The 144,179-nt window shown below is 38.7% G+C and overlaps 8 protein-coding genes, 1 long non-coding RNA gene and 1 pseudogene across 14 annotated transcripts in view; 7 read left to right on the plus strand and 3 right to left on the minus strand.

Moving 5' to 3' along the window:
- Positions 1-4,350: 4,350 nt before the first annotated feature.
- LOC140625400 (putative olfactory receptor 10D4) lies at positions 4,351-5,289 on the minus strand. Its single transcript, XM_072812676.1, has one exon. It carries the CDS (start codon positions 5,284-5,286, stop codon positions 4,351-4,353), a length of 936 nt encoding a protein of 311 aa, XP_072668777.1. The 5' UTR covers positions 5,287-5,289.
- Positions 5,290-14,866: 9,577 nt separating this feature from the next.
- Positions 14,867-15,799, minus strand: LOC140625406 (olfactory receptor 10N1-like). Its single transcript, XM_072812677.1, has one exon. The coding sequence runs from the start codon at positions 15,797-15,799 to the stop codon at positions 14,867-14,869; it is 933 nt and encodes a 310-aa protein (XP_072668778.1).
- A 17,733-nt stretch (positions 15,800-33,532) lies between these two features.
- On the plus strand, positions 33,533-57,752 carry VWA5A (von Willebrand factor A domain containing 5A). 6 transcript variants are annotated; one of them, XM_072822473.1, is made up of 19 exons: positions 33,533-33,672; positions 34,974-35,166; positions 36,850-36,899; positions 37,019-37,221; positions 37,527-37,749; positions 37,870-38,045; positions 38,333-38,447; positions 41,914-42,086; positions 42,349-42,437; positions 42,642-42,786; positions 43,233-43,312; positions 46,961-47,075; positions 47,941-48,105; positions 48,384-48,484; positions 48,723-48,976; positions 51,113-51,250; positions 53,113-53,243; positions 56,023-56,149; positions 56,709-57,752. In XM_072822473.1, exons 2-19 carry the CDS (start codon positions 35,102-35,104, stop codon positions 56,786-56,788), a joined length of 2,430 nt encoding a protein of 809 aa, XP_072678574.1. In that variant the 5' UTR covers positions 33,533-33,672; positions 34,974-35,101; the 3' UTR covers positions 56,789-57,752. The 6 variants fall into 6 exon arrangements, with proteins under 6 accessions (XP_072678574.1, XP_072678578.1, XP_072678577.1 ...); XM_072822477.1 differs by lacking the exon at positions 51,113-51,250 and adding an exon at positions 51,307-51,435; XM_072822476.1 differs by having other exon boundaries at positions 41,917-42,086.
- Positions 57,753-66,903: 9,151 nt separating this feature from the next.
- On the plus strand, positions 66,904-67,839 carry LOC140625414 (olfactory receptor 10D1B). The gene has a single exon (XM_072812686.1). It carries the CDS (start codon positions 66,904-66,906, stop codon positions 67,837-67,839), a length of 936 nt encoding a protein of 311 aa, XP_072668787.1.
- Positions 67,840-89,227: 21,388 nt separating this feature from the next.
- LOC140626046 (olfactory receptor 10D3-like) lies at positions 89,228-90,163 on the plus strand. The gene has a single exon (XM_072813679.1). The coding sequence runs from the start codon at positions 89,228-89,230 to the stop codon at positions 90,161-90,163; it is 936 nt and encodes a 311-aa protein (XP_072669780.1).
- A 7,639-nt stretch (positions 90,164-97,802) lies between these two features.
- On the plus strand, positions 97,803-99,116 carry OR10D3 (olfactory receptor family 10 subfamily D member 3). The gene has a single exon (XM_072812698.1). The coding sequence runs from the start codon at positions 97,803-97,805 to the stop codon at positions 98,739-98,741; it is 939 nt and encodes a 312-aa protein (XP_072668799.1). The 3' UTR covers positions 98,742-99,116.
- A 9,192-nt stretch (positions 99,117-108,308) lies between these two features.
- On the minus strand, positions 108,309-116,275 carry LOC140625426 (uncharacterized). Its single transcript, XR_012024764.1, has 3 exons — positions 116,186-116,275; positions 110,988-111,147; positions 108,309-109,149 (listed from the first exon to the last, which is right to left on the minus strand). It is a non-coding gene; the product is annotated as an uncharacterized lncRNA (long non-coding RNA).
- An 18,933-nt stretch (positions 116,276-135,208) lies between these two features.
- On the plus strand, positions 135,209-136,171 carry LOC140625425 (olfactory receptor 8G1-like). The gene has a single exon (XM_072812706.1). The coding sequence runs from the start codon at positions 135,212-135,214 to the stop codon at positions 136,169-136,171; it is 960 nt and encodes a 319-aa protein (XP_072668807.1). The 5' UTR covers positions 135,209-135,211.
- Positions 136,172-138,430: 2,259 nt separating this feature from the next.
- On the plus strand, positions 138,431-138,842 carry LOC140625428 (interferon-induced transmembrane protein 1 pseudogene; annotated as a pseudogene).
- A 4,665-nt stretch (positions 138,843-143,507) lies between these two features.
- The window catches only part of LOC140625439 (olfactory receptor 8G3-like), a 963-nt gene continuing 291 nt past the window's right edge, over positions 143,508-144,179 (plus strand). Inside the window, exon 1 of the mRNA XM_072812711.1 lies at positions 143,508-144,179. This exon is cut by the window's right edge and continues 291 nt beyond it. Coding sequence (XP_072668812.1) covers positions 143,535-144,179 — 645 coding nt within the window. The 5' untranslated portion in view covers positions 143,508-143,534.

The following is a 144,179-nucleotide window of genomic DNA, read 5'->3' on the forward strand; positions in this document are numbered from 1 at the left end:
AATCTTCACATTAGCTATCAGAATGCCAGTCAGCCTGTGTAGGTTGCCTGGAGCCCATAAACTGTGGATTTGGACTTCATATTCAATTGTGAGAAGTATCTTACTGCAAGGTTTATTATGGTATTGGGCTGCCATATCCTGGGGAAGAATTCACAGAGAGATACTTCTTCTTTAATAGAGGATTTTCAGGTATTCCTGTTTATTGCAATATTATAAAAATGTACACTGGTGACCCCTAATTTCCAGGTCTTTCAGCAGTTTTCCAGAGGTAAACTTACTCATTCCTATGTTATTATGAACAGTGGTGATATTTAATGATATTTAGTGGCGGTATTTAGGTCCAAGAACCTTGCATCTTCTGTCTTGCAAAATGTTGTCATTGTCTCTGTAATGTATCCTCATTATGCCACTTGTCTTCTATATCCTTAAAATAAATAAATCCAATTATTTGGTTGACTGGTATCCTTGGCTTGTGTTTAGTAGCTAGTATTTCAATTTTTTAATATATTTTTTAAAGATTTTGTTTATTATTTATGAGAGACACACAGAGAGAGGGGCAGAGACACAGGCAGAGGGAGAAGCAGGCTCCACGCAGGGAGCCCAACGTGGGACTCGATCCAAGGTCTCCAGGATCACGCCCTAGGCTGAAGGCAGTGCTAAACCGCTGAGCCACCCGGACTGCCCTAGTAGCTAGTATTTCAACTAGCTAGCACCAAACAAGTGAAAGAGGAATTTTTATTGTTGTTGTTGTTATTGGATAATTCAGCAAGGATTCATATGAAGAAATACTTATTTATGTCTCTTTGTCATCTCTCATTTGCATTCCTTTCTCTATCCATACTCCCATTTACTCAACCAGAGAAGTTGGTCCACGGTTACAAGATAGCTTTTTTTTTAAAGATTTTATTTATTCATTAATGAGAGAGAGAGAGAGAGAGAGGCAGAGACACAGGCAGAGGGAGAAGCAGGCTCCACGCAGGGAGCCCGACGTGGGACTCGATCCAAGGTCTCCAGGATCACGCCCTAGGCTGAAGGCAGTGCTAAGCCGCTGAGCCACCCAGGCTGCCCCACAAGATACCTTTATGAAATCACAGAATTCGTATTTCAGAGTTGGAAAGAACATGGAAGTCATTTAGCCCAATGGAAGAACCTTATTTTGATATCTTTTATATCTCCTTTCTTAAAAAGGGATGCGGCTCCTCAATAAGATATGGTCCTAGTATGATCATTTTATCCTATGGTCCTATCCTTTGTCATATTCTCAACAAGATAGATGCTATATGCTTTATTCAGTCTGTGAGAATGTCATTCTTACATAAATAAGGAAGATAAGAAAGCTCTTCCTTATAGTAGAGAGCCAATTAGTAAGAATAATAGGAATGATTATATTGGAAAATCATTATTTGGCAGCCATCATAATACTTGATTCAGGCAAGAACCACATATGGATGCTAAAACTAGCAGGTAAAAATTTAAGGAGTAACAGAATATTTACATAATCTCAAAGTACACTTCTTCCCCATGAAAGATCACTATTGATTAGGCAAGTAAAATAATAACTTTGTACTTGAGTCATCTGGCAGATACTACCTTAATCAAATGTTCAAAATTAACCTCATTAGTTATAAGACAAAGAGCCTAAGCCAAAGCAAAAGCCTCCTGGTATGATACGTTGGGAAGAACAAAGCATCATTTCTGAGTTAGTTCCTCCCAAAATACATAACCTGAACCTAATGAGGAGGAAGCATCAGACAAACTCAAATTGATGGATATCCTACAAAATGCCAGGCATAAAATTTTCAAAAACATGAGTATCTTGGAATATAAAGCATGACACAGGAACTATTCTTGATGAAAGGAAACCAGAGAGAAATAACTTTATGCAATGCATAATTCCTGGAAGTTTTTAAACTATATAGGCCACTATTGGAATAATTAGTAAAATCTAAAGAATGTCTATAGATTAGATAGCAGTACTGTATTAACGTTAATTTCCTAGTTTTAATAACTGTATTATAGTTATGTAAGGGGGTGTCCTGAGTTTTAGAACACACTCTAAATAAGGTATGTAGGAAAAAGGCACTATGTCTGCAACTCATCATATCTACAACGAAATAGCTCAGAAAAAAATGAATATACACACCTATGTGTGTGTATGATATATATATGTATATTTGTACTTATAAATAGGGAGAATAAGGCAAATATAATGAAAACAGTTTTGGGAATCTGAGTGTGGAGTGTACATGGATTTTTTTGTACTAATTCAACTTTTTGTTAAATTTCGATTATGTCTAAATTTAAAAAGTCAATTTAATGGAGCTTCTATGGGTGCTTCATCACAACAGGAAAACTAGACATCTTTTATATTAGAATTTTTTTTAGAATTTTTTAATGTTAAAACCTTTGTATGTTTTATGTTAGGAGAAATAAAAGTTCAGATTCACTGGAGATGCCTCCTACAACAAAATGATGAATTATGTTTTATTTTAGTAGTTTTATTGTCCTGATGACTTGCCTAGAAATTAACCAAAGTTCTGTAGCATCGAGATCATCCATAGATTTCTCAGTTAGCATTTATAAGTTTGCGAGATGAAAAAGAACTGACCTGCAAATCAAAAAAACTGGATTCTACCTTTGGTTTTGCCAAAGAAATATCTCAGCCCAGGCTCTTTAGCCTATAAACCTGGCTCTTCAACAGAAGGTGAAGAAATTCGAAGAAAGAAGAGATACAGGACTGGCTGGTATTACATTTTAATACACATTGTAGGAAAACTGTTAAAATTCAACCACTGCAACTTTACAAGTGTTCATTATCTTTTAGTATTGCCATGTGTTTCTTCACAGTGACAAGTGATAAAATGCTTAAAACGTGTGTTTCTGTGTGTGTGTGTGTTTTAAGAACATGAGTAGAGGTTTTTTATTTAAGTATTTTTAAAAAAATTTTTATTTATTTATGATAGTCACAGAGAGAGAGAGAGAGAGAGAGATTGAGAGAGAGAGGCAGAGACATAGGCAGAGGGAGAAGCAGGCTCCATGTACCGGGAGCCCGATGTGGGATTCGATCCCGGGTCTCCAGAATCGCACCCTGGGCCAAAGGCAGGCGCTAAATCGCTGCGTCACCCAGGGATCCCATGAGTAGAGGTTTTAAAACATATGCTTATTTCAGCACTTGCCAAGGGGGTAGTTCTGGGAAGAAAATGAAAGTGTTCACATTTAGGAAGATGGAAAGCTAGGAGCACAAATCTTTGGAGTCTGGAGGAAGAGAGAGGTGAAGGAGTATGAATGCTACTGACAGCATCATGGCAGAGCTTAAAGAACTGGGTTAACTCTTGTGTTTTCCAATTAACAGAATATTTTAAATGATAGCAACTTTCCTATAATGGAAGTTATTAATTTTGGTGAAATTTATAATACAGTGATAAGGGAAAATCGAACCATGGTTTACATTTTATCCTTTAACATTTGACATGTTTATTATTTCAATTCAATTGTTCCTTATCTGGATAGGCCTTCCGTGAGTGTAACAAAGGTTGCTTGAAATTTGATTTTTAGCCAGAGTGACCACTTAATTGCTTGTAAGGTACAATTACAATATCTCACACTAGAGAATTTTATATAGCAAACCACAAAGCACTGGTGATTGGCATTTCTGTCACTGGAGTCCATTCAATATCTTCTAACAGCTCACACCACAGTGTGAGGCTATACCTTCTACCTGGAGAACTTATTTTCAAGCATTTGCTGATAAACAGGAACTGAAGATAAGGAAAGGAAGAAAATAATCATTCTATTATGAAGAATGCTGTTTTACTCCTAAAATACAGCTTGTTTGCTTTCCCTCTCTCCCTCTCTTTTTCTATTTCTTTCATTCTCTTTCTTTATTCCTTCCTCTTCTTTCTTTCTTTCTTTTTTCTTTTTGTTTTAGTGCAAAAAGGAAGGATATTGAGTTCTGATATTCTATTTTATTCTGAGCTTTCTTGACTTTCTTTCCAACCTTCCCTCTTTCTAGATTTTTGTGAATGTGCTTTTAACTGAGATTATGAGATTATGTTCTCTTAATTTTCAGAGATTAAACAACTAAGAAATGCTTTAGGGATGACGGTGGTTCTGGGAAAGAATTCCATGAAGTGTAAGAATCAGCTCATTCTAAATAAAGTGACCCTATTAATCATCTTTCATTATAAAATAGAGGGAAACAGGAAACAGGCACATATTTTAAAACTTAGTGAAGTTAATTAGTAGATTGGCTCAGAGTATATTTAATTTAAATACCTTGGAACCTGCAAATGGGAATTTGTCCTAAGAAATGGAGAATCAAATTTTGCCCAGCAAAGCTTTAGGTTTTTCTCACTTATTCTCCACAGCAAAGCCTCTCTTATGAAATACATTCCTCAGGGCTGATTTTACATCCTTATTCCTCAGGCTGTAGATGAGTGGGTTCAGCATAGGGGTTACAAGATTATTCAATATCTGAATTATTGCACTGAGCAAGGCACTGGGATTGGGCTGGAGATAGATGATGATTACTGGTCCATAAGCACAAAGAATTGCAGTGATGTGGGCACTGCAAGTGGAGAAGGCTCTCTGCCTGCCTTCTGCCGAACGGATTTTTGATATGGAGATCCCAATGTGAGTGTAGGAAACAAGGATGAGAAAAAAGCAAATGAGAGACAGAAGACCAACATTTGTGAAACCTACCCTCTGGGCTAGAGATGTATCACCACAGGCTAGAGGTAGGACTGCAGGTATGTCACAGAAGTAGTAGTCCACCTCATTAGAGGCACAGTAGGTCAACTGGAAAGTGAGGGAGGTTAGAATAATGGCGTGAACACAACCACCCATCCAGGTCCCTGTGGCCAAGATGGAGCAGACCCTGTGGTTCATGATGACCATGTATCTCAAAGGATAACATATGGCAACAAAGCGGTCATAGGCCATCACTGTGTACAAGAAACACTCAGTGCAGCCCAGGAAATGATAGAAGAAGAGCTGGGACACGCAGCCCTGAAAAGAGATACCTTGACTCTGCCCTGAAAGGTATAACAGCATCTTGGGAACAGTTGTTGAAGAGAAACCCAGGTCGAACATGGAAAGATTTCCCAAGAAAAAATACATAGGAGTGTGCAGCCGAGAGGAAGAGACGATAGCTGTAAGGATGAGCACATTTCCCAACAGAGTGCATAAGTATAACGAGGAGAACAGGAAAAAGAGGACAGTCTCTAGGCCCTCTGTCTCAGGGATTCCCAACAGGATGAATTCTGTCACCAATGTGTGATTTCTCATTTTTATGGAGGAATCAACTCTTGGGTGTCTGTGGAAAGAAATCTGTGGTTAAATTTAATATGTATGTAAATTAACTGTGTTTAATTCAATGAAGTGGAAAAGGAGCCAAAGGATCCAGATGTTTACAGAGTAGTGCTTGATCTGCCTGCTTCTATCTCCATATTGGGTATCTTTCTGTAGGAGCAGTTTCTATTTGGATGCCCCTTACTACAGTCTCACCAAGAAGCCCTATCTGACTAGTCTTCCACTACTCATGTATGCTACCCAATTGCTTTGATTCCTAGTGCTACTTTGTGATTCTAAGAGGACAACTATGAAGACTCAATGTCTTTGTCACAAACGAGGTCCCATCCAAGTTTCTTATATTCATCTAAGACAATTTGGTCACATTAGCTCTCCAAAAATCATTTATGAACTGATAAGTCATACGTACAAAAGATACAGAATTTTTTCCCACATCATCTCCTTAGGTATGAGGTCAACAATGGGAAACTATCCCAAAGAAGGTCTCAAATAGCTCTTCATGAAGCCAAGATTATATGAACAGGCTCCGTGTGCTCTAGGTTTTAGAGCATGTAACTGGTAGTCACCAATCCAGTCTCCAGAGTCTATAATTGTCTAATCAGACCCCCGTTAAGGAATAGCCTAATTTTATGGCAGCAGAAGGCACAGGGGTGATCGTTAGAAGTTCCTATCCAATTTCCATATTTAAAAAAACTCTGATATCTTTTTCAACTTTTCAACTTGTTTTAACTTTTCCAATACAGTGAGATCTTTAAGTTATAGATCAACTTGTGAATGCTGTTGCCTAAGCCCTTTACCTACCTATCTATCATCTACTTTTTAATTTTTTGGTGATTGTGAGGGGAGAGAAAGAGTGAGAGCCAAAATAAGAGAAATAAAGGGAAAACTCTGGGCACTTACATGGCAAATGGGGAATATAACTGGCTGGTGCTACTGAATGCACTCCATTGAAGGAAGGAGCCCTCCTCTGCTAAACCGTCATCTGCTTAGAGTTTGCAGGTGGATATCCTGAATTCTTCTCTTCTCAGTCACTTCCAATAGAGAATGTCACAGACCTAAATGTGCTTTAACTCCCTGATAGACTTCTCTCTGACTCTAGGAATTGCTATCATTCCCAAATACAGGCAATTTTAAATAGCTTTGTCTTCCTTTGGGTATTAATCCCTCAAGTCTGGGACCCTATTGAACAGAAGAGCAATTAGCTACTTAGACTAATTGGACCTTAGAGATGGGGTGGGGCAGGGAAGAAAAGTTACTAAAGGTGAAATCTTTCATGATTTCCATTGTAAAACATACTTCAGTGGAATAAGAATTATAAAAAATTCATTTGGTGCATGTATTACACATTTTACATTTACATTTATGTATTTCCTACTCTTTCATGTGTATGTGTTATTGTAATAAACAAATTATGTTATTTTCTTGCACTGTATGAAAGGATTGACTGAGTGCAAACAACAGCTAGGTGCAAACTGGAGTAACCTAGAGAATAAAATCAATGAGTGAAAAACTAGCCTCATGGAAGTGTGGAACTAGGGTAGCTCCAGGGCCCTCAGCAGTAGGAATTTGTGGAGCAGCCCCCGGGGAATCACCACCAGATGATTCAACCTCAGCTGCCTTTTGCTTGCACATGCTTCAGCTCCAGATTCAAATCTGATTTCCTTGGCTGGGTCACATGCTTACCTCTGTGGCCAGGGTACAGAGTACAGTGAAATGGAGATGAGCAGTTCTCCAAAGGGTAGTGGAAAGGCTTATTGCCAGGAAATAGGGGGAAGAAGCATGCTAAGAGGCTAAGAGAAAGTTTAGCTATCACTCGAAGCATCTGTCTCGTACCACTTGGCATTTGTTCAAGTTTCCAAGTTAAATGCCTTTATATGCTAGAAGTATTTTTTTGGCGGGGGTAGGGGGTGGCTTACCAAATTCCTCATTAAATGCTTTCATTCATTTGCTTATTTGCGCATACATGATTCATTTATTCCAACAAATACCAGTTATGACAGGCAGGGCATCAATTATTGGAAATCCAGAAAGGTCAGGGAAGGAGTGGTCAGATATAGACCTTCTGCTCAAAAAACTTAAGCGTCTGAGAGACAGTGTTTTATTTAAACCTCATAAAACTCTGATGAGTCTTCTACGGATGAGGAAAGTTAGGATCAAAAAACAAATCATGAAAAAAAAAACAAATCATGAAGCTCGCCATATAATTTTTGATCTTCAAGATTCAGTGTTTAAGAAGTGTTTAGGTAGATACAGTATTCCACATACTTCTGAAATTTCGATGTGAAAAGTAAACTTAGTGTCTTTTTTTGCACATCTACCTAATGGTAAAGGGGTGTAAAAGTTCACAATTCTACTATTCTGTTTATTCTTGTCTTTGATGTTTTGAGGCATGACAACTGCCTTGAAAAAGTAATGTGTACAAATAGAAAAGATGGTTTAAAAAAAAGATGGTAAATATGCCTTTGAGTAGGAAGTGAAATACCATTAAATTTGTCTTGGTCTGGTAACAATTTATTCAGGGAAGACATACGCCATGGACTGTCATAGATATCCAACCCAAACATTGAGAATCAAGATGATCTTGTGATAAATTAATATCACAATCACAGTGAAAACACAAATAGTCTACATTCCCAAAAGGTCAGCTGCTTTCAGTGATGATACCTATTACAGAATGGTGATCAGATCTCAATAGGACAGACTTTCATAGAATAACTTAGGAAGTTTTCTTATTTTTCCTCCAGAAAGGGTAAAGATGTTCTAGAATTATCATAAGCCACAAAAGTATAATTGCAAGTTGTATTTCTTCTGCATTGTTTTTTTTTTAAAGATTTTATTTATTTATTTATTCATAGACACAGAGAGAGAGGCAGAGACACAGGCAGAGGGAGAAGCAGGCTCCATGCCGGGAGCCTAATGTGGGACTCCATCCGGAGTCTATAGGATCACACCCCAGGCTGTGCCAAACCGCTGCGCCACCGGGGCTGCCCTTTTATCTGCATTGTTAAGCAAAATTTCTATTTGGTTTTTATTTTAATAGATTGTTATTTAAGCTACTAAATTTTGTGGTTGCATTTTGCGTAGCAATAAATAACATTAATTCTTGGCCTTGAGGCTACATCTGTAAAAGCAGCTTTTATTCTTCTTTGCTTGTTTATTTTGTTGTTTGCTTTTAAAACATTTTTTTGTTTGAATTCCAGTTAGGTAATATACAGTGTAGTATTAGTTTCAGGTGTCCAAAATAGTGACTTTACACTTCCATACATCACCTGGTTCTCATCACAAGTGCCCTCCTTAATCCCCATTGCTGATTTTGCCCATCCCCTCACCCCACTCTCTCTGGTAACCATCAGTTTATTCTCTATAGTTATGAGTCTGTTTCTTGGTTTGCCTCTCCCTCTCTCTAGGATAGAACCTAGCAGTTGGGTAGTAGTCTATGTGCTAAGCCTATAAAAACAGTCATTCCAATAGGGCATGAGAGCAACCCCAATAAAGAAAATTAATAGGATTGCTAGCAAACACTTGAGATAGGTAACCATGAATGTATAGTATTGCTAAACTGCCTGGTTTGTGATTTTTCTCTAAGAAAGCCTAACAGGATGGTTTTAGGAATGGAGCAAGTAGGTGGGATCACTGAAGACTGGGTAGGAAGACATGATGGAGGGAAGGGTTTGAGTACTTTGGAACTATTTATAATAATAATAATAATAAATCTAAACTAATAAGAAGCTAAGACAAGAAATGTTGACAGGAGGAAAGAAAGTGACGTAAACAAATGAGAAGTTTCAATGACGTCATTTATTAATTCCCCCCAAATTTAGTAGCAGCTGCAGTGATGTGCTAAAACTGCTAAGTTCTGGGGCACCTGGGTGGCTCAGCTGGTTAAGCGTCTGATTTTGGCTCAAGTCATGATCCTCACTCGATCCCATATGGAGTCCTGAGATCATCCCATATCGAGTCCTGAGATCAAACCTCGTGTCTGGCCACCTGCTCAGCAGGGAGTCTGTTTTCCCTCTGCCCCTCCCCCCCACTCATTTTTTCTCTCTCTCTCTCTCTTTCTCAAATGAATGAAAAACATAAAAATAAAAAATAAAACTACTATGTCCTGGTGAACAGGGATTGTCCTTGGTCTCTGCCCTCAGAGACCTTACAGTCTAGTAAAAGAAGAAAGACATTAACCAACTAATCATACATAACATAATTATTTAATAAGGCAAATGCTAGGAAGAAAAGTTCAATGGATTGAAAAGTGATAATGGGAGAGTATTTGTGTTCGCTCACGTTCCTCCTTCCTGTCAGTAAACATGTGTGCACATTAGGATTTGTAGCTCCCTGAAGGTTGGGGAGGACTTCCTTGGGAAAATGTTATCTGAGCCGAGACCTGAAGAGTGAGTAAAGGTGCAGGAAGGGGAATTCTAGGTGGGGGGCAAAGCACATGCAAAGGCTTTGAGCCCATTTGAGAAACTCAAGGAAAGAGAGGAAAAGAACTGTGAGATCAGGCTTTAGAGGCCGAATGGGAAATGATTACCAGGGCCTGGCCTGTCACTGTAAAGACGATGGAAGGTTTCTATGAGGAGCTTTAAGAAACAGCAAGAGGGTTTTCAGCAGGATTGCATTTGAGTTTTATGGGAGTGAGGGAATATGAGGAGATAATCCCAGCTATTGAAGTGAGCGAGAATACACTGAGGGCGATAAATAAGGAAGATCTTTGCACTACAGAATTTAAGATACTTGGTCAGGAAAAAAGGAGAAAAGACAGTCAACTAGTTCAGTGAGATGTTTACTGAGATTGCGTGTGGACTAATGCCTTGCTTTAGTTTAATCTGACAACATGAGAACAGAATTCATTTTTTGCTTTTTAAGTTTTTGTACCTGAACATACACCAAGAACCAAAATTTGATTCTGATAATCAGGTAAAGCACCCACATGTGTATCTTCTGGAAACAGACGATTGTAGCCAACTGAGGACAGAAACTAATGAGGAGGGGAAAAATAGAACCACAATCCATGGGATTAGAATATTTTATTAGAAATTAGTTTGGACACCATTTAACAACATAATATAACATAATACACACTACACCACTGGTTTTAGAAATGACTGGCCATTTTTTTCCTCCAATGTAATTATTCTTTTTTTTTTTTTTTTGCCTTAAAACTTTCTGGTTTGAATAATCATCCTCACTTGATCCCATAATAAGGTGTCTTTTTTCTTTTTTCTCTTGAACATAGCTCTTTTTAAAAACAAATGTTACAATCTCATTGCAAAATCATGAGGGTAATGCAGAACCATAGAGAAGAAAGTGGAAATCACCCAAAATTGGATTATTCATTTTTATTATTTGGGTGACTACTCTTTCAATCATCCATTTATAAACAGATACATTTATATAAAGATAAAAAATAAGGTATATGTATTCACAATCTTTTTGTTATTTCCACTTGCCATGGGAATTTTGTCTTTGCCCTATTCCCTGGGCCTTTGTTTCACAGAGTCAATATACTGGGTAAGGAGAGGGCTAGAGAAGCTAGAAAGGAAAGATTCATGAAAAATAGAAAAGCCCCCGAGTAACTTGTGGAAAACAAAAGGAAAAGTTACAGTTGGTTAAGAGAAGGGATTTTTGGAGAACTTAAAGACAGAAATAATAAATAATGTGGGACAGCTCTCATACATCAGAAATAGTAAAAGGAAAAAAACTGGAAGATTTTTTTGGGCTGTGTGTGTAGAAGGTCAAATATTTATTCTCAAAAGTTTCAGCGAGGGACAGATGGGTGGCTCAGTGGTTGAGCGTGTATGTCTTCAGTTCAGGTTGTGATCTTGGGATTCTGAGATCGAGTCCCTCATCGGGCTCTACCTGGGGAGCTTGCTTCTCCCTCTGCCTATGTCTCTGCCTCTCTGTGTCTCTCATGAATAAATAAATAAAATATTTAAAAAAAGGTTTTAGAAAAATCGCTAGACTATGTACAGCTGTGTGAAGATGTGAGCTAGAATCCTAGTTCTATCTATGAGCAAACTGTGACTTAAGGGAATTTACCCGACATCCCTAAACCTTATTTCACCTTTTGTAAAATGATCTCCACATTCTTACATAGATAAATTAGATAATATACACAAACCAACTGTACAGAGCTTGGTAGGGGGTAAAGACTCAGTAAATGGCAACTTTAGGCAGATCCCCTGAAGGCTACCTTAAGCTACATATCTTCTCTGCCCACACCAAACTGAGGTATTTAGCAATTAAACTATGATCTGAGAGGGTTCAGCAGTATATGTAGTTGCAAGACAAGAGAGAGAACCAGAAAACTCAAAAACCATAGGATAGGTGAAAACTGGATAAGCAGATTTATTTTAAGTTGTGGTAAATTACACATAGCACAAAATTTGCTATCTTTGCCATTTTAAAAAATATTTATTTATTTATTTTAGAGAGAGTGAGTGGGCATGAGCAGGGGAAGGAGGAGAGGGAGAGGCAGGGGATGAGAATCTCAAGCAGATTCTGTCCTGAGCCTGGAACCAATACAAGGTTCCATCCCACAAGCCTGAGATCATGACCTGAGCCAAAATCAAGAGTCGAGGCTTAACTGACTGAGCCACCCAGGCGCCCCTACAGCATTTGTAAGTGTACAGTTTGTTAGTGTTGAGTGTATTTGTACTGTTGTGTAACCAATCCCCAGAATGTTTTGCAAAACTTGTTGTGTAACTGAAACTCTATACCCATTAAACAACTACCCATTTTCCCCTCTCCTCGCCTTTGGCAACCACTATTCTACTTTCTTTTTCTATTAGTTTGACTACTCTAAGTGCCTCATATAACTGGAATCACACAGCATTTGCTTTTTTGTGACTAGTGTATTTCACTTAACATCCTTGAAGTTTATCCCTGTCATAATATGTGTCAGAATTTCCTTCTTTTTTAAGGCTGAATAATATTCTGTGTATGTATATACTGCGTTTTGTTTATCCACTTGCCATCAATGGATACTTGGATTGCTTCTACTTTTGGCTATTGTGAATGAACATGCAATGAATATGAATATCTTTTCAAGACTTTGCTTTCAATTCTTTTTGATATATACTCAGAAATGGAATTGCTGGATCACATGGTAATTTTAAATTTATTGAGGAAGCACCATACTATTTTCCACACTGGCCACACCATTTTATGTTTATACCTACAGGGGACAGAGTTTCCAATTTCTACACATCCTTGCTAACAATTATTATTTTCCTTTTTAAGTAACAGTCATCTAACGGGTATGAGGGGATGATTCATTGTGAGTTTGATTTACATTTTCTTAATGATTAGGGATACTGATAGGCTTGTTGGCCTATGTATGTCTTCTTTGGAGAAGTGTCTATTTAAAAATGGAGCTACCCATTTCTAGATCAAGTTATTTGTTTTTGTTGTTGTTGTTGTTGATGAAATAGGATTTTTCTTGATGGAGTAAGATTTTTAAGAAGTGGTTTGCACATGTGTATGTGTACAGATGTTTTAAATAAAATGTCACGTTGAATGCTTGGCTAAAGTTTTAGATATAGGAAAGATTTAAACTGTTTTGAATGTTTTGTTTCTTTTTCCCCAATTTCAAACAGTCATTACAACAATGATTTAGAAGTGATAAAAAAGTGATCAGAGTTCATTCACATGTCACCTTAAATTATATACCTTTAATTTTACTTAAATGTGGATCTATGTTTAAACTAGTGCCTGTTGTCATGCATTCTGATTATTTCACTCGTGTTCTTTCTGTGTGAATAAATATGTAATATGTCATAATTTGAATGGTTAATAGTCTTCATTCATTCATTCATTCAACAAACTTACACTGGATGCTTACTATGTCATTGGGCTATGTTCTGAATACAAAACAGTGAATAAGGCAGAAAATAAATCTATTGAATGAGTATCAATATTAGTGTGATGAATATATGTCTGTCAACACCATCCAGGCTTTACCAGATATTATAGCATCATAGCGAGTTCTTCCACCAATAGCTAGCATTGATGGGACAGCACACTAATACTAGAATTGCTTGGATCCAGCATATTATCTAGGATAGGTATTTTCAAAGTGTGGGAATAAAATTCCATGTGATCTAAATTTTAGTTAACCAGGTTAGGAGGCATCATAGGACTCTTCTATTGTACCTTAAATAATTTATTTACACTTAAATAGGCTTCTTTTTGTCTCGTGCCTTTTGTAAGGGCAGCAATATGTTTTATTTGAGATTTTCACTTTTTTTGTTTTGTTTTAATGGTTTCAAATAAGATTTGTGAGTAAAAAGGGAATGCACAAACTACAAATCACTAAAGAGTTATGAAAACTAAGAGGTAGTATGTCCATGAGCTCTCTAGTAAATAATACCTTCTTTCTCCCTAGATTCTGGAAAAAAATTGAAAAATAATTATCGACTCCGGTATTACTGGAGATCACGTTGGAAAATGTAAGTTGGTGGGAGAACCAGATGATCATGGTAATTGAACCCCATAATTAGATCACCTTCTTTTCAAACTACACAGGACAGGAAGATACCCAATACCCACTTTCCTAATCCTTTTACACTAAGGAGTAACATTGGGAGGATGGGGTAGTAGGAAAACCAGGACAACAGGCGTTAATAGGGTTGGTCTAGGCCTGGCTTTACTATAACTAGATGTGTTACAAAGGGCAAGATAATTATTACTATAGCTCAGTGTCACTAATCACATATGGGAGAATGGGTAGTTACAAATAAATGGATAATGGTGAAGTTGACAGACAAACACGACCTTTGTCAGTGCATATTTTCCCAGTTATTTATTTAACACTTTCTATGTATCATGAGCTCTGGAAAGGGGTAATGAGGTTGAGTAAATTGCCAAGCAGGACTTTTAGGGGAGTTATGTAAATGAGGAATTAAATGTAGAGCCTTGGGAGTTAACTGGAGTTCAAGTTTGATGTACTACTTACTGTGCAATGTTGGGACCATTATTTAAAATCTTTAATCCTCAAAGCTGTTTTTGTTTGATTGTTTTGTTTTGTTTTTACAAAATGGAAACTCTATTATGTGAAAGTGATTATAATCATCATAATGCCTGGAAAGCAGATCGTGCTCTATAAATGTTAATGAATACTATTCTTGGCAACACGGAGGAACTTAAATGTTTATAAGCATAAAAGAAGAATATTCCAAGCTCAGAAAGAGAAATGAAATGAAGAGTGATCTGGCACAGAGGTGGACTAATGAGGTGTGTATCTTGGACCACCACAGATCCTCACTGTCCTCAACCAGACAAAGTTGGCTGCCCATTAGAAAAATAAGAAATCTATCTCCAGCTGCTTGCTATGCCCCATGGATTCCTTATCTAAGAATAAGTCGCTGAGGATGACATTGATTGTAGACCTATTTATAGGGCCCCAGGGGTTGCAGAGACACACAAACCTAGAAAATTTTATTAAGCAAAAATTACAATGCTTTTAAGGCAGCATTTACTACTATTTATTTGAGAGGAGGAAATATGCAGATGATATTGAGAAATAAATTTCCAAAATCCATTTTAAAAAGCCCATAATTTATTCCAGAGAAATAAATACTAGATGGCGGAACACTCTTTTTAGGGAACTTTTCACTTCTTTGTTTCTTAAGGAATAGATTAATGAGTTCAGCATGGGTGACACAATATTATTTAATATCTGTACCATAGCCCCAAGCAAGGGGTTGGGTGTGGGCTGCAGATAGATGATGATCACAGGACCATAGGCACAGAGGATTGCAGTGAGGTGGGCACTGCAGGTGGAGAAAGCTTTCTGCCTGCCCTCTGCCGAGCGGATTCTCAGAATGGCAATCCCAATGCGCGTGTAGGAGACACAAACACTGAACCAGAGCATTAAAGCCAGAAACCCAACATTAGTGGAGCCCACTCTCTGGGCCAGGGAGCTGTCAGCACAGGCCAGGGGTAAGACAGCAGGAATGTCACAGAAAAAGTAGTCCACCAGGTTGGAGCCAGAGTATGTTAACTGAAAGGTGAAGGAGGTCAGGATGGTGGCGTGAAGACAACCCACCAAGCAGGCTGCCATGACCAAGCCAACACAGACCCCAGGTCTCATGATGAGCATATACCTCAGGGGGTGGCAGATAGCCACAAAGCGGTCATATGCCATTGCAGAATAGAGGCACCCTTCAGTAGACCCCAGGAAATGGTAGAAAAAGAGCTGTGCAACACAGCCCTCGTAAGAAATGGCGTGACTTTGGCCAGAGAGATAGAACAGCATCTTGGGACAGGTTACAGATGGAAACAACATGTCAAAAATAGATAGGAGTCCCAGGAAGAAGTACATAGGGGTGTGAAGGGTAGAGGAAGAAACAACTGCTGTAAGGATGAGTAAATTGCCCAGCAAGGTGAAGAGGTAAATAAGTGAGAAGATGACAAATAGCACAGTCTCCATTCCCGCTGTCTGAGGTATTCCCAGTAGAATAAACTCACGGAGCTCTGTGTGATTCCTCATGTTCCTGGAGCAGACAAGATGGTGAAACCATGAATGTGGAGGCTGACTCATGGCAGACACAATACCAACACATTCATCACCATCAATTTTTTTTTAAGATTTTATTTTTGAGTAATCTCTACACACAACATAGAGCTTGAACTTAGAACCCCAAGATCAGGAGTCCCATGGTCTGCCAACTGAGCCAGCCAGATGCTCCAGCCTTTGTTTAAATATAAATATGATGCTGAAATTAAGAATTCAGGATTCTGCCAAAGACATTTAGGGGATGGTAAAGCAAATCTATGCTTTTATATCTCAAGATATCATCTTCCTTCATGAATATGGATACAAAGCAATATGAAACACCACCATGGTGAAATACTGGATGGGCTAAGGGGACCAAGACCTCAATATCAAACTATGAACGTAATTTAATTAATATCCATAACCAATTATACAGCAATAAATGCCTCCAAATAGACTAGCCTGGAAGTCTCATCCTCCTGATTCCTTTTCAGAACATGCCTGCAGTAATTCAAAGACATCATCCAATGCCCTGAGTATTCATCAAAGGTTAATGTGGGCACCCACACCTTTGATGACAGCAATGGATTGTGATTCAGTGCAATGAGCATTAGTGTTTGGATTGTATTAATATTATCTTAATTGAGTATATTCCTTAATCTGGGCATTTTCTTATTTGGCGATGCTCATTTGACTGAAAAGAAACTGAATCTGGATGTCATCTTGGGATTTTAGGTGGTTTAGAGATTAGCAGCTAAGTTGTATTATGGAGAAGGTAGGTTTTAGTGAAATTATATCACATATAAAGATGTAGCTATGGGATATTTAATCTTTGCTAACAATGAGAATTTTGGATCCTTAGTGCAATAAAAATATATCAATTTTGCAACTGTTTTGTGTTTTCCACTTTTTATTTGTTTATTTTTGATTCTGGTAAGAAAATTTACAATGAGACCTACTTTCTTAACAGATTTTTAAGTGTACGTTATTGTTAACTATAAGCACGATATTGTGCAGCAGATCTCTAGACTTTATTCAGTTTGCCTTACTGAAACTTTATACCCTTTGATCTGCTCCCATTTTTTCTCTCATCCCTGCCCCTGGCAACCACCATTCTGACTCTGCTTCTATGAGTCTAAGTGTCACTTTAAAGGGAAAAGTCAGTGTGCTGAGAATCTGGAACTGCCGCTAGGGCGTGCTGTGGGCAGCTGTTACAGTGCCGGAATTCAAAGGTATTTATGAATTGTTCCCAAAGAGATGATGTTTTCACTTTCGGTTTTTACTTTCATGATTCGTTTTTTTTTTCTTGAAATCCAAAATATATGAAAACTGTCAGTTATAATTTCCTAACTTCTAATTATAATTCCTGATTGATTTCTCCGATCCTGTTTTATAATTAAGCTACTAATTGATCATTTTATCTTCTAAAAACATGACAAGTGGTAAGATAGGTTAGTACTATTCATAGATACCAAAGAAATTCCAAAGGAACTAAATTTAGGTTCCTTTAGATTGTAAAGCCTCTGAGAGTAAACACCTTAATTTGCCACTAAATCTGCAGTATTTATCACAGTGCTTGTAAATGGTTGGCGTTTAAATATTTGTTAGGTAGGTAGATGAACAAAAGTTGGAAATTAGTTTATGAATATAGTTTGGTTGTAAATTCAATGAAGAGACTGTGTCTATTCTTGTTCAGCACTTTATCTTTAGAACTTAGAAAATAGTAGTACCCAATAAATGTGTTTATTTGAATAGAATTTTAGAATGCTCTGCAATGAGTCCTTTTGTCTTTAGACTACTGTGAGCCTTTTTTATTAACCCTGGAAGTCAATGGCTGTAGTGAGCCTCCTTTGGCTTGAGAGTCCATGCCTAATGAAAGAAATTCAGGTACTCAGTGAAATGTAGAGTACCTAATTCTCGACCTAGAAAAGAGAAGATGTACCTTGAACATTTTCATAACTGCTGGCAACTCATCATTGTCTCTTGCTGGGGGGGGGAAATATGTAAGTGATAGACAGAAGTAGAGAGCTAAGGAAGAAGACCTTCCTGAAAAGAAGGAAAAGGAGTAAGATATGACTGGTGGAACATTCTGTAGCAAAAATAAAAGGACATAGAAAGGAATTAGTGCAAAAATACTAAAATTCAACAAAAATAATTCACACAACCGTAAGTTCTAGATTTGGATTATGCATCTTAGTTCACGTGATAATTAGAGTGAGAACAGCATTATCATAATATATTAATGCAACTGATTTACTTTGTTACTACCATCTTACAGTATTGAGTCTCTAGAGAGACTTGTATTGAGTTCTTTGATTCATTGGGTTTCTTGCTGGAGGAAAGCCAGTATGCCTCACTTTTTTCCTAGATGACTTTTGGGTGCTTCCAATGAGCACTCAAATCTGAACCTGAAGTCAGTTTGTACTTGTGTTGAAGCTGTTACAGGAAGACTGCATGGCCACGGAGGGGGGGGTCCCATGCTCTGGATTAGCCATCTCTTTACATAGGCACCCTTGTAAATTTCAGAACAATTTTGGTCAGGTTCAATAAACAGAGAGGACTAGTAGAATAGCTGCTGTGAGGGAATGGTGGTAAAGAAAGACAAGACTTTTATGCCAGATAGATTTAATTTTAAATCTAGTCTCTTGGGGCACCTGGTGGCTCAGCTGGTTGATCATCTGATCCTTGGTTTCAGCTCAGGTCATGATCTTGAGTCATGAGACTGAGCCCTGTATCAGGCTCCATGCTTAGCATGGAGTCTGTTTGAGATTCTCTCTCTCTTTCCCTCTCCCTCTTCCCCTACTCACACTTGCTCTCTCTCTCCCTCTTAAATAAATAAATAAATAAATAAATAAATCTTTAAAAATATAAATCTAGTCTCTTGCTTACTGATCTTGGGACTTTTCTATGTTTCATTTTACTAATCTCTAAAATAGGAATGGTATAATATTCTAAGTATTGTTGGGTGGATTAAGTGGGATAATGCAATATGAGGCTTCTAATGTGGTGTCTTATCATATTGTAGGTACCCAGCAACTGTTACTGATTTCTATAATCTGGGCAAGAGTAAAAACACTCTTGTAGTATACTGACTTAATATTAATATGAGCATAGCTAATGTCAAAGAACTCACGGTTTGGAGGAAGTGTTTAGAAAATATCCCTGGGTACCCATGGTGGTCTCCCCTAAATTCTGCTGAGGTACAAAAATAAAACATGTGAGGGAAAAAATTGGAACCATGCCTTAAATGTCTGCCTCATCCCTTATACCTCATATGCAAACACCCATCTCTCTAAACCATTCAAAACATGGTAAAATATGGATCATGCTAATTCATGATATCAGTGATATGCAAGATAAAGCATGAGATGTTTCTGTTGATTCTAAAGCAGTTTAAATATTTCTGTAGCATAAAAACTGAAAGCAAAGAAAAATTATGAGAAATATCTCCTGAAAATAACACTATTTCAGATTGAGATTTTATTTACCATATTCTAAAAAAATTATACCTATAGCTTCAAATGTTATTTTTTAAAATCTTAAACATTCGAGTTCCTCACCATTTCTAGCTCTGCAACTAGACAGGCATCAAAAATGCACATGGAGTCAAGAAAGATAAATCAAATAGCAATTTAGAGTTGCACCCCTAGTAGATACAGACACAACTTTCTTAGACAATTCAGCTCAATACAAACATTTATCTAGGGCAGAGGCCATATTGTTACAAAATTTTTATTCCCTTGGTGCCTGCAGTTCTTGGTCATGCTGCTTCGAAGAATGGAGAAGGAGACCAGATGAATGTGGTGGGCAGCAAGGCAAAGTTTATAGAGCAATAGTACAAAGCTTCTGGAGAGGGAAGGGGCCCAAGAGAGTTGCTGTTTTGGGGTTCAAATTGAGGGGTTTTTATAATTTCTTTTGGGGAACTATCTTGAGCATCTGCGGGTGGGCTTTGTAGATTGGCTGCTAAAGTGTGCCAACCAGGGTTTTGATCATGTACCTGTTTACCTATTGGGTTATTGCTCACATGTTGATGGTTTTTGAGCTAACATCTGGAGACTAATTGCCTCAACTCGTGATAGTGATCAATGTTTTATGATTAATTATTTTGTTTCAGGGTGTTTTGCAAAAGTTATCTCTGCAGAGGCTACTAGACAGAATACTATTGTGGTCTTGTCTAAGCTATAAAATAGGTGCTTGTGCAGTTTCATCTTGGCTGTCTGGCTTTCTATTTTCTTGTTAGAGATCCTGGTCCTGATTACCTAATCTGCCTAACTGCCCAACTAACTCCTAACAATGTGATATATTAAAAGAACTTGGATTAGAGGTCTAAAGACTGAAGTCCAAGTTTTGATTTTTGGTAGTGTGATTATGGATAGGAAACTTAAAATTTCTGAACCTCATCTTCTCATCTGTAAAGAAGAGTAATGAGAATGTAAACATTCTCTGTACCAGTAAACTCAACCTAAATTTCTCATTCTAACTAGAACATTTTTGAGAGTCAAAGAGGTCATTATTAATAATTAAAGCAGGACAGTATGAGTAACATAGGAAACTTCCTGCCACATCACTGAGTAATCTCCTTAGCATCATGCCCTTCATTTGTGTCCCACATATCTGGATTTGATATGCACCACTAAAACTGTGCTCCTTGAAATGTGGGATATTTTTCTCTTTTAAGGAGGCTACATGCCTAGTGTGGAGCCCAACATGGGGCTTGAACTCATAACCCTGAGATTAAGACCTGAGCTGAGATCAAGGGTCAGATGCTTAAGCAACTGAGCCACCCAGGTGTCCCAAAATGTGGGATATTCTTATAATTGTGCTTGGTATATAGTGTATACTCACTAAATGTTTTTGATTAACTGAGATAATATTTATTTCATGGAATTTTTGTAAAGATTTAATATGATGATGTTTATGAAAGATCTTGATACATAATAAAGTGCTATATTGTGGTTAATTATTATATATACTATAGAGAGTCTTGTGCTAAAGAATTTGGGAAGTTCTTACCTGTATGAAGAGGATAGTCAATGTCTTAAACTTGAATGAGGTCACTCTGGGAAACACAGTAAAGGAGGCCAAAAGAGGTGTGGAGGCCAAACCTTGAGAAATACTACATTTTTTGGAAAAGGAAAAGGAAAGGGAGTATGTAAGAAGAAATATATCCATTCTCTGAAGAATTTAAAAGATAACTGAGAGAATGTCTTTTATATATGTTTGTATCAGAAGGATTATTTTCTCCATGCCATAGAAATATATTTTCTGGAACTACCTGGGTGGCTCAGTTGCTTAAGCATTAGATTCATGATTTCGGCTCAGGTCATCCTCTCAGAGTCATAAGATAGAACCCCACATTGGGCTTTGTGCTCAGTGGGGTGTTTGCATCTTTCCCTCTCCCTCTGCCCCTTCCCTCTCAAATAAATAAATAATTCCTAAAATAAATATATTTTCTCCATGTCAGGGAATACATCGAATTCTTTAATCCTAAGCAACTATGTGGTGCTTGGAATATGATAGATGCAGAATTAAGTCTTGATGAACAAAAGAAAGAGTAAATGAATGCATTCCTGCATGCTATTTGATGGAGTGAATGGACGTAAGGATTATAGTCATTGCATGAAATGAGAAGGAAGCCCTTGGCTGTGATTTCTTCCAACAGTCCTTGCTACTCAAGACTCTAGAGTGACAGTCAAAGTAAAAAATTGAGAAAGATGGGGAGATGCTCTGAGACTTACGTGGTCAAATGATCATGACTGCCTCAAGTAAGGAAAACAAAATTTTCCTTCCTTTTATTTTCAGTTTCTTCTATAGAGGTGTGGGGCTCTCCATTTCAAACGTCTGTCTTCCCTAGGTGGCATGGAATTGGACTTGGATGCTCTAACTGTAGACCCCAAATGGTCTTTTTGCATTCAGACTCACACAGAGGGAGGATGCTATACATTTGATGAACATCCTATTGCCTAGTGTGATTATATTATCTCAGAGTTAGCAGAAGTAGAATGATCTCCTACCTTTTAGGATTTTAAATTATCTCATAGTCCCTCTGGAACCCTATCCATGATGTATTACAAGATTCAGGGAAACAGAAGCCCTCTGAGCTTAGGGAGCAATTAAATGCTGGGTGCTGAGAGAATTTAAGAGTGAAAAAATAGTACATGGTAATCAAGATAATCTTGAAAGGAATTAGGAGTCAAAGAGATCCCCTTGACCACCCTTTTTTTCTTTTTCTACTTTGAAGAGACTTCCCATGGAATCTCTTTGTTCTTTACAAACCTCAGGGATTAGACCTGCCATTCCTCACCCCCCAATTTCTACCTATTCCTTTACCTCTTTTGGTTGTAAAAGAAATTCTAAGATAGTGAAAAAAGTATCCACCTTGGAGCTTCTGGTGTGAAGAACAGGCTTGTTTCTCAATAGCTGTAAGTCCTTGAGAAGGTCAGTAGTCCTTTCTGAATCTTAATATACCCATTTATAAAATGGGGTTATAATAGTATTTCACAAAGTGATTGTGAGGAGTTAATGAAATAATGCTTATACATATCCTAACACAAACTACTCACTCCTATGATTATTATTGAAAATAGATGGAATGTTAATTTTATTAATAGAATCCCTCCCCCTTATTCTGCCCTACCTAATATTAGGATGAAGTTTTGTTTTCTTTGTTGGCTTAGTTCTTTTTTGTTTTGTTTTGTTTTTAGTCTTGTCTACATGTAATAACAGTGAAAGACATGGTGAGTAACAAAAACAAAAACTAATTTTTCTAGAGTCATTAAAAATATAAGAAATCTAGTAATGCTTCTAATAATCCTTCTCTAGAGAACAGAGAATTTAAATGGTATAAAATTTCCAGACTCTCAAGATTTAACCAGGGTAATCCAAGAAAAGGAGAAAAATCCCAAGAAAGGGAAGGTGGAACTAACATTTAAAGAGTGCCTACTTGTGACAGATGTCTTTAAAAATCATATTTTATTTAATCCTCACAAAATATATATAGGGTAGGTATTATTAGTCTACTTCACAAATGATGGTATGTATCACGAGAGAAGTTGTTTCCTCGAGATTACACAACTACTAAGTAATAGAGGTAGGAATTGAGCCTAGACTCATAGACTGAATTCAATAGCAAAACCAAGTCGATATTAAAACATCAGAACCTGGGATGCCCGGATGGCTCAGTGGTTGAGCATCTGCCTTTGGCCAGGGTATGATCCCGGGGTCTGAGGATCAGGCTCCCTGTGAGGAGCCTGCTTCTCCCTCTGCCTATTTTTCTGCCTCTCTCTCTGAGTCTCTCATGAATAAATAAATAAAATCTTTAAAAAATCTATCAAAACCTGATTCCTAGTTTTCTGTACAATTTTTGCCTCTAGATGAGGAAGGTATGCTTTCTATTGATCCTCAGGGATTCAGACCCATGAGCTTCATTCTGCTTCTCTCCTTTGGTACTTATTTGTCCTTATTTGCCCAAAGTATGTTTGCTTGTAGTTGATGGCAATTATTACTCTTAAACAATAGTCAGCATCTTCTTTTTTTTTTATTTTTTTTTTTTTTTTATTTTTTATTTTTTTATTGGTGTTCAATTTACTAACATACAGAATAACACCAGCGCCCGTCACCCATTCACTCCCACCCCCCGCCCTCCTCCCCTTCTACCACCCCTAGTTCGTTTCCCAGAGTTAGCAGTCTTTACGTTCTGTCTCCCTTTCTGATATTTCCCACACATTTCTTCCCCCTTCCCTTCTTTTCCCTTTCACTATTATTTATATTCCCCAAATGAATGAGAACATATAATGTTTGTCCTTCTCCGACTGACTTACTTCACTCAGCATAATACCCTCCAGTTCCATCCACGTTGAAGCAAATGGTGGGTATTTGTCATTTCTAATAGCTGAGTAATATTCCATTGTATACATAAACCACATCTTCTTTATCCATTCATCTTTCGTTGGACACCGAGGCTCCTTCCACAGTTTGGCTATCGTGGCCATTGCTGCTAGAAACATCGGGGTGCAGGTGTCCCGGCGTTTCATTGCATCTGTATCTTTGGGGTAAATCCCCAACAGTGCAATTGCTGGGTCGTAGGGCAGGTATATTTTTAACTGTTTGAGGAACCTCCACACAGTTTTCCAGAGTGGCTGCACCAGTTCACATTCCCACCAACAGTGTAAGAGGGTTCCCTTTTCTCCGCATCCTCTCCAACATTTGTTGTTTCCTGCCTTGTTAATTTTCCCCATTCTCACTGGTGTGAGGTGGTATCTCATTGTAGTTTTGATTTGTATTTCCCTGATGGCAAGTGATGCAGAGCATTTTCTCATATGCATGTTGGCCATGTCTATGTCTTCCTCTGTGAGATTTCTGTTCATGTCTTTTGCCCATTTCATGATTGGATTGTTTGTTTCTTTGGTGCTGAGTTTAATAAGTTCTTTATAGATCTTGGAAACTAGCCCTTTATCTGATATATCATTTGCAAATATCTTCTCCCATTCTGTAGGTTGTCGTTGAGTTTTGTTGACTGTATCCTTTGCTGTGCAAAAGCTTCTTATCTTGATGAAGTCCCAATAGTTCATTTTTGCTTTTGTTTCTTTTGCCTTCGTGGATGTATCTTGCAAGAAGTTACTATGGCCGAGTTCAAAAAGGGTGTTGCCTGTGTTCTTCTCTAGGATTTTGATGGAATCTTGTCTCACATTTAGATCTTTCATCCATTTTGAGTTTATCTTTGTGTATGGTGAAAGAGAGTGGTCTAGTTTCATTCTTCTGCATGTGGATGTCCAATTTTCCCAGCACCATTTATTGAAGAGACTGTCTTTCTTCCAATGGATAGTCTTTCCTCCTTTATCGAATATTAGTTGCCCATAAAGTTCAGGGTCCACTTCTGGATTCTCTATTCTGTTCCACTGATCTATGTGTCTGTTTTTGTGCCAGTACCACACTGTCTTGATGACCACAGCTTTGTAGTACAACCTGAAATCTGGCATTGTGATGCCCCCAGATATGGTTTTCTTTTTTAAAATTCCCCTGGCTATTCGGGGTTTTTTCTGATTCCACACAAATCTTAAAATAATTTGTTCTAACTCTCTGAAGAAAGTCCATGGTATTTTGATAGGGATTGCATTAAACGTGTATATTGCCCTGGGTAACATTGACATTTTCACAATATTAATTCTGCCAATCCATGAGCATGGAATATTTTTCCATCTCTTTGTGTCTTCCTCAATTTCTTTCAGAAGTGTTCTATAGTTTTGAGGGTATAGATCCTTTACATCTTTGGTGAGGTTTATTCCTAGGTATCTTATGCTTTTGGGTGCAATTGTAAATGGGATTGACTCCTTAATTTCTCTTTCTTCAGTCTCATTGTTAGTGTATAGAAATGCCACTGACTTCTGGGCATTGATTTTGTATCCTGCCACGCTACCGAATTGCTGTATGAGTTCTAGCAATCTTGGGGTGGAGACTTTTGGGTTTTCTATGTAGAGTATCATGTCATCGGCGAAGAGGGAGAGTTTGACTTCTTCTTTGCCAATTTGAATGCCTTTAATGTCTTTTTGTTGTCTGATTGCTGAGGCTAGGACTTCCAGTACTATGTTGAATAACAGTGGTGAGAGTGGACATCCCTGTCTTGTTCCTGATCTTAGGGGAAAGGCTCCCAGTGCTTCCCCATTGAGAATGATATTTGCTGTGGGCTTTTCATAGATGGCTTTTAAGATGTCGAGGAATGTTCCCTCTATCCCTACACTCGGAAGAGTTTTGATCAGGAATGGATGCTGTATTTTGTCAAATGCTTTCTCTGCATCTAATGAGAGGATCATATGGTTCTTGGTTTTTCTCTTGCTGATATGATGAATCACATTGATTGTTTTACGGGTGTTGAACCAGCCTTGTGTCCCAGGGATAAATCCTACTTGGTCATGGTGAATAATTTTCTTAATGTACTGTTGGATCCTATTGGCCAGTATCTTGTTGAGAATTTTTGCATCCATGTTCATCAGGGATATTGGTCTGTAATTCTCCTTTTTGGCGGGGTCTTTGTCTGGCTTTGGAATTAAGGTGATGCTGGCTTCATAGAACGAATTTGGAAGTACTCCATCTCTTTCTATCTTTCCAAACAGCTTTAGGAGAATAGGTATGATTTCTTCTTTAAACGTTTGATAAAATTCTCCTGGGAAGCCATCTGGCCCTGGACTCTTGTGTCTTGGGAGGTTTTTGATGACTGCTTCAATTTCCTCCCTGGTTATTGGCCTGTTCAGGTTTTCTATTTCTTCCTGTTCCAGTTTTGGTAGTTTGTGGCTTTCCAGGAATGCGTCCATTTCTTCTAGATTGCCTAATTTATTGGCGTATAGCTGTTCATAATATGTTTTTAAAATCGTTTGTATTTCCTTGGTGTTGGTAGTGATCTCTCCTTTCTCATTCATGATTTTATTAATTTGAGTCTTCTCTCTCTTCTTTTTAATAAGGCTGGCTAATGGTTTATCTATCTTATTAATTCTTTCAAAGAACCAACTCCTGGTTCTGTTGATCTGTTCCACAGTTCTTCTGGTCTCGATTTCGTTGAGTTCTGCTCGAATCTTTATTAACTCCCTTCTTCTCTTGGGTGTAGGATCTATTTGCTGTTTTTTCTCTAGCTCCTTTATGTGTAAGGTTAGCTTTTGTATTTGAGTTCTTTCCAGTTTTTGAATGGATGCTTGTATTGCGATGTATTTCCCCCTTAGGACTGCTTTTGCTGCATCCCAAAGATTTTGAACGGTTGTATCTTCATTCTCATTAGTTTCCATGAATCTTTTTAATTCTTCCTTAATTTCTTGGTTGACCCTTTTATCTTTTAGCAGGATGGTCCTTAACCTCCATGTGTTTGAGGTCCTTCCAAACTTCTTGTTGTGATTTAGTTCTAATTTCAAGGCATTATGGTCCGAGAATATGCAGGGGACAATCCCAATCTTTTGGTATCGGTTCAGACCCGATTTGTGACCCAATATGTGGTCTATTCTGGAGAAAGTTCCATGTGCGCTTGAGAAGAATGTGTATTCAGTTGAATTTGGATGTAAAGTTCTGTAGATATCTGTGAAATCCATCTGGTCCAGTGTATCATTTAAAGCTTTCGTTTCTTTGGAGATGTTTTGCTTAGAAGACCTATCGAGTATAGAAAGAGCTAGATTGAAGTCACCAAGTATAAGTGTATTATTATCTAAGTATTTCTTCACTTTGGTTAATAATTGATTTATATATTTGGCAGCTCCCACATTCGGAGCATATATATTGAGGATTGTTAAGTCCTCTTGTTGGATAGATCCTTTAAGTATGATATAGTGTCCCTCTTCATCTCTCACTACAGTCTTTGGGGTAAATTTTAGTTTATCTGATATAAGGATGGCTACCCCTGCTTTCTTTTGAGGACCATTCGAATGGTAAATGGTTCTCCAACCTTTTATTTTCAGGCTGTAGGTGTCCTTCTGTCTAAAATGAGTCTCTTGTAGACAGCAAATAGATGGGTCCTGCTTTTTTATCCAGTCTGAAACCCTGCGCCTTTTGATGGGGTCATTAAGCCCGTTCACATTCAGAGTTACTATTGAGAGATATGAGTTTAGTGTCATCATGATATCTATTCAGTCTTTGTATTTGTGGACTGTTCCACTGAACTTCTTCTTAAAGGGGAATTTTAAGAGGCCCCCTTAAAATTTCTTGCAGAGCTGGTTTGGAGGTCACATATTCTTTTAGTTGCTGCCTGTCTTGGAAGCTCTTTATCTCTCCTTCCATTTTGAATGAGAGCCTTGCTGGATAAAGTATTCTTGGTTGCATGTTCTTCTCATTTAGGACCCTGAATATATCCTGCCAGCCCTTTCTGGCCTGCCAGGTCTCTGTGGAGAGGTCTGCTGTTACCCTAATACTCCTCCCCATAAAAGTCAGGGATTTCTTGTCTCTTGCTGCTTTAAGGATCTTCTCTTTATCTTTGGAATTTGCAAGCTTCACAATTAAATGTCGAGGTGTTGAACGGTTTTTATTGATTTTAGGGGGGGATCTCTCTATTTCCTGGATCTGAATGCCTGTTTCCCTTCCCAGATTAGGAAAGTTTTCAGCTAGAATTTGTTCAAATACATATTCTGGCCCTCTGGCCCTTTCGGCGCCCTCGGGAACCCCAATTAAACGTAGGTTTTTCTTTCTCAGGCTGTCGTTTATTTCCCTTAATCTATCTTCATGGTCTTTTAATTGTTTGTCTCTTTTTTCCTCAGTTTCCCTCTTTGCTATCAACTTGTCTTCTATGTCACTCACTCGTTCTTCCACCTCGTTAACCCTCGTCGTTAGGACTTCTAGTTTGGATTGCATCTCATTCAATTGATTTTTAATTTCTGCCTGATTAGCTCTAAATTCTGCAGTCATGAAGTCTCTTGAGTCCTTTATACTTTTTTCTAGAGCCACCAGTAGCTGTATAATAGTGCTTCTGAATTGGCTTTCTGACATTGAATTGTAATCCAGATTTTGTAACTCTGTGGGAGAGAGGACTGTTTCTGATTCTTTCTTTTGAGGTGAGGTTTTCCTTCTAGTCATTTTGCTCAGTGCAGAGTGGCCAAAAGCAAGTTGTATTGGGAAAAAAGAGAAAAAGAGAGGAGAGAAAGAAGGAAAGAAAAGAGAAAGAGGAAAAAAAAGGGAAGAAAAAGAAAAAAAAAACGAAAAAAAAAAGGGAAGAAAAAGAGAAAGAAAAAGAAAGGAGAAAAAAAGGGGGTGGGGGAAGGATACAAATCAAAAAGCAAAATAAAACAAAAACAAAAACAAAAACAAAAACAAAAACAAACAAACAAAAAAAGAACCACCGGGGAGTATCTTCTGATTCTGTGTACTTTAAGTCCCTTGGCTTCTCCTGGAAGTTGTCCGTCTAGCTGGTGTTCTGGGGGAGGGGCCTGTTGTGCTGATTTTCAGGTGTTAGCAGTTGGGGGAGCTGCTGTGCCCCTGCCTGGTGCAGGGCTCAGTGGGGGTTGTTTACCCCGTGAGGCCGCAGGAGGAACAGCCCCAGTGGCGGGGCAGCTCTGGAAACCTGGATTCAGCTCCGGCAGGAACTCCGTCTGCAGGGCCTGGAGGCTCCGGGGCGGGGCCGCTGATCTGCTCAGCTGGGGCAGGAGCGTCCTCGCTGTCCTGGGCCCTCCCGGCCTCTGCCTGTCCCGGGGGAGGCGGGATCCTGGGCTGTGTCCCGGCGCCCTGTGCTCCGGAGCCTGCGCTGGTGGATTCGCGCTCCCGGGCCGCGCAACCCCCTCCGCGGAGCCGCCGCCCGAGCCCCCCGAGCTGCTCCTGGAACCGCGCAGCCCCCTCTGCACGGAGCCTCTTCCTCTGCCCGAGCCCCTCCGAGCTGCTCCCGGGGCCGCGCAGCCCCCTCCGCGGAGCCGCCGCCCGAGCCCCTTCAGCTGCTCCGGGTCCCGCCGGGTCCCGCCGTGCGCGCTGCAGCCCTTAGGGAGCTCGGCGCACTCTCCTGGGCGCGCAGTTGCTGTTACTGTCCCCGGGAGCCCGAGGGCATCCCCGCCCTCCTGGGTCCTGCTCCACCTCCCCGCGAGCCCCTTTCCGCCCGGGAAGGTTGGTGCAGCTCCTGCTCCTCCGGGACGGGGCTCTCCTGTCCTGGGGACACTCGCCCCGGCCTCAGCCCGGCTCCTCGCGGGGCCCCTCCCCCTTGGAGGCCTTTGTTCCTTTATTTCTTTTTCCCCGTCTTCCTACCTTGATAGAAGCGCGAACTCTTCTCACTGTAGCATTCCAGCTGGTCTCTCTTTAAATCTCAGGCCGAATTCATAGATTTTCAGGATAATTTGAAGGTTTTCTAGGTAGTTTGGTGGAGACAGGTGATTTGGAGACCCTGCTCTTCCGCCATCTTGCTCCTCCCCTCCTAGTCAGCATCTTCTAAAGAGTTTCTGACAAGCAGGTAAGAGGTTTTGTGATGACAGCCATTATCCCTGTCTGAAATGAAAGCTGTTCATCTTACTGTGTAAATTGCTTGACACTGGTTTCTAACAAGAATTCAATATCTAGTAGCTAGATCTGTATTTTTTTCAATCCATCCTATTTATTATCCATCCATCTATGGTAAGTTCCTTTTGGGCTCGGTTTTCATGTGATCTCTTCAAATATAAAATTTGCAAATTACCAGTGATTATATAGAAATGAGTAAGACTTGTGTACAGGGGTGCCTGAGTGGCTCAGTCGATTAAGTATCTGCCTTCAGCTCAGATCATGATCCCAGGATCCTGGGATGGAGCCCTGTATTGGCCTCCTTGCCCTGCAGGGAGCCTGTTTTTCCTTCTCCCTTTTCTCCTCCCCCTGAATGTGCTCTCTCTCTCTCAAATAAATAAATAAATAAATAAATAAATAAATAAATAAAATCTTTAAAAAGAAAGATTTGTGCACATTTCTGAGCATTTATTCATTTGATCTTTTGAAATCTATCTTACAATGTCTACTATGGATAGCAATCACAAGACCTAAGCATATACAACCATCAGCATTTATATGTATCTATTCATGAATCAAATAATTTCATGCATGTTAGGCATTTCGTTACTTAAAGGTTTGAAAGTTTTAAGAACACATAACGGGCTCAAGTATGATAAGAACAATACGAGGGCTTAGATGAATCACTAAGGAAACATCAGAGGAGAGAGAAAAACAGAACAGGAGACTTATAAGAAATCATATGATGATAGGAAAGATAAAGAGCAGCAGGAAATGAGGGGATGAGCAAAACAACTTGTTCTGAGCTGTACTAAGTATTTTTTTTAAAGATTTTATTTATTTATTTGAGAGAGAGAGAGAGAGATTGCATGAGCAAGGGAAGGGGCAGAGGGAGAGGGACACACAGACTGTCTGCTCAGCACAGTGCCCGACATGGGTTCAGTCCTAGGACCCTGAGATCACAACCTGAGCCAAAGTCAGACACTTCGCCAATGGAGCCACCTGCCCTGTACTAAGTATTTCTATGCAGTAACACAAGCAGCTCTTCTTTTAGGAAGGGAAATGACCTTAAAAGAACTGGATGAAAATAAGTAGCATTTAACACACACAGGCATAAGAAGGGCATATGTGTGGCCGTGGTAGGAGCTGAAATGAATCAGACACTGTTATACTTACGGACCTCTCTTTCCATTTTATGTAAATATGCTTTTCACATTCAAAAGAATATTGTTGGCTTTAAAAGTTTACTCTTCTTATTGATCATAATTAGGTATTAGGTAGGATACGGAGCGCGTGGCAGAGCCCAAATAACTGTTATGAATCATAGAGAAATTCATTACTTTCTCCTGTAGAAGTCGGTGCTGTTATAGTGGTTCTACTCGGTGAAAGCCTCAGGGACTTAGGATCCTTCTGTCTCGTGGATTCTCCATTTTTAGGGATTTTTGCCCAATGTTCATAGTCTGGCTATGAACCAGACTCAGAGTATATCTCCATTCCCATCAGTGAATAGGAAGAGGGGAAAGTGAGGACGAGGCCATACTTTTCTTTGAAAGGTGTGATGTGATGTCACACACATCATGTTTTGTTTCCCATTGGTCAGACCTTAGTCCTGAGGTCACATCTAGCTTTAAGGGAGGCTGGGAAATGTCTTTATTCTGAATGGCCAGAGACTTGGCTCAGCTTGGGCTAAGCTTGAGGATTGATATTGGAAGATACTTAGCCACATGCAGTCATGAGGACAGATTTTTGGGTGGGGACATCTAATCTAAAGTAGCTTGTCTTTATTCTCTAGTATACTACACATTTTGTTTTCCTTAAGCATTTATACTACCAGATGTTTTCTTATTTATTTCCTTGCTTATTTGTTTATTGACTATTTCCTCCCCCTGCAATGTAAGCTACAGCTAGGGAAGGATCTTTGTATCTTGTTATTGTCACAATGCCAATGTCTAAGACAATGCCTTGCCTACAGAGGAAGCCCGATATTTATATTGGCTGAAAGAATGAATTACATGTTCTCTTTCAAAATTTGATCACTGGATTCATTTAACAGGGTATATGCCAAGAGTGAAATTATTCATTGTGTTTACACAAATTGTGAATAAACAGATAAATAAAATGTATTCATATTTTTAATAGGTATAAAGGTCTGTTTAGTTATGTGTATTGTGGGGATCCTGGGTGGCTCAACGGTTTAACTCCTGCCTTCAGCTCAGGGTGTGATCCTGGAGACCCGGGATCGAGTCCCGCATCGGGGTCCCTGCACGAGGCCTGCTTCTCCCTCTGCCTGTGTCTCTGCCTCTCTCTCTCTGTGTCTCTCATGAATAAATAAATAAATCTTTTAAAAAATCATGTGTATTGTGCCAGGTTCAGAGGCTTTTCATATAAGCATCCTTCCAAAAACCAGCATCGTATGTATGTTTTCTGATTCAGTTCCTTCCACCCCAACCACCATGTATATAGTCTGTGGCAGACCTGTAGTTTTGATCACTCTGGTCTAGTCAGATGATAAACTCTGCCAATGTTCCCAGCATCTCCCTGTTGTTGACCAGGCACTGTGGCCAACAGAGGTTATAGTCAGGAGAAACAATACCAGGTGTGATTTCTACTGAGAGAAAAGGATCATTCTCTCTCACAATTAGTTTGGTACATGTAAAGAACATAGCCCTAAAGCCTAATAATGATAAATTAGAATCTGTTCTTATATTGTGCTTTACTACGTGTGTTTATACGCACATACACACAGACATCACATCCATAAGATCCATAGGATTTTAAAAAACAAGCCAGGGAGCAAGAGAGGAAAAAATAAAACAAGATGAAATCAGAGAGGGAGAAAAACCATAAGAGACTTTTAATCATAGAAAATAGACTGAGGGGCACTGGAGGGGCGGGGCTGGGGGGACAGGGTAACGTGATGTAATGAGCACCAGGTGTTATATAAGCCTGATGAATCACTGACTCCTACCTCTGTGGAGTCAATAATGCATTATATGTTAAATTAATTGAATTTATATGTTAATAAATACAATAATAAATTATATGTTAAATTAATTGAATTTAAATAAAATTTTAAAAATAAGTAAAAACAACCTATGGAGGTAGGTATGCCATTATTTCTCTTTTATAAATAAGACAACAAACTCAGTAAATATGACTGACATTGCAGAGAGCAAGATCAACCTGAGTTTTTATACATATTACCTTTACCTATACATATTCTCAATAGCAATATGATTTTATCTTTAAGTCTCAGATTTGAATATCATTTTGAAATAAACAAGACATAAGAAACTTGAGCTTCTAGTGTCCTTTAGCCAGGAAAATGAGGATAGATATTCTCACTTACTTACATTGTTACCCTCGCCATCAAAAACCGTCCCCCCCAAAAAACCCAAAACCAATCACCTTAATTTTATGATCCTTATGCAAAACCCATAAACCACCCATGACTGGAAGACTTGGTCCCTGTGGGCATTGCCCTGTCTCCTTGTCCCAACCCCCAGCCCCATGCTGTTAGGAAGGATGCAATCTTGGGACAAATGACTCAAATTAGAGATGGAGAGTTGATAATACAATGCCCATACAGTTTTGGGCCTACTGCACTGTATTATTAGCAGGGCCTAGTGCACAGCAAGCCCTTGATAATTGAATGTGTTACAGAAATATGATGTGACTTGATGTGATTGTTGATGTTACCGTTCAAGCATTTCACTGGTTTAAAAAAAAAAAAAAATCTCTTCCCTTTATCTACCCTCTGTTCCTTCCCCAAATGAGGCAAAGGAAAACAAGCAAACGTTCTAGGGTTGAAGAATTTTCCGTTGATCCCTTAATGAAGTGGTCGCTACTTTATAACCGGTCCCTAGAAGGGGCAGGTCTTCCTGGAAATTTTGACAGCAGCTGTTTGCTTCTGGCTGTGACTCGGAGCCCTCAGCCTGCGGGAGAAGGTAGGTGACCGGGCAGCCCACTCGGCCCCATCCCACCTTCTACCCTGACGGCTGAGATCTGCCCTTCCTCTGCCCCAAAGCTTCTGGGGCTTGTTTGAACTGCAAACCCAAGGGATGGGGGATTGAGTCCTGGTGTTCGGTCCCTGGGGGGTTTTCTGCAGTTTAGGGGAATCTTATGGGCGCTGGGAAAGGGATTTAGGCATCTCCTGATCCTCTCGAGATCCCCCCCCCCTTTTTTTTACTTTCCTTCTCTTTCCTCTTTCTTTCCTCTTTCTTTCTTTCTTTCTTTCTTTCTTTCTTTCTTTCTTTCTTTCTTTCCTTCCTTCCTTCCTTCCTTCCTTCTTTCTTTCCTTCTTTTTCTTTCCTTCCTTCCTTCCTTGTAGAAAATTGCTGTTTCCTCAATTTTATCTAATTTAATGATGTGGAAATGAAGTTTAAAACCTCCCCCTCCCGCGCCCCCAGCGGGATTGCAGCACCCTTTCGTATAGATATTCAAGGGGCTGACTCTGATGCCCCTGTTAATGCTTGGACGCTGCAAATCTAGGGCTGAAATTTTAAAGATGCAATCACTTTGCGTTTCTCTCCAAGCCCCACTGCGCATTCAAATCGCCTGTTGGGCTGCATCACGAGTTTTCCAAGGGTCCCCTGCAACAGGCTGCGGGGAGTGGCTCACTGCGCCGCTAGCGCTCGGCTCCTCCCTCTCCCTGGAGGGCGGCTGAACTGCAGGGTGCAGAGACTTCTGGATCCCTGAAGGGCCCCCTTAACACGCAGCCCCCAGGCTCAGTGAGCAGCCCCCCCCACACCCCCCGCCTTTCTCCCAGCTGTCTCAGATTCAAGGCTTTGACCTGGGTCACCTCCCTCTTTGCCTACCTGTTGCTGGGTGCATTTCTGAAATGCCATCCCGAGGGACAGAGGACTGTGACCCACCATAGTTTATACTGCGAAGGGTCCAGGAGAAGCTGCAGAAAAGCAAATTTCCCTAAGTGAGGGGTTTGTGCTGGGGTTAGAATCAGGACATAGGAAAAAAAAAAAAAAAAGAATCAGGACATAGAGCTGTTTCTTGGTAGGAGACACCCCTCTGCTTCTGTGTCTTTACCTGAAAGCCACCATGGGTGAGTATTGCCACCCTTTGAGCTTTGGCTGTGGTACCCCTGGCTCCTGGGGCCTTCTGTTTTTCAGCTTCCTACTGATGTTCGAGATTCTTCTCTCCCCCAGCACCAGCCTGTTCCACCAGAGATCTTACCCCAGTCAAGTGTCTGCAGGATAACCCTTTTCCTGAACACTCTCTCCTCTCCCCACAGCTGCTTGACTACCCTGTTTCTGTCAAATGTGAGCCATATTGCCACAGTTGGTTTTTAATCCAGTTCTTCAAAATAACAAACACGGACAAAAAACCTGATTAATTGGTGCTGACCTGTGGAGATGGGGGATGGTATATAAGAAGCACCATTGCTATCAGACAGATGAGCAACATGGACATTGCTCTGGATTGGGGTAGGGTGCGAGGTTTTAAGTGGTGACTGGGATGAGCACAGAAGGCCTGCTGAAAGCTTTCGGAATCCTCAGTGGGGGTGGGGGCGTTGCTCTAGGAGGGGAAGTTGCCTCTCTCCAGAGCCTATATGTTTTTCTGGCCTGTGGATTCCTGAATGAAAGTTGGGCTTTCCAGTGACTTATCTGCCCCTGGAACTCTGGATAAGGACATTAGTTTCACTTTCCTTCAGCATTCTCTGTGCACCAGGCAACTCCATTTTAGCTCCTGAAGGGGTATTTTCAGTGAAAAGCCCCCTAACTGCTGCTGGGGGTTGCAGATCATGTCACCCTTTGACAGAGCAGGGAGAGGCAAGGTCACAAGTGATTCTATTCAGAATGGTGGGAGGGCAGCTTCCAGGGGCCCTAGGACCAATGATTAGGACTAGACCTACATGTTGATTCTCTGGATGAAAGAATCATAATGTAAGTCATGATCTAGGTATGTCAATTTATCTCCTTGTTACCATATCACAAGAAGTGGTTGTCTAGTGGGACTCCTGGGGGGCTCAGCGGTTGAGCATCTGCCTTTGGCCCAGGGTGTGATCCTGGAGTTCTGGGATCAAGTCCCACATCGGGCTCCCTGCATGGAGCCTGCTTCTCCCTCTGCCTATGTCTCTGCCTCTCTCTCTCTGTGTCTCTCATGAATAAATAAATAAAAATCTTAAAAAAAAAAAAAGAAGTGGTCGTCTAAGATCATAATAAAATTTGGAAGATAACAGGATGACGTGATTGAAAATAGAGGATGTGTTACATATATGATATTTATTTATGCATATTAGAATATCTTGGACAGGGATCCCTGGGGGGCTCAGCGGTTTAGCGCCTGCCTTCGGCCCAGGGTGTGATCCTGAAGACCTGGGATCGAGTCCCACATCAGGCTCCCTGCATGGAGTCTGCTTCTCCCTCTGCCTGTGTGTCTGCCTCTCTCTCTCTCTCTCTCTCTCTCTGTCTCTCATGAATAAATAAATAAAATCTTTAAAAAATTAATGAATAAAACATTAAAAAAAGAATATCTTGGACAGAGGAAGCCAACAGTGGTTTCAATTATGAGCCCCCAAAGAAAGTCACAAAGTAAGTGATCTAAGTTGCAGGGGACCATTTTGGATCAAGCCGGTCTCTGGATAGCATGATCCAAAGTAATAGCCAAGGTCTATTTAACAACTTTAACAATTAAAACAGGAGCAAGACTAGTTTATTATCATTCATTAAATGCTTCCTGTAAGCCAGGTACTATTTTAGGGACTTCATATATAAAAATTTACATATGCGTCTAAGACAGATAGGTATATGGTTTTCATTTACAAAGAGAATGTTGAGGTTCACAGGGGTTAAGTGCATTACACCTATTCCATGTAGCTAAGGAATGGTATATTAAACTCGACTTTGAAAAAATGGAACTGGTATTTGAACCAGCCTCAGGGTGTTTCAGAGACTTCCTGTTTAGTGGGGACTTTCCCACTTGGGTCTGGCATTTAGAAGGAGCCTTACTATTGACATCTTTGTCCCCTTCTTTACAGCTACTTTCTCCTTCCCAGCTCCATTATTAATCCTGAGTATATTCTGCTGCTGGAGAGAAGCACATAAGTCTGGTATTTGAATAGATAATCCCCACCATATCACTGTATTCATGGTGTGTCTTTTCCACAGTAGCCCCATGGCGCTCCCTGGTGGTTTACTAACCCGCGGTGAGGAGCCAGGTAAGCTTGATTCATGACCCTTACTTGCCACTGTCCCTTTGGCATCTTGCCCCATGCCTGGCTGGCAGGAGGACTTCTATTAAAGTTTGTTCACCTCTTGTACTCTGGTCTATCTCCAGTACCACTGAAGAGCATCAGTGTAACCTTGTCCATTCGTGAGTTTGTGGCTGGTGTGTCTGCCACCTTAAACTATGAGAATGAGGAGGAAGTTCCTTTGGAGACCTTTTTTGTGTTCCCCATGGATGAAGACTCAGCTGTCTACAGCTTTGAGGCCGAGATTGATGGGAAGAAAATTAAAGCAGAATTAAAGGATAAGAGGAAGGTACTCGGGATGAGTAGATTATCTCCTCCCTCCCTTTATTTCCTTAATATATATGCAGGATCTCTACACACCTTCATTAAAAATGCTGATGTTGAATGCTTTCTTCAATTCCCTTTAGCTGGTATTTTCCTAAAATCATCTGGGGTGGGGAGCAGGGGCATCAATCAGAGGCATTCAAAGTTTAGCTGTGAGCCTGGCAGGCCTGATCGTAGGCCTTCTCCATTAATTTCTGTTTTCTGTACTACTCATCTCTTCATTCAACCAAGCCACCTTTGATATTTCCTCTCTTTCCCCATTCTCCTTAGGCCCACAGCATCTATGAGAGTGCCTTAAGCAACCGCCGCCAAGCTTTCCTCCTGGAGGAGGACAGGTACTCCAGGGACGTCTTCTGTTGCAATGTGGGGAACCTGCACCCTGGGTCAAAGGTGGCACTCACTCTGAAGTATGTGCAGGAGCTACCCCTGGAAGCAGATGGGACCCTACGCTATGTGCTCCCAGCTGTCTTGAATCCTCGATACTGTCGCCCTGGTGAGTATCCTTTCTTTTCGAATACTGGTGGTAGGTGATATAATTTGGGAAACCCTTCAAGGGTGTAGAGGTGCTAAGAAGTGTGGGAAGGGGAAACAGAACTAAGGTAACTCTTTGTAGGATCATCTGAGGACAGTTGCCTAAATATGAAGACTCCTGTAGTCCCTTTGGAGGAACTGCCCTATACATTCAGCATGATTGCCACCATCAGTTCCCAGCATGGCATTGAGAGGATCCAATCCAACTGCCCCTTCAGTCCTATGGAGTACCTTGGAGATGATAAGACCTCTGCTCAGGTAATTCATAAGAAAGCACTGTTGTTGCTGGCACCTCTATTCTTTGGGTTCTGATCTTGTTTCTCAGTCCTTCCAAAGTGTTCCCTATTTTCCCTATTAACTAGAGGGAATCGCACTTTGTTCCTTCTTTATCCTTGTTTCTTCTCCAGAGCCTTCTCTATTCTTGCCGCTGCTCCTGACCACGCGCTCTCTTGTGGAAGAAGCCTACAGTGCTCAGTTCTAAACTCAGCCCCATGCAACAAGCAGTGATAGTTCTAACATGGATCTTTTGCTTGTTTTCAACTCAGGTTTCCTTGACTGAAGGACACAAATTTGATCGAGATGTGGAACTCCTGATTTACTACCGTGAGAAGCATACCCCCAGTGTAGCCGTAGAGATGGGGCAGGCTAAAGACAACCCAGGTATTCTCTTTTTTCCTTTGTAGTTAACCTCTTAAAAGGGAACTCCTGTCTTGGAATTGTTTTGTTTTTTTCTTTTTTTCCCCTTCTATCCAGTAGTGGGTAAAGCATTCAAATAGCTTATATTTTAGTGTGCAAAAATGGTTAGATACAATGAGTTTCACGCGATTGTGTCATGTAGACAAATGTAAGTGGATCAGTAGGTAACTGGATCAAGGACATGGACAAATAATTCACAAGAGGAAACACAACTAGTTTACAAACACAAATGACAATGATCAGTCTCTGCAAGTATGGATAAAAATGAAATAAAAACAATGGAAGCTTGTACCTCTTAAATCCCTTTTATCTATTTCTATTCTATTCTATTTCTATTCTATCTCCTTAACTATTATCGATTGTACTAAGAGGTATAAACTTCCAGTTGCAAAATAAATAAGTCACAGAGATGAAAAGTAGAGCACAGGGAATAGAGTCAGGAAGATTGCAATAATATTGTTCGGTGGCAGATGCTGACCACACTTATTACTGGTGAGTGCTGAGTAATGTAGAGTTGTTGAATTTGAAATACTATAATACTTGTGTTAATTATACACAAGTGTTTATTATTATCAATAAAAAATTAAACATTCATTTGCAGGGAAAAAATAAAAATAATGATGTGACATTTTCAGTTTTTAAATTATCAAAGACTTCCAAATCTGATAATGCCTCATCAATCCATCTTCAGAGATTTTTCATCTCACCCTAGTATCTTAATTTCTAAGACTAAGTTTAGTTTTGTAATAAATTTAGTTTATTGGGACATCTGGGTGGCTCAGTGGGTTGAGCATCTGCCTTTGGCTCAGGTCATTATCCTGAGGTCCTGGGATCCAGCCCCAAATCAGGCTCCTTGCTCATCAGGGAGCCTGCTGCTCCTTTTCCCTCTGCTTCTCCCCCACCACTCACACTCTGTCCTTCTCTCTCTCTCAAATGAATAAATACATTTTAAAAAATCAAAAAAAATAATTTAGTTTTATTAATTTCTTTAATTTCTCTTATTTTCTAAATTTTCTTGACTACATGTGCACTTTTCCTTATTACTGCTATCACCCATGTCAGTCTGTTGCTCTCTTGAAGCCTTCCTAGGCAGCCAGCCTTGGATTTCAGGGATCCTGAAGCCTCACTAGAGAGATACTTCTGAAGCATTTTCCACATTGGTGGAATGGAAGGATGTTTGGGGACAGTCATACTCAAAATACTATAGCTTGGATTAGGTTCCTTACTTCTGTAACTACAACTACTATGAAGACCATTTCCTGTAGTTGGTCCTTCATAGCCATCCTCTCTCATTGTTAATGTTTGGCCAAGATTGCTGAGAGCTCCTTAGTTTGTACTCACTTGTTCAACCATTTTTCCTTCATGCAAGCTGTCCATGCTAAAGCCCTTGGTGGGGCTCCATCTTAATCAGGTTTGCTCCATCTCCTCTTCCATGAAGCTCCATGCTCTGTCTTTATACATTAGTTTGGTCCTTTTGTACTGCTTTTGTCCTTTCCCTTTTGTGGGTTCTCCCTTGGGTGCCCATGAAATACTCCCACTGAAGAACTAGTCTTCTGTTAGGATTATTTTAATCCACCAGAGAAAGTTTTATAATGCTGAATCTTAGTAGGTATGAATTGAGATTTCAATTCCTTTCCTTCCAAGAAATTCCCTTGGCCCCCATGCAGAATTCCTGATCTGTTCCTGTGGTAAGCCCTGTAGGCCAGAGGGGAGAGCAAGGGCAGCCTTTATGATCTTGTGACTCCCTTCTAGCAGGGCCACTCAGATCATATATCTGGTCAAGACAACCTGCTGTTCCCATCCATATAAAGAAACAAATGACAACTGGGAGCTGAGGTCACTAAAACCATTGAGAGTTCTCAATGAAGCATACCACTATGTGATGAAAATACAAAATATGTATTTATGTTAAGTACTTAGAATGTACTTAACTAAATATCAAGAACATGATTTTTAAAAATTGTATGTATAATTCAATAAAATAACCTAAAAATTATAAAGAATTTTCTAGAATTGTTATTAAAAGTTTAACCTGAGCTAAGCCCTAGGTTGAGTCCCTTACATGTATGATATCACTTAACCCTTAAAATAATCATGAGGCAGATATCACTAATTGGATTCTTCAGATGAAGAAACTGAGGTTAGCAAACACAGGAGCTAGGGCCTGAAGTGCCTTATTTAAAAATGAGGAAGCAGAAACTAGTGAAGGTGAAAATAATATGAACCAAGCCAAAGGAATTATAGTAGAAATATCCAGATAGTACATACTGTGTATCTGGGATTATCCTAAACACATTAGATATATGTACCCACTTCATTGTCATGGCAACCTTTCTGACTTACCAGTCTAGCACCAATTCCACTACAATCAGCTGTGTCTTAAAATGGAAAGCAATTTACCTTGCCTATTAAGAAAAGCTACTCTTCCACCATATATGCAGAAATCTGGAAGGTTTAGAACTTATCCTTGAACCAGTGGTCAAACAAATATTTGCTGAGCTGCACCCATTTTATTTGGAAGCCAGTTTGGTTGTTGGGGTATCCCAGGGCAGGAGATTAAATGGAGCCGTATCCTTTAATCATACTGAATCCCAAGGCTACTGAGAATTTAAAACTATCATCCTGGACCCTCTTTATAAAATAGGATATTGGAATTCAATTCTTTGTCAACTAATATTTTCTGAGCTGCAAAACGAGTGGATATAACCTAGGCATTCTCATTTCATCTCTATCTCAATACTACCATTTCAATTCCTGCAACAGTTTTCACTTATTTCTCAAAATAAAATCAAAACGTTGACAACTCGGTGACAAAGGTCAAACTCTCATGGTTTCCTTCACAGTATTGTTTGGGTGATGCTATTAGAGTCTAACACACATCCCAGTTCTGGAGAGTATCAGTGAGTATTTCATACCCAAAGCAGGCAAACTTTCCTTGGTATGAATGACCCTATACTCTCAGCTTTTGCAAACTGTCAACATATGAATTGCCCATGAGCTTCATTTTTTTTCAAAAGTGTAAAGACTTAAACAAGGACCCGTGTAATAGATTTCCCATTGATTTGAAGGGAAGGTGTCTTTGCAAATAAATTAGCTTCATTCTTCTGACAAATGCTGGAACATTTTCAATTCATGCATTTCACTCATTTACCTAGCTGCTAGGAAACTAGCATATAATTATATATTTTAATTATTGTTTGTGCCTGGTAACCTCTACCTCCTTTTTTCTCTTTCATATCTTTTCTGCTTCTATATCTTTTATGTTTATAACTCACCTCAAATCCTTTGCCAGCAGATCCAGTACGAAGATCAAACAGTGTTATAGATTTGGATTTTTTCAACTCCTTATATAACTCACTACAATTGATTCTTGAGGTCTTTAGTATTCTTGAGTTCCTTTTCATGGTAAAATGTTCTTATCCTTTCACAGTAGATGGTTTGATGAAGGATCCATCTGTGATGGTGTGTTTCTATCCAAACATCCCAGAAGTTGAGTCACCAGTTATCTGTGGAGAATTTGTCTTCCTCATGGACCGCTCAGGAAGTATGCATTGCCCCATAAGTAAACAGGATAAATCTCAGCTGCGCATAGAGGCAGCCAAGGTAAAACTAGTTACTTCCTTTTTCTGGTCACATGCACAAATGAGGATGAATCTTTGGGGTTAAGTTAGGGTCCATCTGGAACTTTGAATGTGTTCACCATCTGCACTACATCTAACATGACCATAACATGCTAGCCTTGTTATATAAGGGCCTGGACTCAAGAAGTGGGTGAAGGCCCACCCTCACCCCCCTCAAGAGTCAGATTGACAGCATCTGTGCCTGAGAGGATCCTCTCTCACTATCTCCTCCTCTCTTCCTTCAGGAAACACTGATTTTGCTGCTGAAGAGTTTGCCTATAGGCTGTTATTTCAATGTCTATGGATTTGGAACTTCCTATGAGGCATTCTTTCCGTAAGTTTCTAGAAAGTCCATAGAGAGTCCAAAAAGATACTTTAAAGAAAGGACTAGATTGTTGAAGGGGGTTACTGTATGGTTGACTTTGGCATTGGGCATTTCAGGTGAGGTTGTTTACAGTGGGGGCATCTCGATTCAGGGACTCGATACTATGTGATTTTGAACAGCTATCACATCACTGGGCGTGTTTGTTTTTCTCAGGAATAGCGTGAAATACACTCAGCAGACCATGGAGGAAGCACTGAGGAGAGTTCAGCTTATGCGGGCTGACCTGGGGGGCACAGAAATCTTGACACCACTCCAGATCATCTACGGGGAACCTTCCATCCCGGGCCACCCCCTACAGGTAGGACCTGGAAGAGAGCTAATAGAAGGAAGAGGAGAAAATGAAATCTCTGTTCAAGAATCTGTTCCTGAGCTTCATTGTAGGATTGTTAAAATATGACATATAATTCAGGGCCTCCTATCATATCATAAAGAGAAAAAAGGAGGCATGTAATAGAATTCCTCTTCCTTAGCTCTGTGCTGTGGCCTGTGGGTGATGGAAGTCCTTTTGCAAAGTGCCACAGAAGCCTGCGGTGAGACGAGAAGGGAGAGGTGAGGAAAATCCCAGGTGCCCAACAAATTTTGGGAGAACATGGTGCAAGTGACCATGGAAAATTAGGGACCTCATGCCAGTCTGCAGAGGCATCGATCTCTGGAATGAAATGGTTGATTTTTCCCAAGGGTATACTGTGGTATCTGAAAAATGGTCTTCACAGAGATTTGACGAATGTCTTCTTCTTTTGACAGCTTTTTATCTTCACAGATGGAGAAGTTACTGACACATTTAGCGTAATTAACGAAGTCAGGAGGAACAGGACGAAGCACAGGTATGAAGAGAATGTGATTTCTGGATAATTGACCCATCTAGTGCCACATGTAATCTAGTGCCACAAGATCCCAGTGTTGACATTCCTTTCAGAGGACAGAAGATTCTAGAAGTTTAGTTTTACTAGCCAACAAGCTTTTTCTACATCATTTCCCCCTCTCTACTAAAAGATAAAAGTAATTTTCTAAATAATGTCAATAATGCCACAAAGTTATTGTCCCTTATTCTTTCTAAACCACAATGGAAACCAAAATTGAATAATATGAGGGTTTTTTTTACCATAAACATTTCTATCAAAGTAGAGCGTACACAAAGCTATACAAATCTCAAGGATACAGCTGGATGAATTAGAGTTGGTCACAACCAACTTTTTCCTCTCCAAAGGAAATAGCTTTCTTAACTTAAAGCACCATGGATTATTTAATCTTTACTCTGGGAAAGATCCTCAGCTTTTCATTATCTTTCATGACACTGATATTTTCAAAAAGTACTAGCTGGTTATTTTTGTATATTTATTTGACTATTTAAATTCATGTTGAGGGTAATATTAAACATTTTGGGAAAAATACTTATATTGTAAGTATTTTAAAAGACTTCAGAGGGAACATGTTCAACACTGCATCAATAAGTGTGATTGTTGACTATAGATTTTTTTGTAGATTCTTTTATCAGATTAAAGAAACTTTGCTTCTGTTTGGAGGGTTATCAGATTAAGGAAATTTTATTTCTGTTTTGAGATTTCTTTGTTCTTTTTTTTTTTTACAAAAATAATGAATGTGGAATTATATCAAAGATACCTTACGTATATATTTAGATGAATGTATGATTTTATCTTTTTTATTGTGTGAATTTTAATGACCAGTGTTAGACCAATTTTGCATTTCTGAAATAAAACCAAATTAGTTGTGGTCTATTAACCTTCTCTATGTATTTTTGGATTCAGTTGGCTAAACCTGTTTGGAATTTTTAAATCTGTTTTCATGAGAAATATTAACATGTATTTTCTTTTCTTATAATATTCTTGTCAGGTTTTGATATCAATGTTACACTGGCATCATAAAATAAGCTGAGGAGAGTTGTCTATTTTTCTATTATCTGAAAGATTTTCTTTATTAAATGTTTACTAGAAGTTGCCAAGAGGCTGTTCTTATGGGAAAGTTTTTAAATCTCTTTAATTGAAATGGACTATTCATACTTCCGTATGTTTTTGCTTTTTATGAGAGTTTGTATATTTTATCTAAATTTTCAAATTTCTTTTCATAAAATTCTCTTGTGCTGTATTATCTTATGCTGTTGTTAAATTTTGCAGAATCTGTGATATATTAGCTTTTCTTTCCTGATGTTGATTATTTGTGTTTTCCCTGTTTTTCTCCTTGTCCTAAATGCTTGTCAATTTTAATAATCCTTTCAGAGCACCAGTACTTTTAAGGTTTTAAAATCCTCTCTATTGTATGATAGTTTTTTCTATCAATAATGCTTTCCCCCATCTTTATTATTTCCCTTTAAATTCACTCCTGTATTTATTCATTTCCCTTTAAATTCTTTGGGTTTACTGGCTGTTCTTTTTCTAATCTCTGGAGATGGATACTCAGGTAGTTGATTTTGAGACTTCTTTTTCTTTTCTAATATATGTATTTAGAACCTTAAATTTAAGCATATCTACATCTGAATCTTAATTCTAGATCTGTCACTTTCCATTGACATCCACTTAAGATTTTCTAATTACCATTATGATTTTTTTAAAGCCTATGCTATTCAGAAGTTTAGTGTATAATTTCCCATTTGGAGACTTTTCTATTCTCTTGTTAGTTGTCAAGATATTTTATATGAAAAGCCATAGAAATTCTTAGAACCTCTAGATGATGTTATCTTCCCTCTGTGAGGATGTACTCTGCTTCTGATGGGTTGCTAGACTAGAAGCAGATAATCTGAGTCCAATTAGAGTCAAATGACTGAAGCTCATTTGATGGCTAGTTTATTTCAGATCCCTCTCTACCTCTGGGCTGTAGTTCTACAGGGTTGTATTAAAAAACCTGGGGTATCTATAAAGGCACCTTTTCTTTGGAAAGTCCAAGTCTGAAACTGCTTGGCTTCTTAGTCTTTGAGCCATCCATTTTGTACTTGACACTAGCTTCAAGGGTAACAGGATACCAGATGCCACGCCCATCACTCTTGGCCTCCCTCCTCTCCATGTCATGGCCCATAGATTCCTATAGTTTTGGTAATCATTTGATATTTTCAAAAAGATTATTAAGAATATTGTATAAAGCTTTTCCAGTTCTCTACTGGCTGAAAGAAATTTGGCATTGCTGTGAGCAGAATGGTGTTCTGGTGTCCTATGGTGTTCTACTCTAAGTCAAAAATCATGTAGTTAAGTTCCACTTCTGCTGCTTGCTAGCTGTTTGGATACATCAAGTAAACTCCCTAAGTCTTAGTTTCCTCATTTGAAAATGGGAATAATAACAGTACTTACCTTATGGGTTTACTGTGAGGGTTCAAAGGGTATACTTACGTAAAGCATTAAGAACTGTGCTGGACACAAAATATGTGCTATATGAATTTTTGCCATTATTATAATTATTATCCTTATTATTAATATACAAAGAAGCACTTCAGTTCTAAGCATATTGTTAGAAATCAATAAACATTGCTTAGCTTTAGTTTTATAAATAAAACACTTAAATATACACATAAATGCCCTTTGGAAGCCATAAGAAATGTAAGCTACAGTTGTAGGATCTTGTTGGAAATTTGAAGGTGTTAATATCAAGATGTGATCTCTAGGGGGCACTGTCATAGGTAGGTTATCATAATTAGAAATTCGGTTCTTAGCCCTACAATTTTAGAGTATTAGTCCTGTTGCTGACATCATTAGAATTGGGGATGATGATTCACATTAACTCAGTTCAAAAGAGACTGATACAGAAGCCAAAATTCCAATGTATTAATTTACAATGAGAAATCTCATTGTCATGCCTTCTAAAAATGCTTCTATTACTATTATCAACACATTCTGTCTATAAACAGTTCCATCTGGGAAGCAAATTGTGATTACAAAGCTATTTGGTGCACATAGACTATGGCAGGGAGAGAACTCTCCAGTTAAAACCCTTTCCTACCCTAAGACTAGTCTTGCCATGGCAGATGGGGTTCCAGTACAATATTAGTCAAGCATTGATGATAGGGGCTATTTTGTCCTAACTCAGCACTGTCTGATGAACCAATTCTTTGGATTTATTATTGAAATAATTGATGAGGCTATAGTCCTGTGGTTTTGTTTTTGTTTTTTTTTTTCTGCCTCTAGAATCAGTATAATATATATTTTTACCAGGGGGCTCTTACGGTCAGATAGACCAGTACTCAAATGTTATCTGCACCGTAGTAGGTGTGCGATCTTGGACATATTTCTTAAATTCTTTGGGCTTCAGTTTCATATCCATAAAATGAAGCATAAGCCTGCCTCTTAGGAATCTTGTAATGATTAAATTACATCATTAAGGCATTTGGTCTCCTGAAATATAGAATCTGCTCAATAAATTGTAGCTATTATGCTTTTGGTCAAGGAAAAGACTATCTCTTTAGGTATTCTTGACTAGTATGTATTAATGTTATAATTTCACTCTAAGCTCTTATCCTTGTACAATTGCAGATGTTTCTCCTTTGGTATTGGAGAAGGAGCCTCTACCAGCCTAATAAAAGGCATTGCCCGTGTAGCAGGCGGCACTTCAGAATTTATCACCGGCAAGGCCAGGATGCAGTCCAAGGTGAGGGGCAGGCCTTGTGTCCAGAGGTGGTGATCCAGAGGGAGTGTGGAGCAGAGGGGACATTGCCACAAAAGCAGAAGCAACAGCTTGACACTAGGATTCATATTCTTTTTTTTTTTTTAAAGATTTTATTATTTATTTATTCATGACAGACAGAGAGAGAGAGGCAGAGACACAGGCAGAGGGAGAGGGAAAGAAGCAGGCTCCATCCAAGGAGCCTGACGTGGGACTGGATCCTGGATCTCCAGGATCGCGCCAAACCTCTGAGCCACCGGGGCTGCCCGATTCATATTCTTATACCCATAATGCCTTGGGCTGTAATACACAGTGGGGCTACTTTTGGCCTTATGTAAAAGGGGCCCACTATAGTTTCTAGAGAAATGGCCTCTGATCCTACTAGTTGGAAGTCCAGAGACAAGATACTGGAAGAGGTTAGGGTTTTGTGTATAAGAACAGAAATGGAGAAAAAAAGAATTTTGACTGTCATGATTTAGATCCTACAAGTGTGCTTGAGGAACTCTTTTGGTTGGCTATATCCTATCTTCCATGCAAATGAAACAAAGAAAACAAGAAGGAACAATGTAATATGTCTGGTGGATTGGTGAGGTGGTACACTGATACTGCTTTTGGTTAGTACACACAAGGGAAGGCGTCTTTGACCTCTGCTGCTACTTGTGAGTTCCTCTTTCTTGGGTGGTGTCATCCTTTACCTTATCCTCCCTTACCATGTTCTAGTAGTATTAAGGAATAGACATAGCATGTACTGTGTTGCATAGAATCTGATGTATAATAAATGTTCAGCTAATAGTGGTTATTATTGCTATTATTATTTTCTCTGCTTACTCTGTTCTCTTTCCTCCACCAGGCTCTTAGTGCCTTAAAACGTGCTCTACAGCCTGCAGTAGAAGATATTTCTGTGAGCTGGGATTTGCCTCATGGCCTGTCTGCTAAAATGCTTTCACCAGAACAGACTGTCCTCTATAGGGGTCAGAGGTTAATCATCTATGCCCTTTTGAGTGGGACCATGCCGGTGAGTTCCTATTCTTATTTGTTCCTCTCATCAGAGTAGCTACTTCCCTCAACTCTGCTCTGGACAATTTTCTTAAAACTGGTGGAGTCTCATCAAGAGATCACACTTGCCGGGTAGAGCCTGCTAACACTGTTCTCCATAATTTCAGGGTTCTGATTTCCTCAGCAACCTGGTTCCTAGTCAGACATTTTCATGTGTTGGGTTGGGGTGTTTCCTCAGCTATGACTTTTACTTGGTGACTCTCCCTTCCATTGTGTCTATTCTTGTCTACTTTGTAGCCAGCAGATGGGACAGGAGAAGTCTGCCTCAAATACATGCTCCAGGGCAAGAGTTTCGAGAATAGGGTGACATTTTCTCTGCAACCCAAGCCCGATGACAAGTGAGAATTCAGTTGCTTTGTTATTTTTGTTCTTTTGTGTTTTTGTTTTGTTTTGGTCTCTGCTATTCTTGAAAGGCTTGGTTTCCTTCCTCTTAATTTGGGGGGCTCAGTTGTGTCCCTACAATCACTTTGCCTTTCTAACCCATTCAAGTCTTATATATCTCTTTATCTGGCTTTTTCCTCACTCTACTCATGCTAACTTTTGAGGGCCCTGAGTAACGGGATGATTTTCTTTTAGCTTCACCATTCACCGCCTTGCTGCTAAGTCCTTTCTCCAGACCAAGGATATGGGCTTCAGGGACACTCCAGCAAAAGATAAAAAAGATGTGCTGAAGGTCAGCATTGACTGTGGAGTCATAAGCTCCCAGACAGCCTTCATTGCCGTCAACAAAAGTCTCAACAAGCCAGTTCAGGGGCCTCTGGCTCGTAGGGATGTTCCAAGGCCAATTCTGTTGGGTGCTGCTTCAATGATACCACGATTCTATGGAGGTGGTGAGTTTTACCCCATACCACGATTCTATGGAGGTGGTGGATTACATTCAAACTCATGTAAAATAAAGGGCCCTGGATTTCTAAACACATCATTTGAAGCAAAAGCGTGTGACAGTGAATTTTTTCCCTTGTCTCTCCATACTTAGGATTTCTGGCTGGTTTGGTGCCTTTCTGGGGAACCAAGGAGATTCTAAATAATCCAAGGGGGAAAAAGAAACAAGGAAAATTAAAACAGAAAGTGTAAATAAATATTGAGTATTCAAACTGTCTCAATATGAAGCTGATTTATCCTATGGATAATTGGATGATTAATGATGATACAGGTGGCTGATGGTAATGGTCTGGGAGTGTTAGGGAATGGGTGTCCCAAGTGAAACCCAAGCAGCCTTGAGAATAGATATGAGGGGCTTAGTTAGAATAAGGTAGAGAAATTTCCTGGGCAGGATTCTGTGGCTGGAGGGGAATGTTTAATGTTTGTTGTAGAGACAGGCTTCAAGGTGAGCCCAGATTTTTGTTTGGACAACTGCATGTATAATGGTTCCATTTATTTAAATAGAGTAAGAGAAGAACAAGGTCAAGTTTAGAAGGTAGCATGTTGAATTATTTTTGAGTGTTTTGAACTTGGGATCCTTATGGAACATCTATATGAAGATGTCCAGTAAGAAAACAAATAGATGGGTTTGGTGCTCAGAGGAGGAGAGTTGAGGGATAAAGATACACATTTGGCAATATTTAACATCTAGGTTGTAACGAAAGATGCTGTCCCAGTATTGCCAAGTAGTTTGATTCTAGTTTACAGGCTGAGGAGCAAGAGCTTAGAGTTTCTGTCTGATGAGTTTTCAATAGTTTTAGTGAAAGAGCAAATATAACTAATGAGTATGAAACAAGACATTGTAGAATAGAGAGTTTGAGGAAAGGATTTGAAAGATGGATGATTGGAGGGTGAAATTCCAAGGGAGAAATAAAGCATTTGCCAAGAAATGTTGAGCATGCGGTTTAATTCTGATACCTTGACTTTTTTAGTGGCACTAAACTAAGGGAAGCCGAGCCCATGTGGTTCACTATAGCAGGACTCAGCAGCTTTGGTGTAAGAACAAAGAGGGTACAGTGTTGGCTCTTTTTTGAGGTTGGGATTTTGCCTGGTGTGTGATGAAAAGGAAATCAGGTACTTGGAATTGGAGAGACTGGAGAGAGAATGGTGAAGTGTTGGACCCAGGATTGAAGCTAAATAGAAAAGATACTAAATATGGAAGGAAGTGGATTGTAGGGAAAAAGCAGAGGAGACACAGATTTAGAGGTCCAGATGAAGTCAAAGACCAGGTAAAAGAACTTTGAGTCAGAAGGCTTCAAAAATTGGATATTATATGTAAAAAGTAGGATTGCTTTTTTTTTTTCCCCCAGTTTGTTTTTTACAGGTGGAACAATTCTGCTGGATAACAAGATTCTGGCTTGGGAGGGAGTGGCTGAAGTAGAATGAAGGCTGAAACCATTTGATTTGAGGAAGTCAAGAAGCTTTGAATGAGAGTGCTGGATAGGTTACCTACAAGGGTACTGAAATCTCTCAAGAAGATGGCAGGCCTTGAAATGAAGTAGAAGTCTAGAAACTATATCTAGATACTTTAGTGCATAATGGGAAGTGACAGAGAGGTGGGAGGCAGCCCTAAATGAATGTGAGGGAGGCAGTCCAGATGGGGGTGGAGCAGTAATGAGCTGGATGCCACAATTGGAACTGAAGAGGTTGCCCATCTTACCTTCCAAACCTGGGTGCTTGGGCTGTGGTACCTCAAGAGAGCACCCAAAGAGAGAGACAGAGGGATATAGGGAAAATGGTTTTTAGAAGAAGAAATTAGTTTTGTTAAGATAAGTAGTTGGAAAAAGACTCCTGTAATGAAAGGAAAGATACAGGAAAGATCATTGGCAAGTATCAAGGGTTCCAGAGGACACAGTAGGAAAGGCTCAGGGGGTGAGGGCATGTGCAGGAGGTGGGCTCATGGGAGAAGAAAAAAATGCACAGTGAAGATGGTAGCTGAGGCAGACATGGATAGGAGGGCATGTGGCCCACATTCTCAGGGCCCTTTGCCTGTAGCAGAGAGCAGAGGATATCTCAGTCTTAATGTCTGTACTGGTGTTTTTCAGCTCATTCAAAGCCCTCATCCTCCTACTCTCCTCCTGCATCTCAGCCCACGCGGACCAATCATTACCCAAGCGTGTCTTATCAGCAGGATGATTACAAACCCTGTAGGCCCATGATTAGCAAGGAGATGTGCGCTCTAGGTGAGCATCTTTCCAGGGATTTTTTTCTCACCCATATTTGTCTGTCACATATATAGGACTAGACAGGTCCCCTGCTCCTGATCATACACTAAGGAAGAAATGCATGTCTCTCAAAGAGGCCTCTCCTGAGATAGAAAGGGCTCATTCTTCCACCAACAGGATGAACTTGGAAACTCACCCAACAGGTAAGATGGGCCTCAATTCTCTTCTCTGATCTGTGGGGACTGAAGAACCAATCTTCTACGCTCTGCTTCCTTTGGCTTTCTCTAGCCAGGAGGTAATCTCTTTGAAAAGTGTCAGGCAGAGGGTGAGATTTGTCTAGCTCCTATGTTTCCCAGGGTCAGCCCACCTTCATTAGTCTACAGTGAAACCTACCGAGCAGAGCCTGGGTTAAGCCCTATTAAATGCACCCCCCTTACCATCTCAGCTCAACCAGCAGGCCTACAAGCTGGGCCCTCCCCTCCCCCTGCAGAACTCTGCTGCTGCCTTCTTTGAGCCACCTGCTACATTGGGTTTGAAAAGGGACCTTTCCATTGCTGGCTAATGACTCATTCTGTTGCCAGAGGGTGTTCCTTGGCCATTACCTTGTGTTCCAAGCAGCTGGGCTTCTCCTGTATGTGACAGATTGAATCAAAGTACATTTTACCACCAAGAGGTGCCTTTTCTACTCTAATGGTCTTAAAGGCAACTTCTTTCTAGTCTCCAGTTTTTGTAGCAAGATTTGTCATATACAGTTGTTTAATTGTTTAAACATCTTATTTGCCATTTACCCTCTTTGTATTCATTCTCTTTAGGTTGGTAGTTAAAGAGAGGGCATCAGTGTCTCAGGTGGAGTCAGATCTCTGTCCTCCAATTACTGTGGGGTTTTAGGCAAATTAATTCACTATCTAGAGCCTTAGTTCCCTCAGGTGCACAACTACCCACCTCACGGGGCTGTCATAAGAAAATTCTGAATGTTAGCCACAGAGTAGCTTCTGACTTTATGTTAGTTCCCTAGGCCTTCCTAACTTAGAATAACCCAGCTCTGACCTCTCTCGCTTATGAATCCTCTTACCCAAGTAGAGAGAAAAATTACTCAAGAGTGTTAAACTTCTGTTTTTTGTGAACTAATTAGCAACTACTTTTTGTAGGGAGCCAACAAGGGGCCTTCTTGGTACTTTGCATTCTTCCTCATGCAATAGGCATTGTTAGCTCCAGTTTACAGAGAAGACTGAGATCCCCATTTGTTATATAACCATTGCGTTTTGAGCATTAGCAAAGCTGAGATTCAAACTAAGATGATTGAAATTCAGAGCCTTAAATTTTTTGTTCCCATTAGAGTAGAATTGTTTTTTCTAGTTATGGTTATTCTTACCTGCTAATTTTTAAGTTGCTATAGGTACATCATCATATATGACAGCCAGATGTGAAATACTTTGTGTGGTTTTTAAGCAATTGTCCAACCACCAGGATTAGACACTAGACTATTCTTTGAGGTACATTGCTGAAGCTTCCTTTATATCTGCGTTCTTTTGATTCTTTTTGTAATTAACATTTGAGATATACTGGTCTAGAATTTTTAAATATATGTCAAGTTTTAAGGCCCATTTACATAGAACTGGATAAAACTTTAAGCAGCATTATCACTTCCTTGTTGCTAAATTTTTAAGTCCAGCTCCCCTAGAGATAGTATATCACTCAGGTGGCCTACATTGTCACAGAGAAAATATAGGGGAAGGACTATAACAGGTATCTTGGTAAGATCTGCTTCGTTCTACGCTCTTGCGATAGCCTGTCTCTGAAGTCAGACCTGTCTTTCTCAGGTATGCTAAGGGGTCAGTGGCTCCTAATTTCTAATACTTTCTTTTTTTCCTTCCCCAAAGTCTTTGGGGATAATCATCTTGTACAGCTGATTTCCCTCCAGAATGCAGATGGTTCCTGGTATCCAGATGAAAATCTGGCTGGGATCCTAGGTAGAAGTTTAGAAGACCTACTGGCTGCAATCCCTGTCAAGGTAAGATTCAGATAAGAAAAAAGAATATGCATGCTTTTGAGAGGTTGAAGTCAGTAATGAGATTTGGGGTGAATCATGATTCAACTGAGAAAGGAGAATAGAGAAGGCCATAAACTAAATTAATTTCTCATAAATAGAGGTTGAAGATTTTTTCTTGGAATGTTAGAGCAGAAAGAACAAGAACTAATAACCTAGTTGATGGGAATCGACAGTTGACAAAGGGAGATCAAGCATCCTCTTTAAGTTTATATTCCTTGCCAATCATCTAAATTTTTTGAACAATTACTCTGTGCCAGACACTGGCTAAGCACATAACTTCCACTTATTTGTTCATCACCATAATTAAATAAGGTAAATCCTATTTGCATTGTTGTTTATAGAGAACTCTAATAATGCATCTGAGTTTACCCAGCCAGTCAGTTCTAGACTCAATTCTAGAACTGTTTTCAGGACCCACATTGCTTCTCTTCAAAATAAAGGACGTGGTCCATAGCCTGGCAAAATTTTTCTGAAGTCAGGATAGGTGACATATTAATAGGGATGACTTAGTTATTTCAAATGTGTTTGACTATGCTGATGAGGACAAGTTATACTCCACAATTTCAAGGTAACTTACCAAATCTTCTAATTGAGAAATTGTTAAATATGCGCAAAATGCCAAAAACCTGAAGGATGGGTGTCATTCTGAATTTTCAAAATGTGAAAGATATTTAAATAAACCTCAGAAATCCTAGAGCTGCATCACCAATACAGTGTCTACTAGTCATGTGGCTCTTGAGCACTTGAAATATGGCTAATGCAAATGAGAAGCCAAATCCTTAATTGAATTCAAATATCCTATAACTGAAACACATGCTGATTTAAAACTAATGTAAAAAATGTAAATATTCATCAATAAATTTTATATTGATTACATGTTAAAATCACATTTTTAATATGTTAGGTTAGATAAAACATATTGGTAAAGTAATTGTACCCATTTTTATTTTTTTACATGTGGCTACTAGGACATTTAAGATTATATGTGTGTCTAGCATTATATTTCTATTAAAAAATATTGTTCTAGACCAAATAATTAAAAGGATAATTTATCAACAAACACAAAAATTATGACATTCTAACTTGGTTTCATTGGGAAACCAATGACAGGTCAGACTAACATTTCCTTCTTTGACATGGTAACTGGGCCAATAAATCCAGGGGCTCAGAAACCCTGTTGTACCTGAATTTCAGTGAGGAATTTGAATTTTGTAAATGATGAGTATATGTACTGAGAACCAACTCATTGAAAAATTCATGGCACTGAATAATGAATTTATTCAAATTCAAAACAGATTTTTAGAGCAACTAGGCTCTGAATTCTCTGGAGGTTTATATTTTCAGTAAAGATTCAGATCCCATGCTTTCCTGGTTGTAAATTTGCCAAAACTGGGAGATGAGGTATTAAGAATAATTGAGATCCCAAAAGACCTTGAACAATGAATGATTTGCAATTTTTTGTGAAACAAAACAAAACTTACTAGTAATCAAAATGCTGTTTTTGGTTCTAAAGCCTCAACTATTTAAGTAGAGATACAAGCAAAATGACTTCAGAGCTGTTGCACAGGGAGATTTGAGGTGGTTGTCAACTGCCTGTGAACCAGCAGACATGATACATAATCGTGTATCGATGACAATGGGGTTGTGAAAAGAGCTGCTGTGTGTGTTGTATATTTTGGGCTGTGGTCATAGAATTTCATAAGTACACTGACCTTCAGATATGACCATTTAAGGAGATGTAGTTTTAAAACCATGTTTCTAGGCTAGGTCAAGCATGGGGATTCTCACTGCTTTGACATGAGCAGTCCTCTTAAAGAAGAATTAAAGGAATTGAGAATTTTGGTTAAAACAGGACTCCTAAAAAAAAAAAATAAAAAATAAAATAAAATAAAATAAAATAAAATAAAATAAAATAAAATAAAACAGGACTCCTGCGGGCACTGAGAGGGGCACTTGACGGGATGAGCACTGGGTGTTATTCTGTATGTTGGCAAATTGAACAGCAATAAAAAATAAATTTATTATTAAAAAAACAAAACAAAACAAAACAAAACAGGACTCCTCAGAGAGGACCCGATAGCTGTTTACAGATTTTAAAGGTCATGCCATAAAAGAACAATTTTTTCTTGATCTGTTGACTCCCAAAACTGAGGTTGGGACCATGGGTGAAAACTCACAGAAGACCGTTTTCTGTTCTGTGGCTGAGACTCTGTCTTGAGTGACATGAGCAGTATGACTCGAATCAGAATATTGGGGCCTCCAGGCCCAGCCGTGTTGTTTGCTAGAAGGCTAACTTTGGGCAAACCATTTCACTTTTTGTGAGAATCTCTTTTCTCTCTTACAAAGGCTATTATTGATAATTCCTCTTTTTTTGTTTGGCAAAGATTCAAATGAAGATCTATTATACAAAGTGATTATGCATGTGTTTCATTTATCATAGCTTAGTTATCCTTGTTGGGGATGTTGTAGGACTTTTAAGCACCATCTTGATGGTTAAGCTGGATTTAGAATTTAAGACTTTTCTACCCTAAGACTCAGGGGATTGATTATTGCCCTGAGGTTCAGGGCCTGGCATTATGCCTTGCAAGGAGGAGAGGAGGTATAGAGAGAACAGGTCATCACATTTACCAGCAGGGCAAATGGGGGCAGAGCAATGAGGTGGGGAGGGAGCTGTTTGCATCCCCTGAGGGGCTGCCAGCACCCACGTGGACGCTTCAGGAAGTCTCTCTCTATGGTACAGGATGCAAATTCCTCAAGCTGGGCCACAGTCCTAGCAATGGTCTGGCTGCATTCCAATGCTAAGCAAATGAAGTGCGAGTGGGAACTTCTGGAAAAGAAGGCCAGAACGTGGATCCGCATCCACGCAGGTAGGAGTTCAATTGTTAGACCCCATCTCCTTCCCTCCAAAGGAAGGCAGCCATCTCCCCCAGCATTGAGCCCCCAGGCCTGCTAGAAGGTGACAGGGAAGGAGTTCCTGAAGTCCCCTCCCCAACAGTCCTGGGTCAGATCTTTTCTGATCTCCTAGATAGTTCTTTCCTTGGCAGGATGAGGGTGCCATCTTAAATTGAGGGAGGGTGGAGGTGAGTAAAGAGGCAAAGGGATATGGGATGCGGACTGTGAGTTGTGAGAAGGACATTAAGTGGCCTTTGTTCTCCTTGCTGTCTCACTACTATACTGAGTACAAAGCTGGACTGGAGCTCTCACTCCTTGGGGGTCTATTATTATCTCACAGCTGCTGAGTATTTCTGGGGCCTGAGAAGATGAAAGGGAGTCTAGGCAGTAGGAAAAGCAGAGCCAGGGGTATTGAAGAAAGACAAGAGCAGGAGTCAGGGGCGATGAGCAAGCAGGTGTAGGGGAGGCTGGGGGATGAATATTTACTCTTGTCATGGTTCATCCACTCTAATTCTTGTTTTCTCCTCATGGCAGCCTCCATCATGCAAGAGCTTGTGAAAGCTGCTATTGCTTTTACCAAGTCATCCGTGGACCCCGCCATCTTTGCCCTCTGAGGAGACTGTCCAGAAAAACAAGTGCCTCTTGCATGCTCCTGCCCTTTCCTTTACACTCTCCTGCTGTGGTGTGTTTTTGTATTTTACCCATATCCCATCAGTTTCTTGCCATAGGAGTGAAGGATGTCCCCCCACCCCCCGCCACCTCGCTTCTCTGTTCCAGGTTCCCTTTGGGTAGGATGATCTACCTTCTCCAGAATATACCCTCAGCCCAGTGTCAGTGGTCCCAGAGACTGTTCCCTTTCTTGGAGGAATTTAAAGCATTCATAGGCAGTGATATCCCTCCTGGGTTTTCCAGAGTGACCACATGAAAGACAGGTGGCGTGGACTCCACACTATAGGGTACAAGAATGATGTTAGGGGGATACTTGAATAAGAGAATGCTGTGCATTTTGTCTATTCCCTTTGATCTTACATATTTATCGGGACCAGACTAGTGAGCTATCCAATTTTCTATTCTAAGATAGGGCAGAGAATTGGAGGGGAGGTTGGAAGTCAACATCAGGATGGATATAACCCCAAGACCACAAAGAGAGAGACTCCAGGGGTCCACTGTGAGAGGTGGCACTTCTTGCTTGATCCTGCTTGGATTTTGCTCCCCAATACTGCATGCCTTTCCTCTCACTGCCTACAGTACTGGATTGAATCATACCCATTGGAGACAGATATTTCTCCTTAATTGTTTCTTAGTAAGAAGGTGATAATGGAATCTTTAGCCCTGGCCTGAGCCGGTGAGGCCTCTAAGTCTGGCTCTGATCCGTAATAAAGGAAAAAGTGGGTTGAAAGGCAGCTTTGCCTGAGACCTGGGCCTGGATCATTCAGCCCATGAGGAAGAAAGGAACTCCCTGTGATTGTTTCTGATCTTTGTCCCACATACTCTATCCTCGTGGAAATGACCTTGTTCCATATGCTGTCCCCTAAAATACTATTGTGTCAATATTAAAATGACTGTCTCTATACTGCATTTTCTTGTATCTGAGCTTTTGTACATTTAATGTTTGAACTTGTGTTGGTTTTATTATCCTTTGTTTTCCTTCCCAACTTTGCTGACACCTGCACCCTACACACTGTGTTCTGTCCCCATTATCTTCTGCTGTAGGCTCATTTCCTATCTTAAGTGTCCTTAAGTAAAGGACTCAGAAAATCACTATTAGAATCCTGATAATAGGGATGCTTGGGTGGCTCAGTGGTTGAGCATCTGCCTTTAGCTCAGGTTGTGATCCCGGGAGTCCTGGGATCGAGGCCCACATCAGGCTCCCCTCAGGGAGCCTGCTTCTCCCTCTGCCTGTGTGTGTGTGTGTCTCTCCCTGTCTCTCATGAATAAATAAATAAAATCTTTGTAAAAAAAAACAAAATAAAACTGAATCCTGACAATATTCTTAAATAGTTAATTGATGAGGAACAAATGATTTAACCCCTGGGAGCTTAGTGTTCCTATTTGTAAAAGTGGGATTACACTAGAACTCCCTTATCACTTTCATCTTGAATACTCAAGAATTCTGAGCAGAACCTCCGAATATCTGTTTACTTAGGTAGAGAATGGCCTAGACCTGAGTTCTGTTAAGCTGTTGAGTGAACATTAGCCTGACTTGCAGAGTGGAGACTGATTTCCCAGGATCTTCTTCTAAGTTGGCTTATGGCTGAGTCTGACCTGTGCAATAGGGCTGTGGCATCACCTGGAAGCTTGCTAGAAATGCAGAGTTTTAGGCAACCCCAAAAACTACTCTATCAAGGTCTGCCTTTGAAGTTAGACTTATTTAAAATCTGCCAATTACCACCTTCCAGGTAGTTCGTGTGCACATTAAAGTTTGGGGGCTCAGTCTTGAGTCTTGTGCTCACAGCTGCCATCTAGATAGATCCTATTAATGCTATGACAAGAGACAGCTCCCTAAAGACCATGCAACCTGTAGAACTACCATGTGCACATAAGGAGATGGTCCTTTACATTTATTACATGGATCATTTTTCATTACATTCATTGTTCCTTCCCTTTTTCTTATCCTTCAGCTGGCGGACTAGGCCAGGGCTTGTGGACTTTGAGAGCAAAAAACAAAACAAAAAATAACAACAAAAGCAACCCTACACCGGTCTTCTTTAAAATGCAGAACCAACCACAGTTTTAAAGTAGCATGGTTTTATTTTTTCCATTCGGGCTCGTGCGATAAAATGTTGTGCCAACTGTAAACCCCTCAAATTTAAACAAGTGTCGGTCTTCGTAATCAACAAGTATGTCTTGGCACATTTATCGAAGCCCACTTTCAAGGCTGGTGCCTCATGTTTTCAGAAAATATAAAGCACCATCTGTACTTTCAGGAACTGATGATCTGGGCAAGTTGCCCAGGAGAGAGAGCTGAGCTCAGCTCCCATTGGTTGTCTACACCCTGCAGCTCTTTCCTGGCTGCAGAGACTTGGCCATTAGCAGGATAGCACTGCCTCGAGATGCTCCCACTCAAGCTGGGCTCAGTACCTCCAGTTCGGGGGTACCCTGCTGCACATGCACTTATTAATGAAACCCGGTGCCAATTTTCCCCAGATCCAGCGCAGATACACTGGGGATCACTTAGCATGTCCTGTTCCTCTCCCAACCTAACCATTGCTTCCTTAAAAACAGTCCATGTGTTTCTCATATCTGATTGGAAGAAAACCAAGAGAAACCTCATGCATGAGATAACCCCAGGTGTTGTTTCTCCTTCCCGCTTCATCGGTTTTTGCCTCACATATTTGTGATGTGTTCTTGTTAGGTGTACACACATTTAGGATTATTATTATATCTTCTTGGAGAATTCACCCTTTCATCATTATGTAGTGCCTATATCTCTGATAATTTTCTTTGTTATGAAATCTACTTTCTCTGAAATGAGTATAGCCCCTCTAGCTTTTTTTTGATTAGCGTTAACATGGTATATGTTTCTCTATCCCTTTACTTGTAGCCTACCTATGTCTTTATATTCCAAGTAGGTTTCCTATATAGACAGCATATACTTAGGTCTCATTTTTTTTATCTGCTCTGACAATCTATTTTAATTGATGTACTTATTCATATTTAAAGCAATTATTAATGTAATTTGGTATATTTCTACCATGTTAAACTGTATTCTATTTGTTGCATCTTTTCCCCATCTTATTTGCCTACTCTGATAATTAAATATTTTATGTGATTTCCTTTTACCTCTACTCTTAACATATCAATTACATTTCTTAATTTTTTTAATTGGTGCCCTAGAATTTGCAATATACATTTGGAACTAGACTGAAGTCTATCTTCAAATAGCACTGTACCACTTTATATGTAGTGCAGGTACCTTATAACTGAGTTTTCCTAATTCCCCCTTCCACTCATTATGGCATTGCTGCCCTTCATTTCTCTTACCCATGTATTATGATTATCCAATGCTTTTTATGGCTATTGTTTAAAATTGATCTTTTAAATCAATTAAGAAAGAAAAGTTTTATTTCACTTTTATTCATTTATTCTCCAACACTCTTTTTATGTTAATCTTAATATCTGACCTAATATCATTTTCCTTCTTAGTGAAGGATCCCTTTTAACATTTGTTGCAGAACAGGTGTGCTGGAAATGGATTCCTTCAATTTTTGTCTGGGAAAGTTTACAACTCTTCTTTAACCTTTGAAGGAAAATTTTGCTGGAAGAATTTTATATGCTATACTTTAAACATTTCAACACTTGAAATAATTTCACTCCACTCTTTTCTTGCTTGTATAATTTTTGACAAGAAATCTGCTATAATTCTTGTCTTTTTTTCTTCTTCTTTTTATAATGGACAAGATGTTTTCCCTCACTCTGGCTTGTTTCAAGATTTTTGCTTCATCTTTGGGTTTTCTTTCTATGTATGTTTTTTCCCTCCTTTTGTAGGGATACTCTACTGTATCTTCTAGGATATCTGTTGCTTACTAAAAGCTTTACTCTTTCTGAACCTTGACCTATTTGTCTGCTTATGCCATGGAAATTGGATACTGTAGTTTGCTTGGCAAATGGGGCTCTATCTCAGACCCTGCTAGAGTTGTGTGATCTTTCTGCTGGCATCTGTCTGCTCTCCTTGATCCAGGAGCTGTTCTAATATTCTAGCCTGCTGTGGCTCCCTGAAGACTTTGATAATGGGAATGGGAACCAGATAGGAGCAAGAGAAATCACTTAGGAATTGGTGATGACGGAGGACATCAAATCATTCAAGAGAGATCCAGGGGTTCAAGTCCCTGATTTTTTTTTATCATGCCCATCTCTTTGCCACCAAAATGTAGCAAATATGAGTTTTATTCCTACATTTGTTACTTTAACTTCATCTGTAGGTAGATCGCGTCTCTTTCATAGAAATTAAATTGTCAAGAAGTTAAGCAAAGAAATTGAGCACTGTCCCACTAAGAGAAAGAAACAAAGAGAGAGAGAGAGAGAGAGAGTAGAAATAGCAGCCTAAGAAATTTATCACCCCTTAACTAGACATCATCCTGCTTTTTTTCATTTTGGCACATAGTCCAATTCTTTTCTTTTCTTTTCTTTTCTTTTCTTTTCTTTTCTTTTTTTTCTTTTCTTTCTTTTCTTTTCTTTTCTTTCTTTTCTTTCTTTTTTCTTTTCTTTTCTCTTTCTTTTCTTTCTTTTCTTTTCTTTTTTTTAAAAGATTTTATCTATTTATTCATGAGAGACACAGAGAGAGGGAGAGAAGCAGAGACACAGGCAGAGGGAGAAGCAGGCTCCATGCAGGAAGCCCGGCGTGGGACTCAATCCCGGGACTCCAGGATCATGTCCTGGGCCAAAGGCAGGCGCGAAACCGCTGAGCCACCCAGGGATCCCTATTTTCTTTTTTTTTACACATGATGTAAGAACCTCTATTTACTTATTTTTCTTTTCTTAAATTTTTTTTTAAATTCTAGTTAACATATCATGTAATATTGACTTCAGGAGTAGAATTTAGTGATTCATCACTCATAACACTCAGTGCTCAACACAAGTGCCTTCCTTAATACCCATTACCCATTTACCCCGTCCCCTGCCCACCTCTCCAGCAACTCTCAATTTGTTTTCTGTAGTTCAATTCTTCCCCAGAGTTTTTGAAGTAAGGGAGGAAACTTTGGCTTGGCCATTCCCCCCAGGCCCCAGTCCTGCCAACAAACACGAAAGCACCTGCCACTGGACCAAGAATACCTAGACTTAGCCCTGCTATTTATAATCAGAAAGCTCTGCTGAATGCTTAGTTGAGAAACCAGTTGTTTCTGGAATATGCCAGAGACTTACTTAAATTCCTGGAGTAGAGGGAAAAGGAGTTAAACAAGGCAGGTGATTTCCTCTGATTAAAACAAGGATGATTTCAGTATAAGGGTAATTTCCCTGCAAATATGCCATAGCTTGCTTATGAAATATCTACTGAACTTTCTGGGATTTATTCCCTATGAAACAGAACATGAGTGAGCAAACTTCTCTCTCTTGCTCTCTCACTCTCCTTCATAGTGTAAGGCCATAATCTTGTCAGATAATACAAGATAAAAACAGTAATGACTATGAGGGATACATAAGGCTCTTCTAAATCTCTAGGATGAGTCTACTAATAATTCCTCTCTCATACAGGGCCAGCTGCTGTGTGTATTAAGTCATTTTTGGAAACAATAATGATATAGTGGAAAGAGGGCTAATCCTGGGAATGCCTGGGCTCATTTACTGTCTAACTTTAGGAAAATCACAGTTGCTCTGAGTTCCAATGTTCTCATTTGCAAAATGGGTGTCATAAGGGCCCAAGAAGCTTACAAAGTTCTTGATAGAATTAATTAAGATGACATAAAAGTGCCCCAGAGAACTGAAGCAATGACAAAAGTAAGGTGATATTAGTTATGAATGAGTATTTGAAAGTCAGAATTAGTTATGAACATTTTTCTTTATGTCTCAAAGGAAAGAGTCATATTATCCTGGATTTCAGATAGAGCTCTACCATTAACCAACTTTATTACCTTGATTAAATTGCTTAAACCCTTTGAACCTGAATTTCCTACTAGAAATGGGGGAAATAATAGATTTCTGATGAGAACCGGAAGAGAGAATATATGTAGGGCACTCAACACAATTCCAGCATACAGCAAATGCACAATAAATGTTAGCTGTTATTAAAACTGTGGTCTGAGAATAAAATAAAATAATAAAACAAAAATTAAAATTGAATTAAATTAAAAAGTAATAAAATAAACTGTGTTCTACTCACTAAGACATCTCAACAGGCCACTCTCATCTTGTGAGACCTTGTCTGAGTAGCATCTGGACTCCCTTCATGACTTGTTTCTCTTTTTTAAAAATGTTTTCACAACAGCCTTGGTATTACAATAGTTACTTTTGTAACCATATTCATAATGTCTTTTGCATAGGAATTAGAATTATCATCATTAAAGAAAAAGCCCACTTTTATTGTGCCAGGTCAGTATCATTGAAAAGTTTTGCAGATTTTATAAATAAAACCAGATAATTGTAGAATTAGAATATTAATTCAAGTTATTAATTAAAATTGAGAATATTCTTAATGGCATACCTACAAGGTGATTCTCTCCACACCTTGGATATTTCCAGTGACAAGGAGCTAATCACATCATAAGCCTACATTTTCATCTACGTACATTTTCTAATAATTTAACACTTTCATTCTTCTCTGAGAATAAATCTGTCATCTACCTCATCCACCCTTAATTCCTGAGTCATCACATGGAGTGGCCACATATCAAGACCATCAGCCCTGCAAGCACTTGAGGACCACATTATATCTCCATTTTAGTTTTGGGTACAAAACTCAAATCTCTGGAATTCATCACAACACAAAGCTTTAAGGCATTAGCTTAGTAATTACAGTCTCAGTTCAATCTCTTTCTAGCTGTGTAAACCTCAAGCTATTTCATCTACTTTTCAGTTTCTTTTTTTTAATTTTATTTATTTATTCATTAGAGAGAGAGAGAGAGAGAGAGAGAGAATGCACAAATGGGGGGAGGGCAGAGAGAAAGAATCCCAAGCAGACTCTGCACTGAGTGTAGTGTGCAATGCCCGGCTCGATCTCACAATCTCAAAATTATGACCTGAGCCAAAATCAAGAGATGGATGCTTAATGGACTGAGCCAACTAGGCACCCTGACTTTTCAGTTTCTTTGTCAAATAATACCACTTTATAAGGTTTCTACTGGAGATTAAATGTAGTAATAAATTTAAAATTTTGTGTAGTACTTAGCTCATGGTAAATTCTTACTATGGATTAACTGAAGATTAGCTAGTCATTTTTGTCAATCATTTTGAGAAAGGTTATAGCCAGTTCCTTTATTTATACCAGTCATCTGCTACAGATGTCCAGTATAAAAATATTTCTCTTTAGGAGTACCAACCTGAAGGACATATAATGATAGGAAATTCATAATAAATAATTACTAACTGATTACATTTCTGTCTCAAATAGTGATGTTTATTAGAAGTAACTATGTAGTCGCATGAATGTATAGATGACTTCAAAAGCAATTGACAGATGATATCATAAGCAAAGCCTTGAAGGTGTATAAGGCAACCAAATAAAGGGATAGAATTGGAGCTCATTCTACTATGTGAGTGATCTTGAAGGAACAGGTATTTCCTGCTTTAAAGCATCCCTTTCCGATGATCTTACTGCTATTATTTCATAGCTGAATGATAAATAAGATTGAAAAACTAATTGCTCCCTGAGAGCTACCTCCGTGTCCCAAGTAGGGCTTAAGGGAGTCCGAAAAAAACTTCCAAGGAAGCAATCCAGAGAGAGTGAGTATGTACCAGTCTTGAGTGTACAAACCCTATGGGACTCAGTTCTTTATAAGTAGGAGAATTGAAGCTCCTTTGGCTAGAGCACTCTGTGCTCTGCTCAGAGACAGTAAAGGTGAGGTCTTGTTACAACACTTTGGAAAACTTGACTGTGCTCTCAGATGGACTGTGTGACGTCCAGACTACTGCCTGTGTCTCATTGTTAGCCTCTGCCTCTCACACACCAGCAGGTCCACACACAAGGGTTTTTCTGGTCCCTGGGAACTTCTTTTTCCTGAAATAGACTTATAAATCAAACAGGATTACAGAATTATATAATATCTGATTGTAGGCAAGGACCACAGACCTCTGAGAAACTTTTTTGATCAAGGAGAGGTGATCCAGAGCTCACAAAAATTTGCTTTGGTTGGGGACACTAGTCTGGTGTGAATAGAATTAGTAACAAGAAGCAGGTTAGTAGCAGCAGTTCTCTCCCAGAATGTGACTCTTCTCTCTTTGCTGTCTTCAATTTTGCTCAATTGTAGGGTGATGTATGAGTGACTCATTTTGGCTTGGTCATTCTCTTTGACTTTTTTAAATGTTACTTGCCACAGCTTATGATTGCAATCCCCATATTGAATGTGATTCTATCACTTGAAAGCTTCTATATTGGGGTTGATATTAAGGTCTAGTGTCAAATGGATAGAGAAAGCCTGTCTCTGATTTCCAAAACTAAATTAGCTATTAACTAGGTGTGCTATGAAGTCAAGATTGGAAGTAACCAGGAAAAAGTAAGACAAGAAGGTGTTTCCCTTCCTAATATAAAATGATGACGTGAACCCATCTAGGACAGTGTCTTGCCTAGTAGTGGAAAAGGCTGTCTTCGAAAACAGAAGCCAAAGGCAGTTTTCCTAATGATTACTTGTATGAAGCACAAACATGAAGTCTGGATGGAACAAAGCAGGAGGTCAGCTGCTGGGTCTGGGTCTCAGCTCTATCACATGTAAGCTTTGTAATGTTGGGCAACTTGCTTAATTTTTCCAAGCTTTAATTTCCTAATTTGTAGATGAAAATGATAGTAGTGAAAAAAAAAAAAAAGAAAATGATAGTAGTGGCTTCTTCTTACAGGTTTACTTAAAAAAAAAAAAAAAAAAAAAGGATTATCTTTGGAGAGTGTTGAGCCCAGTTCTTGGAACATAGTAAACATTCATTAAATGGTATCTCTCTCTCTCTCTCTCTCTCTCTCTCTCTCTATATATATATATATATATATATATATATATATATATGTCTATGTAGTAGTATTATTAAATAAGTAATGGGAGGAAGAGGCCTCTGTGTCTTCCAGGTACCATATCCTGCTCTTGCATTGTGTGAGCTGTTCTTTGACTTCTTGCTATAAGGGTCCCTGTATTTCTTCATCACAGTAACATGAAATTGATGCTTTCCTCTTGTTATTATTTCTTTTGCTTAATATTACAGGGTTGCCTCTAGTCTACTTAGAAAAGGTTAAAAGCACCAGAAGAACCAGAGCAATATCTCCTGATAGAGATGGGGATATAAGACATCTTAAGTCTGGAGGAATGTAATCAGAAGAGGATATGATTGAAGTCTATTCAATAATTTGTTTAGCAAAAATTATTTACAAATAATTGCAGAATGCCAACATTAAAGGAAAGCACTTAAAGAAATAACTTTAAGAGGCATAAAGTAAAGGAACACTTTTCATTAGGATTTACGTTTTTGCCAGAGACTCCTACAGACACTTCACAAACTTTACTAAGATACCAAGGTATTTTTCTTGTTGATACTGTTGTTATAATTATGATTTTCATTTTGTAAGTGATGAAACTACATCTAGGAAAGATGTAAAAGTGGTTTTAAGTAGTTTAGCCAATAAGTGGCAAAGCCAGGATTCAAATGAAGTGCTCTGATTTCTAATGCAATTTTTTCCCCCTGGCTTTTCTAGAGGAAAATGAATTAATGGAAGTTTGTTACTCAAAGATTTCATGAGAGTTCAAAATACAAAGATGCCTAGAGAGAGGAAATTCTAGAGAGAGAAGTGAACAGCTGTATAAAGATTTCTCAACAGGAGAATATTTTGGATATATCTCTAAACTTCTGATCGTGTCACACACGACAACCATCAGCCTCTGCAAAACATTTCTCCCAGGAGTGGGATGAAGTGTGGCTCTGATGTTGGCATTACTTATTATCTGATATTTTTATATACATCTTGCCATTCATAAAAAGGCTGTTATTGCTTGTTAAAAACAAAACCAAACACTCATCAGTGAAAAGCTTGATAGTTTGATGTTGGTGTTCAGACTTTGGTGTCTTGGGTTCCTTTTTGAGGTCTGACTTTCTCACAGCGATGAGGAATCTATCAGTAGTGACTGAATTTATCCTGCTGGGCATCCCACACACCGAGGATCTAGAGACTATGCTCTTTGTCCTGTTTTTGTGCTTCTATATCTTCACTCTTATAGGGAACCTACTCATCCTACTGGCGATTATCTCCTCCACTCGGCTTCACACTCCTATGTACTTCTTCCTGTGTCAACTGTCTGTGTGCGACATATTTTTCCCTTCTGTGAGTTCCCCCAAGATGCTCTTCTACCTCTCAGGGAACAGCCGGGTCATCTCCTATGCAGGCTGCGTGTCCCAGCTCTTCTTCTACCATTTCCTGGGCTGTACCGAGTGCTTCCTGTACACAGTGATGGCCTATGACCGCTTTGTCGCCATATGTTACCCTCTACGCTACACGGTGATCATGAACCACAGAGTGTGTGCCATCCTGGCCATGGGGACCTCCTTTTTTGGCTGCATTCAGGCCACCTTTCTAACCACTCTCACCTTCCAGTTGCCCTACTGTGGCGCCAATGAGGTGGACTATTTCTTCTGTGATATCCCGGTGATGCTGAAGCTGGCTTGTGCTGATACCTCAGCCCTGGAGATGGTGGGCTTCATCAGCGTGGGCCTCATGCCCCTCAGTTGCTTCCTTCTCATCCTCACCTCCTACAGTCGCATTGTTTACTCCATCCTGCAGATCCGCTCTGCAGAGGGCCGACGCCGTGCCTTCTCCACCTGCAGTGCCCACCTCACTGCCATCTTACTTTTCTACATGCCAGTGGTCCTCATCTACCTGAGGCCAACCCCAAGCCCCTGGCTGGATGCAACTGTTCAGGTCCTGAATAACCTGGTCACCCCTATGCTGAACCCCTTGATCTACAGCCTCAGGAATAAGGAAGTAAAGTCATCTCTGAGAAAGGTGCTATATCACTTGGGCTTCCTTCCTGAGCAGTTGTAGAGAAAGAACACTAGCTAAGGCATCAACTACACTTTGTAGCTTATATAAAAATTTTATGTGGTTCTCATAGATATTTTTGAATCAGAATGCACAAGTATTATTACAATTATATCTATTTTACAGTGTGGGGACAAAGGTTCTAGGAGCTTCAAGTGACTTATCAAAGGACACATAAAAAGTGAACGGCAGAGTGAAGACTCTAGGGTGGTTTTTCTGACTCTGGGACTTGTGCTCTCTTGAGAATCTCATACTGATGATGAAGAAAGGAGGGATCTCCTTCTAGGAGGCAGAATGACCTGCACCTTCTGCTTCCCAGTATTTATTTTCTGTCTCCTCCTACCTCCCTTCCTCCTCTTCCTTCCCCCTCATCCTGGCACTTCTTCATCCCTGCTGCAGTGATTGTCTCCTTAAATGTCTGCATTGGTTAAGCCCGACTTTTATTGGTCTAGGAGTTGCTGAAAGAAAAATGAGAGAGGCTTCATGTGACACCCTAAAAATAATGAAGTTGTGGAAAGAGAAAGTCTTCTGGCTGGGGGCTGAGGCAGGTCTCTGAGTGAAGCAGAGGTACTGACTCGTGTCCTGTCTGCTACCAACCCTATCTGCTGGGCTGAGACCTGCAAGCAGACGCTGGCGGTGGTGCAGCAGCATGCGGATGAGAATGTGGACGTACTATTTCTGTATGGTGAACTAGTGTTTTCATGGCCGAATGCAATGAGGACAATATTCCACTTGGGGAATATAATTGCTATGAAATTTATTCTCACAGTGATATATATAGAGAAGGCCATCGGGAGGAAGGTAATGGAAGAGGAGAGGCAGAGGCAGAGACCAGATCTCTTCTCCTGTCTGTACTCCTTAGAAAGAGGGAGCAGCCAAGGAACTTACCAGACCAGACCATGGCTGCTGGGTCTTGCCTTCCAACACTGGGGTGAGCCAGCACCTGTTCTTGCAGCAGGGACAAATTCTTGTCACCTCTCTTCTCTTAAGCTCCCAGAAACCCTCCTAGTGCTGTTTCTCCCTTGTTTCTCAGTAAACAAGAGCCTAAAAGAGAAGGCAGTAATACATCTGGAGTTATTTCAAATCTAGTGGGTCCCAAACCCTTCTCAAGCCTTTCTGAGTTCATTTGAAGATTTCTTCCCTTTCCTCAGTTTCCTTGTTGTAGCTGCTCAGATTGTCAAAGTAGAATAACTTGGAAGAATAAAAGATGAGACCCAGTTCCCTTTCGTTTTCACTCATTCATATGTCATATGAGGGATAACTGTGTGTGTGTGGTGGGGGGGTTATGGAATGCAGAGCTGAGCAAGACATGAGTCTACCTGAATGAAGTCAGAATCTGCTGGAGAAAATCCACAGACTTACAGCTAATGAGAATATCCCATGATAAATACTGTGATCAAGGTATGAAATTAGGCAGAAAATGAGTACATTTTCCCGGGACTGGGGAGGGACCTCACCGAAGAGGTGCTGAAATCAAAGCGGTTTTTGTTTGTTTGTTCCCCACCTCCCCTGCGATGAACAATGATTTTTACAAGGAGAAGCAATACAATTCTCAATCCTTTGTTTTTTGTGTGTGTGCGTGTGTCGGGATGGGGTGGTGGTGGTGAGAGATTATTCCTTGGGTGGGTATCTCTTAACTATTTGCCATCTATGAGTTCTTGCAGGAAAAATAAAATTGATTTCACCTGTTTTTAGGGTTCTTTCTCCAGCTCAGCTCTCCGTTCCTAGCTTGGAGGACTGCCTTGCACAAAAGGACTTTATCTCTGTTTCCTTAAACAATTGACTTCTCCAGTTGTCCCAGAGGTTCTGAGAGATGTTGGCTGCTCTCACGTCTCTGGGTAGTGTCTGACATCTTTCTGCCTAAGAAGGAGTCTAGCCTGGGGGTGGGGGACCAGGTTGGGTTTGATGGTGGAATGTGACTTTTCTGTATTCTATAATTAAAGGGACAATGTAAGAGGAATTGGGGGAAAAAATGTCAATTTGAGAAACCCCAAATGGAGTAGACCCCTTAGCAGAGTCTTTAATCTACAGGGGCAAAGCAAACACAGAATTGATATCCAAGAGCAAGGAGGCCAGTGAGGAACAAGTGTAAAGCAGAGGTTCAGAGAACATTTTGAGCAGAGTAGCTACAGCAGCAACATCTCCAGAAACACTGGATTCAAGTATGGTCTAGGAGTAGCATCCAAGATCTGACTCCAGGTGGATTCTAGATTCTTCAATGGCATCCCTGTCTCTAGTCACTGTTCCTTTTGGCCCCTCTCTAAATTTGTTATATGACCAACGCTTGTGCTCAATTTCACCTATGTATGTTGTTTTACATACAGCTCCTGGAGAGAGAAACTACGATGTGAGCATCAAAAGTGGACACCTATGACTTGGACACTAGCAGTGGAGCTGAGATGATGGCTCTCACCCAGTGTAGGGGGATTGTGAGGACAAGTGTTCAAGGGAGTGTTCACAGGAGTAGAGGCCCATTCTGTGTACTCTTTGCTCTCCCTGGTACTCTGTTGATTTGTTCTAAATTAAATTGATTGGAATGAATGAATGAATAAATGGTTGGAAAATAATGCTTCCATCATTTGATTTGGAATTTTCAGTGGGTCAAAAACACTGGATTTACCTTTACAAAAATAATTATTCAAGCTTAAAAGAATAGCATTATTTATGTTTTTGTAGTTCATCTGGGGTAAGAAGAACAACAGTGCCTGTGGTTATTGGAATGCTAAATTGGTGAGAAATAACATAATGAGAATATCAAATGACATCATCATCAAGGACAACATCAAAAAGACATCACCACCCTGTTGGATATATATTTTACAGTGTTTTTATTAAATAATAAACCATAAGAAAATATGTTAATTAAATATGTAAATTATAATGAACTCTGATATAATGAACACCTGGGTCCTACTACCTAGTTTAAGGAAGAGAGCTTGGATGTCCTCCCTAGACCCCAGCTCGATTCCATACTCTCATTTCCTCTAAAAGCCATGACTCTCGTGAATTTTATGCTTATTATTCTCTTATTTCTCTTTAAGTTTTACCCCATATGTTTGTGTCTCTCAAAACCATATTGCAAGTTTTTGAACTTTATATTATTTTAATTCTATTGAAATTTGCCATTTTCCCTTGTGTTACTCTTTTGACATTTATGTCTTTGCAATGTGTCTGAAATTAGTTCATTACTGCCAAAGTGCAAATTGTGTGACTCTATTAAAATTTATCTTCTGTTGTTGTTTTACTTATAAATAAATGTGAATTTTCAGAATATAAGAATCCTTTTAAACAGCCACAGTGTTTTCGTGGGTTCTTTATACCTTTCAATATATAGAGAGATGGCACAAAGATACCATCTGCAGCCTCCCTTTAAGACACACCTCTTTCTATAGGAAAACGAGAAAATGATGATTTTATTTAATTTGGATTTTTCTAATAGGCAGACTCTAAGACAAAGATTTGAGGTTAAACAAATTTTTTGGAAGATTATTCCAGGAATCATGATTAAAAAAAAAAAAAAAAAGAGGGAAAGTGGCACAGGGAAAGGATGATTAAGCAAGTGTCAATGAATAGGTTACCACTGTGAGGAATTGGGATTCAATTGCACCTGGGAGCCTCTGAAAAATGGTGTATAGCAACCTCCAAGTTGTCCTAGTGAATTGCAAAAGTACCTGGGGTGTTTTTGTACCAATTCCTGACCCACATTGGCTGGTGGATCTTCTTGGGAGCATTTATTGTCAGACATGTCTGGCCTGCTCCATATATATAGACTGAAAAGACTTCCTTGCCAGAGACTACTTCTGGAAGAAGACATAGGTAGTCCACAGGACGTAAGGACACTGTCTGAAGGTGATATTTGGATTAGGGTGAGGGGATGCAGACCAAGGTCCTAAGCACTTTTATGGTCCTAATTCTTTTACTTCTAAAGTAGTATCTTGGGACACATTGGGTGGCTCAGAGGTTGAGCGTTGGCCTTGGGCTCTAGGCGAGATCCCAGAGTTCTGGGATCAAATCTGGCATCGGGCTCCCCGTGGGGAGCCTGCTTCTCCCCCTGCCTGTGTCTCTGCCTCTCTCTCTCTGTGTCTCTCATGAATAAATAAATAAAATCTTTAAACTAGTATCTTTCCAAAATTCAAACCACACAATACTATTCTGATTCTACACTTGATCTTAGCCAAAAGGCCGAGAAGCTACTCTGATTCTTTAGGATCTCCAACAATTGCTTGTTGCTTATATGCTGAATTAAAATAACTTGGGGATCCCTGGGTGGCTCAGTGGTTTGGTGCCTGCCTTCGGTTTAGGGTGTGATCCTGGAGACCTGGGATTGAGTCCCACATCGGGCTCCCTTCATGGAGCCTGCTTCTCCCTCTGCCTGTGTCTCTGCCAATCTCTCTCTCTCTCTATGTCTCTCATGAATAAATAAATAAATAAATAAATAAATAAATAAATAAATAAATCTTAAAAAATAAAATAACTTGGTAACTTAGTAAAGTATCTGTAGAATTAACAATCAGATCCAACCTATCTCTTTAGTCTCCTCAAAGCCATAGGTTCACCCAGCGACACATACCTCTCTCTTACATACACTCTCCTTTCTAGCTAGACTGTCCTTGCCATTCCCTAAAGGTATCTCTTTGCACTATTTATTTACTGTCTTGTTCTTTTGGCAAACACATATGTATTGAGTATTTACTATCCTAACCACTGGAGTTACAAATATCTGTAAGTCATGTTGTTAAGAAGCTTATAACTAAACATGGGAGGCAGCTATACACATGATTAAAGTATAAAAAGAAAGAGGGAAACAAACCATAATAGATTTTTAATGATAGAGAAAAAGTTGAGAGTTTATGGGTATTAATGACACTTGTTATGATGAGTACTGGGTGTTGTATGTAAGTGATGAACCACTGAATCCTACTCCTGAAACCAATATCGTACTGTACGTAAACTAACTAGAATGTAAATAAAAATTTGAAAGTAAAATAAATGCCATAATTAATGAAAAATATAAAATAGACTAGTAAAATGAGAACAGAAATGATTAATTTTGTAAAAATGTTCAAGAAGCTTTCATAAAAACATTTCAAATATACTCACTCATAATTTTGTGCCTTTATAAATATATTCTCTCCTCTTGGGATGCCTTTCTCTGATTCCTCTGCTAGAAAAACTTCTACTTATCCTTCAAAACCCAAATTGAATGGTCGTTTTCTTTGTGAAATTTCTTTATCTCAGACACAATTAAGTTCTTATTTCTCTGTTTCAATTTTGTATTGACATAAAGTATCAATTCATCATGTGAAAAAAAGACTGACAAAGTGACCCTAAAGGATAAACAGCTAACTAGGTGCAGAGAGGTGAAGAAAGGGAGACAGTTGGGTACTAACAGCTCAGAACTATCCAACCTCTCATTTGTTGGGTTAATAAATTGAAGTGTGACTTCTGGATGACATTTTTAAAAAAGATTTATTTATCTTGGGGCACCTAGGTGGTTCAGTCAGTTAATTCTGGCTTCACCAGGGTCCTGGGATTGAGCCCTGCATCAGGCTCCCCGTTCAGCTATTCCCCTTGCCTTATGTACTCTTCCTCTCTCAAATAGATAAATAAAGTATTTCTTAAAGATGATTTACTTGTTTTATTGCAGAGAGAGAGAGTGAGCATGTGAGTTGGGGGAGGGGCAGAAGGAGAGAGAGGATCTCAAGTAGACTCTGAGCTGAGTGCAGAACCTGACGTGGAGCTCCATCTCACGACCCTGACATCCTAACTTGAGCCAAAATCCAGAGTCGGCCACTTACCTAAGTCACCCAGGCCTCCCTCTAGATGACATTTTATTATTGGCTAGGACCTCAGTGTATATATGTTGTTAGATGTTATTAAGCATCTGCTAGGAATGCTCATGCTCTGCTTTGAGAAAATAGTACTAATTTATGCTGACAGAAGTAACAGAATTAGGTGATGTGGTTTAACTTTTACCTTAACATGTACGCGCTGTATTAACAAGTCATTTAACTAATTTAAATGGTTATATTTTAATAGGTAGATGGAAATAGCTTTTTTTAAAGATTTTATTTGTTTATTCATGAGACACACACACACACAGAGAGAAAGAGAGAGAGAGAGAGAGAGAGAGAGGCAGAGACACAGGCAGAGGGAGAAGCAGGCTCCATGCAAGGAGCCCAATGTGGGACTCCATCCTGGGTCTCCAGGATCACACCCCATGAGGCAGGTGGCGCTAAACTGCTTCGCCACCCAGGCTGCCCTAGATGGTAATAGTTAAGCCTACTTCATTGAATTGTAAACATTGACTTAGATGTTTCTTTAAATCACCTAACACTGTATCTTGAACATGATAAATGCATTATCTTCCCCTTTTTGTTTCTTAAAAAATGCACTTTTTAAAGTAAAAAATAGATAATACAAAAGCAGTGTTCAGTTTAGAAGATTTTTCTTTGGGAACAATTCTTCAAGACAATTAGTGGCAGAGAGCAGTGTTTAAGAACAGTGTTTGAGAGTGTGCTGGGCTTTGTAGCCAGACAGATTGGAGTTTAAGTGCCCTCTCGGACACTTGTCATTTGTATAGTGTTAGGCAAGCTCCTTTCACATGTATTTTGAGAAGGATGTAAGTACCAAACTCACAGGGTCACTGTGAAGATCAAATGGTGTTATCCATGCAAGGCTTAGCGTATAATAAGTACATGGTAATAGCCCATATTGTGTATAATATGACATTTTAATTTAATTTAATTTAATTTAATACATTCATTTTATACCTTAATTTATAATTATGTAATATTTTGGGTTGAGGCAAAATTGATGAGGCTCTGTTTCCCATTACAGTTCTCATCACTGAAACGCTGAATCCTTGAATGTATGATCCTCAAAATCTATAGATGATGGAATTAATATTGGAATTACACAGTTTATCTCAACCTAACATCTATTTGGGCTTTAGCTAGAGCTAACAAATTGTAGGCAGATATAAACAAAAGACTTAGGAAAGAAAACAAAACAAAACAAAAGATCCTGTTCCTAAATTGTCCCAAAGAGTAAACAAGATACAAAGTTCTCAGGAAATATCAGAAATGCTGCTGCTGCTTCTAAATACTACCAGAAATTGAGAATCTGCCAAAGCAATTTAAAGAAGCAAAAATACAAGATTAAAGGTTATATTAAAATGAATGGGACTTAGATTAAAGAAGTGAGCTGATCAACTTATTACAATATAACTATAGGTGGGAAGGATAAACTGAAACTTCCATCAGAAGTGTTTGAGATACCAAGAAAACATAAAAGTTCATTGTGATTAACTAAGATTTATAGAGCATTTCTGATGTGCTGAGCACTGGGCTGGGTCCTCTGCATGTCCATTGCAGTTCATCCTCATAGTAACCTAAGAAGTAAGTGCTCCTTTTAAAAAAATATTTTATTTATTTGTTTGTTTATTTATTTTTTAGATTTTTGTTAATTCATGAGAGACACACAGAAAGAGGCAGAGACATAGGGAGAGGGAGAAGCAGGCTCCCTGTGAGGAACCTGATGCAGGATTTGATCCTGGGACCCCAGGACCATGCCCTGAGCCAAAGGCAGATGCTCAACCACTGAGCCACCCAGGCCTCCCATGTTTTATTTATTTGACACACAGAGAGAGATGGCCAGAGAGCACAAGCAGGGGGAACAGAGGAGGGAGAAGGAGAAGCAAGCTCCTCAACTGAGCAAAAAGCCCTACATGGGGCTTAATCCCAGGACCCTGGGATTATGACCTGAACCAAAAGCAGAGGCTTAGCTGACTGAGCCACCCAGGGACCCCAGTAAGTGCTCCTTATTATCCCTATTTTATAGTTCAGAAATATGAAATTGAGATCTTGAGCAATGTGGTCAAAATCACACTTATACTGTGCGCATGCTCCAGCCCTAAGTGTTTCTTATCTCTGTCATGGGCTACATTGTCTTCTCCCAAAATTCATATGTTGAAGCCCTAACCCCCAGGACCTCAGAATGTGACTGTGTTGGGAGCTGGGACTTTATAGAGGTGATTCAATTCAATGAGGCTGTTAGGGGTGGGACCTAATGCAATGTGACCTGTGTCCTTATGAAACAAGAAAAGCTAGAGACACAGAGACATCAGGGATGCACATGCAGAGGAATGACCACAGGAAGGGACAGCAGGAGGATGACCATCTACAAGCCAAGGAGAGAGGCTGAAACAGATCCCTCTCTGTCCCCTCAGTGGAAACCAAGCTTTCCAACACCTTGATCTTAGGTTTCTAGTCTCTGAAACTGTGAGAAAATAAATGCCTGTGTGTAAGCCACCCAGTCTGTGGTATTTTTTTTTTTGATAGTCCTGGCAAATTAATACACTCCCAAGTCCGTTTCTGCTCTAATGCCCCTCCTGTATGATTTGTGTGAGTGATAATAAATAGCATGTGCTTTTTGTATTCATGCCTATTAGCATCATTGTTTGAAACTTGGAAAATGGTCCTTGCTTCTCAAAGTGGGTCATGGAAAGTTCCAGAAAAGAAACAACATCTATAAAACTTTTCTTACATTCAAGCTGTGAGATTTCTCTAAGGGAGTCATTGAGAAGAGAACTTTTTAGCTAATTAATGTCAAAGGTATTCATTCCTAGGAGATGCTTCTCATGCTCATTATGACTTTGGCTTTGCTGCTCTCTAATTTTTGTTCCCCAGTTGTGAGCAGCGTAATAGGGCAAAGTGAATTAATGAGACTGGAAATTGGCTTAGGAAGTGCAAAAGCCTTATTAAAGTATTTGCAGTCTTGAGTTCTCTCTGCAATTATTATTCCAAGGAAAAAACCAAGCCTGAGTACCACACATGTAACATGTGTGTAACACACATATAATAAATTACAGCCTTTTTTCTAAGCACATACTCATGCACAATTTGATTCACATCCGTTTTTCCAGCATTTCCAACATGAGGCTGATTCTTCCTAAATTCTCTGCACTGAGAGAGAGAGAGAGAGAGAGAGAGAGAGAGTATGACATCAACTTCCTCGTGAGAGTTAGTTATAAAATGTCACTTGCCAGTTAGGATGCGGTTAAACAGTCTTTGCAGAACAGTGAAAACATGGTTTTTAATGTCCAGGTATTAAGTGGCTACATATTCTAAGGGTGGAATCTTCTTTCTCCGGGAAGCATCAGTGGAATCTGTCAATCACATGCCAGGGCTCAAAGCCACCTTCGCCCAGCACATGGAGAAAAACATGAATTATAACAAGGCAGTTAGACTGAACAGCAGGACCAGAGTAAGCAATTAGAGACTGAATTTCCAGCGGGAATGTGGGAGGCTCAATTTAGCAACCATGACAGTTCTCATGGCTTAAATTAACTGAATACTTGCTGTTTCCATCAGTGCATGCTGTGAAGGGTTTTCATGGCTCGCCTCACTGCCCTGCCAATTCTGAAATCCAAGATTTAGGAGAGCTTTACATTCTTAGTTATTTTTAGGGCACTAAAGAATATTTAATTACCTAAACACACACAAAGAAACACACACCTGCCCACACGCATAACATAATCGATGGGAATAACTGAATGACATTTTTTTTAAATTTTTAAATTTATTTATTTATGATAGTCACAGAGAGAGAGAGAGAGAGAGAGAGGCAGAGACACATGCAGAGGGAGAAGCAGGGTCCATGCACCAGGAGCCCGACATGGGATTCGATCCTGGGTCTCCAGGATCGTGCCCTGGGCCAAAGGCAGGCGCTAAACCGCTGCACCACCCAGGGATCCCCTGAATGACATTTTTAACTAAATGTCATCAAAATATTTTTAGGGCCTCCAGTAAATGAACCATTGCTATCAAAACAAAGAGATGAATTCTTATGTCCCTTTGGGAGGATAGACAGGGATGAGACCTGAACTATCACATAAAGTAATTACCTCATTTTATACAAGGTGAAACAACCGGATCCAGGGAGGCCAAAGGACATACATAAAATAACACAGAATAAGTGAAAACAAAGTGAGGTGCTCTGCTATACAGAGTTACTTCATTTAAAGGGATAGATTGGTGTTTGATCTAGGATTTAAATCTTCTGTTGATCTTATTTGCCTTAGAACAAGCTTTTACAACGATCTTTGTATTTGTTCCATCCATCTCATAGACTGCTGAGTCCCTAAGAATAGGCCCTGTATGCCCCATTCATCTTGTATCTCTGATCCCATTTTTATTTCCCCTGCAGTGGTTCACCATGGGCCTAAGCACAGCTGAAAGACTTTCAAAATTTGTAATATTTAATTGGATATCCACATGTAAATGATATCCATGTGTATCCTCAGTCCTCTGCCAATTCCATTATTTACAGACTTAAGCTTATCTACATGGAAGCTAATGGCAAGTGAGACTAAAAGGAAAAATTTAGACTGGACCCCACAAACAAAGCTAGTCTAAATGTATCACAATTATATCTTATTTTTGTTTCACCATCATTAAATAGAAACTTCGTACTGGAAGGGACCTCAGAGATCCCTTGTAGAAATATTTCTTCCCAAAAATGAGGAAAGAGGCCTATGTACCTAAATGATGGAATGGAAATGAATGTATTAACTGGAGAGTTCTGTTCTCCATCCAGGGATCTGAAGCCTAAATAGGTTTTCTACCCTTTTAATTGAGTGAGGTATTAATTTAGTAAACATTCTTTGAAAATCTATTAAGTCATTTAGCTAGATGCTATGAGAATAAAAAAGTGAATGAGACAGAGGTCTTCATATAATTAACTTATAAAACAAATTATAAATTACCTGTCAAGAAAAATACAGTTAAAATACTAAGTAGATTCAAATGACAGAGGTTAATTTGTTCTGAGAATATTAGGGTGAGTCTAAAGGAGGAGACAACATATAAACTGAATCTTATTGGCTAAAAGGATTTAAAAATTTGGGCATGTGGTAACCATTGGAGGGGAATGTAGGAGAGGTTAAGGCATACAAATGTCAAGAAAATAAGAAAAATGTCACTTTTTTTCTTTAGCTAAAAAATCAGTAATATATAATATTTAATATTATGTATTTATAATATTGTATCTCATTATAAAATAATGTGAATTATTATTATATGTGGAATTTCTGTAGATACAATATATGTATACATATAATAATATTCTAATTTTATTTTATACTAAATATAGATAGTATTTTTATAGTATTTAAAATGTTTATAGCAAAAAAAATAAAATGTTTATAGCATAATGTTATATAATATAATTATATTCCTTTGGTGTGAGCCATGCTAACAGCATTGGCTCTATTGTCAGAATCTAAGGAAAAAACCCCAGCAGGCTTAAAATTAATTGTTAGACTATCTCTCTGTGTGCTTCTTTCTACCTTTGGTTTCCATGGAGACCTTTTCGAGAGGACCCTGTGAGTCAGCAACAGACCAAAGCTGGTTTGCTAAACCCTGTGAAATGAGGTATAAGCTTTAAGGTCAGTGAAAATGTTGCAAGTAAAATAACACACTGGTCAGACAATTTCCAAAGTCCATTAAACATAATTAGGCCTATTATCTTCCCTTGTAATTCTCTGCTTAGCCATCATGCTCACAGGCCTTTGATTTACTCTCTCTCTCTCTCTATATATATATATATGGTTGATGTCACTGTCTGTTTCTTGTGGAGCCACAATTTAAGGTGATTTCAAACATACTGAGAGGATACATGGAGGGTAAACTATGGTTCATATGCTACAAACTTCCTTTGTGCATATGAATGTGTGAAATGTCACTTCCTTTATTTTTCCATAATTAAGCTTATTTTTATCTTGAACCTCCATTTTTACCAAATGCTAGGAAAAAATATTCTACTTACATTCAAGTTAGTGACATTCAAGTTATGTTTGTTTTTAAAATTTTTTATTTTATTTATTTATTTAAATTCAATTGATTAACATATATTGTTGGTTTCAGAGGCAGAGGTCAGTGATTTATCAGTCTTATATAATACCCAGTGCTCATTCTATCACATGCCCTCCTTAATGTCCAGCCAGTTACCTCCTCTACTTCCCCTGGCCCCTCCAGTGACCCTCAGTTTATTTCTCATGATTAAGAGTCTCTTATGGTTTGTCTCCCTCTCTGATTCCATCTTGTTTTATTTTTTTCTCCCTTCCCCAATGATCCTCTGTTTTGTTTCTTAAATTCCATTAATGAGTGAGATGCTATGATAATTGTCTTCATTTGACTGACTTATTTTGTTTAGCATAGTACTCCCTAGTTCCATCCACATCATGGCGAATGGCAAGATTTCATTTTTTTTATGACCAAGTAGTAGTCCATTGTATATACATACCACATCTTCTTTATCCATTGATCTGTCGGTGGACATCTGGGCTCTTTCCATAGTGTGCCTATTGTGGACATTGCTGCTATAAACATTGAGGTGCAGGTGACCCTTTTGATCACCACATTTGTATCTTTGGGGTAAATCTCTAGTAGTGCAATTGCTAGGTCTTAGGGTAGCTCTATTTTCAACTTTTTGAGGAACCTCCATACTGTTTTCCAGAGTAGCTGCACCAGCTTGCATTCCCGGCAACTGTGTAAGAGGGTTTCCCTTTCTCTGCATCCTCGCCGACATCCGTCGTTTTCTGACTTGTTAATTTTAGCCATTCCGACTGATGTGAAGTGGTATCTCATTGTGGTTTTGATTTGTATTTCCCTGATGCCAAGTAATGTTGAGCATTTTTTTCATGTGTCTGTTGGCAATTTGCATGTCTTCTTTGGAGAGATGTCTGTTTCAAATTACATTTGTTATATTTGAGTTACAAAATTGTTATGTTAAAGTTCCAAATCCAGCTTTTCTTTTCTTTTTTCTTTAATTTTTATTAAATTCAATTTGTTGACATATAGTGTATTATTAGTTTCAAGGTAGAGTTTAGTGATTCATCAGTTGCATATAACACCCAGTACTCATTACATCAGGTGCCCTCCTTAATGCCCATCACCCAGTTACTTAACACTACAGCATCGGTGGGAGGAAGGCCCACTCCCCCACTTTGATACACCTTCTCTTGGTCTCCTCGAATATGCATGATGCCCTGTGATGGCACTTGTCATCTATATCTGTCTCCATATCTGCTGAGATTGACTCATTCCTGTTACCGATTTTTTTTAAAACAGGCTTTAATTCACTTTATTATTATTTTTTTAAATAAAGTTATGTGATGGCTATAGCTGGAGCCTGGGTCCTCTGCATGGAGACTCTAGTGTGGGTCTTTACAAGATGGTCAGTGAATTCCTGATAGGGAGGCTTGGTGAACACAGTCTTTTTCCATAGGTCAGGGGTGAGATGGCTTTAGGTCCTGACAATGACATCAGAAGTAGCCTTGGCGAGGCTGCCCAGGGTGCAGTACAGCCCATAGCCGAGGTATACCAGTTGCCAATACAGACCATCATCAGTAGCCTCTTGGGCATGGGGGCTGAGACTATGCCGTTTCTCTGGGGGCAGAGATGAGGAGCCCCAACACAGAGCCACAGCAACCTGTCACCTTGCAAGGGACTGTGTGGGGCTTGCTGATCTCGTTCCTCAGAAGCCTCCACAATGACATCCAATACAGAGACTGCTTTGGCTTGATGACATTCCTTCAAAATTTAATTGTCATTGTTACTTTAAAATTTAATTAATGAGCCAGTGAACACAATACGTTGATCATTTTAAAAGGTCATTTTAAAAAGAAGTAAGTTTACAACAAAAGGTAAGATTTAAATGATGTTTGAATATACCTTGAGTTTTAGAATCAAGCTGACAAAACATTTAAGATTTTCAAATCTAATGTTTTTATTTAATTTAATTCAGCATCAACCTCATAATCCTTTAGAACAAATGAACAATGAACGTTATTAGAATCGTATTGGTTCTATGGGCTTTTTTTTTTTGTCACTGAAGAAAGGTTGTAAGCAAGAGTTCATATCCAGTTTTATATTTGAGATAATATAACACATAAGAAATGTATGAGTCAACATGAATATTTTTTCCTTTCTGTTGAAATCAAGTTGAATCACCAGTAATCAAGTTGAAATACCAGTTGTCCAGATATAACACTTCACATCTAGGTATATCCTCAAGAGATCTGAAAACGTATGTTCACCCAGAAATTTGTACATAAATTTTCATAGCAACATTACTACTAATAATTGAAAGTGGGAACTAGCCAGGTTCCCATAAGTGGATAAGCAAAATGTGGTATATCCACACAGTGGACTATTGATTGGTCATAATGTCCCTTTGGACATAGTACAGTCAGGTGGATGAACCTTGAAAACATTACACTAGCTGAAAGAAGCCAGACACAAAGGATGACATAATATATGATTTTATTTACGTGAACTGCCAGAAAAGACAAGTGCACAAAGATTAAAAAAGCAAACCAGTAGATTCCTGGAGCTAAGGATGAGAACTAGTACTGGCTACCAATAGGCATGAGGGATCTTTCTGAAGTGCTGGGATTGTTCTAAAATTAGATTGAGGTATTGGTTGCAAAATTCTCCAAATTCACTAAAAATCATTGAATTGTACACTTTAAAAGGATGAATTTTGTGATATGTGAATTATATCTCAATAAACTTATTAAAAATGCCAAAAGTCTAGGTCTCTTTAAGAGTTATACCCACCATTTCTAATAGTATATATTAAAAGAAAAATAATCAAAGTAGTGATAATGTTTCATATTTACGTTTACAGAGAGATTTACATTCCAAAAACTGCTTTGCACACACAATATCTCATTTGAAATTAGCAAAAATATCATGTGAGGGCAGGGTGCCTAGGTAGCTAAGTTGATTGACTGTTCAGCTCTTGGTTTGGCTCAGGTCAGGATCTCATGGGTCATGAGATCGATCCCCACGTCAGGCTCATGCTCAGCAGGGAATTTCCTTGAAGATTCCCTCCCTCTGCCTCTCCCCCTCCCCAACCCTCATGCTTTCTACAATAAATAAATACACTTTAAAAAAATTATAAATATACAATGTGAAAGGTATTATCATCTCTATTTTACAGATCAAGAAATCTGGTGATCATCCGACAGTTTAAGTTAATTGTTCATTCTTATATATGTCATTGCATGGCTGGGACTTGAAATCAGTCTTTATAATTCAAAATATCATGCTCTGTTTCTCATACAGAAATCATGAGCCCTGTGGTTGGTTTTGGGAAGAAACAATCATTGAGAATTCTATTAAAGTGTCAGGAATAAATGCTTTTTAAGTAGCACTATCTCTTTGGTTTTCAGAGATTCTATGTGGAATGTTCTCCAAGGTATCTGATAGCTCTTCCAGAATAGTCTTGGGAAGAAGTTTCATCATCTGTGTACAAGTATTAGTTGGCTATGTTCCATTCTGAGATAATAATAATTTAAAAGATAATAAATAATTATTACTTTCTCCAAACCTAATTAGTAAGAAAATGATGTTACCTCTAAGTCTTAGGGACTCCACACAGACTCCAGGGAACCTGTTTGAGCCTGTGATTGGGAGTTTATTTTCACAGACACTGACTAGCTCAAGGGTAGAAACATGGAAACATAAAGTAAATCTAAAGACCCCAGGACCAAGCCAGTCTCTAGGATCTTTTCTTTTTCTTTCTTTTTTTTTTTTTAAGGTTTTATTTATTTATTCATGAGAGACAAAGAGAGAGAGAGGCAGAGACACAGGCAGAGGGAGAAGCAGGCCCCACGCGGGGAGCCAGACGTGGGACTCAATACCCGGTCTCCAGGATCAGGCCCTGGGCTGGAAGCGATGCTAAACCACTGAGCTAGAGGGCTGCCCTCTAGGATACTTTCCTGATAAGAGAAGCATCCATAAGTGATTCCAGAAGAACAGAAGAAAAGCCTGCATTTGACTTGGACCAGAAGACTGTTTACATGCTGGCTGTAAGCTTTCTTTGTTTCTTTGGCTCTTCCTTCCTTCCTTCCTTCCTTCCTTCCTTCCTTCCTTCCTTCCTTCCTTCCTCTTTCTTTTTTTCCTTCTTTCTTTTTTTAGAGAGAGCACATGAGCAGGGGGAGGAGCAGAGGGGAAGAGAAAGGAAAGGGGAAAGAAGCCCAGGTAGACTTCTTGTTGATTGTGGAGCCCAACTCAGGGCTTGATTTTACGACCTTGAGATCATGACCTGAGCTGAAACCAAGAGTTAGATGCTTAATTGAGCCACCCAGGTGCTCCAAGCCTATATTTCTATTACATATTTTGCTTTCTCTCTTTCTCTCATTTTATCTTTCCCTATTGCTCTCTCCTCTCTGCCCTTTCTCTGTTTTGTTCATTGTTTGCTCTAAGTGAACTAGTAACAATATTTTCACTATTCCTTTATAGAAAATAGTAAAGAAAAATGTAAACAAAAATGTAAACAAATAAGTAAACAAAAATTTCACTTTGGCATTAACCTGGTTAATTACAGATGTCCTGTTATCATTTTTCTAGGTTGGGTAGTGATTCTTTACCGTTTTGATGGTTATGAACTCTTTTAAGAACAAAAGAATACTATTGAATATTTCCCCAGAAAACTGTGTGTGTGTGTGTGTGTGTGTGTGTGTGTGTATGTTTGTGTATGTATCTCCTTCTTCATAATAATTCTGGAAATGATGTCAAGGGATTAGGTATAACTGGTTCAGAATCACACCTACTTTGGACCTAAATTCTGATCCTGAATCTATGACATTGGGCAAATTTCTTTGTTCTTGATTTTCACCTCTTCATGTAATATTTGAGGCACAAGCTGAGATCATCTTTTTGCTTCCTTCCAGAGTGAATAATCTAAGATTTATTCTGCATGAGTTCCAATATATAAGCCTACTCCATGGTCCTCTTTTGTCTTATGATGGTAAGGACATGTCTACAGTTAAGGAATTGTACTATAGGATTAACTATTGGAACCTTAAAATTTAGGCTCCTGGATTGTTATCCCTTGGCGTACATAATTGTTCCCATGGATTTGGGTACTTGCTGAAGAGAAGAAGTTTGAAGTCACTGTCATAACATACTTACAGCCCTTATTTCTGGAAAGTCATGCACAAGACTAGCATTACTTAATGTGTCATTTTGTGAAATTCACTTCAATACTATCTTACACGAAGTTAACACTCATCTTATAGTCTTCTATGTCCAGTGAAGTATTTGACTTACCCTATGAAGCTGAAGCCACACAACTGTATAAGGCTTTTCCTTTTCCTCTCCAACACAGAATCTGGACTGAGCTCTAAAAAGCTTAAAGAAATCATATCCTAAAATAGACCAACCATAATCACATGTCTCACACTTAGCCCAAGACCTCATAAGATCTCTATTTAGCTCCAGAAGTTACTACCTGATAATCTTTTTTTTAAAAAAAAAAGATTTTATTTATTTATTCATGAAAATACACAGAGAGGAGAGAGAGAGGCAGAGGCACAAGCAGAGGGAGAAGCAGGTCCATGCAGGGAACCCGACGTGGGACTCGATCCCGGGTCTCCAGGATCACACCCTGGTGTGCAGGCGGCGCAAAACCGCTGTGCCACCGGGGCTGCCCAATACACTGATTTTTAAAATTAAATTCAAATTGCAAACATACATATAGCACTCAGTGCTCATCCCATCAAGTGCCCTCCTTAGTGCCGGTCACCCAATCACCCCATCCCCCCATCCTCCTCACTTTCTGCAACCCTTTGTTTGTTTCCCAGAGTTAGGAGTCTCTCATGGTTTGACTTCCTCTCTAACTTTTCCCCACTCAGTTTTCCCTCCTTCCCTTATAGTCCCTTTTAGTATTATATTCCACATATGAGTGAGACCATATGATAATTGTCTTTCCCCGATTGACTTATTTCACTCAGCATAATACCCTCCCCAGTTCCATCCATGTCGAAACAAATGGTGGGTGGGTATTCATCTATTCTGATGGCTGAGTACTATTCCATTATATACATAGACCACATCTTCTTTATCCATCCACCTGTAGAAGGACATCATGGCTCCTTCCACAGTTTGGCCATTGTGGACATTGCTGCTATGAACACTGGGGTTCAAGTGTTCTGTTGTTTCACTACATCTGTATTTTTGTGGTAAATACCCAGTAGTGCAATTATTGGGTCATAGGGTTGCTCTATTTTTAACTTATTGAGGCTCCTCCACACAGTTTTCCAGAGTGGCTGTAGCAGCTTGCATTCCTACCAGCAATGCAAGAGGGTTCCTCTTTGTCTACATCCTGCCAACATTTGTTGTTTCCTGTCTTGTTAATTTTAGTCACTCTAACTGGTGTAAAGTGGTATCTCATTGTGGTTTTGATTTGTATTTCCCTGATGGTAAGTGATGTGGAACATTTTTTCTTGTGCTTGTGGGCCATGTAATACACTGATTTTAACAGTGCATCTGAGTTACAGGATAATCTGGGGAGTGGTAAGAGGAAGAAATGAAAAATGGCCTCAGAACTCCCCACAATTCTCAGATGCTCCCAGCCCTTTTCTTGTGTTTTATCTGTAGCACTCTTCTACTTTGTACATTCAAGGAGTAATCTTCCACTCTTCGGTTACATGTCTACCCCTGAGCTTCTTTTTAGTTTCAGAGTCATACATCCAACTGCTTTTGAACATCATCAGATTTAAATTCTATAATTCACTTAATTCCATATCTCGTTTAATAGCACTACCATCCACGTAGTCTTTTTTAAAGATTGTATTTTTTGTTTTGTGAGAGAGAGTGTGAAGCAGAAGGGAAAGGGGAGGAGGAAGCAGACTCCCTGCTAAGCAGGGAGCCTGACATAGGGCTCTATCCCAAGACCCTGGGGTCCATGACCTGAACAGAAGGCAGATATTTAACTGAGCAACCCAGGTGTCCCTAGTCTTTCCATTATTTACTAAGACATTAATTCACTTCATAAGTATATGTGAATTTATTATTTCTTCCTCCCTTGCCTGAGTGGTTGCTTTAGATTTTCATCTTGTCTCTCTAGCTCTAAACTATTCCCCCTGTAAAACCCTATACATTGCTATCAAAGTCATTTATCTTAAGCATGAAGCTCATACATTTGCATCGCTGATTAAAATCCAAAGATTTTATTCCTTCATATAGTGCCTCTTACAGTACACGCCCTGGATACTCTGTGTGAAGACTTTCCTCAAAACTCCCAACAGGAAGTATGAATCATATTTTAACTATAATAGACATATATCTTTAATGCTATAATTATTACACTGTATCATATTTATTTAATTGTTTGCATTGATTTTTCCCTTTAGTCTGTGATCCTTTTTTTAAAGATTGATTATTTGTTTATTATGTATTTATTTATTTAAGAGAGAAAGAGAGTGAAAAGGAGAGAGAAAGCATGGGTGGGGGGAGGAGCAGAGGAGAGGGAGAAGCAGTCTCCCCACCCTGAGCGGAGAGCCCAATGCGGGGCTCTATCTCAGGACTTTGAGATCATGACCTGAGTCAAAGGCTGATACTTAATCGACAGAGCCACCCAGGTGTCCTTGTGTGATCCTTTTGTTTTCATTTTTAGAAATATTTTTCCCTTAAGTTTATTGTATTGTGGTCAGAAGACTTATCATGAGATCTACCCCTTTAACAGATTTTCAGGTGTGTAATACAGAATACTGAGTATGGGTACAATGCTGTACAGCAGATCTCTAGAACTTATTCCTCTTGCTTACACAAAACTTGATGTGGTTTGATTAGTAAATCCCCATTTCCTTCTCCCTACCTGGCAATCATCGTTCCACTCTTTGGTTCTATAAATTTGACTATTTTAGATTTTCATGAGAGTGGAATCTGTTTGTTTGTCCTTCCGTGAATGGCTTATTTCACATAGCCTAATGTCCTCAAGGTCCAATCACGTGGCCACATGTTACACGTATCTCTTGTTTTTTAAAGGCAGAAGAATATTCTATTGCACGTATGTACAACCTTTTCTTCATCCATTCACTTGTGGTGGCTATTTATGTGTGTGTGGAGTCTTTCAGGTTTTCCATACAGAAGATCATGTAATCTACAAAATGTTACTTATTCTTTTCCAAATTGAATGTTTTGCTTTTGTTGTTTTTGTTGTTTTTTATGTTATTGTCTATTTTTATTTTTGCTTTGTTTTGTTTTTTTGCTTAATTGTCCTGGCTACTTTGTTCTGCTCTTAGAGGAAAAGAACACAGCCTATACTGGATGACAGAATCAAAATCCACAAAAATGCTTTATGTAAAAAAAACAGATTTTATTTGAGAGAAAGAGAGCCCAAGCAGGAGGAGTGGCAGGGAGACCAATGCGGGGCTTGATCCCAGGACCCCAGGATCATGACCTGGGCTGAGGGCACTCTTAACTGACTGAGCCAACCAGGCGTCCCAACACAAAGATACTTTAATAGGCTCAGGTGATGTGTAAATACTAAAATGATGAAACTGGAAACCTTTAAGCCCATATATGTAAGGATCTGTGATTTTGCAGAAACAAAATAAAACAACAAAAAAGAATGGTTCCAGCACTTAGCAGAAACCAGGGTGAAACTCTTCCTTGTAGTTTGACATATGAAAAAGTTCGATTTTAGGTCAGAGTGTTCTCAAAGTTGCTTTGATTGTTCTTGAGATGTTTGAGCACATTGACTGAAACAAAGAAGCAATGACAACCTTCCTTGTTGCATAGCTGTCTGAACTGTTGAACAATAATAGACAAAAGGATAGAATTAACCTAAGAATGATTAGAAAGGAGTTCAAGGACCACATGGCAAGGACATTTACGGAGAAATCCAAATTAAAAAGTCAGTGATTGAGCTAAATTATCACTAAGGCCCTTTCAGTTCAGAGAATACATTGATTTTTCTTTTATCTGCATTTCTATAGTTATTTTTTCCTTTTTTCCAGTTATGGTGTAATGCATTTAGAACCCTTGGGTCCCAATTCTGGATCTGTCATGATCTGTATCTGAGAATCTGAGCAAGTTATTTAACTTCCCTGAATCATCATTCCATTATCATCTATGAAATGGAGATATTACACTTGACTTCGAGGATTCTTTTAAAGCTCCAGAAGCAAATGGTTATGAATATTCTATGTAAACTATAAATGTGTCTAATTTGTTTCCTCCTCTTTTCTCTATCTTATTTTCTTTTCCTTCTTTTGTCTTTCCTCTTTGTTCTCAGTTCTCAAAACGTCTATGCTCTTTGTATTTTGTTCTTCTCCATCTGATAATAATAAAATAATACCTGTCTATGAACCAGTCAAGTTGCCTGCATTGTGTCCTAACCCCAGAGACCACACGTCCTCCTGAGGCATTTGCTGCCCCCAGTCCAAATAACTATACATATTATCTTTTCACTGATAGAGCATATGATTACATTTCCTTTTGTGAATCTACTGGTAGCAAGCAGTACGATTTTATTCCTTGGGCCACTAACTTATTGTCATGTTTCCTCCTTTCCAGAATAAAGTCTAACTTCTATGGAAGTGAGGAATCACACTTTGGTTACAGAGTTCATCCTGCTGGGCATCCCACACACAGAAGGGCAAGAAACCATGCTCTTTGTTGTGTTCTCTGTCTTCTACCTCTGCACCCTACTAGGAAATCTGCTCATCCTTGTGGCTGTGATGTCTGACTCCCACCTCCACACTCCTATGTATTTCTTTCTTTGTAACCTCTCTGTGCTAGATATTGGCTTCTCTTCTGTGAGCACGCCGAAGATGTTGGCCAACCTGCTGGTGAGGAACCGAGTCATCTCCCTGGGGGGCTGCATGTCTCAGGTCTTTTTTTACCACTTCCTCGGCAGCACTGAGTGTCTGCTCTACACGGTGATGGCGTATGACCGGTTTGCTGCCATCTGCCACCCACTGCGTTATACCACCATCATGAACCGCTGGGTGTGTGCCTTGCTGGCTGCTGGAACCTGGTTTACTAGCTCTTTTCATGCCACAATTCTCACCACTCTGACCTTCCAACTGCCCTACTGTGGGTCTAATGAGGTAGACTATTTCTTTTGTGACATCTTTCCTGTAGTCAAATTGGCGTGTGGTAATACCCTCATCATTGAGACAGTGAGCTTCACCAACATCGGCCTTGTGCCCATGATGTGTTTTCTGCTCATCCTTGCCTCTTACATCCGCATTGTCATTGCAATCCTAAAGATGCACTCTGCTGAGGGGAGGCGCAAGGCAGCGTCTACCTGTGTCTCCCACCTCTCGGTGGTCACACTGTTCTTTGGGCCCTGTGCCCTCATCTATACCCAGCCATCTTTGAGCGAGGTACTCGTAACCCCAGTGCAAATCTTTGGCAATGTAGTCACCCCCATGCTGAACCCCACAATCTACACTCTGAGAAACAAAGATGTCAAAGGAGCCTTGAAAAAACTGGCTACGGGCCAGATAGTTTCAGGTCACTAGTCCCCTTGTGGGTAAAGCTGATGTTTTTGTCTTCTCCTTTGTATGTTAAACTAATTTAAAAACATGTATCTATGACCGTTGTAAGTCTTTCTGCCATGAAGACAGCTGAGCAGCAATTCAACTGATACAAACCTGTGACATATTCCCATTTAATAGACCAGGGATCAGCAAACATTTTTCTCTAAACGTTCAGATAGTATATATTTTAGGCCTTGAGGACCATATAGTCTCTATTGTGAATACTGAACTCTACTATGGTAGCATGAAAAGTGCCATAGAAAAATATATGAACAAATGGATGAGACCTGTTCCAATAAAACTTTACTTACACAATCAGGTAGCAAATGAGATAATGCCCCACCGGCCATAGTTTGCTGATTCCTATCACAGAGGTTAGTGGAATTTGAGAACCAGTTTTTCAAGGACATGTTGATAATGATTTAAGAGTGGAATTTGACATGGGCTGGGTCTCACCACGGTGCAAGGTGAATTTCTGATCAGGGGTAAGTGGTGAAAAGATGGATGTTAAGGGACAAGGTACGCACATCTGTGAGAGGACTGTGTAGCACCTCGAGTACATCTTCTGAGAACTCTTCACTGCAACAGGGCCATCTGGATGTGATCCATGCGGATGCCTAGACATTCCTGATACCTCTGCTCCTTATATCCTTATGGCCAGTTTCCAAAGGCATGAAGGTAAACGAACACTATTCTTGCTCATACAAGCAATCTCCATTCCCCTCCGAAGTTACTCAGCTTCCCCCCTGCTAGCATCAGTAACTGCATTCGTTTTCTATCCACAAAACACCAAGAGCAATTGGGTAGGCACCTTGGAATGTGATTTTGACAAGTCTACCAAAATCTGTCACAAGATATGATTATTGCATCGATTTTGCATCAATTTAGCAGGGTACTAGACAGAGTGAATCTCCTCTTGCTGCCAGTGGTCTGACTGCTCAGTGGTGTGTATGCCTGTGAGTGACTGCAGCTCATTTAGTGGTGGGACCAGACCCTCTGAGAATAGTGCCAGAAATCATGGAGCTTTGTGCTCCCCCTATCTTCACAGAGAAACAAACTCTGTTGGGCAGTGGTGATAGTTCTCTGGGTGGGACCATCCACCTGCATGTTTTAATTATTTCCTATCTACTCTGGGAACTGACTCTAGTCAGCTAGTTCTTTTTTTTTCTTTCTTTCTTTCTTTTTTTTTTTTCTTTCTTAATTTCATGAGAGACACAGAGAGAGTGGCAAACATATAGGCAGAGAGAGAAGCAGACTCCTCAAGGGGAGCCCGATGCAGGACTCAATCCCAGGATCACGCCCTGAGTTGAAGGCAGACGCTCAATCACTGAACCACCCAGGTGTCCCCCTGACTAGTTCTTAATAAGGAATTGGGCCAACTGGGCTATTAGAGTGGTACTAGCAACTAGAGCTGTCCTTGGCCTGATGGATAGACAGATCACCTTCTTTCTAGCTATATTGGGCTAACTTCTCCTTTCCTAGTTACCCATAAAAGCAACCCCCTAAATCCCCATGTGCCAAGCCTCCAGAACTTTCAAAGGACTTAGTGTAATGAGGTTCTTCTTTTGCCATTTCTAATTCCCTGGATGAATGTAAAATACATATTTATTTCAAAGGACAGAGCCAAAAGTTACAGCATACTTCAGCATAATCACATCAATTACTAATTTTGACCTTTTCTAGAAAGGTTGTCATGAATCATGGCCATTTTGGGCTTATGTAGAATCTGTAATTACCCTAAGCTGTTTTTGTCCATTTCTATGCCCTAACATATAATGAAATTTTAATCTGTATTTTAAAATATATTTGGTAAACAAATCAAAAATAATAAATCCTGTTAAAATTATGTATCAATAAATTATGTGTTGTTTTCCATAATCAATAAATTAAGCTGACTGCATTCTTTTTTGATTGGGAGTAAATATATATATTATCTATTATTTATATTTTTACAGTATTCAAAACAAATTTAATAATACATTCTTATTTATTGCAGTCTTAAAAATTATTTTTGCTGTGAAATATCTTTCATATTTTAAAAATATTATAAAATTTAAAGAATACTAATAGATATCTGTGTACTTTTCAACCAGTACAGGAAATAGAATATAATCTAGAAGTTTCTTTTGTGTGCTTCTGTCATCCTTATCCTCACAGTAGTTATTAGCAAGCTGTTCTTGTTAAGGAAATATCTTTATTTTATTTATGGATCTAGCACTATGTATGAATCCCTAAACAACATATTATTTAGTTTTTTTCTGCTTTTGAAATTTGTTAAAATAGACTCATACGTGATTGCCTTTATTCCGTTCAAACTTGTTTTTGAAATTCATTGATTTTGATGCATATGGCTGAAATTTTACATTTTATTATTTTTTAATTCATTCTATTGTTTTAAGACATAGATGGCTCCTAATTTGTTATTATGAACATTCGTTTGCATGTCTCTAGAGCACAGGTCAAAGAGGTTTCTCTAGAAGATGCATTCAGGAGCAGAATGGCTGAAATGGAGGGAATTCAAATAGCAGATTTGCTAGGTGATGCCAAACTGCTTTCTGAATGATTCTAACAATTAAAGCCACATCCTCAGAGGATGAGAATTCATGGCACATCTCATGACTGTCAACACTTTGTAATGATCTTATTCTTAATATTTGCCAATCTGATGATATGAAATTGTGGCCACTGTATTTTGAAATCACAGTACTTGATTACTAATAAATTTAAGCAACTTCGTATCTGTTTAATGACAGTTTGGGTTTCCTCCTTTGGGAGATTTATGTAATTTTCTTAACTCAGTTTTCTGTTTAATATTTTGACTTTTATAAAATTGATTCACAGTGGTTCTGTATGTATTCTAGATACTAGTCTTTTATTGATAATATGCATTACAAATATCTTTTCCTAGTCTGTGGCTCCTCTGTCTTTTTTTAATATAAAATCAATGTGTTCATTTAATGTGAATAATTTATCAAACTTTTCCTTTATAATCTCTTCCAGAGATGATTGCATCTTGTTTAGAAATCATATATTATACTTAATTTGTGTCTTTAGGGTTTTCATAGAGTTAGGGTGCCTGGTGATATGGGTGGCAAATAATTGCATGAAGAGTGGAGCAACAAGCAGGACAGACTTTATTCACTCTCCAAGGGATGAGAGAGGCCAGACATCTAGAGAAAGGTCAGCCCTGAGTTTCTGTTAGGCTGGGCCTTTTAAAGGGTTTTTAGGGATATGAGAGGGTTGCAGTTGACCCCATGAGGGTGGTGTGTGGAGGGCATAGACTCTTGGCCAGGTAGAGCAAGCGATGGCAGATTTCTTAAGGTACTCTGTCCAGGGCTACACTGGGATGTGGGTTGTGGGCAGGCTAGAGAAGAATATGTTTTGTAGTTGGAGTATACTGAGACTATAGGGCACCGCGACCTAGAAAAACAAAGAGTTACAGCCAAGTGCAGACAACTGTGAGTTTTGTCTCCTTCTGTGGGATGGGGAGGGACTTGGAATAGATTTCTTTCACAGTCTTGATTTTCACTTTTAAGTCTTTAATCCATCAGGAATTGACTTTTGTTTGTGATGAGATAAAAATTCAATTTCCTTCTACTTAAAAAAAATATGAATATCCAATTAATTGTCCCAGCATCATTTATATTCTATTTCAACATCCCCTACTGGCCTGCAATGCCTCTCTAATATGGCCTCCAATGACCCCCATCTTCTAGGATTCATGCTTTTGTGCAATCGGGTCCTTAGTTTTAGTGACTTGTTTTAGTGAATACAGCATAGCAGAGGTGATGGGATATCACTTCCAAAATTACATTATAAAAGACTATGTTTGGGCACCTGGATGGCTTAGTAGTTGAAGGTCTGCCTTTGGCTCAGGTCATGATCCTGGGGTCCTGGGATTGAGTTCCGCATTGGGATCCCTGCAGGGAGACTGTTTCTCCCTCTGCTGGTGCCTCTCTCTCTCTCTTTCTCTCTCTGTCTCTGTCTCTCATGAATAAATAAATAAAATCTTTAAAAATAAAAGACTATGGCTTCAATCTTGGGTGAATGTGCTCTATTTTACTGTCTTTAGGATTGACTGCCTTGGGAGAAGCCAGCTGCTATATTGCAAGGCAGTCCTATGGACAGGTCTCAGATCTACCAATAGCCATGTGAAGGACCTTGGAAGCAAATCCTTCTCCAGGCAAGCCTTCAAAAACAGTGTAGCCACAGACAATGGTTTGCAACCTCAAGAAAGACTCTGAGCCAGAGGCACTTAGTTAAGCTGTGTCTGGATTCCTGACCCAAATAAACCAAATGTCAGTTATTTTAGGTCACCAAGATTTGGAATAATTGATTATGCCATAGAAACTAAAACATCTATCTATTCATATTTTCTATATTTTTGAGTCTGTTTTGATAAGTTGTATCTTTTTAAGATTTATTCAGTTTATCATAGTTTTCAAATTTATTAAAAATAAACTTTTATTTATTTATTTTTTTATTTTTTATTTTTTATTTTTTTATTTATGATAGTCACAGAGAGAGAGAGAGAGGCAGAGACAGAGGCAGAGGGAGAAGCAGGCTCCATGCACTGGGAGCCCAATGTGGGATTCGATCCCGGGTCTCCAGGATCGCGCCCTGGGCCAAAGGCAGGCGCCAAACCGCTGCGCCACCCAGGGATCCCTAAAAATAAACTTTTATATGTACTTTCTCTCTTTTGTCCAATAATCATCTTATTAAAAATATATTTTATTAATTTTTTTGAGAGAGAGAGTACATAAGAAAGAGCACAAGCAGAGGGAGAGGCCGAGGAAGAGGGAGAAGCAGACTCCCCACTGAGCAGGGAGCTGGATGCAAGGCTTGATTCCAGAACCCTGAGATCATGACCTGAGCCAAAGCAGATGCTTAACCTACCAAGCCAGCCAGACACCCCTTTAGCAGTCATCTTTATAGAGGTATACCCCTTAGTCTTTTCAGAGAGCCAGATTTTAGCACTCTTGAGCCCTTTTCCTTTTGCCTTCTTTACTTCATTCATTAATTAATCTATTTTGGTTCTTTGAAAACTTATAACCCTTTTGTATATGAAAGATGAACAATTCTAACATTATAAACATCTGGTCTCAAGTGGCAAGGTTCTCGACACCCTTCAAAAAAGAAAAAGAAATTCCAGATTCAGCAAACATGTCTTGTGCATAGTTGTATATATCCTTAATAAATATGTGTTGTTTTATATATTAATACAATTCTGGAAAAATCACGTGGAGAACAAGTGCTAGTTCAGAAAAGCCAACTCTGCCAATTGACAAAACTGCTTGTTGGAGAATCTAATCATGGAAATTTTATTTCCAAATCAAAATACTGCATCTCAAAAGTAGGAGAAGAGCTAAGGAGAACAATTTGAGATAAAGTGTTTGAAATTGGATATTTAAAAGCATGAGATATATAGTTGTTCTTCTCATTCTAATATTATATCCTGAAACTAAGAAAATGTTTTCTACCTATATCCTAGGATTGAGTTGTACCTCTCAGCCTTCGTCTCACTTCTCTAGATCAACCACAGAAATAGAAAGTGTAGACATGGTTCAATCTCGTTCACGCTGTAGTAATGACACAAGGGGGAACATTAGCATATTCTGTTTCAACTAGATCATTTACTTACTTGTAATTACTCCCTTTGTTCAACAACCCCCTTGAATCAGAAATCACTCAGGAATGGGATCCCAAAGGCCTCCAAGGGCATTTAAATTTCCACATAAAAGAAAACAATGTAGCTATTAGTGTCTTGGAAGCAATCTTTGGAGAGGACAGAGGTACACTCAGCTTTACTTCATTTAGCCTGAGTTTATTTCACTAAGAAAGAGCTTTCCAGATCATGTGAGGAGATCCCTGACCCTTATTTACCATGTGACATCAAAGGCAAATCGAGGCAAAAGATCCTATAGAGACAGATGGTGAAAGGATCAAATTTCCTCCTTGTAAGTCACGTGAGTGCCACCTTCATCTTTTTTCTTTCTGCTCTGTTTTTGTTTTTCATATGCCTCATGGAGAGGAGAACTTGGAGTCTTGGTTTACAAATGGTTTCTGAGTCTAGGGTGAATAGGAGCATGGAGCTACTAAACACAGAATAGGATGTTATTTGCTTTGTTTGTCCTTCACCTCATCATGTTGGCCAACCAACTCAAAAACTCCTTTCTTATTATTGTCCTGTATACCCAGGGATTTGGACTTGATTCAAAATGATTAAAAGACTGGACATTCCAAATGAGACTTCACCTGGATATACTGGGCCAATTCTTTCTGTAATGTGTGACTCTTCTTGATAAAACATCCAGGGCTTTTGGTGGGGGGGGGAGTAGATTGCATAAGAATAAGTAGTTCTTATTTTGGGTCTGGCCACCTTTTAGAGTACAGTACAGAGCTTCCTCCTGGGTACAGATGCCATGAAGGTAAAGAGCGAAATTCTAAAGATTCAGAAGAATAAGGCCAAACAGGAAGAAGTGGATGATCATGCTTCTTTAGAAGGTTGTGGATGAAGACTTCTATCCAACAGTATCATCTAAGTCCTTATATAAGATAAAATACTGAATGTTATCCAGTTTTGTCAGTCATTGAATGAGTCATTTGACTACTTCATTCATCAAGCATTTATTAAGAACCTGCTCTGCGCCAGGCATTGTTTTCTGCACTAGAATATAGCAGTGCACATCAAACTTTATAACTTTATGTGTATGTGGTGGTGGTGGTGATGGTGGTGGTGGTGGTGGTGGTGGTGTGGGTGGGGAAGGACAGGTTGGCTTTCCATTGCTTACTAATGAGGAGAAGGAATATTTTCCTAGCCTGGTGACATCAACAAGAAAAAACATGAATAACACGGAGGCAAAATATGAGAAGGCTAGTAATGTCACAGTCCACCATAGATGCATACATTGGAAAGACTGATGATGTCAGGAGAAAAAAAAAATAGATCCCTAGCTCTACCATTCTAGCTATCTCAATCTAGGAGAGTTGCTTCACCTTTTTAATGTGTGGCTGTTTTCTTCTCTATAGATTTATCTCAAAAACTTATTGTGAGGGTTACTAAACTGAAATCATGTTGTATCAGCATTTCCAATGTAAAGCATTAATTGTTCAACCCTTATGTCTCTCTGAAAAGTCAGAGAGAGAAGAAACAATGTTGTCAGTAGTGGTGGTCCACAAATATGGTGATTAAAAAATATATAGTGATTCTTAAGTTGTAGTTCCTATCTTGCCAAATGAAAAAGCCCCTGGTTGATTCTGAAGATTTGAGATCCTTCCTCTCTGAAGGAGCACACGTTTGTGTGGGCTCTGTCCTTCCCTTTGAAAAATCTTTCCTCTAAGATGCTTTTCTTTTTAAAAAAGTATTGTTTTAATAAGAGATGTCTGCATTTAGAATTGATATAACAAAAATACTTGGCACAAAACTATTAAATTTTCTATGACAACTACATTCCAGTTAAAATGCCCTGTAATATGGGTCATAAGCAACTTTTCCTTAACTTTGAACCAGAATGCTATCCTTTCAATGGCATATTTCATTTGCCCAGTATGTTCACTGCCATCAAGCCAGGGCATCTGTCCATGTCCTCTGCTTCCTTTTCCTCCCCTAGGACACTTTCTCATGGAGAAGAACTGCTCGGTGGTGACTGAATTCATCCTGCTGGGGATTCCACACACAAAGGGGCTGGAGACTATGCTTTTTGTCTTGTTCTTACCCTTCTATGCCTGCACCCTGCTAGGAAATGTGTCCATCCTCATGGCTATTCTTTCTTCCACTCGCCTTCACACACCCATGTATTTTTTTCTGGGGAACTTGTCTGTGTTTGACATGAGTTTCTCTTCTGTGACCTGTCCTAAAATGCTGTTGTACCTCATGGGACTGAGCCCACTCATTTCCTATAAGAGTTGTGTCTCCCAGCTCTTCTTCTTCCATTTCCTTGGCAGCATTGAATGCTTCTTGTATACCGTGATGGCCTATGACCGCTTCACTGCTATCTGTTACCCTCTGCGGTACACAGTCATCATGAGTCCTAGAATCTGTGGGGCCCTGGCTGCAGGCACATGGCTGTTAGGGTGTATCCATTCCAGTATCTTGACTTTCCTCACCTTCACTTTGCCATACTGTGGTCCCAATGAAGTGGATCACTTCTTTTGTGACATTCCGGCACTTTTGCCACTGGCCTGTGCTGATACATCCTTAGCCCAGAGGGTGAGTTTCACCAACGTTGGCCTGGTGTCTCTCCTCTGCTTTCTCCTAATCATTTTATCCTACACTCGAATCACCATCTCTATCTTGCATATTCATTCAACCGAAGGCCGCCGCCGGGCCTTCTCCACTTGTAGTGCCCACCTCATTGCCATCCTTTGTGCCTATGGACCCATCATCACCGTCTACTTGCAGCCCACGCCTAACCCCATGCTGGGAACTGTGGTGCAAATTCTGATGAACCTCGTAGGACCAATGCTGAATCCTTTGATCTATACCTTGAGGAATAAGGAAGTGAAAACAGCCCTAAAAATAATTTTGCACAGGACAAGCCACATTCCTGAGAGCCAGTAAGAGTGGATGGATAGGTATACAACATGGAATTTCTTTCTGGCCCAACATGCAAAATACCCTTCTGGAATCCTCATGTGTAACTTTTCAGCACACAATGAAGAGCATGGCTGACTCTATCATACTTCATTTTTTTGTCTATTTTATTTTTTTGGTTTACCGAAGTACACTCTCCTAGCTTCAAGATAACAGTCTGGGTTGCTGTTGTTTTGTTTTTCTTCTGTGGAGAACCTCCTGCCACTAAAAGGAAGAAAGATGATCTTGCTCCTGCAGCATTTGTCTACATTTTTCAGCTCATGTCCCTCTAAACTATGTGTCAGACCAAGTTATAAGGAAGGCAATCCACAGAAAAAAACGATTGTAAATAACTGATTGAGAGTATGATAAGATCTTCTCTCTTTCTATATTAACAGACTGAATGTCAGAAGCAAAATCAAATGTTTTCTCTTTATCCTCAACTGTACAAAAAAGGAATAACTTAGAATTTATCAGCAAAGATATTTTCCTCTCCATCCCATGATTTTCCTCATGCCTGTTTTCTCTGCTCGTAGGTCCTTAGGCAAATATGATTACCTCCCAACTGTGTAAGGAAAGTGAAAATTTTGTGACTAATGTCCTAAAGTAGAGGTGTCCATTTCACTACTAGCTCATAGTGTGATTCTGAGTGTGAAAAAGCAATTGGTTTTATCAGGTCAGGTTGTTAGACTAAACCAGCGGTTTTCTAAGAAAGACTCAAAGAGCCCAAGGACTCCAGTGAATTTATTCTAAGGCTTCCAAGTTATGAATAGTGAGGACTTCCCTTATTCCTGCTCTGTGTATTAGATTTAAGCACAAAATTTCATTGGAAAAAGCGTTATAGCCTCCGGAGTATGCAATTTCCATGGCATCTTCCAGGACGACAAACAAGATGTGTGTTGTTTTCTTCTACCCGTAACTTTAAAGGTGTTGCTGCTTCTTTAGCACCTGAACCTTTACTTTCCTCTTCAACACTCACATGGACTTGCTACATTTGGTAGAGCTCCAAGGTTCATGCCATCACCTCCCAAACAATTCTGCTCTTCCAATAAAGATAATTACAAATGAAATATGTATTATTATACTTGGTCTTATGTGATCTCTTCATTATTTGATATGCATCAAAGATCTACTTTGGCTCACAAGTGTCTACATGGAAGCTCTGTGTAAGACACTGATTAGATCTGAAGATAAGAGTTTAGATTTGATTTTGCTGGGTCCATCATGTTAACTGCCTAGAATATACATCATTTTACACTTTGCACCTCTGACCTAAGCACTGTACTATTAAAATTCCAACTTGAAAATGTCTTGATTCACTGGGATATTATACAAGTTCAGCTCCTAATAGCAAAGATTCCTTCTAGAACTTTCTGAATCCTTGGAAATATCAAGTATATAATTGTTTTAAATAACCTCTTGACCCATTTGTTCTTCAAATTTTTGTCTTTGGGCCAGTATTGTGAAGATTATTATTTATAGAGTTCTTACTTATTGTCAGGTATTATGCCAAATGTCATACAAAAAATTATCTCATTTAATCCTCAAAATGATCTGGCAACATTTGTGTTATTATTCCCATTGTATTGATGAATTCCTAAGGCTTAGAGAAAAAAAAATAAGTTCCTCACTCAAGATCTCACAGCTGGAATGTGATGAGGCAAGGTTATGAAACAACGGCATTTTGCTCTTAAAATATTAAGAAACTGTTTTTCAAATGCTTGAGAGTCTTCCAGGTAAGAACAGATAAAGTACTAAGTAGGAGCACTTACCTTTGTTAATGCCAACCCACAAAGATAGGATATCCCAGAAAAGGACATTTTTTGTCTTATTCCTATAAAAGAAATGGTAACCAAGATAGGCAGTGCTGGTTTAGCACTAGGACATAGGTGGTAGATGAGCGAAGATCTCTGGCCCCATAGTGAGACATGTTGGCATATGCCAATTAGGGACTACTTGGGACACAGCAACAGAAAAGTGAGCAATTCGAAGTTCCACATCATTCTCCACAACTTTTTTCTGGAATAGAAGGAGTGCAGGGACTATAAATGAAGGAACTGGAATCTTTGATTGTATCATCTGGGCAAACTTGCAAAGAGAAGATGATTGAAGTTATAAGAGAAGCAAGAGCTGAAGAGAAAGCTAAGTCTCCGAACATCCACCTGATGCCTCCTTCTATCATCTGTGACCTCAATCCTCTTTTGGGGAAATTTTCCCTAACCATGAAAAGAAATGGATATTAATTTCCTAGTATTGATTTTTCACTGGATCTGGGCCATGGCCCTTTGGCCTAGCAGCTCACAACCCTCCTTTCGAACAACAATATTGCTTTGCATTGAGCCTGATGAATTCACCTTCTGAGGAATCTCAGAAACATCCCCAAAGGTATTACTGGGGAAAGGAACATCCCCTAAAAGACCCAAGAAACCCCATGGTGGCTTCAAATTTACTCAAGGCCCTAGAGAAATGATAACAATGGGACTGAATTTTCTCCTCTTCCTCTATTTTAATACAAAATGAAAAAGTGAAGACAAATGCCACATCCATTTTTAAAGGAATACTAATCCATTATCACATCTCTTTTGCTTTCGATTACTATGTTAACTGACTGATTTTACTCACAGCTTGTGCCAATTAATTTTGATCCCATTTTCAACAGTAGAAGCCTTTGGGATTTTAAAAGTTTCTTATTAATGAATCATTAATTAGTAGCTTGGTGTTACTAGGGTTAAAACATCTAAGGAACATATTTCCTGCAACATTCTCTTAAACTAGGTTTCCTGTACAAATCTGTTTGAGGTTGTTCACAATCACAACAGAAGACTTCCTTTGTGTTCCTTGTTTCAGTTTGCTTGAGAGTGACACTCTATGCTTTGACCTCTCCTTCCTCTGTATTTCTTAATTAGAAATAAAGTTTTCTGTAGCAACCACCACTTTGGCTCTCCTTTCAGCTGAGCTGTTCACTTTATTCAATAATTATTTAATAAAGAAGAATGGGACCTAGCAATGCCCAGAGATTTTCTCCATTCCCTCTCACAATACGCTTAAGCAATCTGAAAGCTTTTAAATTAAAAACAAGTTTTGCTTCAGGAATATTAAAATTCATGTTAATAAAATATTTACAAGATAAATTTATTTAGCTTATTCAAGAATTTCTTCTCTGAACCCCCAGTTAGGAGATGGTGGGAGGCCTGAGGCCTCACAGTCTATGATGGAAACAATAAAATATAGCCTAGTCATGCTCCTTAAAGAGGTTTCAGATCCTGTGAACCCATCAATATTCTTACTACTATAACAAGGGGAGGGGGCACAAACTGTGTACATCAAGCCACCTTTAAAGTCTCCATAAAGCTGTCCTCTAAATCATGTTGATCAGAGCGCCTGCTCCAAAGTATTTTATGTTTTTCATGCCAGGAATTTACCATTAAAAAATGAATTGGGTGATGGGCATTAAGGAGGGCCTTTGATGTAAATGAGCACCAGGTGTTCTATGAAACTGATGCATCACTAACTCCTACTTCCGAAACTAATAAAAAATAAATTAAAAAATAATTTTCTTCCCAAATTCTATATTCCCTTTTCAAAAGCAAATTCCCCTGGAAGTAACAGAAATGAGTTGATGTCCACGGTTGAGGGGAAAGAGAAACAAAAAGGCAAGTAAGAAAATTCATGGATACAGGTCTCTAGGTTTCAATTTGGCTAAAGTTCAGCCATATGCCCTCAAATTTCTTTTCCAGCAAGACACCTTGGAGAAGTAATTCAGTGAATATTTATTAAACATCAGTTTTGCAGCAGATGCTATTCTCATGCTAAGTCTGTAAAGATGAAAAAGGTCTCTGCCCTGAAGGAACCTACCATTTCATGTTAGAATCAGAATAGAATTGTCCATGATAAAATGTGATGTGCCAACAGAAAACACTTCTTACTACATGCTAGGTATTTTCATAGGCACTTTACATATATTAACTCATTTGACCCTCACCATAATCGTATTAAGTAGTAGTAGTAATACTGCATTTTATACATGAGACACTAAGTAATTTTCCCAACTGGTAAGTCACAAAATGAGAATTAAAAGTCCTACAATCTGACTCCAGTGGCCTTTATTTTAATAATTTAATGACAGGGATCCCTGGGTGGCGCAGAGGTTTAGCGCCTGCCTTTGGCCCAGGGCACGATCCTGGAGACCCGGGTCGAGTCCCACGTTGGGCTCCCGGTGCATGGAGCCTGCTTCTCCCTCTGCCTATGTCTCTGCCTCTCTCTCTCTCTCTCTCTCTGTGACTATCATAAATGAATAAAAAATTAAAAAAAATAATTTAATGACATGAGCAACATAAACACAGAGAAACTATAAAAGCTTGGAGGAGTGGGTAACTATTTCTACTTAACAGTCTTTGGGAAGGCTTTGCATAAAAGGTGGCCTGTGAGCCAGGCTTTGAAGGATGAATGATGTGGGAGGATGAATAAATGTCAGACAGAGGGTCGGAAAGTACATAGGGTAAGAAAGAAGGGGACATTTCATGGAAGCAGGGATGTGTGATGTGTACACCATTTTCTGGGAAAATTAAATTGGTAAAATAATTGGAAGCCTGAATGGAAGTGAGGAGAGAGGACACTAGGAGACAAAAGGGGATGATGAAAAGGAGATTAAGCAAGTTATTGGATTTCACATCTATGTAGGAATGCCTATGTTCATGTTTACCAGGGGAATTTGTGCATGATTGTTAATGATACCTATGCTCTCAATAGTGTTCTGACTTGTAAAATAAATCATGTGGACACTGAGGCCCAATCAAAGTGTGGAGGCTTGGTATGACCTAAGTCTGCCAAGAATATTTGCCAGTCCAGCCAGTGCCAGGCATATCGCGGGCAGGCCACTTCATTAACAGAGAGAACTCTGCTCTCTTTACACTCTGATGTGAGTCATTTAACACTTAACACTCACTAATCTTTGCATTATCAGATGTAGGTTGTCCCACTCAGGGACTCGTCTCCCCAGGACCCTTTGTCCTCCCTCATCTGAGCTCATGCAACAACTTCATGGTCTAAGTAGGACTGGATCAAAGCCTTCTAGTTCCTCTGTCCTACATTCTGTCAAGTATAACCACTTAGATTTTTCTCAAATGTGAGCGAATAATGTTCTGTTTTTTTATATTATTATATAGAGTTATATGTATTACAGGTTCTTAACTTTCCAAACTTAAGCAAATCGTGTTTCAGTATCTATGCATGCTCATCCACATGAGTTGGTCTTTGTGACTAGAGGTTGAGGGATAAGACACAGTAAAACTGAGTGCCTCTCTGAAAATAAGCTCCCAAATCAAAACGACTTCCATCACAAAGGATCAGATAAGGATATGTTTTGCATTATTAAGTGGAACATCTCATAGTCAGTAGGATGTGGTTGACATTTAGGCTCACGAGGCTTATGACCAAGAAGGGTATGAGAAACTCCAAGTTATCTGCTCACAGACCCACTGATCATTACCACTGATCTTTCTACTTCCAAACTTTTCCAGTCATGGGTCTGCAATCTCCAGATCTACTTATCCATCACCATTTTCTACTCAATCAAAATTATTCTTTCTAGCAACATCCAAATAAACAGATATGAAGGCTACTCCCAATGTTCTCTTTGCTTTTAGATTCTGTGACATTATGATGGTTTGCTTCCAATTCTCTCGTCAGAGATTTTCTTTCTCCTAGATTAGCTATTTGGGAGGTTTGGTCCATATTCCACTACTTAATCATTTCCCCCAATAATCCCATCTAATGAAGTGACTTTAAAAGAAGGTAATCAATTAGAGCTGAATTGAGTTATGTAAAGGACAAATGGGGATGCCTGGGTGGCTCAGTGGTTAAGCATCTGCCTTCAACCCAGGGCATGATCTGGAGTCCTGGGATTGAGTCCCACATTAGGCCCCAGAATGGAGCCTGCTTCTCTTTCTACCTATGTCTCTGCTTCTCCCTCTCTCTCTGTGTCTCTCATGAGTAAATAAAATCTTAAAAAAAAAGGACAAACCTCTCTCTCTCTGTGTCTCTCATGAATAAACAAAATCTTTAAAAAAAAGGACAAATATAAGAAGAAGATCCCTATAGTTAGTGAGTATTTCAAATATTCCTATATTTCTTGAGTCTCTTTTCTTTTAACCTTCAGGATGACCTTTTAGTGCTCTGAAATTTTATATTTCCCACCTATGTTTAGTGAGCTCTATATTCCCTCTGGTTCTTAATTGCATTTCAGTCATCTTTTATCATTACAGTAAGATTAAATAATAGTGTTACCTATTTTGGCCATATTTTCTAGCTCGTACTGAGGACATTTTGTTGCTTCCCTTATTTATGATGTTTAGATGCTAAATACTGAGGAAAACTTTTATGGATTGATGCTGGTTGATGTATGCTAAATAGGTCAAGAGCCCCCAAAGAATGGGAAGATCACCAGATGTGACTCCTTAAACACACCACTCTCCCTCAGTAATGCCCCCAAATGGTTTGAGCTCTTAAGGTAAAGGTAAAGAGAAGAACTGGTAGAGAGCTGTGAAAGGTATTGTACTGTAGAAAGAAGGATTTGCTTAGATGAATTATTTGTATAAGCTTATTTTTTGAAGCTGGGTTTGAGGTATTATAGTACCTTTCCCATGTGGCAGAATTTTTTAAATTTAAATTCAATTTTCCAACATATAGTGCATCATTAGTTTCAGATGTGATTTTCAATAATTCATCAATTGTGTATCACACCCAGTGCTTATCACATCATGTGCCCTCCTCAATACCCGTCACCCACTTACCCCATCTCCTTACTTCCCTCCCCTTCAGCAACCCTCAGTGTGTTTCCCAGAGTTAAAAGTCTTTCATAGTTTGTCTACCTCTTTGATTTTTCCCCACTCAGTTCTCCACCCCCCTTCCCTTATGGTTCCTTGCACTATTTCTTATATTCTGCATATGAGTGAAACCACAGGATAATTTTCTTTCTCCAACTCATTTCGCTCAGCATAATACCCTCTAGTTCAGTTCATGTCATTGTAAGTGGTAGGTATTCATCCTTTCTGATGGTTCAGTAATAATTCCATGGTGGAATTTATATGTGTAAATATAAATCTTCTTTATCCATTTATCTGTCAAAAAATATCTTGGCTCCTTCCAGTTTGGCTATTGTGGACATTGCTGCTATGAACATGGGGGTGCAGATGTCCCTTCGTTTCACTACCTCTGTATCTTTGGAAAGAATATCCAATGGAAAAAGAGACAGTTTCTACAATAAATGGTGCTGGGAAAATTGGACAGTCACATGCAGAAGACTGAAACTAGACCAGTCTCCCATGTTGCAGAATTTGTGTCAAGTTCTCCTAAGTCTATCAAGAGTATCACACTGGACTCTACCTTTGTTATTTCTACCTTTGCTTATATCCTGCAGACCACTAAGAGAGAGCCCAGGTGATGAGTTCATTTATAGAGTGATAATGTATTCTAACTTTTAAGGAATTTATTAAATATTGAAGACCAATATTCCAACAGATGAAGAATGCAGTTAATTTGATTGTAGAAACTTGAGCAGAGCAAAGGGAGTGATTTCTTCAGCTTAGTATGTATGCTCTACATTTTATATTCTAACTATAGCTCTGTTGAGTTACCCTAACCCATATTACTCCTCTGTCCCAGGAGTATTCCTTATTCTCATTCCCTGGTTTACATGATATGCCAGGTAGCAATGATATATGTAATTGATCTTGGCTTGGGCCTCATTCCTGCCTTAGTCACTGTACTGTGTGAAAATCCAGAATTGAGGTGTTACCATATAGTGTAACAGTGTAATAGTGATTGGTGAAACTAGGCCTAGATTCCTTTCTAGTCTATAACCTAGACTCCTAGGTTGTATGATGACTTGGACCAAGGCTGGAGACATAGGTTGCTTTGAACAGTCTGCCCCTAGGTGTCTGTGACTTCTGAAGACATCATTTTCCTATGACTTGAAACACACAGAAACAAGACTGAATCAGGTAGTGAGAGTGGTCAGAAGGTTTTCTCCATGAATCATATCAGAAAATCTTGAGACTTTGTACTCTCCCAGGTGATATTTGTACTCTCCAAGGAGCTATGATACTTGTGGTAGATTCCATCAGAGGTTCATTGAGCCACAGTCTTCCTGACTCCAAGGAGGACAATAGTATGGGCAGGGAACTGCAGAAAATAGACCAGGTCAACCTCGCATTCTTCCTCTAACACAAGTCAACACACCTGGACCAGGTGAGGGACGGCAGGAGCTAATGCTTATCAAGCTAGCTAGATTAAAACTACTGTGCTCTCTGTGATGCTTAGTTGTGACTCAGCCATTGCCCATTTCCCCTTGAGCTCATGGACAGAATCTCTGGATGAATTATAAATTTTTTAAAGAAAAATAGCAAGTTTCAAGTCCTGTTCTTTTACAGAGGAAATGAGGATAGTAACTCTACCTCCCTTATAGGATTATTGTGAAGATCACATGATGAAATATTTAAATCACTTATCAGAGTGCCTGGAACATATTAAACAATTAAGCAATATCAGCTATATTTTTCTGCCAGAGAATCTTAAAGATTTTTAAGAACATCTACTAATCTTTACTCACTTTCAAATGAGAAATTTGAGACCTAGAGAGAGGGAGTTGTGAGTCCAAATCCTTATCATATAAAACATTAACTAAACTATATATCTATTGAATTTATTATATGAACACCTATTCTATTATATAAAATATAATTTAAAATTTATTATTCAAGGGAAGATTATAGATTTTCAATAAAAATGATTACATTGAAGTTGACACAATTCCTAAAACTTGTCCTTATTTGAGCTTTTACCTGGGAAGAACAGATCACTAAGGGAAAGATTTAAGCTCTGTAATTGAAAAAAGAAAAGGCAGAGGGTGAGGAGTAACATGGAAAAAAGGAAAAAGATTAAAACCTAGAAGATTTAGTGTGTCTTATATTTGTGTAGAATGTCTTGATTTATAATGTACAAGGTTAATGGACATGATAATTATTTTAGACACATTGATGGGCAGGGAAATTGAGAACCAGAGAGATCGAGATATCCTAACACCAAACAAGTAGCGATATAGGCAGGATTAGAGGAATGCTTACTCTCATGACCTGTTAAATGGTTTTCCAGTCATTTATGGAGTCTAATGATTTCAAGTCAATTCAAGCTCAATGAGTAAAATATAAAATAATTTATCTTAGTCCTATAGAAACATACAAATCCAGAAAAACAGAAACACACACACACATACCTTTATAGGTATATGCATTTAAACATACATACATTTATAACTTGAGTGACAAATTATCAAGGGCTACAGGTGGAGTTCATGAGAGTTCTCTTGCCTTTTTTTTCCCAATTCTTGTTCGGATTCCTCAAGTATACGTGTAGAAAGCTCTGGAAATGGTGGCACCAAAACTAGAAACCAGTCTCTTTTTTTTCTTTTTTAAGATATTTTATTATTTTATTTTATTTTTTTGTGATTTAACTTTTTTTATAAATTTATTTTTTATTGGTGTTCAATTTGCCAACATATAGAATAACACCCAGTGCCCATCCCATCAAGTGCCCCCCTCAGTGCCCATCACCCAGTCACCCTCACCCCCACCCACCTCCCCTTCGACCACCCCTAGTTTGTTTCCCAGAGTTAGGAGTCTCTCATGTTCTGTTTCCCTTTCTGATATTTCCCACTCATTTTTTCTCCTTTCCCCTTTATTCCCTTTCACTATTTTTTATATTCCCCAAATGAATGAGACCATATAATGTTTGTCCTTCTCCGATTGACTTATTTCACTCAGCACAATACCCTCCAGGTCCATCCACGTCGAAGCAAATGGTGGGTATTTGTCGTTTCTAATGGCTGAGGAATATTCCATTGTATACATAGAGCACACCTTCTTTATCCATTCATCTTTTGATGGACACCGAGGCTCCTTCCACAGTTTGGCTATTGTGGACATTGCTGCTAGAAACATCGGGGTGCAGGTGTCCCGGTGTTTCACTGCATCTGTATCTTTGGGGTAAATCCCCAGCAGTGCAATTGCTGGGTCGTAGGGCAGATCTATTTTTAACTCTTTGAGGAACCTCCACACAGTTTTCCAGAGTGGCTGCACCGGTTCACATTCCCACCAACTGTGCTGGAGGGTTCCCCTTTCTCCACATCCTCTCCAACATTTGTGGTAGAAACCAGTCTCTGTTCCTTGTAGGACCACCTGTTTAAGATCCTTTTCTCCTCATATGTTGGTGATTCTCCCCATGTCTCCCTTTCCTATAATTGGTAGATCATTCTCTGGCCATTGGCATAAGATTAGTCAATGTAGAAAATGATGATGCTTCAACAGGGTCATATGAGCCAGGATAATGTAAGAGGTAGAACCTGAATGATACATAGAATGGATACAAGTTGGTCTGTTGAAGAAGAATATCAGACTTGATCCAGTAATTTAAATTTAATTTAAATAAAAAAGATGCCCATCACTGGCATCTCTGGCGCTTATTACAAGTGATGATAATAAACCCAAATAGTTGCACAGTCATTTGTGGTTTGCAAAGTTATTATATACAAACTATTTTATTTTATTCTCAAAATAAACCTGTGAGGTTGGTAAAGTATAAAGTAGATATTGTTATTTGCTTTTAAAACCAGATGCCAAAGAAAAATATTCACAAATAATTGAGGAAGGTAAATAGGTCACTCTCTGAAGCTAATATTTCATAATCAAAATGTATATCAGAAAAAATGAACTTTAAGAAACAATGTATTTTGGTCCATCTGGACTTGAGTATAATCTGAATAACCGTGTTTATCCAAAATACAATGTGTTAATTAGTATCTTAGTTCACGTGGGCTGCTATACCACCAACAACAACAACAAAAATCCATGGACAAGGTGGCTTAAACAATAAGCACTATTTCTCACAGTTCTGAAGGATGCATGAGTGCCAGCAGATTCAGCATCTGGTGAGAGCCTGCCTCCTGATTCATAGGTGGCCATAGTCTCACTGTGTCCTCACATGGTGAAAAGGACAAGGGAGTTCTCTGAGTTCTCTTTTATAACAGCACTAATTGTATTCATGAGGGCTCTAGCATCAAGATCTAATACCATCACATTAGGAATTAGGATTTCAGCATATGAATTTTGGAGACACACAAACATTCAGCCCCCAGCACCTGGGCAGTGTGTAGAAGCTGGGTAGGAACTCAGAACCATTAAAAATATATATATTTAAGACAAATACAGCTAAGATAAACCTGAGAGGTAAAAAAAAAAAAAAAAAAAAAAAAAAAAACTAAACAAATGAACTGATGAATTCCAAATATTCTGGTCTCAGAGTCAAGCCAACCCTCTTGTAGAAAGGGATAAAAGAAGTTGTAGTCAACTGATTCTAAGTGTTACCAGCCCATTGGAACATTACTAATACAGAGAGATGAATGCAATACCTATTTAAAATATCTAGTTTGGTGATTTACTAACTCTGGCCTAGGGAATAGCATGAAAGTACAATAAAATTTCCACCAGTCAATGGCAAAAATGAGATTTTAACATTAGCATTTCCTTTCTTTGGAAGGAATACATTTTTTTCCTTCTGAAATTATATGTCTCTCCTCCCTTTTTAAAAGATGGTAGTTCTAGTGCTATATTTTTAATGCCTTTACTTGCCAAAATAAGGAGGTAACTCCATATGTAGCCCTAATTGAAATTTTTTTGTATTTGCTGACAAATAAAATCCAAAACTGGAGTAAAGCCAATTCTGTTCAACAATTTGATCCAATCCACCAATTTTCCTTCTAATTTGGCTTCTTACTAAGATCTTGCTGAGAGAGACTGCAGGCTTTAGATTTTGCTAGGTAGTGTGACATTTAGGATTCACATTTTAAATTGAACTTTGGACACTCAGACTTCCCATGTGTAGCAGTATTTTCCTTAACAATTGTAAGTATTCTGGATTCATGATAAATTAATAAATTAGGATTCTGCTTTTATGCCTCAGCTTTATGTGCTGGTTAATGTGAAATGTCCCCTGTGAGAGATAATCCCCCCTCCAAGTGTAGAGAAAATTAAGTTTCCAAGACTACCGAACTGAAGGTCAGACGTCTAGACTGTGAGAAATTCACTGAGGTCATAAATATCAGTCTCTGTCGTCTCTTGGAACAGCTGCTTGGCTTTTTCCCGGTGATGCATCAATATCGATTGCTGAGTTCCACACTCTTACCTTTTTTATACTGATGAGGAAAAATAACACAAAGGCATTAAACCCGAGGCATGGAAATGAAATAATCTGGGTGGTTCTGGTTTCCAAATATAAGTCTTCTGATTCTTGGTCCTCATCATATGCTATTAGCTGGTGTTTCAACTGTTCCTTTGAAGCAACTCTAAAGGGTGGGAAGAGAAGATTCTATAGGATGAAATGAAGTTGGGAGGGAACTGGGGAACTGGGGATGGTGGGGGAGGACAGTTAACTTCTAAATAAATTTTCTAAGCTTCCATTTTATGTTGTGTTATTTAAAAATCTGATAAATGAATATTTTATATTCTATTCCAAAATGAGTTCTATTTTTTTCATCTTCAAAATTTCAAGTCATTCAGACTTCATAAGCCCACCTCGGATTAATCCTTGTCCACATAACACAGTGTTTTTTTTTTTTTTTTTTTTTTTTCACATAACACAGTTTGAAAGGCAGGGCTTTACCTTGTGTTGTTTCCTCTTGATGTGGTCATTTTAAAAGAAATTTGCTTTTCCTATTTTCCTTTTCTGTCTTTCTCTGTCTCTTTCTACATGCATACTCCAACCTATTCCCTTATCTTCTTCACCTAGTCTTCAGGGTTCCAGTCTGGTATTAAATGATTGAAGGTTTTGCCCTGCAACTCAGTGCCCTTGATCTATCCTTTTCTCATCCACTGGTCTCAAGAAAGCTTCTCTGGCCTATATCATGAAATCAGTTCTGAACATTAAAAAAAAAAAAAAAAAGTATGTACAGCGTTGCCCAGGTAGCTCTGTCAGTTGAGTGACAGACTCTTGATTTTGGCTCAGGTCATGATCTCAGGGTCCTGAATCAAGCCCCAAGTCAGGGCCCATGCTCAGTGTGGAGTCTGCTTGAGATTCTCTCTCTCCCTTTCTCTTTGAGCTCCCATCCTTGCATATGCTCTCTCTCTCAAATAAATAAATATATCTTTAAAAGGTACGTACACACATATTTGAAAAATAAAGAACATTAAGTACAATATTGAACTAATTATGGCTGATGTGATATTAGAAAGAAATATTTTTTTCTTTGCATTTGTCTATATTTCCCTATTACATGCATTGGTTTCATAACCAAAAACAGAGAGTAAGAGTTGCTATTTAAACACAAGATCAATTTTGGAGAAGAGAGAAACCATTATAATTCCATTATTGGAAAAATAGAAAAAGAGAAGAAAAAACTGCCCCCCCCCACCACAATAAAACTCTTTCATGTTTCCATACTTAAGTGTACAGTTTAGTGGTATTAAATAGATTCACACTGGGAAGCCATAGCCTCCATCTATCCCACAAGTCTTTATCATATAAAACTGAAATTCCATGTCTATTAAACAGTAACGCCCCCATCTTTCCTCCCCCCACCCCCCAGACCCTGGCAAATACTATTATATTTTCTGTCTTTATGGCTTTGACTATTCTAAGTACCCCATTTAAGTGGAATCATGCAGTTTTTGTCTTTTTGTGACTGACTTATTTCACTTAGCATCATGACTCATGTTGCAGCATCTAGTAGAACCTACTTCCTTTTTAAGGCTGTACAATATTCAGTCGTATGCACGTACCACATTTTGGTTCTCCATTCATTGGTCTATGGACATGGATTTCTTCCACATTTTAATTACTGTGAATAATGCTGCTATAAACATGGATGTACAAGGATCTCTTTGAGACTCTGCTTTCAATTATTTTGGGTATATACCCAGAAGGGCTGGGTTCATATGGTAGTTCTAGTTTTAATCTTTTGAGAAACCTCTGTATTGTTTTCCAGAACACCTGTACCACTTTACATCCCTACCAACAGTGCACAAGGGTTCCAATTTCTCCACATACCCTCTTAATGTGAATTTTTTTCATAATTGACAAACTGTGAAATCCTATTTTTCCCTTAATAGAATATTATAATATTTTCTAGATTGATAGAATTTTCAAATTTCTTATTTAATAATACTTTTTTTGCTTTTGTGATGTTTATACAGATTTCCATTGAATAAATGTATCTGAATATATCCTCTTTTACTCTACGAGTGACTTGCCTATTAAATGACTTAGCATGCCATGATATTGTGATTTATAAGAAATATAAATATATTTTGGTTATTTCTCATATGTATTTGGTCTTTGTCTCCAATTCCTGGCTTACTGGTCCCAAAACCCTTGGAATTTCCTGGGAGATGAGAGCAATGGGATCATTTTTTGTTATAATATTTGGTTTCTTCTCCACAGTTCCTGAGGTCACTTCAGAGCAGAAAGGTGAACCGGGCATCTTGTTATTCATAACAAGCCCCTTTCCACTACACCTGGGTTTATGTTAATGAGATGATTTTTGGAAAGTGCCTAAGGATGGGGACTGGTTACCAGGGGAACAGACAATGAATGAAAGGTTGCAACTTAGGGGGGATCAGCGGTTTAGTGCCACCTTCAGCCCAGGGCCTGATCCTGGAGACCTGGGATAGAGTCCCACATCAGGCTCCCTGCATGGAGCCTGCTTCTCCCTCTGCCTGTGTCTCTGCCTCTCTCTCTCTCTCTCTCTCTCTCTCTCTGTCTCTTATAAATAAAATCTTTAAAAAAAAAGTCACAACTTTGAGTCTCACCCTCTGATTTCTACAGAGGGAAGAGGGCTTAGAGGTGGAAACAAACCTGGCCCTTAATCAATCATGACTATGTAATAAGCTGACACAAAACTCAAAAGGATCAGTTTGGAGAGCTTCCAGGTTACTGAATGCATGCAGATTCAAGGAGAGTGGCCTGCCCAGAGAGAGTGTAGAAACTCTGCTCTTTCCCTACACCTTACTCTATGCATCTCTTCCATCTGGATGTTCCTGAATTATATCCTTTTATAACAAACTGGTCATCTAGTAGGTAAAATACTTCCCTGACTTCTGTGAGTTGCTCTAATAAAACAATTGAACTCAAAGAAGAGGTCATGGGAACCTCTCACCTGTAGTCAGTAGGTCAGAAGGCCAAGTGACAACCTGGACTTGCAATTGGCATCTGAAGTGTGTATATGTGGGGGGGCTTAAATTGTGGGGTCTGAGGTTATCTCCAGGTAGGTAGTGTCAGAATTGAGTTGGATTGTAGGACTCCCAGCTGATGTCAGAGAATGGCTTGGATGTGTGAGCACATCCCTCCCCCTTTTTGGAAACTGAGTCCACAACAACTGTAATAAGACAAACATCAGGCATTTAATGCTCTTCATGCAAACATCTTAGATCCATTTCTACTTGCTGTACCAATGCCTGCCTCCAGCCTTTTGATCTTTTTTCTGTTTATCAATATTTCAGTTCCCTTAGAGTTAATATTTTTGTTTGTTTGTTCACTCTGTCTGACTTTTAGACTCACTCCAAGGACTTGACTCATACTTGTCTTATGGGAGATTATTGCTTTTTCCTCTCTTGAGCAAAATGCTTAATGCAGGAGTACATCATGTTCTCTACCAGGCTCAGAGCTGCATATGAACAGGAAAAATTTAGCTATCTTTCTAAAATCAGTCTATCCCCATGGTCTGGTGCAGGGACAGTTAGTAGGTAGTCAAGATATTTTGTTGATTTTGATTAATCAAGTGAATGCTTTTGTTTGTTTCATTTTCTTTGTTTTTACGAAATCCATTTTGTAAAAAAGATGTCTGTTGTTATAGCAACATGTGCAAATTATCATGGCAACATGCTCCGGCATCAATTTCAATTACCCGTAAAATAGAAATGCTTGTCTGATTTAAAATAAGCAAGAGAGTTGGACTTCTACTCTCAGGTTCTATGTTCTCATGCCTCTTACCTCACCTCTGGCAACAACTCAACTATCAATATTTTTTTAAAGATTTTATTTATTTATTCATGAGAGACATGGAGAGAGAGAGGCAGAGACATAGGCAGAGGGAGAAGCAGGCTCTATGCAGGGAGCCTGACTTGGGACTCAATCCCAGGACTCCAGGATCACGCCCTGAGCCAAAGGCAGATGCTCAACAGTTGAGCCCCCCATGTGTCCCTCAATTTCTAAAACAAAATGTATTAATCTGAAAGACTTGTCAAATATTTTTGAGCAACTAAAGAAATCTGTTGACTTTCAGATCCCTCAATTTGTGAATGAGCAGTCAAGGTGACATTTTTGGTAAACCCTCTCTTGATGGACATAAAATTAGAGGTGGATTTACGAATGAAATTCAGAAACCCTGCTTGGGTAGTTCGAGTGTTCCTAATGATCCTCAGGAGTGTGTTTAACATTCCTGTCCAGGAAGAACTGACTAATGCTGGCTCTGAATGTTCATCAGGGGAGAAACCTGTCAGCTGATATGACAGGTAGAATAATGCTTCCCAAAGATGCCTATGTCCCAATCCCCAGAGCCTGTGAATATGTTAGGTTACTGGCAAAGGGGAATCAAGGATGTAGATGGAGTTAGTTGCTGATTAGCTGACTTTTAGAAAAGGAGAATCTCCTAGATGATGGTAGTAGGCCCAGTGTGATTACAGATGTTCTCACAAGTGGAAGAGTGAGGCAGAAGAGGAAAACAGAGAAATGGCAGCAAAGGAAGAGCCCAGCCCTATCAATACCTTGATTTTAGCACAGTGAGACTCATTTTGGACCTCTAGCCTCCAAAGTCATAAGGCAATAAATTGGCATGGTTTTAAACCATTACATTTGTAGTAATTTCTATTTTAAAATTTATTTATTTATTTATTTATTTATTTATTTATTTATTTGAGAGAGAGCATCCACACACGCCTAAGCAATTGAGTTGAGGGTGAGGGAGGAAAGAGAGGGACAAGCAGAAACCATGCTGAGGATGGAGCCCCACGTGGGGCTTGATGTGAGGCTCAATTTCATGATCCTGAGATCATGACCTGAGCCGAAATCAAGAATTGACCACCTAACTGGCTGAGCCACCCAGGCACTCGTATTTGTGGCAATTTCTTACAGCAGCAATAGGAAACCCATACAGAGGTATGTCTCTGAGGTTCACCACTGATTCAGAAGCTTCACTGGGACTCTGCTCTCCTGAGCAAAGTTGTGAGACCTAGGCTCTGAGGAATATGTGGACTGATAAGATCCTGTAAATACATAAGCCTTGCAGGAATATTGGTACATAGGACTAGAAGCACACAGGGGGATGGAAACCCTAGATGCTCAATGGGACAAGTCCTAGAAAGACACCAGGGTAAACACTTAGCTCTCACCTGCCCCAGAACTGCAATTGTACATTGATCTTGAGCAGATGTTCCTCAGCCTCACAAGACTCTTGTACTTTCAGTGCCAGAGGTCTGGACTGAGAGAATATGAAGAAGAAGTCTTAACAAAGATAGTAATAAAAATTATATTACTTTGTTTCCATTTTTGGAAAACAAAATTAAGGTTGTGGAAATTTAATTTAAATATGTGGAAAAGCTGAAATGCTTTTATGTCTCAAATTTCTCTTATTCTTTAAATTCAGGATGGGGAAAATGATTCCAAACAAGACACGAGTCAAAAAAATTTCCATTGTATTTAGGCCCACTAATAACTGTAGGAGCAAAACTTAACTTCAGTGTAGCATACATATGTATATGTGTGTGTATATATATGAATCTGTATATATAGAATGACTCTTATAAAGATGCGACATATTTCTCTATATATACGGAGATAGAGATTCTCAGGGGAGGAAATCTTTACACATACCTAATTCACAAGGTGAGTTTGAAAGTTTTATGTTTTGATTCTTAGCAATGTCAGGAACTGAAGAACTTGGAATTTTCCTTTGACCAATATGTAATAGGTCATGTAATAGGTCATATAATAATCCATAGTAATAGGATTTAATCCCCTCCTTCTTTTAAGTCTCCAGTTACTGTAGTGGAAGCAAAGGGTTGGCCACATTAGGCTGTGTGCCTCCAGGCTGTACTTAGGTAGTCTGTTTTACAAAATCAAAGGAATGTAAAATGCAACAAGTTGTAGCTCCAAGGTCACAGTAATCCCACTTGTGACCTACTTCATCAAAATGAAAATACATCACTGGGTGCACCCTCCATGTGTAAATCCGAAAGGTGGAAGAATGGGTAACTCACTTTTGTACTTTTCCTTGCATTTTGGGCTTGTGATAAAAAAGAATGAAGAAGCATACAGAGTCTCTTCTAGTTCTTTAAATCATCCCTGGATCTTTTGACCTGTTCAGCGGATTTCTCCCTGCTTGAAGATGGCAGCTATGGTCACTTTCTCCTCTTCGACATATATTAGCTTTACAGATAACAGGGATTTTGGCAGTATCTTGGATCTGTGGTGCAGTCTACTATGTCAATAACTCTAGACATAAATTCCTCCACTCTGGACACCACCAAAACATTTGAATTTGGCAAAGTGTGCTCTGTCGCCCTCTGCTGGATGTAGAAACATCTCCCAATCAACCCTGAGTTGAAGGTTCTTGACCAGCACTCATCAGGATATTTGACATTGGAGGGGCAAGAAAACCAGAGGAAACGTGTTTTATGAATTACTTGATAGTTTGGAGGAGATGACAATCTCTGCGTCAATATTTATGTACAAAGATGTTCCAGCATCACGTCATTTAAAAGATCTTTTTCAAAAATTGCAATCAAAATATTGAACAATGGTGTTAAAAATAATTATATCCAATTAATTGGATTATGAGCATTTCTGACATGAATTACTTTAATTACAATAAATATGTGTGATTATTGTTATAATCTGAAAAATGCTTTCTTTACATAAGACTGCCGAATAAAATAAAATTAAATATTTAAAAAATTGGTTTTATCTGTTATCTTGTCAAAAATCCAGAAATAGAAAAAAATTAAAACCATCAAATCAATAAATAACATTTAGTGAAAGTTTACTATGCATGTAAGAACTGCTCACAAACTAGGAGCTTCAAATTCAAAAATTGATATGAAGATTAGGGGCATGAAGTTATAGGATGACTTACCAAGTGAAAAATAAATAAGTTGTTTAATCTTGACAATGATTGGTAATTACAAAGGGGGTTTCCAAATGGTGGGAGATTGATGAACAGTGATTATTTCATACCATTTTTAGAAAGGGAAGTTTAGGGGTTTTTTTATGATTATCAGAGCATTTATAAGAAATAATCTAAGTTCCTGAAATAAGCTAGATTTAGTTTTGCTTTCACTGCTTAAATAGTTTTGTCTGCTCAGGGAATTTTCAAGTCTAGTCTTCATTTTGTATTTAATGTTAACAATGTAAAAGTATTCCTGTGTTTTAAAAATTTTTGTGTCTGTCCATTTATAAACTTTAAATTAAAATAAACTTTTTAATATGAACATAATGGTTTTTATAATCTGGCTGTACCTAAATGTCCAGCCTCATTGTCCCTTTATTTCTCCTTCAGTCCAAATTGCCAAACTATTTGTCAATTCTTTGAAATGAATTCTATCAAAATGTTGTGCCTTCGGATATGCTATTACCTCTCTGTGAAATGCAATTCATTCCTTTTTCATTTGTCAAAATTTCTCTGTAAAAAATCTGACCTGATTCCCACAAATTACATGTTCTCTTTTTGCTCTAATTTTAGATGCTGAATGCCATAATATTACATGTCACATTTTATTGTATTCTTTAAGCTCCTTGGAAGTCTGGACTGTGTTTCTGATTTCTATATATGTCAGGTTTTGTAGACAGAGTTAACTTGGCTTATAAAATAGATTGGTATGTGTTTTACATTATTTCTTCTTAAAAGTTTTAGGAAACTATCTAAACCTCAAGCTTCCTTTACAGCAGTTTTTTGTTTGTTTGTTTGTTTGTTTTATTTTGTTTTGTTTTGTCTTTTTTTTTTTTTTGGTATTACAAATTCAATGCATTTGATGGTTAGAGAAATAATGTGATTTTCTATTTTATTCTATGTCAGTTTTTGAAAGTTATGCTTTTTAGGGAATGTGTAAATTTTGTCTAAATTGTTAAATTTATTGGAAAAGTCAAATTACAATTAGAAAGCTAAACATACCAGGGGTCCCTGGGTGGCTCAGTCAGTTAAGCATCCAACTCTTGGTTATGGCGGTGATCTCAGGGCTGTGAGATAGAGCCATGCGGCAGGCTCCATTCTGGGTGTGGAGACTGCTTAAGATTCTTCCTCTGGATCCTCTCCCCCTCTCAAAAAAACAAAAACAAAAACAAACAACCCCCCCCCCAAAACAGCAAACATTTCTGCTCATCAGAATCACTTAAAAGAGTCTGATTCTGATTAAGATGAAGTAATCATACCCCATCTAATCTCTCAAACCGAATGCATGAAGTTGCTGCCTGAAGATTCTGAAAAGTAAATGGTAGCAGGAAGATGGGGGACAGAAACTGGGACTAATACAGCAATGAATTTCCTGTCCCCCTCACTCCCAGTGTCCTCTAGCCTGGGTTTAAGGGCAGATTGAAACCCGAATCACATCATTTTACAGACAGAAAGAACTTGGAGAAGCACTTTCTGATTTGAAGAGTGGGAAGGGAAATTCCAAGGGTCAGGGAGAGGATGGTAAGTCCCTGGATGTTTCTGCTGTGTGTGTGTGTGTGTGTGTGTGTGTGTGTGTGTGTGTTTTCTTTTCAAAAGATTTTATTTATTCATGAGAGACACAGAGCGAGAGAGAGAGGCAGAGACACAGGCAGAGGGAGAAGCAGGCTCCCTGCAGGGAGCCTGACATGGGACTCCATCCAGGAACTCCAGGATCAGGCCCTGGGCCAAAGGGGGCACTAAACCGCTGAGCCACCTGGGCTGCCCTGTTTTCTATTCTATCCTACTCCTCTGCTCCCAGGAGATACTGAGGCAGAGGTAATGGTAGCAGTGACAGGGCAGTGGCAGCCCAGCAAGAAGACAGAACTCTGGTTTCAAGAATGTGGGAAGAATCTCTGGTTCATTTTCTCTCTTTCTTCCACTTTCCAGAAAGGCAGATGCCATCACAGAAATACACAGCAGAGTTTAGAAAACTAAAGTTCCAATTTTCTAGTTGGAAAATGAGTAACTAGAGCTAAAAGGGCAGCTCTCTAAGCATGTAGAAAACTAAAACATGGTAATCAAATAAAACTTGTATATGAACTCTTTGGGCTCATCCCTTGGATGTATATTCATGATTCTAACCAAAAATAGCACATCAAATATTTGGATAACTGAAGTATGGGGTACACTGCTCAGGTCCCAGACTTGCATGAGGTGGTTCACATAAGGGACAGACCCAAATAACAAGGCAGATGCTTCCAAAACTGAACTTAGTGCCATAACCCACAGAAAGCAAGCATAAGCTTATAATAACCTGTATGAAAAAAGACCAATATTATAAATGATCAAAATTTGCCTGAGAAGAGATAGGCAATCTGAATATCTATTAAAGAAATTAAATCTGCAAAAAAAAAATCCACAAAAGGGATTTCCAAGCCCAACTGAGACAAAAAGATCACTAATACTCACTGAGTTTCATTTTCTTCATCTATAGAACAGGACTCACAATTCATACCAAGACTTCACAGGGATCCATCAATTTTAAATAATGCATGAGAATGTGTTTTTACAAGTGGCAAATTGTGCACAAATGAGAGAAAATAAGTAACTGGACAGCCTGTCACACATGTACAGCCTTTTGGGAGAAGCAGAACATTCTCAGAACCTGGAAGTATCTACTATGTCAGTAATATGTTTTCTCCCTCCCTCTCACCGACAAGCCTGTTTCTGAACACAGTAATTCAGCATGTAGAGGCCAGCCTGTGGCCTGAAGTGGACATGAAATGCAGATTCTGGGCTTCTTCAGCTAATCCATCACCCACCTAAAACTGAGAATAACAGCATGAAAGAGTCTCCCTCTCCGTGTGTAATGAGGAAATGAATGCCTGCAACAGCAAGAAAGAGGAAATTTGCTACTACTATGGATGGATATGCTGATGTTTGTTCTAAATGTAGAAATTAGATGGTCACAAATGGAACTGACTTTAAATTAGCTCTCGGGACTCCTGGATGGCATAGTTGGTTAAGCGCCTTATTCCTGGTTTTGGCTCAGGTTGTGATCTCAGGGTTGTGAGATCGAGCCCCGTGTGGGGCTCTGCACACAGTATGGAGTCTGCTTAAGACTCTGTCTCCTTCTTCCTCTGCCCCACTTCCCTGTCCTCTTGCTCTCTCTCTCTAAAATAAATAAATAGATCTTTAAAAATAAATAAATAAATTAGCTCTCAAGAACAGAAATTGAGTCAAAATAAAGACATCTTGCTATATAATGATAGCCACTGACAATAATTTAGATCGGGATAAATAACCCTTTTCTGACTCAAACTCAGACCCTGAGACAATTAAATAAAGTCTGTGGGGTTTATGACTAATAAAACTCCAGATTTATTTTCCCTCAATGATCAACTCTTTTAACACCTTCTAAGAATTCAAGAGAGACAGCACAACTTTTTAATTAACCTCAAGTTACTCATTGCCTGAGAGCACAAGCCAGAGTTCTGCAGTGAACCACTTGAAACACACGTCTTGCAGGTGAATTGTGGGTTTTGGATAGGGTATATTTTTGGTCCAAGGAAATAACAGCTGAGACTGGATGCAGGAAAATGGAGCAGGAGTGATGGAAAGACCCCACCTCAAAAATATGAGAAAAATTCTTAGAGGCACAAAAAGAAGAAGAGTCCAAAAACCAGTCCATTATCTCTAGGCAGAAGTGAAAATTAAGTCGTTAACTAGAATCTTTTCAAGCTTTTCAAGAAAGACATTTATATTTTCTGTTAGCATCTAGATCAGTATGTGATAGTCTTTAAGTATATAATCGAATCCCTTTTTCTGTACATTACAATTTTCTTAAAACTTGAAAAAAATGGAAAGAACCTTGGAGCTAATACAGTTCATTTTTCTATGTTGATAGCAGTATACAATAAAGAATACAATAAAGAACATTGAATCCAGACTGAAACCTTGTTTTTTTTCTCCCTTCCTCTTGGTGTCTTTATGTAAAATTATGAACAAAGGTGAATGGCTTTGCTATGCCCCTGCCCAGGCTAGATCACTGGGCTTTGCAAGGCTTTCAGTGGACCAACCACTTCCTACTGGAAACATCTACCTTGACTTAATGACCTGTTATTTTTGAACAATCTAGCTTTTATACCATACATGTGAGACTCTTAAACCCACCTAGAAGTTAACAGAAAATCATGGATCAGCTTCACTCTCGAGATGTCAACTTGTATCTTTTAAGTAATGGAATGTCTAGATGCCACCAAGTTGTTGGTTGGTGCCTGTAAGAATTATCCTGACTCACCTTCACTGATCGTTATTTCTATAGCTTCTATCAATGAAAGCCAATTAGACGAATTCCACAAATATAATATGGGCTCAGATAAACCATAGTTTTCTAGGTATTCATAGTCACAGATCTTAACAGATCATAGAATTGAAAGATCTCAAGAAATCATCTGCTTCTGACCTTTATTAAACAGATTAAAACCAAACCAAACCAAACCAAAACAGCTGTGGCTGGAGGAAATAATCCTAATTTTTAAAAAAAATTCCCGTCTGATAATTCCAGTATTCTTATCATATCTGAGTTTGGTTCTCATGCTTGTTTGGTGTCTTCATGTTTTCCTCCTGCCTCCTGACATGTCTTATGACTTTTGTTGAAAGTGATTCATGTTTTATCTCTTAATAGGGACTGAAATAAACTGGCCCTCATGTGTGAAGATTTATATGAATCTGGCTGGAAATGAGGCTGTGTTTAATGTTTGTTGTAGTTCCAGGGATCAGACTTCAGATTTCTCTATTGTCCTTGTTCTTTTTTTTGTTTGTTTGTTTCTTTCTATTGGAGTTCAATTTGCCAACATATAGCATAACACCCAGTGCTCGTCCCATCAAGTGTCTCCCTCAGTGCCCGTCACCCAGTCACCCCCATCCCCTGCCCACCTCCCTTTCTACCACCCCTTGTTCGTTTCCCAGAGCTTTGGGTCTTCTCTATGTCCTGCTCAGAGATAAGCTGTCTTGAAGCTGTTTAAATTGTAGCCCACTGTTATTGTGCTTCAGGGTTGATGGAGTGGTTGAAGGCATGTCCTATAATCTTCTAATTGAGTCTCAGTCCTTTAGTGGGCCTGTATCTCATGGATGTGGCCTTCAAAAGTGTTTTGTTTATGTCCTTCTATCAGTCGCTACAACTTTCTTTCCCCTTGTCTCCCACTCTCTTACCTAGGGGCATCATTTTCAATCTATTTTGGAAGATCTCTACCATGTTGGCTTTTTTTTTTTTTTTTTAAATAAGATGAGAAAGGAAGACCAAACTGGGGCATAATTCCTGTCTCTGACTGGGGAAAATGTTTCAGATTTGCTATCTATCAAGTGCTTTCCCCCTGAAGGTTAGGTCTTCATTAGGGAAAACAAACTGGATGGGTTTCAGGATGAGGACTCTTGATTCCTGGCCAGAACCAACAGAGGATCTGTTTCATCTCATTACCAGGAGAACCTTGTGGATTGCTACAGAGCAAGCCTGTAATATGGGGTCCCCATATGACTGAGGGCCCCAGAAGTTTCTCACAGTTATGCTAGTCTTCACTCAGCCTCCTGCAATTCATTAAAATAATATTCGAGTGTTCTTACAAGCTTATGGAGTTATGAACTTTTGCTTCAGGTAAGCACATCATGACGGCTGTTTCTCTCTGGTACATTGGTCTCTAGTTTTCAGGCTGGCAGTTTGCCCTGCAACTCTGTTCTCTGATGGGCCCAAGAAAAGCCATTAATTTTTAGTTTTCCTAGTTTTTTTCTTGCACAGACAGGAATGACAACTTTCAGTTTCTTTACATGTCCTAATTCAAACCCTTTGTTATCATACAAATCTTCACAACTGCTGTTGGCTAGTTTAGTACAGAAAGTAAAGTGCGAGGGTGCCTGGGTGGCTCAGAGGTTGAGCACCTGCCCCTGGATCAGGGTGTGACCCGTGATCTCAGGATCAAGTCCCACATCAGGCTCCCTGCCGGGAGCCTGCTTCTCCCTCTGCCTACGTCTCTGCCATTCTCTCTCTGTGTCTTTCACGAATAAATAAATTTTAAAAATCTTTAAAAAAGAAAGAAAGTGGGCATCACCAGGACATGATTAACAAGAACATCATTATACAGTGATATAGCACCCCTATATAGTGTAGACAGGAACAGATAAAAAATGGTAGGGATGTGGACTTAGTAGAAACTTTGAAAAAGAAAAGGGGGTTGGTGAAATGTGAATGCTTAGTGTAGCTGCAGCAAATAAACTAATGTTTAGAATAATTTTCCTAGAAATTCCTTTGAGTCTGTGTTAGCCGAAGTGCTTGAATAAAATAATAACTAAATTTTTCTGCATATTTGTCATGTCCAGTGTTATTTAATCTTTGCAGTCCTGTGATTCAATTCTGGCTATAAATTCATGATATAAGTACCATGTTATTAAGCATCACTTTAACCATTAAGAAACTGACTTTTACTTTTAAATTCGGCCACTTTTCCTGTGTCACACAGGTGGTAAGAAGTAGAAGAAGGGCTAGAACCATGATTCATGTGACTCCAAACTTCCTGTTCTTAATCAGTAGTGTAGGTCCTCCCAAGGAGATAAAAAAAGTATTCTAGAAAAGAATCCTATGATTGATATATATGACTGACCACTTTAAGGTCAGGAGAAGCTTGAAGGCATCAGTTTATAGGTAAAATGTGAATTGCTAGTCAAGCTACATATGTTACCTTGCAACACCTTTTCCTTTTAAAGGGAAATTGATGTTGCCAAGTCAGGGCGGACCCACCAAAACGGTCAGAATGTTGAAAGCTTGAGAAATACTCCATGAAATGATAAATGAGGAACATTTGGTGGAAGCAGATGTTTGCATTAAGAGGTGTGGGTGCCAGAAGTTCCCCACGTCTCTTCAACTTCACTGTCAAGATGGATACAACTTTGGGACTGACCTGCAGGGTCAAGGCTATCACCCAAGTGGTCACCTCTAAGTATGCACATACTTAAATGCTTGAGACCATAATTGGCAGTCTCATAGCACAACGGACCTGTTTTCCTTAGCAATTATCACTTTTACAATTTACTTTTATTTCATCAGCTTCTCCCTCTTCCACTGAACCAGCACTATCCAATTAAATTTTTAGAAATGATAGTAATATTCTATGTCTGCCATTGACTACATGTGGCAATTGAGTACCTGAAATGTGCTGAGGTAACAGAGGAAGAGGGTGGCCACACAGGGATAGTGACTATCATTTTGGGGAGCATAGCATAGCATTAGACAGTAATCCTTCTATATTTAATTTGCTCACCATTGTAACCCCAGGACTCAACATAAAGCTTTATGCAAAACAGGAAGATAAGTACTTTTGAATGAACAAATGAGTGAAGGAATGATTTTACTAGTCTTGGGCCTTAGCAGAAATTCAGATTTTTCTAAGTATACGGCAACCATTAGGTTTACCAGGCATGATCTTTGTTTATGCCAGTTGTAGCATATCTATTTATAAAGTCTTTATAAATCTTTCTGTGCTTCAGTTTCATCAGCCTTGAAATAAGAATAATTCTAATAGATATAAATATATAAGTATGAAGCAGGAGAGTGCTTAAACTATTTGACACAAAATAAATGCTATAAAACTGTTCTTTATGCAGTAAGCTCACAATTGTAGACTTATTTAAAAACATACAGCTTGCATTTTTTGAGTTTATTTCCTGATGAAGGAAATTTTCAAATTTTAATGTTTGTGGGCCCTCTTCCTGGGCTCCCAGGGAAGCTACATTTTAACTTTTACTAAGGTCAAAATGATTTAACCGAACTTCAAAGCACGGGATCTATTTTCTGCCCTGAGCACACATTTTACATCTGAGTCCTTAGCAAATAACCTCAAAGAAACATTTCAAACTAAAGGCAGGAGCAAAAATTTTCCTAAGTTCTAACCCTACACCTCTAAAGCCTGCAACCTTGCACATACTGAAAGTTTGTAATTTTCTGAAATGTCCTTTGTCATGATGATTTGTAACTTTTTATGAAACATAAAACATATATGACCCTGTATTAAACATTCCTTCCCCTGAGCACTCTCTTCTTTGTGAAGATTGTGTATCCTGGGCAGCTGTCCTCACTTGGGCTCAAATAAAACTCTCTTCCTTTTAAAAACAAATTCTAAAAATTTTGCTCATTTTGTGCCAACAGTTCTAACACATGTTATGGTATATTTCATGTCCATTGAAGGAATATTTGATCGAATACTTTAAAATATGTGATATACCAGATGTAACCATTTTATGAGCAAATTTACTATGTTGGTAAGTTTGGACAAATGACTTAATCTTTCTTGCTTCAGATTCCTTATTTTTAAAATATTAAATATATTGTTAAGTTGAATCATACGAAATTGCTACCTGATTCAGCCTCATATTATCTTTTACATTGAGCTGTTGTGAAAAATGAATAAATTAGTGAAAGGAACAAGATTAGAATTGTATGTGGTTAAGTATTCAATAAATAAATTCTGGCTATTATCATCACTAACAATGATTTATGCACACAAAAATATGGTATTTTGAAAACTAAAGAACAGCCATCACTAATAATCGTACATATTTAACTATTTCTCCAAACTTTAGATTAGCAGCAAAAGATTAAAATCATGATTTCAAATATTTCAGAAATTATATTCAGGTAGGAAGCTGTTGTCATAAAGACTTTCTAGGCCAATGTATGCAAAGCTTTAATTTCTAGCTCTTAACCAAATGACTGTCTACTATTCCTACACCGAGAGAGAATATTATACATATGGAAACTAATGAAAGCATCAACAAAAGATTTTTTAGAAAGTAAATTTTAATTGCTTCTGTGCCCCAATAACTTATCCCTGGTGAAAGGAAGTCTCACGGGAGCTTCTGTGTATATATCTTTGATGCTGTTACTTATATATTACCCTAGGTAAAAATAAGTCACTTTGGCGAGTGGCTCTGGTAGCATTATGAGGAAGCTACAGTAGGGAACCATGGTTTTTGATACATAATACTTATGTGAACTTCTCAGTAATTGAGACCTGCCTTTGATCTCCTAAGTAGAAGAAAGCCCAGAAATTTCTATTTTGAACAGCCTCTACTGTGATTCTCAAGAGCTATTTCCCTTAGAGGATACTTGGTCTAAATAGTACATATAACCCAGACTAAGGTTTCCAAGTAAAGGGTGAGTATCTGAATTCTATATATTGTAGGAATTTTAATCCCAGAATGTTGAAGGAGTCTAGCTTCCTCACATTATAGGAATTTCCTAAAGCTTCTAGAACATGGTTACTCTTTTGCTATAACACATCTTTTGCTATCACACATCCAAAGACAGAAAATCAGCTTTTTCAATGAATGGATAAAGAAGATGTGGTCTACGTATACAACGGAATATTACTCAGCCATTAGAAATGACAAATACCCACCATTTGCTTCTATGTGGATGGAACTGGAGGGTATTATGCTGAGTGAAATAAGTCAGTCGGAGAAGGACAAACATTATGTGGTTGGTCTCATTCATATGGGGAATATAAAACATAGTGAAAGGGAATAAAGGGGAAAGGAGAAAAAAATGAGTGGGAAATACCAGAGAGGGAGACAGAACATGAGAGACCTCTAACTCTGGGAAACGAGCAAGGGGTGGTAGAAAGGGAGGTGGGTCGGGAGTGGGGGATGACTGGGTGACGGGCACTGAGGGGGCACTTGATGGGATGAGCACTGGGTGTTATGCTGTATGTTGGCAAATTGAACTCCAATTTAAAAAAAAAAGAAAATTAGCTTTTTCATAATTCAACCCATACCACTTTCAGGCACATTTAGATGGTTAGAGAGATATTTGACGTTAAAACAGGTAGTTCATTGGCCATAGCTCTTCCTTTTAAAGTAACATACTGTTACTAGTCATGTAGCCACTTGGTGCAAATTATTTTGATCCAAATCTTCAGATTTTATACTATAGTTTGTAAATTGCCATAATGAAATACTGCCCTCAGAACTCAACACAATTTACCAGATGAAGTTTATCTTGTGTGACTATCACTTTGCTCATTTTAGATTTCTATGTTCCTTTTAATTAAATAGCATTCTCAGGTAAAACACCTAAGATCAGGATCTTTTGATCCTGATCTTTTCAACACAAGGCCAATGGTTCCCAATTTTGAATGTTTGCAGACCTGGCTTATTCCTAGTTATCCTTTAAGATTCAGGTTTCTTTTGGAAGCCTTCCTGGACTCCCATTTGGGGTTAGCACCACATTCACTGTGTTCCTGTAAGACTTGTGCAATCATGTATTAATCACATTGCCTTGTCTGCCTCCCTACTTCTACACTGTAACATTCTGAAGAGCAGGAACTTTATCCCATTCATCTCTCTAACCTGAGTGCTCACAACAAACTTTATGCTTATAAATTCCAGTTAGCTAACCTACATTGTAATCTTAGTGTCAGCTGTACACTATAGCCGTTCAACACTTCTTTTTTTTTTTTTTTTATTTATGATAGTCACAGAGAGAGAAAGAGAGAGAGGCAGAGACACAGGCAGAGGGAGAAGCAGGCTCCATGCACCGGGAGCCCGATGTGGGATTCGATCCCGGGTCTCCAGGATCGCGCCCTGGGCCAAAGGGAGGCGCCAAACCCCTGCGCCACCCAGGGATCCCCCATTCAACACTTCTATACAACACCAGGTGCTCATCACAAGTGCACTCCTTATTCCCCAACACCTATTTCACTCACCCCCCCACCTCCCCTCTGGTAACCATCAGTTTGTTCTCTATAGTTAAGAGTCTGTTTTCTGGTTTGCCTCTCTCTCTTTTTCCCTCTATGCTTGTTTGTTTTGTTTCTTAAACACACATACACTACACCACATATGAGTGAACACACACCACATATGACTGAAATCATGGTATTTGTATTTCTTCAACTGGCTTATTTCACTTAGCATAATACTCTCTAGCTCTATCCATGTACTGCAAATAGCAAGATTTCTAAATTCATTTTAATATCAGCCTAGATTCACAACCTAACATTCTCTTCTTAGATTATTATCATCATACAAGTCTTTATTACTCTTATCTATGTTAACATTATCTCTGAATTCTGTAATGTCTTCTATGGCATCATCCAAGTTATTGATAGAATGTTTTTCAAGACAAGACTAAGTATACAGTCTTATGGAATAAGAACTTAAAATTTCTCACTTTGTCATTAATCTTTAGATGTTCATTGAATTCATGGAACTATGATGTTTGTTCTGTATTTTTACCTACTACACATAACTTTGTCATGTCCATAGACTATCACAAGAAATTTAGCAAACACTTTAAAAATCAAAATAACCTAGGAGTGACCTTTTTTTTTTTGTCTATTAATCTAGTAAAACTAAAGAAAAAAAATCTGGGCTACCTTAATGATCTTATTCTGGCTATAAATCATAACATTTCTATTTTAAGAACTCAACATTTTTTTTTCCTTTCCTAAACTGCTTTGATGTTTTCCTCAGGACCCCTTCATCTCTAAGATAGATTAGGCTAAGAAAAGGGAAGACCATTGATGCAATGTTGGGAATTCTCTAGGGGTTTCAGTCATGGGCCTTCAAACAGACAGGTAGCAGGAAATAATGGAAACTCTGATCATGTGTCAGAGTCACACTGCAGAGGGAGTTGGTCACCCATTAGAAGAGCTTAATACAGTAAAAATTATAAAAATTAGACAAGGTATAATGGAACATCTGTGATGACCAAAAGTTTTTAGTGGGTCACTTTTGTGAAGGGCTAGGAGTACAGGAGAAACAGTTGTAAAGAGTCAGAAATATGGAAGGACACCACAACTCAGCCCCTTTATTACAAGTAAGGAAAAAATAGAGGATGGATTAAAATAAATAATTGGGATTTTGTAAAAAATAATGGGGGGAGACTGCCATTTGGGGTTTATGAAACTGGCAACAGGTTTGGCTTGATCATGAGTTGACAGTTTTGTGCATTAGACATACTTAAATTCCTCACAGTAAGATATAGAATTGACCCAGAGCCAGGGATGGTTGGTTTCTGCTGGAGATGGCAAACTTTCTGGTTTTCTGGGAGTAAAAGGAAGGCAGATACCAGGCAGCAGCAAATCACTGGGTACCTCACTTAAGTCTCCTGGGTATTTCAGGCTTACTTTTTTTATACTTGTCGATTTTTTCTCTAATGAAGACATAAGATAAAGGTAGAAAGCATTTTAAATAGAGTATATTTCTTTAATCTGTAATCAGAAAGAGACTATTATAATTGTAAAATATAGTTATAATTTTTGAGCCAATATTGCACAATTTTTTGGAGCGAAAGATCTCACTGTTTGAAGAAACATTTAATGGGCATATTTGGCATAAATAAAGAGACATACACTGGCATAACCTAGAGGGTGGAAGGCTTGGAAGGCCATGGCAAATTAGCAGGAGGTGGTGGAATATTTTGAAAAGTAAGTATGATATTATTATCATTTTGTTGTGGTTGTTTTACTTGTTTATAAAAGCTTTACTGATGTAATTCACACACCACAAAATTCACCCATGCAATGTGTACAAATCAGTGGTTTTATTATATTCATAGAGCTGAATGACCATCACCACGTCCTACAGAACATCTTTATTACTTCAACCCTCTCCGCCACTCCCAGAATAAAGGTCTGTGCTCATCAGGAGTCACTTCCTTTCTCCCCTGCTCCCAGCCCCGGGAGGATACTAAACTACTTTCTTTCTACATAAATTTACCTTTCCTAGACACTTCATATAAATGGAATAATACAGTATGTGGCTTTTTGTGTCTCTTTCACTCTCCATAATGTTCTCAGGTTCATCCATGATGTGGCATGCCTCAAAACTTTATTACTTCTTATTGTGGAATAGTTTTCCACTTTATGCGTATCCACTCATCATTGTTTATCCACTCATAATTTTTTATCCACTCATCATTTGATAGACATTTGGATGGTTTTCCTTCTTTTGACTATTAAAAGTAATACTGCTAAGCATTCATGTATAAATTTCTATGTGAACATTTGTTTTCAGTTTTTGTGAGTATGTAAACTCTGGGTCATATGTTAAACTTTATGTTTAACTCTTTCAGGAACTGCTGGACTGGTTTTCTAATAAGCTATATCATTTTGCAATCCCACCAGCACTATATGAGGGTTCCAATTTCTCCAGATCCTTACCACTACATGTTACTGTCTGTCTTTTCGATTATAGCCATTCTAATGTGTATGAGGTGTTATCTCACTGTAGTTTGGATTTGCAGTTCCCTAATGACAGATGATGGTGAACCTCTTTTCAGGTGCCTATTGGTCATTTGTATATCTTCTTTGGAAAAATGTCTACTCAAATCCTCTGCTTATTTTAAAATTGTGTTGTCTTTTTATTGCTGAGTTATAAGAATTTTTATATTTTTGGGGTACAAGTTGTTAGATATGTGACTTGCAGATATTTTCTCCCATCTGTTGGTTGTCTTTTCATCTTCCTGGATGATATTATTGAAATACAAGTTTTTATGACATTATTTATTTTTTCTATAGTTATTTGTGCTTTTGATGTCTTATCTAAGAAAATATTGCCTATTCCAAGGGGACAAAAACCGATTCCTATATTTTTTTTAAGAGTGTTATAGTTTCAGGGGCACCTAAGTGGGTAGCTCAGTCAGTTAAGTGTCTTACTCTTGAAGTCAGCTCAGGTTTTGATCTCAGGGTTGTGAGTTCAAGCCCTGTGTTGGTCTCTGCACTGGGTATGGAGCCTACTAAAAAAAAAAAAAAAAAAGGATTGTTATGGTTTTAGCTCTTATATTTAGGTCTCAGACCTATTTTGAATTAATTTTTGTGTATGTTGTGAGGAAGGGATCTGACTGCATTCTTCTGCATGTGGCTAACCAGTTATTGAATAACCATTTGTTGAAAATATTCTTTCCCTATTGAATTGTCTTGTTATCCTTGTCAAAATCAATTCACCACAGATGTATGTGTTCATTTCTTAACTCTAATTTCAATTTCTTTTATCTATATGTCCATTATGTCCGTTTTTATGTCAGCAACACATTAGCTTAATTACTGTAGCTTTGTAGCAAGGTTTCAAATTAGGAAGTCTGAGTCCTCCAACTTTGTTCCTCTTTTTTCCAGCTTTTTTTAAAGATTTTATTTATTTATTTATTCATGAGAGACACACAGAGAGAGAGAGAGAGGCAGAGACTCAGGCAGAGGGAGAAGCAGGCTCCACGCAGGGAGTCTGATGTGGGACTCAATCCTGGGACTCCAGGACCATGTCCTGGACAGAAGGCAGGAGCTAAACCACTGAGCCACCCAGGGATTCTCCCCCCCCCCTCCTTTTTTTGGCTATTCTGAATCCTTTATATTTCCACATGAATTCTAGGAAGAGCTGGTTAATATCTGCAAAAACAGCTACGATGTTGATAGAGATTGCATTGAATCTATAGATCAGTTTGGGGAGTATTGACATCTTAATATTAAGGTTTTTGATTCATTAACATGGAATGTCTTTTCATTTATGTAGGTCTTCCTTAATTTTTTTCAAAAATGTTTTGTAATTTTCAGTGTATGTGTCTTGTGGTTCTTTGTTTAATTTGTTCCCACATATTTTATTATTTTTTGTTGCTATTACAAATGGAATTTTTTCTGGATTATTTATTGCAAGTGTGTAGAAATACAATTGAGCATTATATGTTGATATATTTTTCAACCTTGCTGAACTTGTTAATTATTTCTAAGGTTTTTAAAATAAAGTCCTTAAGATTTTCTATGTGTTACATCATATAATCTGTGAATAGAGATAGTTTTACTTCTTCCTTTCTAATGTGGATGTCTTTTATTCCATTGTCTTCCTTGATTGTTGTTGATAGAATCTTCAGTATAAGGCTGAGAAGAAGTGGTAGGATGGCCATCTTTATGTTTCTCATCCTGGGGAATAATATTCAATCTTTCATCATTAAGGATGATGTTTGTTGTGTTGTTTTTTATGGATGCTGCTGAGGTTATTTAAAAAATAAAGCAATGTTTTTTGACAGAGCATATGCTCTTCAAATTGCATCATAACCTCTTATTTTTTTTTAAATCAAAGTGGCCCTTTGAATAATTTATGTTTGAGAAATCTTTAGGGCATTATGTTAAGTGTAATAAGCCAGTCACAAAAATATAAATGCTGTATGATTACACTTATGGGAGATATCTAAAGTAATTAAATTCATAGAAATAGAGTAGAATAGGAGTTACCGGGGCCTGAGGGAGAGGGAGAAAAAAGGATTTGTTTAATGGGTATAGAGTTTCAGATTTACAGGATGAAAAAGTTCTGAGGATCTGTTTCAAAACAATGGGAACATATATAACACTACTGAATTGTACACTTAAACTGATGACATGACAAATTTCATGTTATGTGATTTTTTACATATATATTAGTATATTATATGTAGTATATATATTAGTATATATTAGTATAATATACTATATATAATATATATACTAGTATATATACTAAATATATATATTAGTATATATATACTATATTATATAGTAATATAGTATATATATAGTATATATATTATATATACTATATTATATAGTATATATAATATATTATATATAGTATATATATAATATATATACTAGTATATATACTAATATATACTATATAAATAACATATATATATTATATATACAACATATACAGGATATATATCCATTCATCAGTTGATGGACATTTGGGATTTGGGCTGTTTCCATAATTTGGCTATCGTAAGCCTTTTAAGTTTCATCTAAATATGCATACCCTTGTTTTTGATACATGAATAATTTGTGATGGCATCTCTTGGATCTCTTTCTTTTGGAGATGGAACAATCATCACAGCATAACTCTGCCTCAAATCATCAGTTTTTTTTCCAAACCTATATCCCAGAGACAGAAAGATATACATATTCTTTCTGCTCTCGTTTCTTGTGCCCCTGAAGGAGTGCTTTTAAAAGCTCTGGTTCAAAGTGGAGTATAAAGACAGTAAGACAATGTGCACATTGTTGTTATATAAGGTATCCTGCAAGATTGACATTCTGCAGCTCTGTTTCCCCAGAAAATAAGTTCCAAAGGTCACAGACCACATCAAATCATACACAGCACTTAGCTCATGCTGAATATTCTATAAATGTTTTTGGAATAAATTAATTTGGGCTTCAGTGTTTCAGATTTCTGAAATCCTCGTTAGAAACCTTATGTCCTTCCTGGATGTGGAATTCAAATTGATGATAGACTTATTGTTAGCTCTCCAGTTACTTTCAGAGCCACTATTTCTGTATTTTTGAAGAGGTGCCCATAGTCAAGGTACTCAGGGAGTATAGGATACAAGGTACTACAGGGAGTCTAGACTGGACCAGTTGTCAATGCACTATTGTAGTACTTAACATAATTTTTTCCTTCACATTAATTGGCTTCTTTGATATGACAAAGAGACAGCGATAGGGGAGCAGACATAAGTAGCTAAAATGAGATAGGGAAGGTGAGAGAGACAGTTCTTACATCATATCCTTGATCATTTACTTATTACATACTTAAGGATAAGCAAATATCCAACCATTATAACCCTCTGTTACCTAATATGCAAACCAGGCATACTAGTATTTGTTCTGTTCTGCATAAGAACTGAGAATAAAAAAACAAAAACAAAAACAAATCATGGAGATTTTTATAACAAAGTTAACAAAGAAGTTCTTTGGATGTTCCTGGACTGGGCAATACTAAGACCCACTTTATTATCTTTTTAAATTCTGGTGTAACGGTGTTATATTAATTTCAAGTGTACAATATAGTGATTCAACAATTCCATATATAATTCAGTGCTTGTTAAGATAAGTTTACTTTTAATCTCCTTCTCCTATTTCATCCATCCCCCACCTACCTCCCCTCTGTTGTCTGTTTATTCTCTATAGTTAAGAGTTTGCTTTTGATTTGACTCTCATTTTTCCCTTTGTTCATTTGTTTTGTAAATTCCACATATAAGTGAAATCATATGGTATTTGTCTTTTCTCTGACTGGCTTATTTCACTCAGTCTTATACTGTCTAGATCCATCCATGTCTTTAAGCACTAACATAGAGATCACGGACAGACATCGAACTGGACCTACTTGGTTGAAAAGACAGATTTTGTTTCATACCACCTTATGCGATAGGATAATGAATATCTACCACAAATTTTCTTCTTCTCTTTCTACATAAAATTCCCAGAGGAAAATGGGAGCAGAAAATCACTCCACAGTGACTGATTTCATCCTTGCTGGGCTAACAGAGAAACCAGAACTCCAACTGCCCCTTTTCTTCCTCTTCCTAGGAATCTATGCAGTCACAGTGGTGGGGAACCTGGGCATGATCATGCTGATAGGGATCAGTGCTCACCTGCACACACCCATGTATTACTTCCTCAGTAGCTTGTCCTTCATTGATCTCTGCCATTCCACTGTTGTTACTCCCAAAATGCTGATGAACTTTGTGACAGAGAGGAATTTTATCTCCTATGAAGGCTGCATGACTCAGCTTTACTTCTTCCTTGTTTTTGTTATATCAGAATGTCACATGTTGGCTGCAATGGCCTATGATCGCTACGTTGCCATCTGTAACCCATTGCTTTACAATGTCACCATGTCTTATCAGGTCTGTTCCTGGCTGGTAGGTGGGGTGTATATCATGGGCTTGACTGGTGCCACAGCTCACACAGGCTGCATGCTAAGAGTGCTTTTCTGCAAGGCTGATAGAATCAACCATTACTTCTGTGATCTCTTCCCACTATTGGAGCTCTCCTGCTCCAGTACTTATATCAACGAGGTGGTAGTTTTGTGCTTCAGTGCAGTTAATATCCTTGTCCCCAGCCTGACGATCCTTGCCTCCTACATCTTCATCCTCTCTAGCATCCTCCGCATCCGCTCCACTGAGGGCAGGTCCAAAGCCTTCAGCACCTGCAGCTCTCACATCTCAGCTGTTGTTGTCTTCTTTGGATCTGCTGCATTCATGTACCTGCAGCCATCATCTGTGAGCTCCATGGACCAAGGGAAAGTGTCCTCTGTGTTTTATACCATCATTGTGCCCATGCTGAACCCCCTGATCTACAGCCTGAGGAATAAAGATGTCAGAGTCGCCCTAAAGAAGATCCTTGAAAAAAGAAGGAAAACGGTATTTTGCCTGAGCAAAAATTTTTAATTCTCCAATAAGTTTCAATAAGGAAACACTCCGTAGACAACCATGTATATCCATCCACAAGATTGTTGTTACTACTTGATAATTTGGAAAAATAGTGCGGGGGCTTGGGGAAGACTAGATTCACAATACCAGTCGCATGGAAAGCATCACTATACAATAGAGTGTATTGGACATAGAACTGGACGCCATATGGACACCAGAAAGCACCAAGTGTATTGGAGTTAGAAAGCAAAGTGCAGACAAATAAAATTTGTAGAATTAGGATATCTTCTAGAAATAGAATGCACAAAAATGGTTATTTGCTAATTAAATGGGTGAAATAAATACAGTTCCTTTGATAATTCTTACTGAATTATCTTTTAATATGCTTTTCAAGACTTTTAACTTCTACTAGTTATTTGAAAGGACAATGTATTGTAATGATTGTCATTATCATATAGGGTTCAAGAACCATTTTAATTTTACAATGTTTGGCTTGAAAACTTTGACTAATCATAACAGATAGCATATACCACTGGCCAGAACTCTATGGTAAGATCTTCCTGGTATGCTTTTCTTTCTCTCTCTCTCTTTTTTAAATTCAAATGTAGTTGACACACAATGTTACTTTAGTTTCAGGTGACTCAACATAAACATAGTGACTCAACATGTCTATGTGTGATGCTGTGCTTGCCACAAATGCAGCTACTATCGGTCACTATACAACATTACTTTAATACCATTGACTGTGTTCTCTATGCTGTGCCTTTTAATCTCATGACTTACCCATTTCATAACTGGAGGCCTGTCTCTCCCACGCCTTTCACCCATTTTGCTCATCCTCCCCTACTCCTCTTCCTCTGGCAACCAAAGTTTGTTTTCTGTATTTATGAGTCTGATTCGTTTTTTTGTATGTTTATTCATTTGTGTAAGTTCTTGATTCCACATATGAGTGAAATCATATGGTATTTGTCTTTCTCAGTCTGACTTAGCATAATACCCTTTAGGTCCATCTATGTTGTTGCAAATAGCAAGATCTCATTTTTCATGGCTGAATAATATTCCATTGTATAGATATATCCTCTTCTTTATCCACTCATGTAATGATGGACACTTAAGTTGTTTCCATATTTCAGCCATTGTAAAGAATACCGTAATAAGCATAAAAGTGCTTGTATCTTTTTGAATTAGTGTTTTTGTTTCCCTGGGTTAAATATCCAATAGTGGAATTATTGGATCATATGATATTTCTATTTTTAACTTTTTGAGGCACCTCTATGCTGTTTTCCAGAGTGGCTGTACCAGTTAACATTTCCAGCAACACTATACAAACAATCCTGTTTCTGCACATCCTCACCAACTCTTATTTCTTTCTTTTTGATTTTAGTCATTCTGACAGGTGTAAGGTGATATCACATTGTGGTTTTTATTTTCATTTCCCTGATAATTAACGATACTATCTTTTTCTGTGTCTGTTGGCCATTTATATATCTTCTTCAAAAAAGAAGGTCCCCTGCCCATTTTTTTTTTCCCTGCCCATTTTTTAATAAGATTGTTTGGGAGTTTTTTGGTGTTGAGTTGTAGAAGTTCTTTATGTTCTTCGTATATTTTGGATATTTACCCCTTGGTGGATATATAATTTGCAAAATTTTTGTCCCATTCAGTAGGTTGCCTTTTTGTTTTGTTGATGATTTCCTTCACTGTGCAAAAACTTTTTTTTTTAATTTAAGGATAGTTGACACACAATGTTACATTAGTTTCAGGTGTATAATATAGTGACTCAACTTCTCTATACATTATGTTAGGCTCACCACAAATGTAGCTACCATGTGTCACCATACAACATTATTATAATATCATTGACTATATTTCCTACTCCAGGCTATTATCAGATACACATCTGGTTCATCACACATACTATAATAATGATATCTCTTCTGTTGTTGTTTACTATTAAGGCATGCTTGTGGATATTATCTCTATCAAAATTGTCAAATTCTTCAGAAGAAAAATTGTGTCTTGCATTGTGCCATATTTTTTGTTCTAAGGTTCGATTGTTAATAAGCAACATTTTCTATAGGCTTTATAAATTATTCTGTTCTAGGTTTTTCTCTTTTCATAGCAGTTGGCAAAAATACCTTTACAAAAAGGTTGAAGCTCCATTTTTAATAATTTAAAGCATTTAATAGTAAATTTGATTAAGAAAGTTTATTTTTATTATTGTCAAAATCATATAACATTCAATAAATATTTTGAAAAAATATTAACTCCTAGCCCTTCTTCCCTGGTACCTACACCGCGGCCCTCCAACTTATGAGATGCTCAAGGAGGAGCATGAGGTAGCAGTCCTTGAGGCGCTCCAGAGCTCGACTCCCGTGATGACCACTATGATCAACATCTATAGTGACAGGCCATGCCTGACCACATTTTCTGGTCCCTGTTCAACACAATCTTCCTGAACTGGTGCTGCCTGGGCTTCGCGGCCTTTGCCTATTCTGTGAAGTCTAGGGGCAGGAAGCTGGTGGGTGACATGACTAAGACTCAGACTTATGTTTCCACTTCCAAGTGCCTGAACATCTGGGCCTTGGGCTTGGGCCTCCCTCTAACCATCACCTTCATCATTTTTTTGGCCACTAGCTCACTGATGATTTTCCAAACAATTTCAGAGATCATAAAACATGGAGGGTACTAGTAGCTGCCCATGGCCTGAGGCTGTCACTCCTGTCACAACATTTTATGTATGTGTCACCCTACCATTCGTGGCAATAAAGCACTTGTGTATGAGAAAAAAAAATTAATCTCTAGAGCACATATATTTCTATTGCTCCTCATCATTTCTCTTTTAGTTTTAAAAACATACGGTCATCATCTCTCCTTCTTACTCTTGTTGGGAATTCTTCAGGGGTTTGTGCAATATTTAGCAAATGTTTTCACTTAGGCCACAAGTTAAAACATTCTAAGCATCATTGTTTTCTAAGTACATTATGAAATCTAAATATAATTAACAGAGGTTAAGGAGGGACACCTGGGTGGCTCAGTGGTTAAGCATCTGCCTTCAGTTCAGGTCATGATCCCGCGGTCCTGGGATGGAGTCCCTCACTGGGCTCCCTACAGGGAGACTGCTTCTCCTTCTGCCTGTGTCTCTGCCTCTCTTACTGTGTCTCTCGTGAATAAATAAATAAAATCTTTAAAAAAAAAAAGAGGTCAAGGAAAATAAAATATTTCAGAATTTACCCGACCAGTTGTTTTCCCTGGTTTCTTACTTTACCCCTGTGGGAAACAACTTTAGAAAAATTCTTTAGGACAGCCCGGGTGGCTCAGCGGTTTAATGCTGCCTTCAGCCCCAGGGCCTGATCCTGGAGACCCGGAATTGAGTCCTACGTCGGGCTCCCTGCATAGAGCCTGCTTCTCCCTCTGCCTGTGTCCCTGCCTCTCTCTCTGTGTGTGTGTGTGTGTGTGTGTGTGTGTGTGTCTCATGAATAAATAAATAAAATATTTTTTTAAGGAATTCTTTAGGGTCTGTCTTAAAAATTTCCTGAAATTCTGCATTTTAAGATGGCTTGGCATGAAATTCACTGGCATCCTAACAACATCTCTAACATCCTCGGTTCTGATATGTAACCTAACAAGAACAATGAATTATACCTATGTTAATACTCTTAAGCACTTGAGAACCAGTAGAGAAAGGGAAATTCTAATAGTTTCTTTTCCCAAGAGTGGATACTTGTGGGATAAGATTCTGGTGGGAGGCCATTATCATTGTTTGTTCTTAATCAGACACTTAGTGTCTATACCCAGAGTATAAAATCCTGTCATCACATCAACCAACATTTGCAGGGGGACAGATGGCCTTGGGCATCAGCTTCATCAGAGATCAAGATCAGTAACTACAATCGCCAAAGGAGACTTTAAGCTATGAACATCTCAACACTAAGGAGTCCTGCAAGGTTGGTACTCAGAACTATCCACCAGCATCATCAGGTCATTTTTCCCTCTACAACAATGAAGATGAAAAGTACATGGCATTGAACTCTCTGGGAAGAAAGAGAGGTATGTCTGAATCTCAATCCTTGGCTTTTAAAATCTTAGTCTTTCACTCAAGCTCCTTTTACAGTGCACATAGGGGTGCATGTAGCTATTTATACATATACACCTGTCCTCATTCCATTATTCACACTCTAATGAGGACATGCCCCTTTATTATCTCCCTGTTCCCTCTAGTATAAAATTATGGCAAATACTTTTCTGTTTACTCTATTTCAACTCAGGCAATGTGAAGGCCTTGTTGACTTAGTCTCTGTTAACTTACCACTAACCTTCTTTCATAATTTTATTAAACGCATATCAATTGAGGATCCCTGAATGAAAAGCCAAGTAGTGTATTGAGTATACAGTCTAGCAGAGAAGGGAAACCAGTAAATAATTCATCCTACTTAATACAAAGTTAAATAAGTGCTTATGTAAATGTAGGAAATGTATTCATGGGCACACACAAAAAATGGTAATGTCAACTGGGGCTGTCATATTAAACTCCTTAACTAAATGATCCTAATTTGTATTATTGTGTATAGTTTTAGAAATTTATTATCATTATTATTTTGAATACTTATCTATTTATTTTAGAGAGAGAGATAAAGAGAGGGAGAGAGAGAGGGCAAGCAGGGGGAGGGGCAGAAGGAGAGGGGAACAATCTCAAGCAGACTCCTCGCTGAGCACAGAGCCTGACTCAGATTTCAATCTCATGACCCTGAGATCATAGCTTGAGCCTAAATCAAGAGTCCAGTGCTTAGCCACTGAGCTACCCAGGTTGTCCTATTATTTTTTTATTTTTATTTTTATTTTTAATGTAGGCTCCATGCCCAGCGTGGAACCAAACATGGGGCTTAAACTCATGACCCTGCAATCAAGACCTGAGCTGAGATCAAGAGTCAGACACTTAACCGACCAAGTCACCTAGACACTTTGTTGTGTGTATTCACAGAAACAAGATATGCTGAGGAAAAAAAATTTAAAACTCTGGTTTTCATTATGCGAATGACAATGTTGGGTGAATTAAAGATATAACAGAGAGATATTCAAAACATTACAATTAAAACGGTTAACATTTATTAAGTGCCAACCAAGAGCCAGGAACTGTGCTAGGCACCTTACGGGTATTATTTAATTTAATTTTCACATGAGAGAAAAATTAATATTTCCATTTTTCAGAGGAGTAAGGCAAGCATAGGACTGAATTGTTTGCATCCATGACCTTAAAATCAAGACCTATTAGAATGATACAGTCATGAAATATTGGAATTTAAAGAGATATTAAGGATAACTTAATACAACCACTCATCTAGAGCTTGCTTCCATAAACAATATCTGCTAAGTGGCCCTTTAGGCTATGCTCTAACATTTCTGGCTATAAGATCAGGGTCTGTGTGACTGTTGTAAGCTTCTTTGATGTGAAACCGGATAGTTCTCCCTATAGTTTCAAGCAGGTCATTTTACCTCACTTTCTTAGAGACATAAAATGAACCCAACACCTTTTAGATACAGCAATATATTGAACATTTGACCATAACTGTCATGTGCCACATGAATTTTTTGTTTTCTGCTAATTAAAAATCCTCAGTTATTTCAACCATTCATCAAAAGACAAGATTTCTGGATAAATTTTCTGAAATTTTCTAGTTTTTCTAAATCACATATAGTATTGTACCTCAAATTCAAAACATTATTCCAACTATTACTTGAGTGTTAAGAAAATGAATTTTCATTTCTAGAATCTAGTTTTCTTTGCAATGTAAATAAAATATATATTAGTCTTTTTTTAAAAAAATCACACTGTTGACTGGTATTGAATTTAAACTAAAATTTCTAGTTATATTTTGCATGTGTTCTAATAATCCATATCTCTTCCATCTTAAAATTCTGTAAATTCTGTAAAGTACATGCAAAATACATGATAAGAAGATACCTAGTGTTTTTCTTCCAAAATCATTCTCATATTTTGAGAATAAGAGTAGTTTTCTGATCACCAACAGATGAAGTCCAACTAACAGAAACTATTCATAGTCTTCTGCTTCTCTGGTTACAGAGTTAGAATACATGATCTAAATTTCAGCCATTGTATCACTCCCCTGAGAGTATTTAAGTTATAAATGAAGGAAGACAATTTTCACTCTTGGAGAAGTTGTTGAGGTATTGGTATGTTATGTTCATACCTGCGAGGTAGTAGGCCTGGGTGAAGAAACCTAGGACAAGCAGATTAGCAGAATTCCAGGTGGAATGATATTGATAGTTGCTGAAAATTTCAGGTATTTTGAGCAAGAATTCTAGTAAGGAAAATGATTCAGACCTAATTAATAACTTTTCACAGACTTTTTAATTATAGAAACATGTTATTCTTTCTTATTTTCAATTGAATGGAAATTTAATTATGCCATTTGATAAACACGGCATTAATATATACATATAGGATATCCCATAGAATATAGGATTATTATATACATATGGGAAAGAGTCATTAGAAATAACAGTAGTTGGGGATCCCTGGGTGGCGCAGCGGTTTGGCGCCTGCCTTTGGCCCAGGGCGCAATACTGGAGACCCGGGATCGAATCCCACGTCGGGCTCCCGGTACATAGAGCCTGCCTCTCCCTCTGCCTGTGTCTCTGCCTCTCTCTCTCTCTCTCTCTCTCTCTCTCTCTGTGACTATCATAAATAAATAAAAATTTAAAAAAAAGAAATAACAGTAGTTGAATCACCATATTGTACACCTGAAACTAATATTAATTACATTGTATGTTAACTAACTGGAATTTGAATAAAAACTTAAAGAGAAATAATAGGAATAACTTCCCTATTAACTGACTCAAAATATCTAAAACTTGCTATTTTCTATTAAGAATTAGAAATATCGGGATCCCTGGGTGGCGCAGCAGTTTGGCGCCTGCCTTTGGCCCAGGGCGCGATCCTGGAGACCCGGAATCGAATCCCACATCGGGTTCCCGGTGCATGGAGCCTGCTTCCCCCTCTGCCTGTGTCTCTGCGCCTCTCTCTCTCTCTGTGACTATCATAAATAAATAAAAATTAAAAAAAATAAAATAAATAAAAATATAATTTATAAAAAAAGAATTAGAAATATCTTAGTTACAAGTTTCTTGGATTTTCCTCTGGTTAGCTGGAATCATTGGTTGTCCTAGAGTGATAGAAGAGATTCAAGAGATATCTTCATGAAGAATGGCCTTTGATGAGGAATAAAATAATGATCTTCATAAAATTATTCTCTCTCTGCCACACATACACACATACATATGTATGCACAAATACACACACATACATCCCACACGAGTACACTCATTTTCTGTTTTTTTAAGTTTAGAACCCTTTGAGAGAATAATGGACCCTGGAAATCATTCCATAGTGACTGAGTTCATCCTCGCTGGGCTAACAGAGAAACCAGAACTCCAACTGCCCCTTTTCTTCCTCTTCCTAGGAATCTATGTGGTCACAGTGGTGGGGAACCTGGGCATGATCATGCTGATAGGGCTCAGTGCTCACTTGCACACCCCCATGTACTACTTCCTCAGCAATTTGTCCTTCATTGATCTCTGCCATTCCACTGTCGTTACCCCCAAAATGCTGGTGAACTTTGTGACACAGAAGAACATCACTCCCTACTCTGAATGCATGACTCAGCTCTATTTCTTCCTGATTTTTGCCATTGCAGAGTGTCACATGTTGGCTGCAATGGCTTATGACCGCTATGCTGCCATCTGTAACCCTTTGCTTTACAATGTCATCATGTCTTCTCAGATCTGCTTCTGGATGACAGTGGGAGTTTATATTTTGGGCATCGTTGGATCTACAATCCACACGGGCTTTATGATGAGACTCCTTTTCTGCAAGAGCAATGTGGTTAATCATTATTTCTGTGATCTCTTCCCAGTCTTGGAATTATCCTGTTCCAGCACCTACATTAATGAATTACTGGTTCTAGTCTTGAGTGCATTTAACATTTTGACTCCTGCCTTAACTATCCTT

The sequence above is a fragment of the Canis lupus genome, chromosome 3, assembly GCF_048164855.1.
Source record: "Canis lupus baileyi chromosome 3, mCanLup2.hap1, whole genome shotgun sequence".
In the NCBI taxonomy this organism is placed as follows: Eukaryota; Metazoa; Chordata; class Mammalia; order Carnivora; family Canidae; genus Canis; species Canis lupus.

Bases quoted from the DNA above. Each gene is read 5' to 3' on its own strand.
- LOC140625400 (XM_072812676.1), bottom strand. From the start codon at position 5,286: ATGAGAAATCACACATTGGTGACAGAATTCATCCTGTTGGGAATCCCT.
- LOC140625406 (XM_072812677.1), bottom strand. From the start codon at position 15,799: ATGAGGAATCACACAGAGCTCCGTGAGTTTATTCTACTGGGAATACCT.
- VWA5A (XM_072822473.1), top strand. From the start codon at position 35,102: ATGGTATATAAGAAGCACCATTGCTATCAGACAGATGAGCAACATGGA. The intron at 37,750-37,869 runs GTGAGTATCCTT...AACTCTTTGTAG, and splicing joins TCCTCGATACTGTCGCCCTG to GATCATCTGAGGACAGTTGC. The intron at 42,438-42,641 runs GTAAGTTTCTAG...TGTTTTTCTCAG, and splicing joins TCCTATGAGGCATTCTTTCC to GAATAGCGTGAAATACACTC.
- LOC140625414 (XM_072812686.1), top strand. From the start codon at position 66,904: ATGAGGAATCTATCAGTAGTGACTGAATTTATCCTGCTGGGCATCCCA.
- LOC140626046 (XM_072813679.1), top strand. From the start codon at position 89,228: ATGGAAGTGAGGAATCACACTTTGGTTACAGAGTTCATCCTGCTGGGC.
- OR10D3 (XM_072812698.1), top strand. From the start codon at position 97,803: ATGGAGAAGAACTGCTCGGTGGTGACTGAATTCATCCTGCTGGGGATT.
- LOC140625425 (XM_072812706.1), top strand. From the start codon at position 135,212: ATGGGAGCAGAAAATCACTCCACAGTGACTGATTTCATCCTTGCTGGG.